Source organism: Lemur catta, chromosome 20, assembly GCF_020740605.2.
Source record: "Lemur catta isolate mLemCat1 chromosome 20, mLemCat1.pri, whole genome shotgun sequence".
NCBI lineage: Eukaryota > Metazoa > Chordata > Mammalia > Primates > Lemuridae > Lemur > Lemur catta.
In genome coordinates this window covers 30651881-30786648 of record NC_059147.1, presented here as the reverse complement: position 1 = coordinate 30786648, position 134768 = coordinate 30651881, and the positions used below count along the sequence as shown (strand labels likewise).

The 134768-nt window shown below is 42.2% G+C and overlaps 7 protein-coding genes and 2 long non-coding RNA genes across 11 annotated transcripts in view; 5 read left to right on the top strand and 4 right to left on the bottom strand.

Annotated features, from left to right (window-relative positions):
• Positions 1–11304, bottom strand: part of AMFR (autocrine motility factor receptor) — a 39106-nt gene extending 27802 nt beyond the window's left edge. Inside the window, exons 1-2 of the mRNA XM_045533695.1 lie at positions 10850–11304; positions 1432–1524 (exon numbers count right to left, since the gene is read on the bottom strand). Coding sequence (XP_045389651.1) covers positions 1432–1524; positions 10850–11104 — 348 coding nt within the window. The 5' untranslated portion in view covers positions 11105–11304. The remainder of the gene's footprint in view (positions 1–1431; positions 1525–10849) is intronic.
• A 7187-nt stretch (positions 11305–18491) lies between these two features.
• On the bottom strand, positions 18492–35941 carry NUDT21 (nudix hydrolase 21). Its single transcript, XM_045533694.1, has 7 exons — positions 35655–35941; positions 32019–32219; positions 31119–31182; positions 25785–25874; positions 21737–21812; positions 20944–21058; positions 18492–18827 (listed from the first exon to the last, which is right to left on the bottom strand). Exons 1-7 carry the CDS (start codon positions 35768–35770, stop codon positions 18806–18808), a joined length of 684 nt encoding a protein of 227 aa, XP_045389650.1. The 5' UTR covers positions 35771–35941; the 3' UTR covers positions 18492–18805.
• A 125-nt stretch (positions 35942–36066) lies between these two features.
• Positions 36067–57587, top strand: OGFOD1 (2-oxoglutarate and iron dependent oxygenase domain containing 1). Its single transcript, XM_045533691.1, has 13 exons — positions 36067–36313; positions 38095–38240; positions 42168–42214; positions 44861–44961; positions 48352–48468; positions 49383–49474; positions 49680–49808; positions 50097–50210; positions 51440–51519; positions 51800–52101; positions 55318–55440; positions 55995–56053; positions 56539–57587. The coding sequence occupies exons 1-13, from the start codon at positions 36160–36162 to the stop codon at positions 56698–56700; spliced, it is 1626 nt and encodes a 541-aa protein (XP_045389647.1). The 5' UTR covers positions 36067–36159; the 3' UTR covers positions 56701–57587.
• On the bottom strand, positions 51992–61840 carry LOC123625309. Its single transcript, XR_006730452.1, has 3 exons — positions 60270–61840; positions 52907–53003; positions 51992–52076 (listed from the first exon to the last, which is right to left on the bottom strand). It is a non-coding gene; the product is annotated as an uncharacterized LOC123625309 (long non-coding RNA).
• Positions 61841–63830: 1990 nt separating this feature from the next.
• BBS2 (Bardet-Biedl syndrome 2) lies at positions 63831–89970 on the bottom strand. The gene is made up of 17 exons (XM_045533690.1): positions 89589–89970; positions 84995–85222; positions 81318–81443; positions 81005–81067; positions 80072–80149; positions 77116–77220; positions 76945–77031; positions 73626–73761; positions 73121–73260; positions 72141–72285; positions 71886–72057; positions 71049–71178; positions 69430–69561; positions 68808–68945; positions 68007–68119; positions 65093–65241; positions 63831–64320 (listed from the first exon to the last, which is right to left on the bottom strand). Exons 1-17 carry the CDS (start codon positions 89703–89705, stop codon positions 64214–64216), a joined length of 2166 nt encoding a protein of 721 aa, XP_045389646.1. The 5' UTR covers positions 89706–89970; the 3' UTR covers positions 63831–64213.
• Positions 66084–85486, top strand: LOC123625310. Of its 3 annotated transcripts, none has more exons than XR_006730455.1 (3): positions 66084–66102; positions 70396–70468; positions 71723–72567. It is a non-coding gene; the product is annotated as an uncharacterized LOC123625310 (long non-coding RNA). The 3 variants fall into 3 exon arrangements; XR_006730453.1 differs by lacking the exon at positions 71723–72567 and adding an exon at positions 70604–70631; XR_006730454.1 differs by lacking the exons at positions 66084–66102; positions 71723–72567 and adding exons at positions 79188–79255; positions 85470–85486 and having other exon boundaries at positions 70453–70468.
• MT4 (metallothionein 4) lies at positions 89522–115761 on the top strand. Its single transcript, XM_045533692.1, has 6 exons — positions 89522–90024; positions 90629–90801; positions 99140–99254; positions 113599–113665; positions 114894–114959; positions 115500–115761. The coding sequence occupies exons 4-6, from the start codon at positions 113635–113637 to the stop codon at positions 115589–115591; spliced, it is 189 nt and encodes a 62-aa protein (XP_045389648.1). The 5' UTR covers positions 89522–90024; positions 90629–90801; positions 99140–99254; positions 113599–113634; the 3' UTR covers positions 115592–115761.
• A 10713-nt stretch (positions 115762–126474) lies between these two features.
• On the top strand, positions 126475–128085 carry MT3 (metallothionein 3). Its single transcript, XM_045533689.1, has 3 exons — positions 126475–126672; positions 126918–126983; positions 127841–128085. Exons 1-3 carry the CDS (start codon positions 126642–126644, stop codon positions 127948–127950), a joined length of 207 nt encoding a protein of 68 aa, XP_045389645.1. The 5' UTR covers positions 126475–126641; the 3' UTR covers positions 127951–128085.
• A 6301-nt stretch (positions 128086–134386) lies between these two features.
• The window catches only part of LOC123625303 (metallothionein-2), a 935-nt gene continuing 553 nt past the window's right edge, over positions 134387–134768 (top strand). Inside the window, exon 1 of the mRNA XM_045533687.1 lies at positions 134387–134498. Within this exon, the coding sequence (XP_045389643.1) occupies positions 134471–134498 (28 nt within the window). The 5' untranslated portion in view covers positions 134387–134470. The remainder of the gene's footprint in view (positions 134499–134768) is intronic.

Below are 134768 nucleotides of genomic sequence, written 5' to 3'. Positions count from 1 at the left end.
AGATGTGACCTACACTGGTAAAACTGAAAGTAGAACATATAGAAAGTATAATGAGTATAACAAATACACTCATTATAATTACCTCTAGATAAAGTAAAAATATCTGAAATACTCCAAGGTTATGTTTTCTATAAATTTTGACCTGATAGCTAGAAGTAAAAGGTATCAATATATAAGGCCCACCAGTGCCAGATCAAGCCACCAGGCCTGCCTGGCCTGACTGATTACTGTTTTACAAATCAAAAACTTGAAGAAGAAAACAAAATTTGAAGAAAAATTTGAAGCAGAAACAAGTATCAAAAGGAGCTTTTGTAACTATAAAAAAAACTTCTATGTTCTACTGAATCTATCTAGGAAACTTCTGGAGTTGGTATTTTGGAGAAAGTGCTAAATACTCACTAAGGAAAAATCTCTCGGAAAACAAAATAGTACTACTTTCTTAAAGCATTAAAGGGCTCAACCACAGAGTAACCACATTTCAGGTCTAACCTGGGACCTCACCTGATTTTATAAAAGGAGATTTGGGCTGAAAAGGGTAGGTAAGAAGAGACTAGAACACTACACTTTGAACATTCTGTGAAGCCACTGTTATACTTTTAATGTAGTTGGTTCCTGGATCTTATCACTGGGATAAGAGAGAGTAAAATATGCTTTTGCTCTTAAGTTGTTGTTTTGAAGGCCAGTTCTAAATTCTTACTTCATAACATACCATTCTACACTCTACCCACTAAAATCCTTGGGGAACTGCCAATCTGTACAGTGTGCTTGTGGCACAATTCTTTACTGAAAGCATCTCTGCCCACACATACATTGTGAGAGTTATGTACAAATGCCTGACAATCTAACCTAAAACAAGAACAAGTCACCTAATTTCATGTTTGTAGAACAATGAATCTTAATTTACTTTTCCACAGAGAAAAATCTCTCAGTAAATTCCTTTGGAAAAGAACCCATATTCTAAAGAGTATTATTTATGATCAAACTAAAAATCTATGCTTCTTTAAAAACTACACTCATAAAAGTCATGGGAAAAATAGCCACAAAGAACAATACTGGGACAACTTGGCTCCACTGAATACAGACTGTGGACTAGACAAAGTATCGTTGCTAAATTAAGCATTGCATGGTGGTTATATAAGAAAATGTCCTCACTCTTAGAAAATACATACTGAAGTATTTAGGTGTAAAGGAGTATGATGTCCACAACTTATTCTCAAATGGATCAGAAAAAAAATGTATTTATAAACAAAAAAATCAATATTAAAGCAAATGGAACAAAATATTATAACAACTGGTGAATCGAGATAAGGGATATACAGGAGTTTGTTGCAATATTCATGGAACTTTTTCATAAGTTTGAAATCATACCAAATACAAATTACAAAAATATATACCTGGTCACAAGAATCCATCCTTTCTATCTAGACTTACCTGTCTCTCGCTCACTCGAAGAGGGCCAAACACAATACACTGGATAAGCTTAGCCACCAACATCAAAACACAGCAAGCAGTGTTTACTAGAACCTGTACACAAATCAAAGAAAGAAAGTTTATTTTCTCCTGTTGAAAAATGAAAGCAGCTCTAAACATTTCATATTAGGAATTCAGCCATCATTTACAATGATTGAGCCTTTCCAAATGTGGGCACAATTTTATGGGCAGTGGGAATAAGGATGAGGAGTGGCAAAGAGAGGCATTAGTTAATTCCCAGTTCCTGGTCCCAATATCCACCCTCTAGCAGACCACCTTACCTTTCAGGCTTAACTGAACTGCATGTAAACTTTGTACTATATGTACAAAACTGTAGGAACCTTGTAAACTGCAAATACTTCCCCAGCACATCATTTCCTACATTAAGATTTTGATAGCCTTGAAGAACTGTTCTAGAAAATGAAGTTATCAGGAACAGTAAAATCCAGCACCCAAGTATCCTGCCCTGCCAAACAAATAGGAGGTCATGGGGTAAAGGGCTTGATGGTTACAAAAAGGTCACAAGACCATGAAGAACTGATAACCAAAAAATAGGTATATTTTAACAGGTATTGCAATGGGACAATATGCCAACCAAAAAGTAAATGCTCTCCATGCTTGGTGTAGGCTTCAAAGTAAAGGTTCTGAGGCATTATGGGGGCGGGAGGAGGGGGAGGGCCGGAACTGGGAAAACAAAAAGATGGAAAAGAAAACTGGTAGGAGGGGCTGAGAAATGAAAGATACCACGTAAAACCAAGGCCTTCTTCAACAGTCTGTGAGGAAATTTTTTTTTAAACAATTAAGGAATGGATATCCTTATACCTAAACAACAAATCTTAATGCTTACAAATGGAAGAGTGGGCTGTTCCTGAATAAGAGGTCAGTGCAGCATATCATGTAACTCAGCGGTCCCCAACCTTTCTGGCACCACGGACCAGTTTCATGGAAGACAATTTTTCCATGGACAGGGGTGGGGGAAGGATGGTTACATGATGATTCAAGCACATTACATTTATTGTACAGTCAAGTCTCTCTGAGAATGATAATCTGTATTTGCAGCCGCTCCTCGGCGCTAGTATCACCGCCTCAGCTCCACCTCAGATCATCAGGCATCAGATCCCCATAAAGATCGTGCAACCCAGATCCCTCGCATGCGCAGTTTACAGTAGGGTTCGTGCTCCTATGGGAATCTAGGGTCACTGCTGATCTGACAGGAGGCGGAGCTTATGCAAGGATGCCAGCGATGGGAGCAGCTGTAAATAGAGATGAAGCTTTGCTCCCTCACACACCACTCACCTCCTGCTGTGTGTGTGTGTGGGGGGGGTTTTGAGGTGTGGGGATCCCAGACATAACTGATGCTGAAATGATTTTTAAAACTCTAAATGAACCAAAAAAGCCAAAAGGGCCTTGATAAAGACAGTAGAAATGACTTTTGTTGAGATCAAATGGAAAGGAAACACCAGCTCAATGTAAAGACTCCTTCAACCTTTGATTCATTAAGTTTACAGGAAAGTGACCATATTCTTCTTTCCAAATCATTCTTCCCTCTACTTTTAGGAGCAAATGACAATTTAAAAGAAAGAAAGGTGAAAGAAGACAGTAATTGAAGCAGGCAAGCTCCCTAAGATCTCTTCAGGTTTCCCTTAGTATCTCATACCATCCACCCCTTCAGTAGAACACATAATGGAAGCCCCGATTCATTACAAATGACTAAATTAAGTCCTATTCTGCCTGCCTAACGGGGCAAGGAACTTATGTGATATATTTTTAAAATACTGAAACAAAAATGGTTCTGTTTAAAAAGTAAAATTTTGGTACTTAAATCCTTCAAATAACTAGGGGGAAAAAAAAAACCAGTTACCTAAAACATCCTAATTTGTGACTTCCTAATTTGTGATTCCTTGTGTGACAGACCTATTCAAACTGGTCCAGATAATTTGCAATGCTAATTTTTCAGGAGATGGAAGAGATAAAAAAAGGCTCACCTTTGTTGTGATCTAAACCAATCTCAGCCATTTTAATGAAGAGAACTAAGACAAAACCACAACCCCCCAAGCCACATCCCCCCAATATCCCCCAGCTTAATTATAATACAATTTTTTAAACAGAATTCTTCCTGTTTTTGCATGTAGGCATATGAATTTTAAAAATAAATGCAACAAATTTAGCACTTGCTCAAGGCATGTGGGAGATCAGAAAAGTGAGGGGAATCTGAACCTTAAAGTCAAAGAGCCTTTAGAATCCATAAGACACAGAACACGGTAAGTGATCCCACAAGAGACCAAGCAGGCTACTATCAGAGTAAAGAAGAAGAAATCAAATTTAGGGTCTTTTAATCATTTCTTTACCCAAGATAGCATTCTTGTGCATCTTGGGTTATAAAACAAAAAGTAAAGTATTAATTACTATTTCTCAGTTAAACTTTTTTTTATAAAGCCTTTAAGTTCAAAAAGAAGGCAAAAAACATTTGTATCTTTGATATACCAAAAAAAAGTGAAAGTTTCTCATAATCCCATCACCCATAGATAACCACTTTCTATTTTAATTCAAATAGAAGATTTGAAATTTGGCATGGCTAAGAAGGAAAAAAAGACTTGAGAAAGTATACTGATACTAGAAAGGCAATTTCTGTAAAAAGAAAGAAATAACCTTTTGTGAATTTTATATGAAAGCCAACACTACAAAGGATGGGAAGCAACTAAAAATTATTTTAAGATTATGAACAAAATATTTTTAAAACACCTTTATGATTATTAACTATTTAGTCTAAGTCTATTTATAGAAAAATGTCTTCATTCCACAAATACTGTGTCATTGCAATAAGCATACGATATCTTCTCAATCTTACTGGACAAAGGCTTGAAAAACTGCAAATACAGGTTGAGCCTCCCTAATCCAAAAATCTGAAACGCTCCAAAATCTGAAACTTTTCGAACACCAATATGACACCACAAGTGGGAAATCCCACACCTGATCTCATGTGACAGGTCACAGTCAAAACACAGGTGCACAACACAGAGTTTATCTAGTGTTCTCAAGAGAAAAATAAAATTACCTTCAGGCTATGTGTGTAAGGTGTAAATGAAACATAAATGAGTTTCATGCTTAGACTTGGGTCCCATCCCCAAGATTTTTCATTATGTATATGCAAACATTCCAAAATCTGAAAAAAATCTAAAATCTGAAACACTTCTGGTCCCAAGCATTTCGGATAAGGGATACTTAACCTGTCTGAAAGAAACGTAATTGTACCATTCCTCATCTAAAAGCAAATCCCAAAGCACTAACTTCATTTTATCTGCTCTACAGAGCTAACTAATTTTTCCTTGCAGGCAAAATCCAAACTTAAAGCATTGTTTATAACAGCAGAAAAACAGAAAACAAAAGTCCATCAGGGAGACTCAGCTGAATAAACTGTAAAACATCCATTCAGCGGAATATAAATGAAGCCAGTAAAACCAATTTGGTAGCTTTATATTTACTAGCATTATACAGAAACTTCTGTATAATTTATTCACTGAAAAAAAAGCACAATGCAGAAATGTGATTACTATGCTATGCTACACTCTGTAAGAAAGAAAGAATATGTACACATACAAGTTTGTATAATATGTAGATATGAAGTGTGTCAAGGACTTGATCAATTTGGGTATTTCTTAGTCTCCCACTTATCACCAGCACTAATTATAAGAAACTAGTAATGGCCATTTCTAGCAGAGGGAAGCACGTGACAGGAGATTTCTTTTTCATTGCATATCACTTCTGTACTGTTTATTTGTACCATGAGCATATGTTGTCTATGTTTTTAATTAATTTTTTTAAAGTTTAGAATCTACTAATCTGACCAGTTCTGAAAGTCCACATTATTTTTCTCACCATATGATGGCAAACTGATGAGTAACAAACCAAATGCTGGGTGGCCAAAGTCACAAGTTAAGCTTATTAAAACACGTAGTATTACCACATTAAAATACTCCAGAACAGTTTCTCACAGCTATACAGCTATCAAAACTTTAATTTTTTTTCTAAACCTAGCAAATGCCTTTTTTTAATTAATCTACACAAAACAAAAACAAGTTTTGCTTGTTCCTGAACAGTCTATAATAGGTCAGACAGCAGTGACCCAAGCAACCCCTACTTAATCAAGCTTAAAGTTAATTCCCTTTACTCTAAGGCCCTGCAAGAAAATTTCCCTCCCAGAATGGTTCTACTTTTCTACTTGAGAAAACAGAAAGTAAATTATGAAACAGTTTAGGCCTGCCTGGGAGGAAAAGGTAGGAAAGTGACTAACAAAATCGTATGGCTACATTTATCACTATGTAAGCATGGAGGTATTTTTGATCCCGTTAAAGCTGGCCACCAATGGGGTATTATTTATGAGTTCGTGATGACATGGTATTAAAACTACCAGGGACTGACTCAAAGACATGATCAATTTGGGTATTTCTTAGACTCCTACCTAACACCAAGACTACCTCCCCCCCCACCACCACCATTTGGTGGTTTCCTCCTTGTAAGGACAATGCACATGTTGTTACCTCTCTGCAGGCTCACAGAGACAAATATAAAATACTAAGATGCATACTCCTCCTTATCACATCAATAATTACTGTGTTCCTCTTTTCACAATATTAGGGAGATAAATCCCAGCATGTATGCAAAGCACGCCGAGGAAGTAACCAAATAGCAGTTCTTTTCCTCCTTACCCAGAAGGTGTTCCCTTTATTTTTAATTTATCTAGGCTCATATCCAATTATTTATGAGTTTAGTCTTTTTTTCCTTTTGCTGCACTAACATTTCTGGAGCAAACATTTTTTTTTCATATTCTTTGGAGTATTCAATTCATAAAGACTCAGAGCTAGTAAGTCACTTCCAGCTCTGAAGTTTTATAACTATGTGAAAATAGGTTCTTTAAAACAGGAGTTGGCAACTTTTTCTTTAAAAGGCTCTCAGTAAATATTTTAGGCTCTGTATTCTGCCTTATTAATTTTTTTACAACCCTTTAAAAATGTAAAAACCATTCTTAGCTGTTAAGACTGCACAAAAATAGGCTGAGCAATTTGCCAATGTGCTCTAAATAGTCAATTCACTTTTATCCATTTTTGTTTTTAGTGATTTTCCCCCCTCCAGACTTCTATTTAAATTATTTGTTTGGAGAATTATTTAATAAGAAAATCCTAAAAATAAATAAATAAATACTATATTATCTGCATGTAATTGAGAACCTTAACATGTGTTTTATATTTCTAATTCTCCATCTACACGTCTTGCTCTTACAATTTCAGAAGTGAATCTGTAAAAAAACAGAAAAGGGAAAGTAACGAAAATAATGAACAAGAATAAAGAAGGAGAAAGGCCAAAACACCTGAACAATCTGAAACAATACTGGAATGGACTAAGAGATGGTTCAATGGAAGTGACATCTGAACAATATAACATAAGCCTAGAAATGAATAACAAAAACTTATCTGGAATAAAACTTTACAATGGGAGTTCTAAAAGACATATAGGGAAACAAGTGATCAGGTCAAATCTGCGTATTTATTAGTATTAAACCCCTACAGCCTCCCCCAAACCTGTTCTCAATATCATGCCACCTGGAGAGGCCTCCTTGGGAGGAGGTGGTTTTAGGTAATCACCTGTCCTCTTCCCACTCTACATAAATCATTTTTCTCTCTCTCTTTTTAGGTGATATATAAATCTATCTTCCCCACTGCTTCCATAGACTGTCTTCTGAAAAAAATCATCTCATTTTGACAGCCGGAGGGCACTTCTCTGTGCCCCACCTCTACCTAAACCCCATCAATAGCTTCCCACAGTCCACAAAATAATGTCCACAGGCAAGGTCAGCCGGGTGTGGTGGCTCATGCCTGTAATCCTAGCACTCTGGGAAGCCGAGGTGGGAGGATCGCTTGAGCTCAGGAGTTCGAGACCAGCCTGAGCAACAGCGAGACCTTGTCTCTACTAAAAATAGAAAGAAATTAGCTGGACAACTAAAAATATACAGAAAAAATTAGCCAGGCATGGTGGCACATGCCTGTAGTCCCAGCTACTCGGGAGGCTGAGGAAGGAGGATAGCTTAAGCCCAGGACTTTGAGGTTGATGTGAGCTAGGCTGACACCACAGCACTCTAGCCCAGGCAACAGAGTAAGCCTCTATCTCCAAAAAAAAAAAAACAAGCAAGGTCAAGGTTACACAACCTTCACCCCGTACTCCATCATCTTCCTAGGTCAGTGTCTCAACTACTAGTGTGCCTAAAAGCACTGAGGGAATTCATTAAAATGAAGATTCCAAGGTTCCACCCTTTTCCCTGCAATGCATCTCCAGGTAGAGCCCAGGAAACTACATTTTACAACTACCCCAGATGGCAACAAACCCAGTTGCCAGAGGGCCACACTGAGAAATAAACCTTCAAAGGGCTTGCTTACTCCTTCCTTCCTATCACACCTGCTCCTGTACCCCTAGGTCTCTTCACTCTCTCAACCTCCCTCTTAAATCAGAAGATCCAACGGATTTTTAATTTAACAGCCCAGTTTATGGACCACTCGGAATATGCCCAGCACTGCCCTCCCCAGGCCACACTGAGCTTCACACGCTCATTTCTCTACCTAAAATACCCTTCCCATCTTCCAAGACTAAGTTCAACCACCACTTTCCATGAGTCCTCCCCTAGGCACAATTCCTTTCTCCTGCCTCCAAACTCCACTGTATTTTGTTTATATATTTATTATGACTTATTCAATTTTTCCATATTATTGAAGGTAGGGGGAAAGTGTTCCCAAGTACACCTTCCAGAGTGCCCAAAATAATGCCTTTGAAAGGTTTTAAATTGAGTTTGTTAATCAAAAACCCTCCTGAGATGCTATAAGAACTATATTATTCTAAATTGTGCTCTATAAAGATAACTTTTAGAGATTTCAACATGCTAGATAATAGCTAGCAGGATTTGCAAACTGGCAGAAGGATCAGTTTTTATTTTGTCTTGCTTGGCCTTGGCTGGCAGTGTTTTTAAAAAAAATGAATCTGAATTCAATGGCATTTGGGGAGGGTGCAAGGAGGATCCATTAGACAAAGGCCCCACCACTACATACAGTATTCACTCAACAATTTTATCTGCCAGGCCACTGAGGAAGGCCTTTGAGATTATGACTTCTACACAGCTGCTAAAGCAGAAAATATATAATGGGTGATAAGGAAAACTTACAGTGCACTCACAGAGGGTCTGAGAAACCAAGGAAGGCCAAAATGAACATGTGACAATCCCAGAGGAAAGACAGAAGAAAAACAGTACAAGAATCAACTCAGAAAGTATCATCAAGAGGAAGAAATGATAAACTTGCATGAGACACCACCTTTAATGAAAAAGCTGGGAAGAAATGGAAATTTTCTTAAAAATAATAATTTTCACAGAAAAATCAACAGGCTTTATGCAATGTTTTATGAAGAGGTATCAACTTGGGAATTTGAACATGAGTTTCATAAGAAGAAACTCCTAGGGGGAAAAGTCATTAAGCAATATCAGTTGTTCTATAAATACAATAATGGTTACTTCTCAGACTTATTTATATCTTAGAGTTGAAACAAATATACCAAAGACTGCGTTATAAAGTTAAAATTTGGCAAAAGCACCCTTCACATCACTTTGTTTACCTGCTAACTCAAATGCAAAAATAGATTTGAAATTAAACAAGAGATGTGGTTACTTTCTCTTCTGCCTTCTTTGATAGTGTAAGGTTCGGCTTTACATAGTAGAGAAACAGGAACTTCACAGCTCACTGTCTTCTACTGAACCCTTCATCAGATGGACCAGGGGACTTAATCCACAGCCTCCAGAGTTCACAAATCCCACTGCTTCCTGATGAAGCCCAGTGGGATTAATTATAACAAATGAGTTGCATATCATTCCACAAACTTTGAATATTAATCTCTCAGTCATTTACAGCCTACTTTCAGCCCCACATGAGAACTTGCAGGAGACAAGATCCAAGAAGCCACGGTAAATCCAAGAGACAGACTTTAAATGCTGGAGTAACTTTTCTCATCACTGTGGGGTGTATGTAAGAGGTATTCAAGGCCAAGGTGAATGCAAAATTCTTTAGCCAAAATACTGTTGATCTGTCCAGACTGAAATTATTTGTTCGAATAAATGAAACCAGCACTTATGCCTTGTAAATGCTGCTTATCTTGAAGGGGCAGACAACCCTGAAAACTTGTTTTAAAATGGATCACTAGGACGGGTGCTGTGGCTCACGCCTGTAATCCCAGCACTCTGGGAGGTCGAGGCAGGAGGATTCCTCAAGGTCAGGAGTTCGAGACCAGCCTGAGCAACAGCGAGACCCTGTCTCTACTAAAAAATAGAAAGAAATTATATGGACAACTAAAAAGATATACAGAAAAATTAGCTGGGCATGGTGTCTCATGCCTGTAGTCCCAGCTACTCGGGGAGGCTGAGGCAGGAGGATCGCCTGAGCCTAGGAGTTTGAGGTTGCTGTGAGCTAGGCTGACGCCACGGCACTCTAGCCCGGGCAACAGAGTGAGACTCTGTCTCAAAAATAAATAAATAAAATAAAGATAAAAATAAAATGGATCACTAAAAGGAGAAATATTGAGTTAAAATGATGGGCTGCCTCTTGACTCTGAATGTTTTGCTGCCTTCAGACATCAAAGGAAACCGTCTTGAATCATCATGTAAAAGCAGCAGGAAAGGAAGCACGGTTTGTTTGGTGTTTGTTTCATTAAATAGCGCCCAAAGAAGACAATCAAAATACTATTAATAAATGGCAAAAAAAAAAAAAGTTGAAGAACACGGCCTCTCTCCCAACGGGAACGTCCTCACACACCCAAATGTTGAAATTCCCCCCGGTTCTCCTCTCTCGGCCCTCTCCTTTTCATCGGAAACCCGCTAACAACATTCCCACGCTTGACTAAGTCGGAAGAGCATTTCAACTTCCCTCCACTTCGTCAAGCACGCGGGGTAACGCGCTCCCGGATCCCCAGCTCCCCTTGAACCTGCCCTCTGAGGTCTTCCAGTTCCCTCCCGAGGGTCCCTCAGAAGTCCCGCCTCGGCTCCCCGGCTTTGACTTCTACTCCGTCCGCCTCCCGCTCCCCAGCGCAACCCCCGACCCGAGCGCCGTCCTCCCGCCCCCCACTCGGCCCTGCCCCTCGGGGCCCCCGCGCAACCCCACCGGCGGGGACCCCAACACCTCACCCGGCTCCCGGCGCGGCGCTCTCTCAGGCGGGACCGCGCCCCCCAGCAGCTCACGCTCGGGGGTCCCGGGGGCAGGGGGCCCCTCGCCCCAGCCACGCCCCCCCCCGGATAATGGGCGACAAGGCGCCCCCCGCCCCCGCCCGCTCCGCGGCCCGCGGCGGCCTCGCTCACCCACACGAAGAGGCTGTCCGAGAGCAGGTACTGGGCCACGTCGCGGGCCCGGGGTCCCCCGGCGCTCGGCTGGGCGGGCGCGGGCGGCTCCGACTGCAGCGAGGCCGTTAGCGGCTCCGGCTCGCCTGGCGCGGCCTCGGGCAGGCTGAGGGCGCGGTAGGCGCTGACGATGGTGCCCAGCAGGGCCAGGCCGCTGAGGCCCGTGTAAGTGCGGAGGCTGGGCCAGGGGAAGCGCTCGAGGAAGAGCAGCGGCATGGCGGTAGCGGCGGCCTCCAGACCCCAGGCCTCCCCGCGCTGCGGCCAGGCCCCTGCGGCGGCCTCGCGAACGGCGCCCACGGGCTCTAGCGTCGCCGCCGCCGCCGCCGCCGCCGCTACCGCGCCGGGCCGGGCCGGGCCGCTCCTGGCTGCTCGCGCCGCTCCGCCCCGCGCCGCTCCCGCTGCTGCCCCTGCCGGCGCGGAAGAGCCTCGGCGGGCTCGGGGCAGGCCGCCGCCCTCAGCGGGACGCGGGCGGGACGGGCGCGGGGGCGCGGCCTTCGTCCCCCGCCCCCAGCGGTCGCGCCGTCGCCTCGCGGGCGTAGGCCCGGGCCTCAGGCCCTGGGGGCCAGCGGCCAGCATTATCTTCCGCTGACACCGCGCCTCGACCGGGCCAGCCGACGCGGAGGGCGCCCGATCCGGCCGGCGCGCAGGCGTGACCCAGGCCTACTGGCGCTGACGGGCCGGCGGGGCCTCGGGCGCCCGGCACACAGGCCTCCCGCCACTTGCCCCCTCAGTTCCTCCAACACACTCCCCTCCCCTCGCAAAGCAGGGGACCCCTGCGAACTTCTACGGGCCGTTCGAAAGGGGACATAGTGCTTAGGGAATAATAGAGGCCTTGACCCCAAAATAATATTAATCAACAGTCTTAAGTTTCTGTTTATTAGTAGCCTCCAGCAGAATCTAAAAAAAGAACCTGATTTAGCAGGAAATAAAAATGTGTTCCCTTGCACACTGCAAGTGTGAGGGTCAAATGGTGCAGCTACTTTGGAAAATAGTTCCTCAAAGTTAGAACAAGAATGACCACTTGACCTAGCAATTCCACTCCTAGTTATATGCCCAAGGGAAACGAAAACATACCTCCACACAAAGCTTGTATGAAAATGTTGATAGCATTATTGGTAACAACCAAAAAGTGGAAACAATCCTAATGTCCATCAAGTGATGAGTGGATAAATGTGGAGAATCCATGAAATGTAATCTTATTCAGCCATAAAATGAAGTACTGATACAATATGGACAGACCTTGAAAACATGATAAGACAAGCCAGACACACAAGTCCGTATGTGATTCCACTGATATGAAATGTCCAGAAGAGGTGAAAACATACAGACACAGAAAGTATAATAGATTAGTGGTTGTTTAGGGAAGGGAGGATGAGGGGACTGGAGGTGATAGCTGAAGGGTACTGGTTTCTTTTTGAAGTGATGCAAATGTAAAATTGAGGTCATGGTTGCACAACTGTGAATATATTTAAAAATCATTGAATTTTAAACCGTACACTTTAAACCGTGAATTGTATCTAAATAGGTGAATATCTCAATAAAGCTGTTAATAAAGGAAGAAAAAAACCTAAAAAAAAGTGTTATCTTGGGGTTTTTATTCCGTATAGTATCCCCAAGGCCTGTAATAGTGCCCAGCCCAGAGTAGGTGTTCTGTAAATGTTTGTTGAATCTTCCAAACTTTCTTTAAAGAATGACTAAATTATCTTTTAAGGTCTTTTTCATGCCTAATATTCTAAAAGTCTATTGATGAGAAAACCAAAAAAAATCTCTCAAGGTTACCATTCATCTTAGAATTATTTTTCCCAGGGACTAGGAAGCAAGACATAATATTTAGAAACATCTTGTCAAAAGGTCTTTGATGCAAGTAGAGTTTGGCTTTACTGAAGTTGGAGGAGAGTTTACATTTGTGCACCTGTGCTTTTTTATACGAGGCCTATATAAGTATTAGACTTCAATTCCCTTTGGTTCTCTGCCCATGGCCATTTGATTAAAACACTAAACTTTAAACTTCATTGGTAAAATAAAAGCAAGCTTTATTTTTTTTAAATGAGGATAGTAATTTTCCAGGGAGGTGTTCTATAATACTTTACAGGTCAAGATCTGAGCCACCATAATTCTTAAACCATACTAACTAGTGATCAATATTCAATCCAAGCCACAATATTGTTATAAAATACCACACACCAAACTTGTCCTGTCACGGTAAGAAAGGGGTTGCTGTTAATAGATCTGCCCTTATTAAAGTTTTAGAAGTTGAACTTTCTGAAAATTTGTCATGTGAACAGGTGAAATTGAAGTGACTATATATGGTTTTTATTTGCATTTTAAAAGAAGTTAAAGGTCTGTTTGGATCTTTTACGAGAATGATTAGTAATTTTTCTATCAACATTTTTTCCTTTCCCACTGCAAAAAGGTGCTTTGCACATCCTTGATTCAAGGCCTTTTTGGCAGTAACAAGCCTTCTGAAGTCTTACCAATACTCCTAGTGCTTAGTAATTGCGTCCTACTCCATGAGAGGGCCAGGCCAGGAGAGGAGGCAGGACACAGAAGAGATGCAAGCCTAGTGTGCCCAAGAAGGCTGGATCACAGACATAGGGACAACCTGTGTCAGCTGAGTCTGAATCCCTAAATGTGGCAGGGAGGCAACACCATCAAACTTTAGCAGGCTGGTCCTGCTCGGACAAGAAAGTGTCAGTGGAGTCCAAGATGAAAACAAGAGCTCTCTCCACTCACGCCTTCTTTTCAGAGTACCACCTATGCCTTCTAGATTTGGGACTTTAAACAGGCCCTGTCCTTCCAACAATGACTGATAGTCTGAATTTCCTACCATCTTTGTGGGATAGTGGCTCTGATTTGGTTTGATTTAAAGGAAATAATGTGTCATTTCAGACAAATCAGTTTGTATGGAATAAGATCCACAACTAGATACAATGCTATTTTCATTTTTTAAACTATCTTAAATCCTTTCATATTCATGACCTCATTTGCTTTTTCACCATCATGTGAGAAAGGCTGGGTGGTTTTGTTATTGCTTGAGAGTCTTAAAATCCTAGAAGCTAAATTTCATATCTAATCCAGTAGCCTTAAATATCTTCCCACAGAATTCTGGTGTTTTATTAACTGGACCCTGTGTTCCACTGCTAAATCTAGGAAAACTAAATCAATGAATATATTAATATATTTCAATTTTTAACTTTTCTTTCATTCATATCTTTAGTGCCTGCTACAAAATATACAAGTAGTAAAATGTTTAGAAAACCCTTGCAATAACTGTATCTATATCAGGTTTTATTCAAACTTTTGTTCAGACATAAAGGCCCAAAGGGTGCAGTTTTTTTAAACACACATATATTCCCATATTTTGGGTAAACGGTTTCTATTTAAGGTGCCGAAATTGAATTACACAGTATTACATAAGCAGCAAGCATGGTGTATGTCACAGAACATTACAACTTCCAGGCAAGTTTGAGAAAAAAAACACTAGAGGAATCAACATTCTTTGGAGATGAGGAAACTGAGTCCCCAGTGATATGAACAACACACAGTTAACACAACTGTGTAGCAACTCCTAACTCCCAGTCACGTTCCAATCCAGTGCCCCTTCACGCTACAAGAAACTGAATCTACTAAGAACACAGCTAACACACGAGGGGAGCACAAAAGGAGAGCAACATCCAGGGCCCAAGCCATCAGGCCCTTGCTATTATGCCAAGTTGTCTCTTACCCAACGGCCCCTGGCCACTGACACTGAAAAAGAACCATGCACGATTTCTCCTGGCACACTAAGGTAAGCAGCCACACACACAGGGCTATTAACAAAACCATCACATCAGAGTCATTCTGTTTTAAATATTTTTTATTGAAATGACAATAAAATAAAATTTAAAAAAGGACAGTGACCATTTTAATCAAACTTTTACTTTACAAATATAAAAATATAACCAAAACTCCAGTTTCTTTTATACATTTTCTATAAACTTAATACCAGAAAAGTTCTCAAAGCCAAACTATAAATGATGCTCGTACACTCTGAAGTGAATGCCATAACCGAAAGTTTAAGTTTTTAAATACATTGACCTTCCCTCAACAGAACAGCATGATCAATATATTTTCCCAGCTTATCTCTGTTCTTACAATACAATCCATCACTAAAATATAATACACCTAAACTGGCTTAATCTAAACTTATCTAGGTTTTAGTAAGTTTTTTCACAGAAACAAGCTTAATAAATATAATAAAGCTAATATTAAAATGTGTTTTATGGCTCAAGTCAAATTACAGTATTATGTTTCTCAACACATACTAAAACAAAGGCAAAATGCTTGAAATGAGTCCAGTTTAGCCCAAATTATAAATGATATAAAACAAGTGGGAAAAGTATGGGAAAATCAAATCTTATGCTACAGAAGCTGAACTGTATTATAGTTAACAACCACTAAGCCTTCTTTGGCAAAGAAACATACAAAATTGCAAACTCTGAAGCAGTTTTAGCAATTGGCACATACTGTTCCAAACACTATGAACTAATAAAAACATTAAGTTTGAGGAACTCAAATAGGGACAAGCTACTCCAAGCATTTCATCTCAAATTACTGAGCAGGTGCTTTAAAAATAAAGTCATTAAAAAGCTGAGAGCATACAAATCACCTCATTTAAGAAAGGGAATTATTAATATAAGCCAACTGCTTGCTGGCCTGCTGAATTTGAATGACCTCTACCTCTCACTTCTAACTAAACATGGAAGAAAAAAGTCCGGCTAATTTGGTTACATGTTGTCCAAATACAATGCTAACTTAATGAAACCCTTATATACCCAAAATAATAATTGACTAGTTAAAAGGTAAGACAATGATAAAAAGTAAAAAAAAAAAAATCTTCCAAATATGCTGTTAACCGTACAAATTCAAGTGCAGAATTATCATAATGCCATTTTAAGTATTACCTACTTTTTTAAAAATCACAAGCTTTTTATCATTTGGGGCAGGGGAAAAAACAAATTTTACTTTTCTCCAAAGGGTAAGTCAATCCTAAATGTAATTTAAAACAAATGAGTATAACTTTTTTAGCTTTTCCCTCCAATCTATTAAAACATTTTCCAGTGCTACTTAGTAGTTTTATATAGAATAAAACTTGGATTACTTGGGGAAAATAAGATGACAAATATTGTACTTATATAGTACAAAAGAGGGCCTTCATCTCTCAACAAGCCTGGAACATAACAGGCACTCAAAAATACAGGTCTATTAATCAAGACCTCATTTTAAAACTACTCAGTATTGTATAGATAACTGGAATGCACAATTTAAGACTGTTAGTTCTTGAAGCATGGTAAGAACTTACATATCACAAGAGCTTAGTGTTAAACAGCGCCCTTGCACCCCCTTCTAATGCTGCAGGAACATACCAGATTTGATTCCCCCTAGTTCTACTATTTCCATTATGAAACCTGAAAGAGAATATTAGGATCCACCTGTAACTGACCAGAGCAAAAACAGTTTTAAAAATTTATGTTTGTGTGTTACAAATTTTACATTCAACACCACCAGATCTCTTACATCCCATGGTTAGTAACCCAGCCAACCTGAATCAAAGGCTTTTCTCACCTAGGCCCAGTGTATGGATGACTGACTCAAGCACTGACTGTATATTGGGAAGTGACTGACAAAGAATTTCTAGGTTGAAGCTTAAGTTACAAAGAACATGAGTGGCCTTGAATCAGATGACTCCTCAACTCAAACACTCCTTACTGGGACAGCACTTTATAAAACACACCAAGAAACAGTCCATCTCTCTCCAGTCCTCCCCAAATTGCAAGAGCTAAGATCTGAAATGTGGTCACTGTTTTCCCTCAGGTGCCAGAAGCAATCATGGAGGGTGAGCTGGATCAACCCATCTCCATCTCTACTTTCCTCTAATCTGAAAGACTTGCTCCCCAATCCGAGGGATGAGCTGACTCAGCTCAGAGTTTACCAGTAAAACTATACTAAATCAGAAATATGATAATGTAAACCAGAGGGGCAGAACTGTTAACCCTTGAACTAGTAGCTTTTTCAAAGGAAATCACTGGTCATTTTTGGTCATGGAGACTGGTGCTCACCACTACTGCTAAGCATGGGCACGGTTACAGTCACTATTTCACAACCATGTGAAGGTATGACATGACCCCAACTACGTCAACTTGAATTTTGCAATATAATTGCTCAGCCACACTTGGCCTGATTTTCTCAAGTATGACATACCTTTGACATCACCCAATATTCAGGACAATAGCCCTGTGATCGGTATCATAAAAATGTCAGAACTAATCAAAAGTTCATTTCTGTCTACTAGAAACTTAACTATACCAATCTTTTTTCATTAAGTCACTACATCTTGCAAGACTGCTTTTACATTAAGCCTACAGCCAACAAGTCTGTAATAAGGTATACAGGCCAGGCGCAGTGGCTCACGCCTATAATCCTAGCACTCTGGGAGGCTGAGGCGGGTGGATCGTTTGAGCTCAGGAGTTCAAGACCAGCCTGAGCAAAAGCGAGACCCTGTCTCTACTAAAAATAGAAAGAAATTATATGGGCAGGTAAAAATATATATATAAAAATTAGCCAGGCATGGTGGCACATGCCTGTAGTCCCAGCTACTCGGGAGGCTGTGGCAGGATTGCTTGAGCCCAGGAGTTTGAGGTTGCTGTGAGTTAGGCTGACACCACTGCACTCTAGCCTGGGCAACAGTGTGACACTCTGTCTCAAAAATAAAAAATAAAAAAATAAGGTACATAATAAAATACTTTGACCATTGTAACAATGGCACAACCAGCAAACTCCTTTGCCTTAAAATTTTTTATTCTCCCAAATTTGATATGAATTTGGCAGTGTTCTAAGAAGTTTTTTCTTATTTTTCTCTTAGGCTGATAAAACCTGTTCCCTACCCTGTCTGTCCCTAGATTTCAGCTGATTCAGATTATTCCAAAATATTTTTGAAAGGCATTGTCATTTACTAAAACCAAATTTTCATCTCTATGCATATAACCTCAAGTCAGTTGAAATAACTTTGCAATCTCAAAGTTGAAAACCTAATACACCCACTTTTAGAAATTTCCTTCACAGATCACTAGTCTTACCATAGCTCTAAGAATAACTAAGACATAATTTCACAAGAGCACAAATAATTAATGCCCCCATTATGTGAAGAAAAAAACTCTAAATGAGCTCTAAATGAGTCTCTTTTTATACCAATTCTTATGGCTTTGCTAACCTAGCCAATTTTAATGGGTTCCCATATGTTTAAGATCTGTTACATGTGAACTGAGGCCTAGATTGTTATAAAACATAGCAGTTAGTTAATATACTGGGAGTTCTCCATAATATTAATACAACTCATTAGAGTGTAAAATTTGGTACAGGAGTTGCAACTTGGACTCAGTCAGACAAATGTAGTTCCCAAAAGTAATGGAAGATCGTTACCACAAAGAGGTAACACAGTCTTGAACTACACACCCAAGAATGGTATTGGAGCAAGGGTCTCATAAACCTGACTGACCTAAACATGCAAAGAATATTGTGTCTTAACATTCACCAGCCTAAGGGAGTAAAAAAAAAAAAACAATCCTCACCTGTAAGAATTTTAGAAGTTTAATGAGAAATTAAAAAAAATACAAATAGAAAGAAGTCCATTTTCTTTAATGTTGTACAAAAAAGTATAAGTAGAACCAAAAGTAAATAAACATTATCACATTTGCTTACACCACTATCTAGTTAGTTCTTCATGTTAACTTTACTATTCAAACAATAGAAAGTAGGCAGCAATTTAGAGATCAGAAAAGAGATAAAACAAAAAAACTTTTCTACCACATTTATTCTTCTACACTGTGTATAGCTGTGCTCATAGAGACGGCTTCTTTGACTTCTCCATTGTGTAGGAATTCAGTTGTATATAAAATTGAACCTGAATTTTAAAAAGAATAATACTTTTATTAGAAACAGTATTATTTACATAGTTTCCACTTTAGTTGATAAGGAAATTGATCTGGATGTTTCTACCCTCCCTTGACATGTTTGGCATTTTCTACACCAAGCACAATTTTCTCTCACTAGGTCACACCATTTACGCATTAAAAAAGTGTTGTCGAAAAGTTAAGAGTATAAATTTGATTAATTATCCATTAATAAGATCTTTGAAGGTAGGAAAAGTTTTTACACATCCTTGTATTCTGAGTACCCAGCACAGTTCCTGCACCTAACAGATAGATATTTAAATAAATGGGCCAGGCATGGTGCTCATGCCTATAATCCTAGCACTCTGGGAGGCTGAGGCAGGAGGATTGCTTTAGGCCAGGAGCTCAGGACCAGCCCAAGCAACAGTCTCTATAAAAAATAGAAAAAATAGCCCAGTGTAGTGGCGTGCATCTGTAGTCCCAGCTACTTGGGAGGCTGAAGCAGGAGGATCACTTGAGCCCGGGAGTTTGACGTTGCAGTGAGCTATGATGGCACCACTGCACTCCAGCCTGGGCGGCAGTCAGACCCTGTCTATGAATGAATCAATCAATGAATAATATGACTCTTTTTCCCACACACTATATTTCAACTTGTAACCTATCAGGAGGCCAAAGAAGAGCAGCAAATGATGAAGTTTGATTAGTGACAAAGTACCAACACCAATTTCATACTCACCAAGCTTTAAAAGGACAAAATCACTACTGAAATTAATGCAGTGGCGTGATCATAGCTCACTGTATCCTTGAACTCCTAGGCTTAAGCAATCCTCCCACCTCAGCCTCCTAAGTACTTAGGACTACAGACACACACCACTACACTTGGCTAATTTTTTTATTTTTTGTAGAGATAGGGTCTCACTATGTTGCCCTGGCTGGTCTTGAACCCCTAGCCTCAAGATATCCACCTGACTCAGCCTTCCAAAGTGCTGGGATTACAGGCATGAGCCATTGTACCTGGCTGGGAATTGTTTATATTTTTTTTTTCTTTTGAGACAGAGTCTCGCTTTGTTGCCTGGGCTAAAGTGAGTGCCGTGGCATCAGCCTAGCTCACAGCAACCTCAAACTCCTGGGCTCAAGTGATCCTCCTGCCTCAGCCTCCCCAGCAGCTGGGACTACAGGCGCAAGCCACCATGCCCAGCTAATTTTGTTTTGTATTTTTAGTACAGACGGGGTCTCAATCTTGCTCAGGCTGGTCTCAAACTCTTGACCTCAAGCAATCTTCCCGCCTCGGCCTCCCATAGTGCTAGGATTACAGACATGAGCTGGCCTGGAATTGTCTTTAAATTAGCATTTATTAAGTATTTACTAGTTGCCTGGCACTGTTCTAAGCATGACATAAGCATTACTTCACTTGGTCCTCACAATCCTATGAAGTAGGGACTTCTATTTCCATTTACTGATGAAGAAACAAGCAAATATGGTATAATAGTTTGTCCAAGGTCACCCTCTGCCAGCAAGTACTGAAGGTGGGATTCAAACCCAAAAACCACAGAATCTACATTCTTAACCACCATGTTATTCTGCAATTCCTTTCTATGGCAGGCTGTAAGGGCCTCAACCTGTACAAGTCAACTTCTTGAAAAATGTATTTCTCATCACTATCTGCCTAAAAATTCAAACTCCATGTAAAAATTGGGGACCTAATCCCATACGCCCCAATTTGGGCCTAAATACAGTAAGTTCCAAAATGGAAAGAGAATAAATTGCACCAAGAAATTCAATTCTCTACATTTTTATATAGATAATTCCCCTCATATTTATGCATTGTTGACTATTATTTTATTGTCTCTTCTTTGAATAAAGACTACAACCTTAACTGTAGAGAATATCAGATTTGGGAAAGAGCACCCACACAAATACCAGAATGTCATGCCCCAGCTTAGAGTCTGGGGACACTTGTAGTTAGTCATATTTAATCTATGGCTCGTACACAACTTAACAGTCTATCTACAGTCTTGGCTTCCTTAAAGACCAAAATGCATGAACTATACCTTCTCAAGTAGCTCAGAATATTTCAAAACTGACAATTTATATGAATGAACCAGAAATTGTTGCAACTTTCCATACCTGCTCAACAGCTGAGGGAGACTAGAAATGATGGGTCCATATCCTGGTGCATTGTCATACAATTCAAACAATGGTGCAGCTACCAACTTGTAATTTTTAGGAACTGCAAACAAAGCTAAAACAAATAAAACAGTGTTCATTTTCTATAATCTCTTATATACCCTCTGCTTCTGTTTCATTTTTAAATTCATCACCAATTTTACATTTCAGAAGAACCTTTAAGTAAAAGCATAATTCTCATTAATACATTTTGGTTGCATCTTTAAAGCTATATGAACTATACCTTAGAGAATAAATGATTCTCTAAAGAAATCTATACTATTAACAGCCAACCTTTTAACTGCTGGCCATGGGAGAAAGGGGAGAAGAGAATAGCCTTGGGTTTATAATTTATTTTGGATTCCACTGTAAGACTATTATAAGAAATGGAATAATTACTTGTTAAAGCATAACAGGGCTAAAACTGGTTATTTTATTTTATTTTATTTTTTTTTTTTAATCAATCTGTCTCAAAGTTTTCAGCAGCTTATTATGATGTGAAAAACAGTATCAGTAGCTGAACAATTATTACAAATACTATAATCTGATATTTTAGGCTCTAAATTTACTTTTCTCCTTGTAGCATGGCAAGCACATCTAAGAGAAACTAGGTTATTCTGTGTAAATATGGTATGTATTTTTAGTTACAATAAATCCCAAAATTCAAGGAACTTGGAGAAAACACAAACAGATATCCTTGAAATTATTCTCTAAAAGTTTTTAGATGACTGCCTTCAAAAGCAAAATAACTTACCTTTCTCTTGAAGCTGAACCAGAAACAACTTCTTATGTTCCTTAGGCTTTGTAATATGTGCAGGAATATATGGATACTAAAATAACAAATGGTAACGATTTGTAATTTTCAAGACCCACCATCTCGTATACCACCATGCCTTTAATTATCAACTTCTCCCTTTCAAACAGTAAGCTCAACTATCAACCCTTCTGGGACCAAGTTCCTCATATCCCAAGTACAATTTTAACATGTATTCCATGGCTTTATTTATTTCTTTACATATTTACCCCCCAGTACGGTATAAACGGCTATCTATGTATACTACTTTCTAGTCTTCCCTTTACCAGGACTTAGTATCTAACAGATGCAATAGTAAATAAATGTTTTAATACATATAAAATAATAAGTGGTAAACCAGTTGACCATTCAAGATAATTAAATATGTAGTCATAGGATTTATAGCTTGAGAAACTTACAACCAATGAAGCCTAATTTTAATTAATGTTTTCAATAAAAGTTGATTTAAAAAAAAATCACTAAGTTAAACACTCTAGAATTGAGATGTGGACATGTTTACTACATTAAAAGTTTAAATAGGGCCCATGAGGTATTTGACAAGTTACTCCTTGTTCCTCCCCCCTCATACCTACAACACCCCCCAACCCTACCCCCATCCCCATGGTGCATGCTTCAAGAAGACCACATGAGCAGGCTAAGTGGCGTTTTGCCAGCTGGGCAAAGCTGAATTGTTTGAAAAAACTAAGAAAATAACTTAGAGAATTTAAAAGGACGAAGAATATTAGAGAGGAGAGTTGCTATCACAGAATAAAAAGTTTTGACAAAGAGAACAAAATAAGTCTAAGATAGAAATTTTTTAAATTCTACTGTATGTTACAAAAACCTCTCTTGCATTTCTCCACAATATATTCAGAAATCTACTTTTGCTTTTGGAGTTGTATTTGAGGGCCAGGGAATTAAAAATTGCTGAAAACAGATATAAGGGGAAAGTGGGATAAAAGTAGAGGCTGCCAAAAGGAGATATTACCACCATCCCCAAGTTACACAGGAACTTATGCTAAGAGAGGCTAAGTAGCTCTCCCAAGATTACTCAGCTAAGGAGTGAAGCCAAAATTCAACTGTAGCTTTTCAACTCTTATCTAATTATGAAAGCCTATGTTATTTCCCACTATGTTACTCATTGGCACCTAACCAGTATTCAAGTTAGAATAATTATATTCCACAGCCATCCCTAGAGTACAATGAATTGAGGCAATTGTGCCAGGCGATAGAGGTCCCCTACACTATCATGAAAATCAGACATATTACCAGCATCAGAGACAAAAGTGAGAAGTGGCTTGAATAGCACAAGCTAAGAGACCTGTGGTTCACATTCAACAAAAGTTCCTAAACCATGACCAAAGTAAATGACATTACCCCAATTTTCTTCTACTCAAGGCTATATGTTCCTGTTTTTTTAAGCCATCTTCTCCAGTCCTAGTTGAGTTCTTTCCCATTGACACCTAACCAATATGCTAGAATGGGTTTACGAAATAAACATACAACCCTTAAATTATACCTGATACTACCAGAGCCAACCCTAGTTTCAGTGAACTAACGGAGCTGTCCTAGGACTGTGGTCGGGAAGATGAATGAAAGTATTCAGAAAAGTAGTCTCGAAAACTTTAGGGTTTTTACTGAGCATTTTCCAGTTGGATCAAGGAATGTTCAAGAAACCAGAAAAAGTTTAGAATAATTGCTCTATGTTATCTCTGAACCAAGAACTTCACTATTTCTATATGAAATTGTACTTTCTTAAAGCCAAGACACAGATGTGTTCATGGAAATTCTCAGGTAATGAACACTAGCGCGAGCTTCCATAGCCCCTCATCTTCGTCTACTCCTCTGCGATATAAGGGAGTCAGAAGAGGACAGAATGATCTTCTGCTTGGCAACACCTGACCTGGAACATCTTGTTATGCAAAGAAGCTATGGCTTTTGATTTGTCAAAAGAATTCAGGATCCAACTTTAAGAAGTTCTCCCATTAGCCAAAATAGGAAAATGTGAACACCAGCAACGTTATCAATTATTACAATGGGTTAAAAGACATCATATATATTTAAATCCACAAGGTCATACTGCCACCTTGAAGGTCATCGAAACAGCTGTTTTTTGCACATGGCCCACACCACAGCACCTCATCCCACCTCAGATTTCAGGGCGGCTGTGTTTGAAAAGTGTCAGAAAGTTCCCTGTTTGTTGCCATTGTTCCACTCTGCTTTTCAGACTCCAAGCCTTTCCAAAGCCTACAAAGTCTCTCAACAAGTGCTCAGACTCAACATGCAAGTGCAAGGGAGTTAATGCCACCCTCACCCAAGGGAGGATAGGAGTCCCTGGCCTTCTGATTTTCTGCTGGACAGTTCTGAGGTGCATTCCACACGGTTCCTGACAGTCCTTAGCAGCATTAATCCAGTTGCCCACAGGTGGTCTTCCTCTCCCTTCATTCTGCTGCTTCCTGGGATCACCTCCCAAACAAATTATCTGCACCCAAGTCTGTCTTATTCTCTCTTTTGAATAAAGTCAAGTCTTTAGTGGATGCTAAGGAATTAACTTATTCTCCTAAAAACTGCTAAGTAAAGGAAAAGCAGCAACTATTCTTTTACAAAATATATACCTCAGGGTAACCAAGTAGTTGACGACAGAAGTCTCTCATTATACAAGGATCATTACCCTAATGAATTCATAGATCCAGGAAATTGTTACCAGTGAGCTAACATTACAAAAAGAAACAGCCAAATACCATCAAATTCCTGATGGAACCACCAACAGTAGACTGCCTCCAAGATGACCCCAATGATCCCTATCTCCTGATGTTCACATCTTTGTACAGTCCCTTCTCACACTGTACTAGGGTGGGCTTGCATGTCCAACAGCATATAGCAGAAGTGCTGGTATGCAAATGCCAAGATTAGGTTAGAACAGGCTGTCCACCAGAACGTGAGGCCTCAAGGCCACATGTGGCCCTCCAGATCCCCAAGCGCAGCCCCTCGACCAAATCCATATTTTACAGAATTATTACAAGGATTTGTTCTGTAAAATTTCTATTCAGTCAAAAGGCCCAGAAGGCCACATGTGGCCCCAAGGCCACAGGTTCCCCACCTCTTGGGTCAACAGTCAGCAAAAGCTGAAGCTTTCAGTCCAAGAGCCCAGGAAGAATTGAAAAGTCTCCTAACAAACACATGTGTGGCCTTGGGATCAGATCCTTCACCCCTAGTTCAGCCTTATGATGTAGTCCCAGCTGACAACTTAACTATAACTTCATGAGACCTTGAGTCAGAATCATCTTGCTGAGCAGCTCCCAGATGCCTGACCCTGAGAAACTGAGATAATAAATGACTGTTGTTTTAGGCTGCTAAATTTTGAGGTCATTTGTTATGAAGCAACAGAAAAATAATATACCACCTATGACAAGCCTTGTTACCTGTCCCTCCCCACTCCCAAATTAACTGAGCTGGAATTCACTCTCTAGGTCTAACTATCAACTTCCAAGACACAAAGGAGAAAGAGCTACATGTTCAATGACAACAGGCAGATGCAATCAACAATGGAAATACTGAAGACTTTAGCCTGTTTTCATGAACAAATAAATTACAAGGGAAAAAAACAGGTAACCAACCTGTAGATGTAAAAGAGACTACCCTAATTCAAACAAATTATAATTGAAATGATATCTAGGATATGCTTCAGAATAATTCATTGTGAAGGCAAGGGAATGAGGCAGTGGAAGGAGAGGGCTGATGAAACAAGTTTGACCATGAGTTGCTACCTGTTAAAGGTGGATGACAACTGATGGGATTGATTTACTTTTACTATTCTCTCTACTTTTATATGTGTTTGAAATTTTGCTTTAAAATAGAAAGTGCTTGGCTTTTTAATTTTGTAATCTAAATTAATGAAGAAAGAAAAGGAAATTTCCAGTCAAATTCTACTTTAATCTTTTCAAAAGTGGCTGAAATTAAATCAACTTTCTGTTTCCCAAATGCCAAAAAAAGGTAACTGAATACTAACCTGAGGAGGTTCAAAATTTGGTCTCCACCAGTTACCAATGCAGTCATCAATGACCCAGTCTTGCAGAACTCCATCTTGACGACCTAGTATCTGTCAAAAAGAAATAACATAGACAGTAAACAACTAAATACACATACTCACGAATACTCTTCTTCAGTGAAGAGAATATTCTTGGCAGCGACATGTGGCTAATGTGCATTCCATATAGATGTCCTCACTGTGAGTTCTTGTTTATTATTATCTATGTTACCCTGCCCAAGACATACACTATTCTTTCAAAGCTGGGAATCTAGTATCAACAGAACTATACGGGACCAACTAATCCGTTGGTATGCCCTGGCTACACATGGAAAACCAAAGTTATCCAGTTACCTACATCAGCCAATGGCATGTGGTATTTTCCTAGAATTAACTATAGCTTCGGTAAATCACCTACCTAACCAAGTTACAGCAATGTGTTAAAAATTCACAATTTTCATTTTTATTAATCTGTATAGCATAACATTAAACTTAAATAGTTCTATAAGGTTCATAATGAGAAGGAGCAGTTCTTTGTCCTGCTTCACTCATTCCCACTGGCTATAACTTCCAACTTAGTTGTTTTTTCCCGACACTTACCTTTATTTTTAAACGCATCCTTTTTTTAATATAAACTATTTTATAATAGTGTTAGATTTACAAAAACTTTGCAAAGATGGTGCAGACACTTCCCCTATACTCCATTACCCAATTTCTCCTGTTGTTAATATCTGACATTAGCGAGACGCATTCGTTACAACTAATCAACCAATACTATTAAATAATACATGATTTACTGCAGTCCATACTTTATTCAGATATCCTTAGTTTTTACCTAATGTCCTTTTTCAGTCCCAAGATCCCATCTAAGATACCACATTACATTTAGTCATCACTTCTCTTAAGGGTCCTCTAGACTGTGGCAGTTTTTCATACTTTCCTTGTTTTTTATGACCTTGACAGTTTTGAGGAATACTGGTCAAGTATTTTGTTGAATGTCCCTCAATTAGACTGAGGTTATGGACTTTGGGGAGGAAAACCAGAGAGGGTAAAGTACCATTCTCATCACATCATATCAAGGGTACATGCTATCAATACGACTTAACACTAATGTTAACCTCGATCACCTAAGGTACTATTGTTGTTAGGCTTCTCCATGTAAAGTTAGTTTTTTAAAAAGATTCTTTTATGACCATTTCTTGATTACTTTTCACTTTTAAAATCCACAAAAAAACTATCATCCTCTACTGTGGTTGAGATTTAGATATTAAAACCACAACCCCCATTGATACTTTTTCTTCTGCTATCCTCCCATCATCAATATTTAAGTCAATATTCAGTATTTAAGTTAATATGAGTAGGTAAATTAGTCACAACAGAGCAATCAGTAAACTCTAATTACATTTCCTTGTCAACAATTCTTTTCTTTAGAGTTGATAACTGTTTCCTTTCCTTTGCTATCACTAAATTCACTCCCACAGTCTCCAAGAGAACTTAAATTTCTTCTCAATTCAAACATCAATTCTTCTATCAACCTCATTTTTCTCTAAGACACATTTTGCTACCATCATGCCGCAATCTGTACTAGATGCTCTCAGCACTGCTTCACAGCTGGAGTCCTAGGGCTTCCCTTGACCTCTCTCCTATGTTGTTAGAACCTAATATTCTGAATTCTGTATCTTCTTACTTTACGCCTTCATTTTGGTGGTTAACACCCACTAGTAGCTTTCTGAGAAAAGGTACAAACGATACCACACCACTTTTGGAAACTCTGCATGTCTGGAAATAACTTTATTTTACCCACACAACTAATATATAGTCTGATTAGACAGAAAATGCTAGGATGGAAATCATATTCCCCCAGATTTATTAAGACATGCTCCACGATTGTTTAGCTTCCAGTATTATTTCTGGGTAGCCATTTCTGACTCTGATGCTTTATATTTAACCTGCTTACCACCCCCTCACCTTTGGATTTTCTTCTTTATCCTTACTGATCTAAAATTTCACAATGATGATGACTTTGCACAGATCTTTAAACATTCATGATGGAGAATAGGCCGGCAGATCTTTTCAATCTCAAAACCTGCCCTTTGCGTTTGGGAAATTTTCTGTAATTATGCTTTGCTAATTCCTCTTTTTCCTCTATTTATCTATAGTTTATATTGGTCTTTCTAGAATTATCCACTAATTTTATCACCTCTCACCAACATTCTTAGTTTTATTTCAACAGAAAGTAGAATGAAAAGCTATCTTTCAATCCTCTACTGAATTTTTCATTTCTGCCAACTCTTTTTATTACTCATGAGGCTTTTGTTGGCTAAAAAGTCTTTTTTTAATGGTACTTTGTTTCACAGGTGCAAAATTTCCCCTTATTACACCAAGAATATTAAACATATTAATCATAGTTTGTCAATAGTTGAATTTCTGTTTCTGTTGAGTTTCTTTTGCTTTTTTTGATTTCTTTCTTGTTAAGAAGCTTTCCCTAAAAGCCTGGCGATACTTGGTTATCTGATCACAATTAAGGTAATTAAAGTAAGATGCTTAACTGTCACCTCTGTGTGCATGAGCTATAGGGCTATGCTATTTCTTTAGGAAGACTCCTGCTATGGTTGAACATAGTTTGTCCCCACCAAAACTCACGTTGAAATTTGATCCTGATGTGGCAGTGCTGGGAGGTGGGGCTTAGTGGAAGGTGTTTGGATCATGGGAGTAGATCTCTCATGAATCAATGAATACCTTCCCTAGAGAGCACAGTTGTTAAAAAGTGGGGCTTCCTCAGATTCTCTCTCTTGCTTCCTCTACAGCCACTCTTTACACAAGCCAACTCTCATTCTACCTTCTGTTACGAATGGAAGAAGGATGAGGCCAGATGCAGCTGCCCAATCTTGAACTTTCCAGCCACCAGAATCATGAGCCAAATAAACTTCTTTTCTTTATAAATTACCCAACCTCGGGTATTCTGTTATAGCAACATTAAATGGACTAAGACAATTCCCAAATAGCATCATCTGGAGTTTCTCTTGGACTGGTCACTTTCTCCAGAAAAAATCTCCAACCCTCTGCCTAGGTGTGTAAGCATAATTGTTAACATTCTGTCAGTCTAGTAGAAGTCCAGGAGTCTCAGCCAGGCATGGTGGCTCACACCTATAATCCCAGCATTTTGGGAGGCCAAGGCAGGAGGATTGTTTGAGCCCACGAGTTCAAGACTAGCCTGGGCAACATAGCAAGACCCCTTCTCTAAAAACTAAAAAAATAAAAAATAATAGAGGGACAGAGGGTGATGGCATGTGCCTATAGTCCCAGCTACTCAGGAGGCTGAGGTGGGAGGATCACCTGAGCCCAGGAGTTCTAGGCTGCAATGGGCTATGATCACACCACTGCATTCCAGCCTGGGCAACACAGTGAAATTCTGTCTCTTTAAAAAAAAAAAAAAAAAAAAAAACAGTAGTCCAGGAGTCTTACTATTCAGGAGGGAAACACTCACTTATTCTCCCCATCCCCTAACTTTTTCACTACTAGGTGTTTTCTGATTCAATCGGTACAGAGAATCAATAACCAGCCAGTCTTTATCTAACTAGAGTGGGGAAGACAATCTAGGTACACAGGTTGAGCATCCCAAATCTGAAAATCCAAAATCTGAAAAGTCTTGAGCACTGACATGCATGATGCTCAAAGGAAATGTTCATTGGGGCATTTGGAATTTTGGATTTGGGATGCTCAACCAGTAAGTATAATGCAAATATTCCAAAATCCAAAAAAATCCAAATACTTCTGGTCCCAAGCATTTTGGATAAGGAATACTGAACCTGTATAAATACACCCTATATACAGTTTGAACCAGTCCAGTTTTCAGCCCATGCACATCCCCACTTTCATAGGTACCTAGCACCTCCAATTCCTCAGCCTTTCTGGTGTTCTATAGTGCTAGATTCTGGACTGCTTTCCTGCTGTGCTAAGGTTTCTGCTAAGTCAGTTATAATTTTCCCATCTGCTTTCCAGCTTCTAATTTTTTTTTCTTGCTACTGTCTTATTTTGAACTCCCTCAATCCTATTGAATTTATATCTTTTTAAAGATATCCCTTTACTGCCTTTTTGGTAGGGGTTTGAAAAGGAGTGAAGATAAGCAAGCAGGTTCAATCTACCACATGTAAATGGAAGCCCAAGCACAGCATCATACTTAAAGAGGTACAATGCCTTTTTAAAAAATACCAGAAAGACAAACCAATAGGTCCACAGTGATAGAATTACAGGTGATTTTAGTTTTGTTTCTCCTCTGCTCTTCTGTTTTTGCCAATGTTTTTGCAGAGTATGTTTTAGTTTTATGATTAAGGAGGGTGGATTGCATGTTAAAAAAGAAAACTAATAATGAAAATAATTTAAGATGTAAAAAGCCTCTAGTATCTATGCATTTGGCCTAAGTCTTCAGAGGCAAATGTCAGAATGATTTTTTAAAAGTAGCACAATCTGGGCAAAGTCTCAAAGATACTTGCAAAAATGAAAATAAGCAGGCCGGGCACGGTGGCTCACGCCTGTAATCCTAGCACTCTGGGAGGCCAAGGCGGGCGGATTGTTTGAGCTCAGGAGTTCGAGACCAGCCTGAGCAAGAGCGAGACCCCATCTCTACTAAAAATAGAAAGAAATTATATGGACAGCTAAAAATATATATAGAAAAAATTAGCCGGGCATGGTGGCACATGCCTGTAGTCCCAGCTATTTGGGAGGCTGAGGCAGAAGGATAGCTTGAGTCCAGGAGTTTAAGGTTGCTGTGAGCTAGGATAATGCCACGGCACTCACTAGCCCAGGCAACAGAGTAAGACTCTGTCTCAAAAAAATAAAAAAATAAAAAAATAAATAAGCATATGATGGGAATTTTTCTCTCATTAAAATTTATAAAGGTCTATTCTAGAACAAAACTACCTGCATTCAAATCTCCAGCTCCACAACACACTAGCTATATAACAAGTTATTTAAACTTAATAATATCTACTTCCTAGAGCTGTTGTGATTTTAAAAAAGTTATTGCACATAAAGCACTTAGAATAGTGTCTGTCTAGCACAGTAAGTATTCAATAAATGGTTTTTATCTACCACTGTTACACATTTCAATTTAAAAAAATGTTAAGATAAACTAAGTTCAACTGCAAAAAATAAACATTGTACTAACATTCTAGGGCTAAAGTTGTATTTACTGAAAACTAAATATTCAAAAATAAACTTATCCTTTTTACAAAACATAAAAAGCCTAATAATCTATTATGTTGACGGTATTCAGATGGGCAATAAAACTGTCAAAGTGGTTAAACAGAAAAATACCTCTGTCATTAAGCGTTTTAGTCCTTCGACTTCATCTTCTCCTGGGTTAAGTTCACCACCAGGTCTGTACAAAGGTTAAGAATTTCAGCTTTCAACTTAATACAATTTGAGGACAACAGGAAGAACACAATAATCATTATTTCTATTAAGTAAGTGATTAACATACTAAAGTGTCATATAATGAGGCAATCAAAACAGATGTCAAAGGAAGAGGGAAGAATATTCTAGAAAGGTGAATTCACAGTGTCAATTCCCCAGACTAGCAGTATACAAACCCTAGTTGTAAACAAACAAAATATATAACATAGCATAAATATAACTGCTGGCCACCAGTCCACCTCAGTCTTCTCTCTGAAAGCTATCTGGTGATAATGGAGTCTAGAAATGCCCAGACAGCAACAGACCACATTCTTTAGGCCTGAAGAATAGGACATTTTTCAAGGATTTCAATCTAAGTATTTGAGACCTTTCTTTGCAGTATAAATCTGGTCAAATAGTTGTGGACCAAATATTTATTGAGAGATGTATGAGCTTAAATGATAAAACTAAACTTATCTATAAAAACATAAGTCATTTTAAGAATAGGAAATACCACTCATCTAAGAAAGAAATATCAATTGTTCTTAGTAATGCTAAAATGACATCTAGACATTGATCCTGGACTAATCTATTCCATGGGTTCAATCACTAACATTAACAACATACAGAAACATGCAGATTACTAGTTAGGAAAATAAATGAGGACTGCACTGGAGAAAACTTACTCATTATTTTTTTCTAAATACTCCATTAACAGCAGTGTTTGTTGAAATAAATAAACAAGAGGTAAACTTGTATTCCAAAGCTGCATAAACAGCAATCCTATTAAAAGTTGTCTTGCTGTTAATTTATAACACTTACAATTTGAAGAAAGTTGTTCCCAGCTGAAGCAGTAGGACATGGGGTAGCCGGTGCTCATGTACAATCAGAACCCCTTCTACAGTCCTCCTCATTCCAATTTTATCAAATTCCTCCCTCATGCGCTGAAATCTGGCTGCAACAGAGCTGTCCTTCTCATAGAGGGGCTCTTTTGTACCAAAAGTATAATTGGTAAGAGGGTACCTGTGATCCAAAGGCAAACATCTAACATGAGAACTGAAGACCATAATTTACCACGACAGATACCAACCACATAGCATAAAGAAACTATGGTTAAAAAAAAATACATAAGTGCATATACTGTGCTCAGAGACATAGATCTGTACACAGTTACGTAACTAATGAAACAGCAGAGATGAGAGTCCTATTCTCTGGACTCTTAAAACCAGAGCTTCCATCAGATCAAGCTGCTACTCCACACTAACTTTCAAGTGCAGATAACATTATCATTAAGGCCCTTAACTCTTAGAGAAGTGGTTACCTGGATATCAGTAACCCTCTGGTTTTAGATCATGGCTGCTATTCCAACATCACCAACCTGCCTAACAAAGTCCCCCTGGGTTTCTCTGACTACTAATCTAATCAGAAATTTTCCTGAATATGGGTACTAATGGCTAATCTTTTTTGCTCTAAACTAAGCCACCCTACTTTCCATAAACATTCCTCCGGTTATTTTCTACTGTTCCTAGTCAATTATCCCAAGATTTTTCTGGCACCACAACTCTTTCCTTTTCAGACCAAATTTTCTACATTTTCCCCCCTCTAAACATGCTAAGACACCTTTTTGGCCTTCAGCATTAATTCTATTCAGTATCCTTATCCTTCCCTTCTCATTCACATCTTCTATCCACCATATCTAATCTCAACATCCTCTTTTCCTTTATAAAATTCAAAATATGGCTCACATTGTTGAAGACAGTTTTCATCTTGCCTGATAAAAATCAAATATTTCTTTAAAGATCGTTAAAAATTCCATATTTGGGCCGGGTGCGGTGGCTCACGCCTGTAATCCTAGCACTCTGGGAGGCCAAAGCGGGTGGATCACTCAAGGTCAGGAGTTCGAGACCAGCCTGAGCAAGAGTGAGACCCCGTCTCTACTAAAAATACAAAGAAATTATCTGGCCAACTAAAATATATATATAGAAAAAATTAGGCAGGCATGGTGGGGCATGCCTGTAGTCCCAGCTACTCGGGAGGCTGAGGCAGTAGGATCGCTTAAGTCCAGGAGTTTGAGGTTGCTGTGAGCTAGGCTGCCAGAGCACTCACTCTAGCCAGGGGCAACAAAGCGACACTCTGTCTCAAAAAAAAAAAAAAAAAAAAAAATTCCATATTTGTACTTTGTAACACCTTAATTATAAACCTTACATTAAGAAGCCTTTGATTATAAGCCTGTAAGAATGCTTTGGCCACACTTGCCTATCGCCAAGGTATATATTCTAAAGCTCCAGATTAACAATCAATGACTACGTATCTTACCCACTCACAGCTATTCTTAAAAAGAATAAAGACGGCCAAAACTTTAAAAATTACTTTAAATTCTAGAAGCCAAATTCTAGACCTAAATGAAGCAGCTCTAAAATAACTATAATATACCATTTCCAACCAGGATGCTTTAAAGATTATAAAGAACTTCCCCAGTAGACCCGATGCTACACCTAATACCATCACTGTTAGCAGCAGAAGTTATGTCACACAGCACTACATGCCGGGCAATTTTTTATTACATATATTAACATTTAGTTCTGACAACCTGAGTTAGAAAGAATTAATGATAGCCATAACACATCTCTACTTCAAGAGCCAGCTCCTATATCAATCAGTAAGGAGATATCAAGATGAAATGTCAGGATTTTAAGCTGTGAAATCAGAGTGGCAACCCAGATCTATATATTCTTCTTCTCATGCTGTGAGCTTCATAAGGCAGGGTCTACATTTTATGCTGTCACCACTGTATACCTAGTATTATGCACAGTGCCTGGTAGAGAGTAGGCATTCACGCAATATTTCCTAAAAGAAAATAGACTGGGAGAGAGATTTGTTTTCAATTTAATAGATCATTACTCACCCAGTAAACCAAACTTCACAATACAGTGATTATTTCTAAATACTGTATTTATATAGAGTAGAAAATGTACTGTAAATCAAGCATAACTTTAATACAGCAAAGATTAAAACATTTTGCTGAAAGTATAACTATTTCACCAAGTTAATTCCACATAATGGCTAAGCAAATTAATCAAGTAATCGAGGCAAAACAAGAAGTAACTGTGGGTGCTAATTCTGATCACCACTGAAAGTAATCCAGAAGCTGTGCACTCACTTTTTAAAAGGAAAATATTTGCCTTTTCCATTTGGTGGGAATCTTATGAAGATTTTTTTAAAAAGTGGTATGAAATTAAAATGATACTATGTTAATGTTATAGCTACAGGGACTAATTTGCAAACACACAATTATCAACTAATTTCATATTTTATGAACCCAACACTTCTACTATCTAAATTTCCAAGCCAGCACCTGTTTTGCAAAACAAAACAATAATGATAATAAACATCTTTTCAATTTCAAATCACTTTTGGTTTTGAGTGGGAAAAAGTTCAGTTATTTGAATGTAAAACGGAGAAACACCTAAAGTGTCATATCCAAACACCAATAAAAGCAAATCTTTGCACTCTGTTAACACTGACTGGCATCAACTAGCCACTTTCCTCCATCAAGGTGAGCATCACACCGTCTCAAAAATTCTCAGAAACGATTAAAAAAAGAAAAAGCATACTGACAATTACGTGAGCAAGACACAGCCCAAACGCCAATTATCTGCTACATCAAGATTACTTTTGAGCATATCCTTGAAATGCAATGGTTGTAAGTGTTTAAACAGAAAAGTGTGGAAAAATAAAACAGCCCACAGTGGCTTCTCTGGGTCAACATTCTGGCTCTCTCCAGTCTGAAAGCCCAACCATAACAACATCCACACTCCCAAGCCGGGGCCTACTGGGTACCTGGGATACCGTCACTGCTGCAGAGAAGACAGGTGAATAGAGCAGGACAGATAGCCCTGGGCAGATGAATAAAACGCGATGTATTCATAACCTGAAATATTATATAACACTTAAAAGGTAAAAGCCAGACCTAGGCATTATAGATAGATTTCGAAAGCTGTTAGAGTTAATTAAAAACTGCAAAAATGACACTACGTTATAACATTCACATCAAATAAAAACACACAAAGCATATACCACGTAAGTGATGTGAAAGCGTTAACCATCGGACTGGAAGAATAAAAACCACATTTTTAAGTTGGTTACCTCTGGAGAGGTGGGGAAAGCATCGAGTTCAAAGCAAACTTCGGTTTTACCCATAATGACTGAATACAGGGGAATGAATGGGAACAAGTCCTCTTTCCAGAAAAGGAATCTAACACCGTCAAATAGGACTGTAATCCCTTGGGGCTGGAGAACGAGAAAAGAGCCTGTGGGAGCAAGAAAGGCGCGCATCCGAACCGGAGCGGGGCTGGTGAGGAAGGCGTAGAGCCGCCGGAAAAAATTAGAGTCTTTACGAGCGCCCACGAGGAGAGGGATGCTGGTGAAGGACGCGCGCGAAGGCCGGGCCGCACTTACAGGTTGATGGTACGCTCCAGGGTGAGGGGCTTGGTCTGCTGGATGTACTTGTTGCCAAACTGATTGACTCCCCGGGGCCACCCGGTCTGCGAGCGATTGGGCGGTACCACAGACATGCTGGCGAGCTCCGGCACCGGCGGCGGCGAACGGAAAATGGGAGACAGGGCAGACTTTCCCCGTGAGGGCAGCGGTTATCTACAAACCGCTCAGCAGCCGCCGCCCGCCATTAACAGGAGAGCGCAAGAGGAGGCATACGCACACCGGAAGTGAATCCGGCGCCTCTGGCGGCAGGAAGTAGAGAGGCGGTGGCCTGTCAGACCAAGCGCCACTGGACCAATCGCTGGTGGGATGACTGCAATATCTGAAGCTTCCATTGGTAAGCCAGGCACAGGTTCCGCCTCCTCTTACTTCCCATTGGGTAACACTGGGGCATTCTGGGGATTGTAGTCTCCTTAGGAAAGTAGCCTCCTCATCAGAGTGGCGTGGCTGTATACCTTATGAGGAGATGAGTGGGAAACGGCCAGCCGAGCCCGGCCCTGCCCGGGTGGGAAAAAAGGGAAAGAAGGAGGTGATGGCGGAGTTTTCGGCCGCTGTCACGGAGGAAACCTTGAAAAAGCAGGTGGCAGAGGCCTGGAGCCGCAGGACGCAGTTCAGTCACGGTAACCGGGCGCCGTGAGGGAGCAGCCGCCGCGTAGGGGTCTGGGGCCTCTGAAGAAGCCCTGGGAATGGAGCGGAGCCCTAGGCAGCGAGGCCGCGGGGGAGAAGGAGGCTCACTGAGGACTTTGGCCACCTGTGACCCCGTCTCGGCTGCTGCTCCCTTTCATTCCAAATTCGGTTTCAATTTAGAAACCTGAGGAGAGGAGGAAACTTGGGCCGGAGAGTTTCGGGAAGTAGAGGGCATACAGTTGATAGGTGAATTCTAGAATCAGAGATGAGTGAGCTAGAATCCTCTCCGCTGATTTAGCGTCGTTGGGCAATGGATTTAACTTCTTTAAACTTCAGTTCCTTCTTAAGTAAAATGGAGTAGTTAACAGTATTTACCTCGGAAAGACGCTGAATAGGATTAATAAGTTTGTAGGCATCAGTAAATGTTTCCCTGAGTAGGGACCAATAAACATTTGGAGGCCGGGCGCGGTGGCTCACGCATAATCCCAGCACTCTGGGAGGCCGAGGCGGGAGGATCGCTTGAGGACAGGAGTTCCAGACCAGCCTGAGCAAGAGCGAGACCCCGTCTTCAACAAAAGTAGAAAAAATTAGCCGGGTGCGGTGGCACACGCACGCCTGCAGTCCCAGCTACTCGAGAGGCTGAGGCAGGAGGGTCGCTTGAGCCCAGGAGATTGAGGCTGCAGTGAGCTGTCATCACGCCATTGCAGGGGCGACAGAGCGAGACTCTGTCTCAAACAAAAGAAAACAAAAATAAGCATTTGGACAAATACTTGAGTGGCTTATGTAATTTTTCCTCTAAAGGTAATGCTCCGTTGTCCCATGGCAGTCTAGCCCAGAGCATTTCTTGTGAGCTCCCAGATATATTAGGCTCCTGAGCTTACCCGTTTTTTTTACGTGCCTGTAGTTCAACTAAAGGACTTATGAAAATAAATGCCTTTTGACCAAGGGTAAGAACCTACATGGAACGATTCCAACCTCAACTTCAAATATCACCTTGTAAGATAATGCGTCATGCATTCCCTTCTAAAGTTTGGCCTGATTTTTGTTTTAGTGGTGAAGTGCTTTGAAGAGGTGAGTCCTGGGTGCGCTGGATACACATAGAAAGTGATAGCTTAATGTTTGAAGTGCAAGCTCTGTGCTCTCAAGAGGCTTCTCAGTTTCTTCATCTGTAGGATGGGTATAGTGATAATGTCGACCTTAGAGTTGTTGAGAAGAGTAATTATTACAAGGGTGGTACTCTAGCCTGTCAGAGGCAGTGAGTAAAATGTTGGGGTAGAAATCAAGGAATTAGAGGTGGTTATGCCTGAAATGATTTAAAAAAAAAAAAATACAGTATATAGTAAATCCCTCCAACAGTCACTTGGGAAAAGAAAAAGCAGGATTAAAGAGAAATTACAAGCCAGTGTTGCTACTGTCATTTAATTTTGTCCTGTTAGTTTGGGGGAAATGAATTAAGAATCTAAAATATGTTCAATTCAATAAATAATCATTGAAACTCAAAAAAAAAAAAAGTAGGAACCCTGGTTTAGTGACATCACTCGTACTCATCTTAAGGACTAGTATTTTAAGCACAGTATCTTTAAAAAGTAGCATTGGGTGGCTAAGGAAGAAAGGGGAGAGCTTATAAATCTTCCCCCAAATCTTAGACTTTAAGTGTTAGATTCCCCCAAATTCATGACCATCTCCTTTTGTATTCTTTCTGCTGTGTAACTTGGGGGTCAGAAATAAAATACAAAAGAGGAAAAAGCCATAGATAATGTTTTCCTTCCAACAGAAGCCATTGTCATGAACATGGACCCTTTTCTTCACTGCGAGATCCCAAATTTCATTCAAAGCCAAGACTTCTTGGAAGAGCTTCAGAAGGAACTTTTGAACTTGGACTTCCATGAAAAGTATAATGATTTATATAAATTCCAGCAGGTATTTATTCCCCTGTCACATTAGCTCTTCCACTTCAGAAATTCTTTGTCTATAAAATCACTCAATACCTTTAGAGGTTTTAGGTTGGATTTGCCTTGGAAGGTCGTCACCTTGACATTGTTAAAAGAATTCTTTCATTTAGCCTAAGCTCACAGAGTGTTAACTATGTGTTACCTTCTATAATTATTATATGGGAGACTTTGACAACGTCTGCCCTGTAAGACTTTGAAAAAATAGGGGTGGTAATGGATGGTGACAGAGATAGTCAAGAAATAAATTAACCCAGTGAGTAAGTACATTATAAACAAAGAAGTTAAGTACATTTGGGGGAGTGCTAAAATGAAGAGAGTTGTACATTGGAAGATAATTACGACTTAAAATTTTGAGTTCATGTCTTTGTTTTAGGTGGCTTGATGTGTGACAGTATGTTCTGCATTGCAGTATGTCCTGCAGAGAGTTAAAGCCATTCTTTTTTTGGAGAAAAGTTTACTATAATTTGGCAGAAAAGACTATCTTTTTAGGTTTTTCTACTCTTAGAAGATACAACCCAGTCTAGGTATAGAAATATATTAAAAGGACATTGGTTTCCCCAGTTTGGGGATATACCTTTTAGTACATAGAGTACATCACTCTTAGAAATCCGTTAGAAAAACCTCAAAGACATGAGTGCTTAAAATTGCAAAAAAATAAAATAAAGATGAAGAAGATGAATTATTTTGTTTTCTTTGCATTTTCCCATTTGATGTTATCTGGGATAAGAGTAAATAACAGATTTCTCTCTCTTTCAGTCTTTTACACTAGAGCTGATCATCTGGTCAGCTGGCTGTATCTCACCCTTTCCCAGTCTGTGTCTGTGGACTTTATACATACGATTAAATTAACCAGGTTAAATACATGAATGACGTGACTCTTAATAATTCAGGAAGTCTAATGAAAATTAAATTATCTATAGTAAGGTTACACAGGTTAATTAAAACCTTCCGGTGTCTGCCTTTGTAATTATTAAACAGTTGGCCTCTTATTGATTTAGGGCTATACGCATCTCTGATTACTAAAATTGAGACACCAAAGTGGTTTTTACTTAATGCAATTTGGGAGGCGAAAATACTTCATTGTGAGATGAGAGGCAAGATAATAAAAAGGGCCCTGGGTGATTAAATAAAAGAAGGAGCAGCCATTATTTTGGATCACAGCAGTTTGGTGAAACTTCTGTGAATACTTTTTACCATGATCACTTTTGGATGGGACCTCTTCACCCTAAGATAGCAGATATAAAACCTGTTCTCAGTCTCCTGCCCCTTCAGTCCTCATCCATATCCCTTTCTTTGTTTGTGGTATGTATTCACTTGATAATTGGGTCTCTAACATCTTCCAACCCCCCAAGTTTGTCATTAGTAGTTGCCCAATATTCTATATTTATTAATTCTTCATAACAACCCAAGAAAGTTCTGTTTTACAGATGAGGAAACTATCAGTTTTTCCTTCCCTCTGGATCATTCCCTTTAAAGTACAAAATAACTGTTCTTCTCATCATAAGAAAAAGTAAAATTCTTGACCTAACTTTCCCCTTCAGTTACCACCCCATTCTGTTGCTCCCCTTAATAGCAGAATTCCTTGTAAGAGTTGTCTGTATTGTCTTAAATTCCTCTCCTTCCAGTCTCTGGTAAGCCCACTTTAATCAGGCTTTCACCTCTACATCTCCACTGAAACTACACTTGTCAAGGTCACCTGTAACCTCCACGTTAGTAAATCTGATCACCAGTTTTTAGTCCTTCCTTGACCTATCAGCAGTATTTGTCCTACTATATCTCTCCTTCCTCCTGGAGACATTTTTTCACTTTACTTCCAGGTTACCATGCTCTCTTGGTTTTTCTTCTACCCCACTGGCTATTTCTTCTCTGTTTCCTTTGCTAGGTCTTCCTCTTCTACCTGACTTCTTAATGATAGAGTACTCCAGGGCCTAATCTTTGGACCACTTCCCTATGGTACACAAATATCCATGGAGTCTCATGGCTTTGCCACTCCTCTTGGATCTCTAGTAAGTGTCTCACATTTAAGTCGAAGACTAAACTCCTGGTCTTCTCCCCCGAAATGTGCTCCTCCTGCAGTTTTCCCCATCTCAGTTTATGGCAACATAATGTTTCCAGTGGCTCATGCCAAAAATGAGGTCATCCTTGATTCCTCTCCTACATCTTATATCTAGTCCATTGGGAGATTCTGTCTCTACCTTCATAATACTGGCAGGCACTGCATAACAACATTTCTGTCAACAATGGACTACATATACAGTGGTGGTCCCAAAAGATTATAATACCTCATTTTTACTGTACCTTTTCTGCGTTTAGATACACAAATGCTTACCATTGTGTTATAATTGCCTACAGTATTCAGTACAGTAACATGCTAGACAGGTTTGTAGCCTAGAAGCAATAGGCTACGCTGTCATATAGCCTAGATGTACTAAGCTATGCCATCTAGGTTTGTCTAAGTATGCTCCATGATGTTCCAACAATGAGAAATCTCTTAACGAATGTATCGGAATATGTCCTGTTGTTAAGTGACACATAATTGTATTTCCAGAAACACCCACTTCTTAGCATTTCCATTGCCAAAGCCAACACCTGGTCTGAGCTGTCTCTCTCTCACCATGATTATTCTATTAGTGTATCGTCCAGTTTCCCTTGCCTGCACAGTCACAGTCATCGTGTTCTTTTAAAATGTAAGTGGAGCCAAGAGAATTGAAAAACATGTGTTTACATAAGAACACAGGTGTTCTTGGCAGCATTATCATAGCCAAAAAGTGGAAACAACCCAAATGTCCATCAACTGATGAGTGGATAAACACCAAAATGTATAAAATGTAGTATACCCACACAGTGGAATATTATTCAGCCATGAAAAGGAATGAAGTACTGGTAACTGCTGTAACATGGATGAACCTTGAAAACATTATGCTAAGTGAAAGAAGCCAATCACAAAAGGCTACACATTGTATGACTCCAATTATATGTAATATCTAGAATAGGCAAATACATTTAGCCAAAAAGTAGATTATTGGTTGCCAGGAGCTAGGGTGAGGAGAGGATGGGAGTGCTTGCCTACTGGGTACAGGAGGAGGGGTTCTTTTTGGAATGTTAAAAAGTTCTGGAATTAAATAGTGCTGATGTTACCCAACATTGTGAATATATTAAAATCTACTGAATTGCACACTTTCAATTTCAAATGGTTAAAATGGTAAATTTTATGTTATGTGAATTTTATCTCAAAAAAATGTTACTCCTTTGCTCAGAAACTCCAAGGGCTCCTCATTTCTTGGAGTAAAAGCCAAAATATGTAGAATGGCTGTAAGGTGCCCATTACCCCTTTGGCCTAATCTACTGCTCTCCCCCTCAGTGTCTGCTCTAGCCACACAGTCCCCTGCAAATAGCTCGAAGAGGCCAGGCATAGGTTCACACTCAGGGCCTCGAATGTTTTGTGCCTGATATTCCCTTGCCATACTTCCCAGCCTCCTTCAAGTCTTTGCTTCATCTTACTGAAGTCTGCCATGGCCACCCTGTTTATAATTGCAAACCCCTCCCCTTCTTAGTACTCCCCATCCTTCTTTCCCTGCGGTTTTTTCCCTCACGTACTTACCACCTTCTTTATACTAACACTTTTTGCATTTGTTGTCTACCTCCCTCAACGAGCATATAAACTTCACTATAATAACTACTTAAGTATTTGTTCAGTGAATAAGGCAGAAAGGCTAAATAACTTGCCGAAGTCACAGAGCCACCAAATGGCCCTTTGTCAAACTTAGGCAGTCTGGCTTCATAGTCTAGGCCCTTAACTACAATGCTATACGGCCAGAATAACTCACTAAACTGCTGTCTTCTGTGTGTCAAATACATGAAGAAAATCCTGTTTTTGTCTTCTTTCATGATCAAGTCTGATGATTTGAAGAAGAGAAGAGAGCCTCATATCTCTGCTTTAAGGTAAGCAAGTAATCATATTTGTTGGATGCCTAATATGTGCCAGGCAGACTAGTTAAGTGCTTTAAATGTTATGCCATATAATCTTTGTTGACATTATTATCCTATTTTACAGACTGAGAAATTACGTTTCCCTAGCTTAAAATTAAGGGAACTAGGATACAAACCCAAGTCTGTCTGATTCCAAGACTTAAGTTCTCAATGATAAAATGTTCTGCATTGTTAGTAACCAAGGAAACACAAATTAACACTGAAGATACCATTTTCTACCTGTTGGATGGGCAGTTCCATCTGGCTGTTCCCATGTTGTGTCCTTTTATAATAAATCAGTAATCTAGTAAGCGAACTGTTTTCCTGAGTTCTGAGGCATTCTAGTTTTATCGAGCAAACGAGTCCGCTTAGCTGGTGCAATAAAGCCAGATACCGAAACTCAGAGTTATAGCTGGAGAAAGGGGCATCTTTATTGCAGGGCACCATGCAGGGAGTATGAGCAACTAATGCATAAGGCCCAAACTCCCCAATGGCTTACAAGCCAGGGTTTTTAAAGGCAGGCAAAATTGTAAATCAATAAGTGGAAGTAGTACATTGGCCTGGCCCAAAAAGTTGGATATCTTGAAATGGAGGGGTCATAGGTGGATTCAGACATTCCTGCATTAGTGGAAAGGAATGTTAGGATCCTGGGACAGGCCCCTCAGGCAGAAATTTAGAACAAAGAATGGAGATCAGAGTTCAGTTCCTTAGTTCTCCCTATCTGCATTTTCCATCCATGGGGGTTTCTGAAAAACAACTCAAGAATTTTAGTATGCATGGGACACCAAAACACCTTGTGACTCTGGCTTACTTGGAGGGCCATTGTTCTCATTTGTAATAGTAAGATACTAAATCATTAACAGCCCTATGGGCCAGACGTGGTGGCTCATGCCTGTAATCCTAGCACTCTGGGAGGCTGAGGCGGGAGGATTGCTTGAGGTCAGGAGTTTGAGGTTGCTGTGACCTAGGCTGATACCACAACATTCACTCTAGCCCAGGCAACAGAGACTCTGTCTCAAAAAAAAAAAAAAAACAGGCCTATGGCCAGGCAAGACAAGGGTTTTTTGTTTTGTTTTGTTTTTTCTTTTTTCTTTTTTCCCCTAAGACAAGGGTTAAACCATACCTGCAGGCCATCACTTTGCTTAACAGATCACTTGAGTCTGAGTATATGTGGGTGGCTTGTCTCTGGTTAACAAACTTCCTTATCTTAAAACATTCCATGTCTTTAGGCAAAGCTTCATTTATTTAACCAATTAGGAATCAAAGAATCTTTAAACCCACCTATAGCCTATAAATCCTTTCAAGATGTGCTGCATTTTCAGGCCAAACCAATAGGCACCTTCCACGTACTGATTTATTATTTTATGCGTAATTCCTGTCTCCATAATTGTATGAAACCAAACTCTAATCTGGCTACCTCAAGCACATTTTCTCAGAACCTCTTGAAACTATGTACTTCAGGCTGTCGGTCACACATACTCGGCTCAAAATAAATCCTCTTTAAATTATTTTGCAGGGTTTGGAGTTTTTTCTGTTAATGCTGGACTTAACAACTGGTGTGTCTGTTTGCAGGGGGCAGGGCTGTGGCAGTCTTACGGGACTAAGCCCTTAACTTATGCTAACCCGTGGTAGATAGTGTCAGAATTGAATTGTAGGATACCCAGCTAGTGTCAGAGAACTGGTCAGTGTGGGGAAAAAAACCCACACATTTGGTATTAGAAGTGAAGTAAAGTGTGTAAAGAAAAACAATTGAGCTTTCCATTTTAGTGCTGGAAAACATGTCTGAAAATCAGTAATTTGGAATAGAATATTGGTATGATAAGTTGTTATGACAAAGGCCAAACTGCTGCCATGATAGTGCGTACTTTAAATTTAGGAAGGGCCAGGCCCAGTGGCTCAAGCCTGTAATCCCAGCACTTTGGGAGGCCAAGGTGGAAGATTGCTTGAGTCCAGGAGTTTGAGACCAGCCTGAGCAAGAGTGAGACCCCATCTCTACCAAAAATAGAAAAAATTGGCTGGGCATGGTGGCACACACCTGTAGTCCCAGCTACTCGGGAGGCTGAGGCAGGAGGAATTGGTTGAGCCCAAATTTGAGGTTGCTGTGAGCTGCGATGACACCACTGCACTCTAGCAAACCTAAATCAAAATTGTATTTATTAAATCAAAAAAAAAAAAATACTTTTCCTTGTAGGTGAAAAACCAAACTTGTTTTCAAAAAAACATTTATGAGGCCAGACGTGGTGGCTCACGCGTATAATCCCAGGACTTTAAGAGGCTGAGGCAGAACTGCTTGAGCCCATGAGTTCTAGCCTGGGTGACAGCAAGACCTTGTTTCAAAAAGAAAAAAAAAATTTAGGAGGAAGAGAATACTGAAAATATAAAAGGAAACATTAGAACAAAAATATGCCATAGTAGATAGAGATTTACATTTATTTCTCTGAAAATACGAGTCTTAAAGTATTCAGGTGTAAACTGAGAAACATTTCTCAGGATCTCTTGAATGAGACTTGAGAATGGATCTGTTGAATAAAATGTGACCTCTAGGAAAGAACGGTTGTGGCCTAGATTCAAACACAGCCCACATTGGTATAACAAGTTATCTTTTATTTACTTTTCTAGGAAAATTCTGTTTGAAGATTTCCGGACCTGGCTTTCTGACATTTCTGAAATTGACCTGGAATCAACTATTGACATGTCCTGTGCTAAATATGAATTCACCGGTAAGGAAGACCAAGTCCTGATGTCAGGGCCTGATGCAATGGCTCACGCCTGTAATCCCAGCGCTTTGCGAGGCCAAGGTGGAGAATTGCTTGAGGCCAGAAGTTCAAGACCAGCCTGAGCAAGAGTGAGAGCCCATCTCACAAAAAAATAGAAAAAAATTAACTTGGTGTGGTAGCACACACCTATAGCCCCAGCCACTTGGGAGGCTGAGGCAGAAGAATTGCTTGAGGCCAGGAGTCTGAGAACAGCCTCAGCAGCATAGCAAAACCCTGTCTCTACAAAAATTAAAAAATTAGCCAGCTTGGTAGCGCATGCCTAGCTACTTGGGAGGCTGAAGTGGAAGGATTGTTTTAGCACAGGAGTTCAAGGCTGCAGTGAGCTATGATCATGCCACTGCACTCCAGCCTGGGCAACACAGCAAGATCTCGTCTCTTTAAAAAAAAAATCCTGATGTCTGTAAGATTTAAAGACTTTAACTCAACAGTGATGGAAAGATAGCATCACTGTACCAAAATACTAGACTAAATGTCCCTGCAAAGAATCAGTATCTTCCTAATAAGGACCCAGTTCATATACAAAAATTCCCACCCTATTGGAAGGTATAAGCAGTGGTTCTCTTTGGGCATACGATGAAAGCTATTGACCATATTATCAGGAAAATGCTCATTATACACATATACACCAACTTTGCATAAAGTATCAGGAAATCCAGAGACGATATTATTAATATAAACTCTGTTCTTAGACTTCCTAAGAAACAACCATCTTCTTCAATGCTATTTTGTCTTCTTTTGTATTTTGTAATAAATAAATACATTCTTGAGGAAAAAAATTCAAACAATATGCAAGTAAACGGTATAAACCATGAAAGTCTCCTTCACCTTCTCCCTGCCCCACCTTCTCTTCAGAAACACTCATTTTCATCAGTTTGGGGTATATCCTTCCAGTTCCCTTTCTGAGCATATAAATGTTGTTTTTTTATTTTTTTTTTTTAGCGAAAAGGTCTTGCTCTGTCACCCAGGCTAGAGCTCCTGGGCTCAAGCAGTCCTGCCTCAGCCTCTCAAAGTGCTGGTATTACAGCTGTGAGCCACTGAGGTTGGCCCCATAAATGTTTTTTGAAAACAAGTTTGGTTTTTCACCTATAAGGAAAAGTGGTTTTTTTGATTTAATAAATAAAATTTTGATTTAGGTTTGTTCTCATACACTGTCCTGGGGAAGTATAAATTGCTAACAACCTTTGGAGGATGATTTGGTGATATGTACAAAACCCAAATTGTATTCCTTCATTTCCCATTATTATTTTTCTTCTTAATTTGAAGTAATTTCCAACTTATAGAAAAATGGCAAGCATATGCAAATAATTTATTTCCTGTTTTACTTGAGAGTAGGTTGTTGTCATGATGTCCCATGACCCCTGAACACTTTAGTCATTCCTACAAGGACATTCTCCTATGTGATAGTAATAAACTATCAAAATCAGGAAATTAACATTGATATATTATTCCCATATAAGCCACAGGCTCCGTTCAAGTTTCATTATTGGTCCTTGATAGCAGAAGGATCCAGTCTAGGATTGCACATTGCATTTATCATATCTCTTCAGCCTCCCTCAGTCTAGAACATTTCTTCTGTCTTTACTGGACTTTCATAATCCTAGTGCTTCTGAAGATTTACAGACAAGTTATTTTGTAAAATTTTCACAGTTTGAGTTTGTCTGATGTTTCCTCACGATTAGATCCAGGCCATATGTTTTTGGCAGGAATATCACAGAATTAGTGCTGTGTTCTTTTCACTGCATCCTATCAGGTGGTACACGGTTTCTGTGTGTCACATTATTAGTGATAACTTAGATCACTTGATTAAAGTGGTAGCTGACGTTAGGATTTTCCACTGTTCTCTTTCCCTATGTTAGTATGTATTTTGTGGGGAAATTACATAAATATTCCATTTCCCACAAAACTTTGATTCACTTGTTATAGCATTCTCTGATGTTTCTTGCTACATTATTACTATTATATAATTTAGCAAGGTTGCCAAATGGTGATTTTATAATACAATCATTTCTCTACATTTATTATTTGTCACATACCACTATAAAGAAACCTTTCTCCCCACTTATTAATATTGGTATGGATTTATGGATTACCATTTATGTAATGGGCTGTTATCCGTTACTATCATTATATTGATGCTCTTACTATCCTTGATTCAATCAACAAGAGCCCCTTCCAACTGACTTCTATGTCCTTTTGCTACACCCCCATGATTCTTTTACTTCTTACTTTTAGCAAAATAAGGTTTTCCAGGCTTATCTTGTATTTTCCATGCTCAGGTCCTAGAATGTCCTGGAGTTGGCCATTCTTCAAAAAAACCCTGAAGTTCCTTTGACTGAAGAATGATACTTAAAAGTCAAGCTCTTTGACTCTTAATTGTCTTTGCTATTAGGGTGTCACTGCTTCCAGACCCTTCCAATGGAAAGAGGTAGTAAATATATGTATGCACATACATATACACACAGATGCACACATACACTGACATTTGTATTTCTCTGTCTATATAACTATAGATAGGGATATAGGAAACAGAATTCACACTGATTCCTCTAGTTTCAGTAAACACCACAGGGTTCATTCTAGATTCCTCCTTTCCATATTTGTAATTCCCTTTTTCAACAGTGAAAAGCCTGGTTCCCATTATCTTCAATGTTTTTATTTATTGAAACAATCCCTGCAAGTGTAAATAGTCTCAGTTCACCATAGCTTTCCCTCCCTGTCTAACCTTGCATGGACGACTACCTTGTTTAGCCCAACCAAATGCTTTTAAAAATTTAGCTCAAGAAATTAATGTACAAAAATATCCATATACAATAATGTTCATTAAACATTCTTTATAAAAGCCAAAAAATAGAAACAACTTAATTAACAAATATGAAATTGATTAAAGGGAGGAAGAAGGTAAATTCATAATCCATATAGTAGAATAACTACAACCATTAAAAGTGATATAAAATGTGTATATTGATATGGAAAGACACTTGCCATGTAATTTAAAAAGCAGGCCACAATCACTGTAGGATGTCATTTTTTAAAAAAAAAGTAAATACATTTATGTAAGAAAAATACTGGAAGAATATGTACAAAAATAGTGATTATATCTGGATTTATCTATACACGCACTCTTCAGTGTTTTTAGACTTTTCTATACTGACTGAGTTTTCTTTAGATACTTACAGAAGAGAAGAAATAAGTGTCATTTTGAAGCTGGAGGACATTTAAAGCTGAAACTAACATTACAGATGAATGTCACATGGACTGATATTAAATGCAGAGTCAGATGTCAGCTGCCCATTGTCTGCACAGGGATCTAATGTGTGCCTTAAACTATTGCAGATGCCCTACTCTGCCATGACGATGAGTTGGAAGGGCGCCGGATAGCCTTCATTTTGTACCTGGTTCCTTCCTGGGACAGGAGCTTTGGTGGCACCCTGGACCTGTACAGCATCGATGGTAAGACAGGGACATGCTCTTCACCACCAGTGGCCACTTTTGAATTAAAGCTGAGTTGCTTCAGTATCACCATTCTTATCTACAATGTCTGTGCTCCTCAAAGGAAATAGAAGCCATTCATTATATTATTATATCCTACCTCAGGAGGAATTAATGCCAGCCCTGACAACTGCCTTTTTAAGTTGTACTTAAAATTGTCATTACTCCAGAGATATAGAATCATTTTAAGATGAGAAATACTCAGGCCCTACTTCTGAATACTGATCATGGAAGGGTAGAGCGCCTATAAAGCTGCCTGTGGGCTGGGCACGGTGGCTTACGCCTGTAATCCTAGCACTCTGGGAGGCCAAGGCAGGAGGATTGCTTGAGCTCTGGAGTTCGAGACCAGCCTGAGCAAGAGCGACCCCGTCTCTACTAAAAATAGAAAAATTAGCCAGATGTGGTGGCGCATGCCTGTAGTCCCAGCTACTCAGGAGACTGAGGCAGGAGGATCACTTGAGCCCAGGAGTTTGAGGTTGGTGTGAGCTGGGCTGACGCCATGGCACTCTAGCCCGGGCAACAGAGTGACACTCTGTCTCAAAAAAAAAAAAAAAGCTGCCTGTGGTTATGAATCTGCCAAGACCAGTCCATTTGACAGAAAGTCAAGGTTTTTTTGAATGGTTGACTCCAGGAAACCTTGAGAACTTATTCCAGCCCTCCTCAATAATAGATGGATAGTATAGCAAGAACAGATGCCTTCTAGTCAAAACTAGCAAGTATGAGAGAGACAGATGGAAGGGCATGGTATTTCAGGATCTAGAGGGTACATCTCAATACCCTCAGAAATTTGGGAATTGTCAAGAGTGAAATGAGGCAGCCTGGAAGTGGTTAATGGTAATGAGCCACGTTTATGGATGTGTTCTCTCCTGGTGCAGAACACTTTCAGCCGAAGCAGATTGTCAAGTCTCTTATCCCTTCGTGGAACAAACTGGTTTTCTTTGAAGTGTCTCCAGTGTCCTTTCACCAGGTAAAGATCGTAAGCCGCAAATAGAGTACTAAGGATTGTGCTTTTTAGTTACCCATTATCTAAACATGACAGCTTCCTGTTAGACTCATCATCTCACGAGATTGTTTTAACATTTAGCGTAGAGGGCCCTGAAATTAATAGGCATTGGCTGGTGATGTCCCTCCTTATTCTTTGTGTTGATGTGTTGCTGGACTCATTTTTTCAGGTGTCTGAAGTCCTCTCTGAAGAAAAGTCACGTTTGTCTATAAGCGGCTGGTTTCATGGTCCTTCACTGACCAGGCCTCCCAACTACCTTGAACCCATCATACCTCGGAGCCCTCACATCCCACAAGATGTAAGGATAATTGCTGGTATCCTTATTAGGAGCTATAGCATATCATTTGTTTTTCTGATTTTAAAATTAACTGTTCCCTGATAAAGAAACTAGACTTTGAGCTTGCCCCTTCTACTTTTCTTACACTTTTGATAGTGTCTTTCTCAGGCAAAATTTTCCTATTAAATTCTATGTTTAATAGGAGAAGCTTATAAAGTGAGGATTTACATGTATTTTACTAGTGTGAAATGATGTAAGAACAAAACCAACAGGAATTATTAACTTTTACATCTGCTGCTTCTTTGTAAGCATGAAATTTTATATGATTGGATCAACCCTACTTATCTGGACATGGATTACCAAGTTCAAATTCAAGAAGAGTTTGAAGAAAGTTCTGAAATTCTTCTGAAGGAGTTTCTTAAGGTAGGCTAGCATATTCTGTTCTATATATCTTTTGTGGCATGCAGTTTTGCTTCCTGAACAGATGAATAGGCATCACTGGGGAGTTTTTATTTTTGTTTTGTTCCTGATTAGAATGTTCATGTCATTCCCTTCGTCAAATAAAATATAGAAAGGATGATGATAGCTCCCATTGGTATCAGTTGTTTGCTTTGTGGACTAAGAGTCCCTTGAGTATTTCCCAGTTCCCTAGAGTCTTAATGGTAAACACACACACACACACACACACACACACACACACACACACACACACACACAGAAGCTTCCACCTAGAGAGGGAGTTATTCATAACCTGAGAAAATCACAAACTCATTCTTAGTATTTATTTCATCAGCAGTTATACTGGGATGATACCTGCCTTGCCTTCATTGCAAAGTTGTTGTGAGGGCCAAATGAGATAACTTAGGCTAATATGGTGGTTCACCATGGGTCCCGTGGAATCATAGTCCCAAGAGCTGTTCCTCCATGAAAAAAGGTTGAGAGATATTACATACTATCTCTGTCTCTCTCAGAATTTTATTGCTGACATTAGCATATTAAGATTTTGAGAAGTGTTATAGTAAATTTATTTTTAACCCTATTAATTGAGCTTACTTAAACTATGCTATGGAATCCTTCCTTTTCACTTATTTATGGCTGATAAGACTGCTTGGGAAACTGCATTAAATAAATAAATGTAAAGCCTCTTGTGGAGAATATTTTAATAGATTAAACAGCTTCTTATATTGTACCTAACTTGTGGAATTTAGAATGCTTATTAAATAAGGGAACAAGCTGGGGCCTAGAGAATCGGAGTTGTTACACAGAGATTTTCATTGTAATGACAGTGACTTTGGATTGCAGTTTAATTTTTTTCCTCTCAACATCTCGTAAGTTAAAAAGTCTATGTTAATGATCCTTGTTTTATAAATGCTGGAAACTGGGAGGTTTAGCAATTTAACACAAGATATACAACTACGTAAGGGAATGGTCCAAAATGGCACTCGAGTCTCTTAGCTTAAGCAAGTGACAATCTATGCAGTCTTTGCCCTGCTTCACCACAGCAGGAATAGGGCATGTGTGAAAGGAGTGGAGTCAGCCGGACCTTTTAGGGATCAGCCAGGTTGATGTTCTGCAGAGCTGCTGTACTTGCCAAAGCAGTGTGGGGTCACAGCAAGATTTGCTGACTTCTTTTGTATTTGCTCATTTTCCAGCCTGAGAAATTTGCAAAGGTCTGTGAGGCCTTGGAGAAAGGAGATGTGGAATGGAGCAGCCGAGGTCCCCCTAACAAAAGGTAGAACCCATCATCTGAGATTATTTGCCTCTGCGTTCAGCACCCACCTCTTTCTCTGCAGGGCTCTCCTCCAATAATAGAACATTTGCCCTAATGATGTTTTGTTCCCAGGGACATCCAGTAGAAAGCCCTAACAAAATCTCACTACTGTAATAACTTAGGCTTTAGTAAGCTATACCAAGATTGAGGAAGAGAGGTACAAAGCTAACGATCCACTTTTATTCCATGAGTAATTTTACATCTGTGGCTTTGATGAACAACTGACAATGCTGTTTTTCAGGTTTTATGAGAAAGCTGAGGAGAGTAAGCTTCCCGATATACTGAAGGACTGCATGGAGTTATTTCGCTCTGAGGCACTGTTCTTGCTGCTCTCCAACTTCACAGGCCTGAAGCTTCACTTTTTGGCCCCTTCAGAAGAAGATGAGATTGATGACAAAAAAGAGGAAGCAGCAGCCTCTCCTGCTGCTAGCACTGAAGAAGGGACTAGCCATAGCTCCTCTGAGCCAGAGAATAATCAGGCTGCCGTCAGCAGCAGCAGCCAACAGACAGGCCCAGAGCTAGATGAAAATGAAACAAAGAAAGGTAAGCTGTTGTTAGGATTTGTCCTTATTTACCATTCACCATTCATCATTCAATCATTTATTCATTCAACAAATATTTCTTGAGCATCTACTATGCACTAAGCCCTATTTTAGGAGCTAGAGAACAAAACAGATAAGGTCTCTGATCTCTGGGAGCTTACATTCTAGTAGAAGACAGATTAGACGTGTACACAACATCCACCCCTTACATACCTCTGCGTGAGGATTGCCGTGTGCCTCTGTCCCTGATCAGAGGCACGCAGCAATCATGCCTCTTATCACTGAAAACATCAAATAATAGTAAGTGCCATGCAGCACATTGTAATAGGGTTGTATGACAAGGATGACTGAGTGGCCTCTTAGGGTGATCTAGAAAAGCATCTCCAAGGTGCTGCCATTTAAGCTCAGATCTGAACAACAAGAAGGATCTGTGGGAAGAGCATTCTAGTAGGAAGAACAGCTAGTACATTTTATTAGGCTAAGAATAGTACAAGAGGCAGAGAGGAAAATAACTGGCCTAAAATTACTCCAAAACACAAGAATATAAAGGAGAGGAAGGTTAGCAGCTTATTTCTGCTAAGGACCAATAATAGCCTAAGAAAACTTGTTTGAATTTGGACAAATAAGTAGAAGGAAATTATTACAAGTAGAGGAAGTTTAATCATTACAAACAAGGTGGAAAAGAAAAATACAGGAAATGTAAGAGGTAATAATCCTGTGAGAATTGTGGCACCATTAACTGAATAACTACAAAATTCAGCTTAGATGTTTCAGCACTTAATGAGTCAGATTAGAAAATCTTTTACCTGGTTCCTCTCCTCAGTTTTACTGCTCCCTGCTTCCACTCTAACTTCCTGAGAAGGACTCTGTGCAGTTAGGAGAGCCGAAATAGGGGGTGAGTACCTGTGGTAACAAAATCAGCAGTGTGAGATGCTAACCGAAAGCAGCGTAACTCATTCTGTGGCCTCCCAAAACTGACTAGCCTGTCACTTTGGTCAACACAAATATTTAGAAAAACCAGACCCAGGTGGCTTTTTCTGTGCTATTAAATACACAGGATAGCCTTTCTTTGAAAGATTAGTTTTCCTTGATAATTGACACCAGCATCTATGCCTAGACCCTAAAAGGAGTCTGGGTGAGGATCCATGGAGTCTCTAGAGCTTTGTAACAAAATTTGTCCGCTTCTATTCCTTTTTGGCTTCATTTTCATGGGAACCTGCAACCTGGGAGAAAAATCTATATGGGCAACCAAAAGATGCTGTATTCTATTATTGAGCATCTGCTATATACAAAGTCCTGGCCCAAAACAGAATGGGGAATACAAAAGTGAATGAGAAAATTACTATTTACAAAGTTTACCATCTAAAAGAGCTATAGGCCGGGCGCGGTGGCTCACGCCTGTAATCCTAGCTCTGGGAGGCCGAGGCGGGTGGATCGCTCGAGGTCAGGAGTTCGAGACCAGCCTGAGTGAGACCCCGTCTCTACTAAAAATAGAAAGAAATTATCTGGCCAACTAAAAATATATATAGCAAAAAAAATTAGCCGGGCATGGTGGCACATGCCTGTAGTCCCAGCTACTGGGGAGGCTGAGGCAGTAGGATCGCTTAAGCCCAGGAGTGTGAGGTTGCTGTGAGCTAGGCTGACGCCATGGCACTCACTCTAGCCCCGGCAACAAAGTGACACTCTGTCTCAAAAAAAAAAAAAATAAATAAAAGAGCTATAAAGGTTTTTTTTTTAATTGTTATTAATAAAAGCTATACAGTTGCTGGGCATGTAGCAGTGTTAAACGTTGGCATAAGTAGGGCACATCTAGTGAGATAACCAGAACCATTACAGACCTGGTAATTTTAAGGTTTTTTAAAAAAATAACATAAAAATAACTCTCAATTTCAGAATGTTTGGAAAACAAATAAATGAAAGGAAAATAATAATCATCTACAGGTGGCCACATTAACATTTAGAATATATCCTTCCAGTCTTTTTTGCTATGTAGGCATATACACGGACACACTTATGTAGGGGTGTGTTTATATACACATATATTTTTTAATGGGATGATACCATATATATTGTTGTGTAATCTTTTTGCCACTTAATATTTCACAAACTTCTATTTCATAAACCTCTTTTTCATCATTGTACGTCCTTTATAGCAATATAATAGGTCTGCACACCTCCCTCAGTTAGGAAACCCTTGCCTCTCCCAACAAAAGCAGTTTTACAAATACCTGCTTTCCATCATTCCATTTCTAGAACCTTTTATTTCAAGAATGTATTCCACTGCTAAAAGTTTTGGAAACCACTGTTCGAAGTGTAATTTTTAATGCATGCAAGCTACTGCATCAAATGACCTTCACCAGTCCTGTGTTGAGCATTTAGATTTTTTTCCAGTTCTTCACCATAACAAATGAGGATGCATCCATTATTTCTTCAGAATGGCTTCTTAGAAACACAGGGGATACATCAAAAACTGATCAAAATTTTGAGGCAATTGCCCTCCCAAAAACCTGCCAATCTCCCACCAGCATTGTACATGATGTTTTCCTTCTTCCTAGAAAACTAATGATCATGTTTTCTTTTGCAACTTTTCTTATACTACAGGTGAACATGGCATTTGCCTTTGGTTGGTTAATGGTACATGGTTGTACATTTTTCCCCTGATTGATTTTTTTTTTTTTTTTTCCATGAATTGCCTGTCATGGCCTCCGTGTATTTTTCTTTTGGGCTTTTTGTCATTTTCTTACCAATTGTAAAAAAAATATTATGTACAGCACCATTACCCCCTGTTCTACAGGTTGTAATAGCTGGCTTTTTAATTTTGTTCAGCATGTTTTAAATTTTATAGAATGTTTTAGTAATCAGATCTGTCTTTGCCTTTCATGCTTTCTGCTTTTGGTGGTGATAAGCTGAGAAATACCTTCTCTACTCCAAGATTAGATAAAGTAATACTCATGTTTTATTTTTTATTTTTTGCAACTAAATCTATTCCATCTGAGATAAGCTGAAATTCAACTTTTTACCCCCAAATAGTCAGACGTGATAATTTCTGACAATCATTTATAAGGCTGGATTGGTGGAACAGCAGATCAGCTGAAGGTTTATGGGAATGATTTCCCGTTATTGCTCTATCCTTCCTACTTATTCCCTTGCAATCTACCAGGTGTATCAAAGTTATTTTTTCAATTTTCTAGTACTTATGCTGTTGTTTTTTTCTTAGAAGTAAGTGTTCCCACATGCCAAGGAGAACTGAGGCATTGGAAGACTGGTCACTACACTTTAATCCATGACAACAGCAAGGCTGAATTTGCCCTGGACTTAATTCTGTACTGTGGCTGTGAAGGTAAGAGGGAGGAAGGAAAGCAGCGAATTGTTCCCTTAGGAGAGGCAGTCTCTCCCCAGTGACCTCTCCAGCTGTACCAATTCAGAAATAATTTGCCTGGGCTAGAATCTCAGATTATAAGATCTTAAAGTTGGAAGGGATCGTGGGGGTCATGAATTTCAGTCTCCCAATTCAAAGTAGGATTTATATCTGGACTAGGGAATGGGCACATGGACGGTGCCATAATTTTCCCCTAAGTATCCCCCCAGGCCTACAGCTTTTATGTATTAATAATTGCCCTTCTTGGTATAATTTAGCATTTAATTCTCTTAATTTTCTTATTCAGAGTTCATTGAAATGAGCCTGTTCGGCTGTCTCAGGATATTAGGCATTTAGGACAAAGGGAATCCTTGATAAGCTAGATGATAAGTTCAAGCTCAGCAGTCGTAGAGCTGGTTACTACTGAACTCCCGGATCCCTTCCTGTCAGGCAGCATGGGATCAGTGATTTAAGATGATGATGTAACTCTTGCAGTAACAGAGCTTTCTCAATGCTGTTTGTTTTCCCCTTCTAAGGCTGGGAGCCAGAGTTTGGTGGCTTTACTTCCTACATTGCTAAAGGTGAAGATGAAGAGGTAAATTGCTTCTGATAGCAAACTATCCTTTTTAGTTTAGTTTATGAGCTTTCATTCTTCAGAGACCAAATTTTTATGACATTCTACCAGTGTCTTTAGCTGATAAATCCATGTTGATCTGCCTGGCAGTGATTCTAATTTCTATCTGAAAATGGCAAGGAATAAAGATGCTAGATGGTAATCACTAAGCATTTATTCTACCTTCCTGAGAAATTCCAAATGAAGAGCCATGTGGTACATTCCCGCAAATCTTTCGGTAAGAAATAATTGCAATAGGTAAAACTTTTCTGGGTATTTGCTAGAATAGAGCTTGTTGGAATGTGTCTTACAACCAGAACAAAAGCTCTTCCCTTAGTAATGGATCTTTCAGAGGACCTCCTATCTCCAGTTTAGGTACTTGACATGAAAACCATCCAATGGTGAATCCTTAAAGAGTTGAGAATAAGCTCTGTGTTCTGATGTGTCATTGTATTTGTCTATTTCAGCTGCTGACAGTGAATCCAGAAAACAATTCTTTGGCATTGGTCTACAGAGATAGAGAGACTCTGAAATTCGTTAAGCATATTAACCACCGAAGCCTAGAACAAAAGAAAACCTTCCCAAACAGAACAGGTTTCTGGGACTTTTCATTCATTTATTATGAATGACAGGACTAGGCAAAGCTGAACAACAACAGGACGCTTCATCAGTACTGGGAAGTCTGGAACCGCCGGGGATGGAGTGAAGCAGAGGTACATGGTCGCTTGTCTGACAGTGTTCTTAAAGCTAGTTGCCCTTTAATAAGACTCAGTGATTAGTCTTCAACCTAGACCTTGAGCTTGGAGCTATGTACTTATTTCTTGATTTTAAAAACAGGTTTTTTTTTTTTAACATTGAGTTCTTTTTCCATATTGATTTCTTCAGTGACTTTTTTTAATTTCAATGATTTGTTTTTATTTCTTTTATTGTGGTAAAATATTTGTACCATAAAATTTATCAGCTTGACTATCTTTAAATATACAGTTCAATGGCATTAAGTACATTCATATTATTGTGCAATCATCACCACAATCCATCTCTAGAACTTTTCCATCTTCCCATTAAATAGTATCTCCCCACTCTCCCCTGCCCCTAGCAACAACCATTCTATTTTTGTGTCTGCTAACTACTTGTGCTCCTCATGTAAGTGGAATCATACAGTATTTATCCTTTTGTTAATGGCTTATTTCACTGAGCATAAAATCTTCGAGGTTCATTGTATTCCCAGTGATTTTTTTTTAACTCATAAATGATTGCAGATTTTGTTCTTCCCCATCATACTGGTTTAGAAAATTACAGAACCTTACATCCTGTTCATGCTGCACCTTATGGTTGTGACACAATGAATCATTATGCTGCTTCCCACTGCCTATGGCTTTGTTCCACTGTGATTCTCACAGGACAGTGTAGACTTAGATGATGTGTACTATCTATTCCCTTGGAAAAGGTCTGGCCTAAAACCACAGACCACATGGCCCCAAGAAACTTATGGTTAATAAAGAAGATAAGCCGCTTATTGCCATGTGTAGTCATTTCCAGGTACCCACTGCATTTCCATCCTGGAGTTGTGGCTTGTGAATAATTAAATGATTCTAGCTTCACATGTGGCTTTCATTTTCCTAAATACTGTAGGGTCAACTATAGCAGTGGTCCCCAACCTTTTTGGCACCAGGGATTGGTTTCATGGCAGACAATTTTTCCACAGACTGGGCTGGGGGGTACAGAGGGATGGTTTAGGGATGATTCAAACGCATTACATTTATTGTGCATTCAAACCTCTCTGCTAATGATAATTTGTATTTGCTCCCCAGCGCTAGCATCACCGCCTTAGCTCCACCTCAGATCATCAGGCATAGACCCCCATAAGGAGCCGCAACCCAGATCCCTCATGTGTGCAGTTTATAGGAGGGTTCGAGCTCCTGTGAAAATCTGATGCTGCCACTGATCTGACAGGAGGCGGAGCTTATGTGGTGATGAGAATGGTGGGGAGTAGTTGTAAATACAGCTGAAACTTCGGTCCCTAGCCCAGCCCAGGGCCCACAGCACAGGCTCGCCTCCTGCTGTGCGGCAGGGTTCCTAACAGGCCATGGCCCCAGGGGTTGGGGACTGCAGAACTATAAAACTAATTGCCTTTGTTTAAAGAGATCAAATGCTAAAAGCCAATCAAAATGCCAAGAGGCTGTCCATTTTGTTACATTTTTTTTCCTGAACTATTGCAGAGAGTAGTTACAACTACCTGTGTGTGAGGGTGTGCGTGGGTGGATGAAAGATGTTGTTCTCGTTCCATCCCAATACTGTCTCCCTGTTTCCTTTCTCTTTTATACATTTATTTATAGCTTTTGTAGTAGCTTTTAGCGTGGGTTTTACTAATTAATAGAAAAAAAAAAACACTGGGCCTTTACACTTCTTAACCACTCTCATCTCCTAAAACTTTTGAGTACTAATTCTTCTATGAAGTTTGCATTTAAATGAGAATGAGTTTCACTTTCTTTTTTTTTTTTTTTTTTGAGACAGAGTCTCTTTGTTGCCCAGGCTAGAGTGAGTGCCGTGGCATCAGCCTAGCTCACAGCAACCTCAGACTCCTGGGCTTAGGCGATCCTACTGCCTCAGCCTCCCGAGTAGCTGGGACTACAGGCATGAGCCACCATGCCCGGCTAATTTTTTTGTATATATATTTTTTAGTTGGCCAGATAATTTCTTTCTATTTTTAGTAGAGACGGGGTCTCACTCTTGCTCAGGCTGGTCTCGAACTCCGGACCTCGAGCAATCCACCCGCCTCGGCCTCCCAGAGCTAGGATTACAGGCATGAGCCACCGTGCCCGGCCGAGTTTCACTTTCTTTTAGGTTGATGATTTCTAAAATTTTTTTATTATACATCCCAATCAGTAAAAAAAATTTTAGCATGTATGCCCTTTATATGGATATTTATCTATAAATTTTACACATGTAGTAATGTTAGCTCTAAAATAATACTATGTTATAAAACAAACACTAAATTTTAAATGATGAGGTAAAAAGAAGTAACTAGTTCTAATACTCTCTTGCCACACCCACATGGTAATGAACTATTTTACATGCATGGAGACCACAATTTTTTAACCACAGTGTAGTGACACTCAACTGGGACTGCAAATAAACTTTGTCACTAGTGGTTAATTTCAAAACTTGCCTTTTCTAAGTTCCAGCAGACAGAAAGTCATCTCTATAATATCACTTTCACTCACTTGCTCTCTGATGTGTTTTCACGAGTGGAGTAAGGAGTGAGATTATAGTTAACAGCCTATCAGTGGCACAATCCCAGGAAGACCCAAGGGAAAGTGCTGATAGGTGAAACCATCATGTGTGCCAAGCTTGCAAAATATTCATAGCTTGAGACTCATGGCTGTAGGTACCATCCAAGGCCACCCAACTTTTCTAAGTCTAGAGAACTGAGTCTAAGTCTTAGAATACTATACAAGTATTAAAATGTGCTTATTAGTTTGTCCTTTATCTCAGTATGTCTATGGTCTGTCAACACAGAATCTTCTATACACTATAGAAAGGGATTTGAGTATGTGAGGGAAGAGAATCCCCAAGAGCCCAACTCTGGTGTTGTCAGTTACATCATCTACAACAGCACCTCTTAGACTATGAAGGATGGTGCAACATGCAGGTTGCTTTTCGGCACTGAAGCTACAGTGACTGAGAAGCTGGTTTTCATTAGTATTTCATTCTTCATCTTGATTACTTTTTAGGGCCTGGGACCAATGTCAACAACTGTTACAAGACAAAAGAAGAATTAAAACATGGCATCTTTTTATACCTCTTTCAGATAAAAGCTATGATGTTCACCTGCCTGAGAAATGACCTCTTTCTCTTAATTCTTAATAATGAGCCTTCAATTCTTATAACTCCCTTTACTAAAGGAAGATTTTTTTTCTCCCCAAAGAGAATAGCTTTATATGCAGATTATATAACCAATACATGCTCATTGTGAGGAATTAACATGTAAAATATAAAGTGAAGATCACCTGAAATCCCACCATCCTGTGACAACCACTGGTGGCTTTGTAATGTATCAACTTGGCTAGACTGAACTTCATTTCCCAGAATTCCCTTCCCTGTGTTCCAGTTGGGGTTAGCCACAAATTCTTGTGCAAGATTTGGGGGGCAAAAATGCAGCAGCCATACTTAGTAGCTCATACGCACTGTCACTTACCTACTGGCTCATCTTGTTGGCACGAATCAGCATCTGGGCCTGGGCCTGAAACTGCTTCAGCTTCCCCTGGATCTTCCTTCAGCTTCTCTGATAAAGGTCTCAGTTTCTGCAGGATGCCCACACCATCAAGGTCAGAGGCAACAAGAACTGACAGACTGCAGTATGTCCTCATGGGCTCCAACCTATGCCTGTGGGTTCCAGGGTTCCAGCTTGTTCTTCCCACTCTGCATCTTTTCTGGCTACCTGCCCTATGGGCTTCAGGCTCCACTGGATGGGGAGAGAGGAGCCTTACAGAAACTGCCTCACCACTTCTCCTTTGTATGTTAACCATAATGGAAACTAGGAACATTTGGGTAAAACTCTTGTGAGCACATTTGCATTTCTGTTAATAGGAAGAAAAACAAAATGTTTAGGAAGTACCCTATAAATAATATAACATCGGTCCCTAATTTTAAGGCTGTGGAAAATGAAGCCTTGAAGGGAAAAGGCTGGTAGGTTTTGAACCTGGCTTATCTACTGTTCAAAGACTTTCAAACTCCACTGAATGTGACTGTGTCTTCTCCAAAGAATACCAAAAAAATCAAAGCTTGGGCTACCTCTCCTAGACCAGTATTTCTTCAATGAAAAGTTTTGGGCTGCATTATCTCTTCAACACCATGGTGCAGTTACCACTACTAAAACTGAGTGAGGAGATACCAACCCTGTTACAAAGGTCATTGGTAGAGAAGAGCTAGTAAGGTGGAGCCAGAGGCAGGCTCTCCAGCCTTCATGGGACTGCACATCCCAGGGAATCCTCCTCTCTCTAATGCAAAATCAGTCCACATAAAACAATTTAAAAATGGCCTGAGAACTGTCCATGTGACATCATTTTTAGGAAAAGCAGATTCTGTACTGTACAGATAAAAAGATGACTCAGGAGCTACAGCATATAGTGTGGGCAGGGGCCAGATGGAAAAGAAGCAAAATGCAAAACACCAGGCTGTAATGGGCGTCATCTTGTACTTTAGTTTCAAAGTGAAATTGGAGATAATTTAGTTCTTTGATCATAGGACTCTGAATTGGCAGATTTCTAACAGCTAATTATAAATTTGAAACATTAATGACAATGTTGAAAACCATTCTTGTAAAACACTTCTAGGGTTGCATAATAGTTGTAAAGTTTCTAGTTCTCTGATTTCTGAGGCTGCTGGCAGGCATATTGAGGACAGACAATCCCACGGAGAGCCGCAGATGTTCTTCTATGCTCACGGCATCGGCTGAGCACTGTCATGAGGATGAAGCTGATTAAGATGCAGACCCTGTTCTCACTAAATGGAGTCTTAAGACTTAGATAAACAAAGAATGTAATAAGGGTTAAGGAAAAGACATGGGAGAGGACAGGCCTGAGGAGAGAGCATTCGAGCTGAGCCTTGATGTGCTGGACGGGAAATGATAAAAAGCATACTCTCTTTTGAAGCCATTCAGGACCTGAATTATGGGCGAGTTAGGTGATTTTTTTTTAAAGGGGATGCTTAAATGACTAAAAAGCTTTCTCCCAGATACCAAAATCCTCAAAACCAGCTTTTAAATGAAGGCTCAGTGTTCACTTAAAGCTTCAATATAATTCAGCAACAAAACAGAGCTTAGCTATAGCTTCTAGAAGCACTCAGATTCTATTACGATAGAAAAAATATGGCAACAAAATAGAGAAATAACTGACAAACTCATTTCTCATCGTCCAAACAGTTTTTCTCATCCCTAAGCTGAATGTGATGACTTCTAAGCCAGACAAAAACGGTGGCTGAATGTTTTACAAATGTTTTCATCTCACCCAGTCTTTACTTGCTTGGGAAGTTTGGGGGAGCAGAAGAGGCCATATGTCCCAGCTGACCCAGCTGTGGGACTCTGAACAGGACATTCTGCCTTTGATCTCAAAGGCCTCATCTGTGAAACAGAGATACTGATTATCGAGAGGGTCAAATCAATGTGAAAGTAACCTATTTGTAACCTATAAATCAGGATGGCTTAAAGATGTCTTGCTGCAAGTCAACCCCTTCCAGCCTTGCCACAAATATTTTTAGGTCTAAGAAGGAAGTTTTTTGGCTAAAGAACAATAGAATGACCTTTGATGAGGTTATTTTATTAGGTTCCCTAATAAATGAATAGCACCATACAATTTAAAACCAGCACCAACAAGAGATTTTATCTCAAAAGGTATAAGTGGGACTCAAGTGTTGCCACTAACTCTGTAATCCTGGCAAGTAATTAATCTCTGAACCTCAGTTTCCTCATCTTTGATGCAGATTTATGATGAGACTTTACTACTTTGGGATTATTGAAAATACAGTATACGTGGGTTATCTCTTCAGCTTATAGGTTGAAAATGGTAAACAAAGGTATTATAGGACACATTCTCATAAAAAGCAAGACTCCATAAAGCTTACATTCCAGACACAGGAGAGGGCAATCCTAAGTGGCCAAACAGCAGAGACCAGTAACATTAATTTATATTAACCTCAAGGGGAAGGTCCCACTCTCCCCCAAACTGCTTATGGATGCTATTAAGATGCAAAGACTAAAGTTTTACTCATTAAATCAGTCCTGAAATCTACCTTAGGGCAAGATTTTAACTCCTAGGGAAGGGACTGCTAGCTATTGGCATAAATATCAGCTTTCTCCTCATAGGCACACGCCCAGATTATACTTCCTGGCCTCCCCTGCAGATGCGGCCACGTTACTCAATGGAATGTAAGTAGAAATGACAGTGTCCTGTTTTCAGACCACAGCTCTTCCTTTTCTACTTGCTTGGATATAAAGTAATGCCTCACTTAAAGACCAGGATATGTTCTAAGAAATGCATCATTAGGCAATTTCATCGTGCAAATGTCAAAGATTATACTCACGCAAACCTAGATGGTAGAGCCTCCTACACACCTAGGCTCTATGGGACAGCCTATTGCTCCTGCAAACCTGTACAGCGCGTTACTGCACTAAATATTGTAGGCAACTATATAATATAATGCTAAGGATTTGTATATTTAAACATAGAAAGGCATAGTAAAAATACAATATAATAATCTTATGGTGACCTAAAACCATGACTGTAAATAACCACAAGACCCTAGGGACAGCACTTATCAAATAGGGTTCTAATTGAGAAAATGAAGCCTCACTGCCCTGTGGCCTCCACTATATGCGATGACTGTGAAAACAGTCACCCAAAACATTTTCCTTAGGCTTATTTCTTTAGTGAATTCAGGCAGAAAAAGGCTGCCCTAGGGATAACAGAGCTACATGATTAAAGGAAACTGGGTCCCTGAATAACTACAGAGAAATCCTTACATAAAAAATGAAAATGAGTCACTATGAATTTTGAGGTCCATTTGTTAACAGCAACTCACATTATCCTAACTAACAGATCACCCTAAATTGACTCTTCCTTAGTATAAATTTGTTGTTTATAACCCCCTTTTGGTGATTAGAAAACACACAAATCAAATAGCCACATTTTTTTTCTCTACAAAATACAAATGGTTTATGCAATTCTGATTTGGTGGTGATTTTATAGTCAACACAAAGTTCAACACCTTTAAATTTTAATGAAAAAGTAGACAATCTATTTTAAAATTACAAATTCAATTACAATTTCAAGAAAAAAATATGTATTTATATACTGACTTTACATATACAAACAAAAATTGGACTTCGAAGCCCTAACATTTCAAAATTATTCATCCTCCTCCATACAAAGCTATTATTATTCAGCAATAGTACTACTGATTTAAAAATACAAGGTAAATATATCCTTCAGATGTACTACTGCTTTGTCTTTAATTTGTACAACTTACCAAGGTTATTTTCATTCTTAGCACCCTGGGTTCAGCAGGATGTGATCCAAAGCAAACCAGCATAGATTTTTCAAGGAAAACCTTTTCCAGGAACTTCATTACCTATTCTTCCCTGTCCTATGAAGAAGCTGTCCCCACCCGCATGATTCTGAACAATGTGTTGATGTTGTTGCTTCGAATTGCATCCCGACAGGCAGCAATCACCTGGTTCTTTGGTTTTCCAACTGCATGAAAGGAAACCAAAAGATTAAAATTATAAATTAGAGGTCAGTTTTAAAACAGCAAAACTTGGGTAGAAAAGAGTTAACATAGGTAAATTTAACTAATTTATCTTACTACCTCCTAAAAAATATAACTTAGGGAATTTATCACAAAACAAACTTAGAGACCATCTCAAACCAAGACATCAAAAGTCAGCTTTACAGAAAAGGATCAAAGTTCATCTCTGCCTAGCAAAGATTATTTCTGAAGAGGTCAAGGCATCGACCCCAAACAGCAGAATTCAGGTATAAATCTCTGGCTATATTTCTGCTGCTTTTAGTTTAGCCTGTTGTTCTTTTTCTAAATGTTTTAAGTCGGACACTTAACTCGTTAATTTTTAGTCTCTTTCTTTCTAATGAGGCCTTGATAGCTATGTAAATATTAATATATATATTTACATATATACACACACATATAGACACACACACCCTCCACACATACACACAAATATTTATATATGTATATCTCCTTTTGGGTATATATATTAGGTTTTTCTTTAGAGGCTGCAGCAAGACCTAAGAAAAGGAGCTGAAGGTCTTCAGACCCTTTGAAGTCTGCAGACTAATGAAAGCCAAACAACTGGCTGACTGAAACTCAAGTGACTGATGCCAACTTTGGAGTGTTAAAGGGATGCTACTGTCGGCCCCAATATAAATTACTGAATGCTACAACCATCTTCAATGATCTCACCCAAAAAATTACAGATGAATGACAGTGCTATGAAAGAAGACTTACCGCGCAGATGACCTGCTCTTTGAATTGCTTGATTTACTGCTTTGAGGTTTCCCAATAGCTCTGTGTGATTGTTACAGCGAATTTTATATCCATTTAATAAGTCCTTATTAAGGTCATATAGTTCCATATAGCGATTCTTCATTGTTCTCCTGTGTCAATCAGTAGAAATTTAACATCATTTTATCTCAATATGGTAGGCTTAAGAAAAGCTTGCAAACTTCTTAGACTCATAAAGAAAATAACATTTCTAGCTGTATTTTCATTAAAATAAGGTAACTGCTGAAGTTTGCTTTGAAAACACTGAGAAGTTTCCATCACAATATTCTATGTCTTCCAAATAAATGAGGAAGACAAGTGGCCTTCCTTGGTTACTTGGTCCATGGTTTGTTTTGATTTAGGTCCTTTAGAATTATGAAGCCCATTGCACTGAGGGGTGGGGAAAAGTAAGCAAGGTGATAGACTATCTTCCAGGTTTCACATTAATATTCATTAGGTGAAACTGATCTATTCTTATTTTCAGACAACTAACAGACTCAGCTTCATATTTTATCAAGATTTTAAAAACAAAGTCATAAAATTAAAACCACAATGAGGTATTACTACACAACAATGAAAATGACTAAAAACAAAACCTGAAAATACCAAATGCTAGCAAAGATGTGGAGCAACTGGAACTCTCGTGCATTGCTGGTAGGAATACAAAATGGTGCAGCTACTTTGGAAAATGATTTGGCAGTTTCTTATAACATTAAACATGCACTTACTATATAACTTGGCAATCCCATTATAAGGTATTTACTGATGAGAAATTAAAACATGTCTGCAAAAACCCCATATGCAAATATTTATAGCAGCTTTATTTATACTTGCCAAAGTCTGGAAACAACCCAAATGTCCATCAACTGGTGAACGGATAAATATCACATATCCATACAATGGAATACTGCTCAACAATGAAAAGGAACAAACTATGGAAACCTGCAACATGGATTAATTTCAAAGGCATTACAGTAAGTGAATGAAGCAAGACTCAAAAGGCTGTATATGTATGATTCCATTTATATGATATTTTGGAAAAGGTAAAACTATAGGGAGAGAAACGAAATCAGTGGTTGCCAAGGACTGGAGGTTAGGAGGGAAATTGATACAAAGAGGCACAAGAGTGTTGGAAATATTCTATACTTTGACTGTGGTGGCAGCAACATGATTATAGAAGTTTCTTAAACTTTATTAAACTATAAACCTAAAGAGGGTAAATTTTTGTATGTATAAGTTATATATGACTTTTTAAAAAAATAAAAATAAGCCAGGAGCGGTGGCGCACATCCATAATCCTAGCACTGTGGAAGGCCTAGGCGGGAGGATCACTTGAGGTCAGGAGTCCCAGACAAGCCTGAACAACATAGGGAGACCCCATCTCTACAAAAACAGAAACATTAGCCAGGCACAATGGCATGCACCTGTAGTCCCAGCTACCCGGGAGGCTGAGGCAGGAGGATGGCTTGAGCCCAGGAGTTTGAGGTTGCTGTGAGCGGGGCCGACGCCACAGCACTCCAGCCTGGGCAACAGAGTGAGACTCTGTCTCAAAAAAAAAAAAAAAGAAAGAAAGAAAATTTTAACAAAGCTCACTATTGGTCAGAGGTTTTGGGGAAACAGTCACTCTCAAAAACTGGGGTTAGAAAGGTAAATTGGAATAATCTTTTGGGGGTATATTAACAATATCAGAAATTTTAATATGAATAAATTTGACTCATTCTATTTTCATGAATGTATCCTAAGACAAATGTGCAAATATATATAAATAAACACTACTTATTCTAGCAAAACAACCTGTCCTCAAACCTTCAAATATCTGGAATCTAATGACTAGCAATGTAGAATTTTGAAAATAAATATTCACCAAGTATTAATTATGAAAAAAATGTATTCTTTCTGAACACAGTCCCTCCTCCTCTAGTAGAAAATAGTCTCTTATATGATTGGGGAGACAAAAGCAACTTTTTAAAATGTTAATCTGCCTGATTAACCCCAAGTCTGAGAATGTCTCCAAAATGTCTAGTTGACGTATTACTCTTTATGTAGAAACACCTATTCACTGTCCACCTTTCTTCCCAAACAACCCTTGATGTTGCTGCATACATTATAGGCTGTGACACAGCAACCTACACATTCCTCCAGAGCACATATACTTTTCCCCAAGATATAAGCCTTAGGTCTGGGGGGTTGCAGTGTGGAGATCTTGTCTTACGGCCACCCAAGACCATGTCCCCCTAATCAATCATCCTGTACAGACAAGCTGGATTTGTCTGCCTCATTCTTTGGTTTTTTGGCTCCTTTGGCATTTGGTGGTTGCTTTGCATATATAACCCTTTCATGGAATAATGATAATCTCTTTCCTGCATTTCTTTATATTTTTATTTATTCTCAAACAATATGGTTTAGTCTTTTTTTTCTAACTATATAAATGGAAGCATTTTGTACATATTATTGTAAGTCTTACTTCTCTCAGGCTCCATTATATTTTTAAGATTTGTCCATGTTGTTATGTGTCATGGAGATTCATACATTCTCACTGCTGTGTGGTAGTCCATTGTACAAATATATTGCAATTTATCTATTATACTGTTGATGCTAGTTTGAATTGTTTCTACTCTGGGATTCTTATAAACAGTGCCTCCATGAATATTCTTGTACCAATATCCTGGTTTATATGTGCACAAGATTCTCTAGGCTATAAACCAGGAGTAAAATTGGTGAATCACAGGGTACATACATTTTCAACTTTACTGATAATGCAAAGTTATTTTCCAAAGTCATTGTATTAATTTACACTCCTAGAAACATCTGAGAATCACTATTCCATATTGCTCACGTTTTTAACTTTGCGACTGTCCTAGCCATGGTAGATACTCACATGTCCCTCATCAGACGAGCATCCTCAGCTCGAACCAGCAAACTTCGGATAAGATTAGAATTATCAGCCATGTCAGCACTGAGCTTCTGATGCACTGTATGATATTCGTCCACCTGGAGACCATGAACACTCAGGAATTAAAATGGCCTCACAAACTTCTTGAAGACTAGACAGATTGAGAAGACACTATTTATCATATACAGAGGCCCTTTCCTTTCCCTTATTCACTTACACCAACTTAGCCACTCCCCCCATTATTTCATCTCCTCCTCAACAAAATAGTCTACACTGCCTCCAGTATTCCATATGACACTCCATGTAGACCCTTCTCATACCTTAGCACCGGGAGCCCTAGCAACACACACATTAGCATTTTAGGGATTTGCAGTGGGAATGTTGTTATACTTTCGGGCCAATCACAACCCTCCTTATATTGACTTCTTGTTTTGAATTTGGGTTTTTGGAAAGACCTAAGACTAAAAGTAGATACAACAGATAAGATGAAGGGCTAGTAAAGGAAAATGTTAATATAACATTTTTTTAAAGTATCCTATCCCCCTAAACGAAACAAAGAAAGCTGGGTAGTCAGGAGCTAACCACTTACTTTTATAGAAGAAATCCTTTAACTGGTGAACTCTGCAATACCAGTTCAATTTTTATTTCAAAATTTATGAAATATCTTTAAAAGATCACTATCATAAGTACATCTGTGCTTATGTTATCATTAGTCTCCTAAGGGAAACATATCAAACATTGTTAGACTACCATATTCTCACAAATGTATCTGCTAGGTGCCCTCACCTTAATTAGCACCTTTCGTAATTCCTCAAAGTAGACAGGAAAATCTGCTTCTACCTGAAGTTCTTCAATACCAAAAGATGATGCCATTGACTGGATGATATCACCAGCCAAATCAATATCATCAGTATTGACAGTGATCTATATAAAGAGAAAACAGGACAAGTTTAGCATCCTCAGATATTAGACAAACTTAGCTGAAACAGTACCTTCCCCACATTCAACACAATTATTGAGCATATATTTATATGTAGTGATAAATAAGATAAAGTTTACTCCTCAAGAAAATTACAAACTACAGTTATTATTTCCAACAGCTGGCAAAAAGTTCAATCCTCTAGCCTTATAAATTAAATGACAAAATCATTCAAATAGTAAAAATGATTTTGTTCACCTCTGTATTCCCAATCCTTCCCAAATTAGATAAGGAAGGGGTGAAGGGAAGGAGAGAAGGACGCAGAAAACCTCTGTTATAGATTATGCCCCAGTGTTTAAGATGGTAACACTAACAGACTAAATTGACACATGTGGTTTTATGACTTTGATACTGGTGTCCCCCACCTCACTTTGTACTGAATGGTAAATACCACATGAGAAATCTATGCCCCATGACATTAAACATTACCTCTCCACTAAGTTTTATTTTTATATACAGATGGCCACCATTCCGTAAGGATGTGAAACACACTTGAAATGGAGCATTCTGGATGTTAATGTCTTCCGGTAACAGAAAGTTCTGACTGAGCCACATAGCAACCTTAAAAATGAATACAGTGAAATGAGCTTCCATTTTAAAGTACAGCCATTCTTGAGGGAAGAGTTCTCCTTCTTTCTAGTATTACTACTTGGTTTAAAAAAAAAAAAGGTTATATTTCACCCCCCACCGAGAAAACACTAATCACACTCCCCTTCCCCCAACACACACATTAAGTAACATGCATAATTATGCCCCACCCCACAGCAGGCATGATTTGAAAGAATTTTCTACTTAGACATAATCTTATATGCAATGTGTAAATTATTTAGGTATGATGCTAAGTATGTTACAGCATAGCTCTTCTGCGGTTGTATCCCAGACAACATAGTCTGCTTAAAACTATTCTATTCCTCAAAAAACATTAAATGAAGTGCATACATCACAGTCAGAGCTATATCCACAGAATAAGTAAAGAATAAGTTTTAATCTTAATAATAATAATACTTTACAGTGGTCTGTACCACAGGTCCCACATAAGAACTACCCATAAGGTCTTTTGGGAGGGTCCACCTTTAGAGTTTCTGGTTCCACAGGCCAGGCAGGGGTCTGAGAATCTACATGATTTAAAAGCCTCACCAAGAATTCTCAAGCCCAGCCAAAGTTAAAGTCCACTGGTATTAGTCCTTTAAACTTTACAAGGTACTGTCAGATAATCCTCAGGGCCCTCCAAGGAGGTGGGCAAGACTATCCTCAATTTTCATAAGAAAATTGAGCTCAGACTGGTGAGGGGAATTCCCCAAGATCATTAAGAATTTAATTATAATAGTCAAAGTGGCACTTAAACCTAAAAATATTCCTAGCTCTAAGACCCATTTTCTTTTCATCTTGATACAGGTTCTTCTTGAAATACTAGGCCAGGACAACCACACTAAGACCATAACAAGAGAAAGACAGAAATTAAAAACTGGTAAGAATTCACCTATAACTAAGGATTGCTCAGATTTTTTTCTAAAGTGAAAGAAGACATTTTAGCAATATTTTTAATACAGATTATGAACCAACTTGAAGTAACGTAATCCTTTTTTTTTTTTTTTTGAGACAGAGTCTTGCTCTGTTGCCCGGACTAGAGTGAGTGCCATGGCGTCAGCCTCGCTCACAGCAACCTCAAACTCCTGGGCTTAAGCGATCCTACTGCCTCAGCCTCCCGAGTAGCTGGGACTACAGGCATGCGCCACCACGCCGGCTAATTGTTTCTATATATATTTTTAGTTGGCCAGATAATTTGTTTCTATTTTTTAGTAGAGATGGGGTCTCGCTCTTGCTCAGGCTGGTCTCGAACTCCTGACCTCGAGCGATCCACCCACCTCGGCCTCCCAGAGTGGTAGGATTACAGGCGTGAGCCACCACGCCAGGCCGAAGTAACGTAATTCTTTCATATCATATTTGCTACCAACTTAATACATTCATGTATCTCCCCCTTTCTATAAAATAACATCTAAAGGATTCTACAATGCAAAAGCACTGAAAGATAAAAGCAAGCCTCTCACCCGCGGTGGCCGTTCTGCAATGGTAAAGTTCACATAACTGAGTGGCTCACTGGCAGAGTCTGGGCTCGTCAGCGCATACATGGAGAATCGGGGCAGCTGTCTTGTCAATTCAAATACGTGAAACTGGGTGCTATGGCCAACCGGTGGAACACAAGAGAATTGTTTTGTATAGAATGTTATTTCAAAGTATAAGGCCCAGAAAATAAAGTCACTACTGGGTCATTAATTGATATTTAAGGTTTTCACTGAAGAAAAAAAAACCCCAAAACACTTGTGGGTTAAAGTACTACGGTAACATATTAGGTTTGGAGTTTAGAGATAACATGAGTCTACATATACATGTGTATGCACTAAGGATTTAAAAAAACCTAAAATAAATGTGAAAAGGCTTTTATTGTCCACTCACAAAGCAGTTTTTCTTCACCAGTTGAAGTTTTATTTATATATACACAGGAACACACGTGCACACACACACACACACACACACATATACACATTTTCCTAATACAAAGATGCATCCTAACCCTTGGAGTCTTAGTAGCCAAAACTATAAGTTGACAAATTATCAATTAAACGTATTTTTTAAACTTTTGTGATGAGATAATCTAACTAAAAATAGAAAATAATCATCTTAAACTTATAAACCCTTTTTTTCTTTTTCTCTATTTTTAAAGATTTCAAATTAGGGAAATAGAAGGTCAACTAAAATCTTGACTGGGTGGACAGAACCATTAAATAGCTTCTCAGGCCCCATAAAATCCATGACATAGAAAATCGAAACATCGTGGCCCTTGTCTAAGTGCTGTCTCAGAAGAACTGTGATTTGCAAAGGGTCACCTGCTTCTGTAACCCACGAAGATTTTCAAGTGCAGATCCACAGGGACATCTTTGGGAGGTGTAATTGGGATGCGGATGGAACTGGAGAGGGTGTGAATGCTGGGATGTACGACATGGCTTTCACCTGCAAAAATTCCCTCTGCAAAGATCAACACTGCCCGGATGACGGTGTCTGCAGGAAGAGGGAAAACAGTTCAAGAACTACTCCAAGATGGCAAAAGTGCCTACAAACACCAGCTGTCAATAATTTCTTACCATTAGAAGTGGAAATGCACAGTTCTGCATGAGCAGCTTGAGTCTCGCTCCCCAGATTGACTGAGAGGACGGTGTGGAGCTTGGTGTTGGCTGGGATGATGCCCCGTTGCCCATCAGTTTCATTCAGTGGACCACTCAATTCAGCCTGCAAAACACCCGCCTGCTTCCAACTGGGTCACCAAAACAGCGAACCAACAATTTTAAATAATATGGCTATTCAGCTTCAAAAGGCAGGGTGTCCATCATCTTATTTTATTAATCTGATTCTTTAGAATTCAGAGAACTCACCTCATCAGTGCCCCCTTGCTCTGTCTGGCCTGTGGGAAAATAACTTTGCCCCTCTCTATGGTTATGGTCCACTGTACCCCGTCATGCCTTGCACTTTTTTTTTGTATTGTTCTTTTAAAGTAACAAAAAAAATTCACTTGGTACAGCAAATTCATATATAGTGATGCATGACAGGGCAAATTAAAGTCCTACTCCCCAGCTCATCCTCCAGCCAGTCTGGTATACACACACATACACACAACTAGTTTCTGTGATTGCCCATTGTTGTATTAATTGTTTTTGAGAAAGATAAAAGATACTCTATACATATTGTTCTTGCTTTTTGCCACTTAATAATACCATAGGTGTCCTTCCCTAGCAGTCCAAGGATATATACGTCGTTCTTCTGAGCTGTTTAATATTCCCCAGCACATACTCCCTGCTAGTGATGAACATTTACGTTGCTTCCAGCTGTTCACAGCTATAAATAGTGCTGTAATAAATGTCTTTGAACACTCATGCAAATGTTTCCATAGTATAATTACCTAGAAGTGAAATTTCAAGATCAAAGGATATATGCTCACACTGGCAAAAAGGCTGAAGCAAAAAGGCCCATACTCTGGCCAACACTGACACTCTCATTCTTCTTCCACGTTTGCTAATGCTCCGGATCAGTCGTAACTTTTCAGACTCCACTTCCCATTAGGACCTACCTTGGCGTTTTCCTCATAGTTACGGAGCTCTAGCAACAGATTCTGTTTTTTCTGACTCAGCTCTCGGATCAGGTCCTGCTCTACACTGGTGTCCATGAGGTTCCCCCTCATCTCAGCTGGGCCTGGCAGGTAGCCCCGGACTGAAAAGAAGGAAAAAACCCTCACAAAACTGAGGAACAGCCCAAGTATAGCCAGGTCTACTGTTCAGTCATCAGCTACCTATTCTTAAAGACAAAAACCTAAGTTCTCATCTCCCCAACTTAGATGGATAGATTAGAACTAGAAGTTCTCAATACAAATACTTTATAGTGGAATTTCCTGGTATTTGGACCCCATCAAATTGAAAATTTGACTTTTCTTTCTTTTTCAAAACAGGATCTCACTCTGTCTCTCAAAATAGAGTGTAGTGGTGTCATCATAGCTCGCTACAACCACAAACTCCTGGCCTCAAGTGATCCTCCCACCTTGATCTGACTTTTCAAGGATTTTTCTCAAACCAATTTACTTTCCCCATCCACTGAGCAGCAGATTAGCTGTGTGTGGCCATCCATCCGGTAATCTCCCTCTACGACACCAGCAATTGCAGAAGAGAAGTTGTCTTTAAAGATGACCTCCCCAGTTCGGTCACTTCGAGCATCAATCTAAAAATAAAACAAGAACTTAAAAAGTCACTTATGCTACAGTTTTTTCAAAAACCACAAAATTTAAAAATAAAAATCAGTTTTAAAGGTCATTTAGTCTAACAGTTTTCAAGAGTATTCCATGAAACCTGGTGACTTCTCAGGAGATACCTATGACTGCTAGGGCCAAAGGGGACCGTAAGAGGCCCCAACCAGCTGTGCTTTCTTCTTTTTAAATACAGGCTGTTTTACATATTGGCCTTCACACAATATTTCATTTGAAGAAACGGGTCTGCTGAGAGGCAGTATATGTAGATACAGAGCACAGTGCAAAAGAGCATGGGCTTAATGGCTAAACTGCTCAGGTTCAGAATCCAGCTCTGCCATGTACTATCTATGGGATCTTGGGCAAGTTTTGTTTTTTGGTTTTTGTTGTGTTTTTTTTTTTTTTCTTGAGACAGAGTCTCATTCTGTCACCCAGGCTAGAGGGCAGTGGTGTCATAATAGCTCACAGCAACCTCAAACTCCTGGGCTCAAGCCATCCTCCTGCCTCAGCCTCCTGAATAGCTGGCACTACAGTATGTACTTTTGTAAAGACGGGGGTCTCACTATGTTGCTCAGGCTGGTCTTAAACTCCTGGCCTAAAGTGATCCTCCCACAGGCACAAGCCACTGGGCAAGTTTCTTAACCATTTTGTGCTTGGTCTTCTCATCTGGGGATCAATAACCAGAGCACAGGGAAAATAACAGCACTACACCTCGAAGAGTTGTAATGAAGCCTAAGGAAGTTAACATATGTAATGCACTTAAAACAGGGCCTGGTACATAAAAGTACGTAATTAATATTAACTCTATATAAAAATTTGATCTTTATTATATATAAACATATATATCTGAAGTTTGAAAAATGCAGAATTAGCCCAATCTTCCACCATACAACCTTTGCAACAGCCCTGTTCAGAGCTCCTCTTCCACATAAAAACTATTCAGATATCTTAGAGAGTTCTCCTGTCCTCTTTGAGTCTCCTATTCTCAAGAGATAAGACAAATAAATAACTGACTTATGAGAAACAAATGTATCTCAAAAATAATAATGGATGACAATCCTACTTAAAATGATGATTTTGTTCTAGTCTTGGACACAGGTATTCTTAACAAAAGGCTAGCTATGCAAAATCTGGTACAGCAATCATTTCAAGGACCAATGCTATTCACTATTTTTGCCTTTTCATAAATATCCTTCTGGGTGAAATTTTGCAAACCAAAAACTAAAGTAATTTAGGTGACAGCCTACCCTTTGTCTATAGTATATCACAGTCAAGATGCTATTTTTTTTTTTTTTTTGAGACAGAATCTCACTCTGTTGTCCAGGCTAGAGTGCCATGGTGTCAGCCTAGCTCATAGCAACCTCAAATCCTGGGCTCAAGCAATCCTCCTGCCTCAGCCTCCCAAGTAGCTAGGACTACAGGCATGCGCCACCATGCCCGTCTAGTTTTTTCTATATATATTTTTAGTTGTCCATATAATTTCTTTCTATTTTTAGTAGAGACGGGGTCTCACTCCTGCTTAGGTTGGTCTTGAACTCCTGAGCTCAAACGATCCACCTGCCTCGGCCTCCCAGAGTGCTAGGATTACAGGCGTGAGCCACTGCGCCTGACCGCAAGATGCTATTAATAACATCATGGAAGCCTGAAAGTTATGAATGGTAAAGCCAGTGAGGTAACAAATGACCTGTATTTTTACCAAAGTTGGATCTGTATATTTTCCTTTTCCATGCTATTTCTGTTAAGTGTAATCAGTTTTTCCACTTACATAATGAACTGTGTAATTTTCTTATCTTTTTTATGTTCTGAAACAGATTATATAATAGAATTTCCTTAAAATTCTGAAAGCATTTAACTATAAAAACATCTAGGTCGAGTCCTATTTTGAGGTAACTTGATAATTTCTCAAGACTAGTGTTTTCTAACTCTTGAATCCATAATAATAAATTATATTCCCCCAGAATATGTTCCATTTCTGTGGACTGAATGTTTATGTCCCCACAAAATTCATGTGTTGAAATCCTAACATCCAAGGTGGTGGTCTTAGGAAGTGGAGCCTAGAGAGGTGATTGGGTCATGAGGGCAGAGCCCTCATCATTGTGGTTAGTGCCCTTACAAAACAGGCCCAGAGAGACCCCTCACCCCTTCCACCATGTGAGGTTACAGTGAGAAGACGACTATCTATGAGGAAGGTGGCCCTTACCAGACACGAAATCTGCCACTACCTTAATCTTGGACTTCCCAGCCTCCAGAACTGGGAGAAATAAATTTCTTTAGTTTACCAGCCACTCACCACTTTATAGTATTTTGTCATAGCAGCTTAAACTAACTAAGACATCCATTTCATAGACTTTCAAATTTCTTAGTAAGCAACTACACAGTCTTCTCTTATAATTTTTAATACCCACATCAAAGACAAAACTAAGTGGATAAGCAGGAACCAACATAACAGCTTTTTAGAATCTGTTCTTCACATAACACAAAGGGAAGGCTACAAGGTGCTGGCCAAAAGTAAAGAAAAATCGAAGAGGAAAAGACAGGAACTAGTTGATCCCCTTCAGGCAATCCAACACTGACAAATAAGAAAGCAAGGCCAAATGGTATCCATGGAGATCTGGCAGCTACTTAGTTTCTAACAAGACAATCCTGACTTGCCAAAAGACTGTAGAAAATTCTCATTTGAAGTTAAAAAAGGAAAGAAAGCAAAATGATTTTATTTTGAAGTTATAGCTCAGAAAACAATACATTAACATGATTCTTCCCACTACTTTTAAGTTTTCAGTCAGTTTTGAAGATTTCTTAGAGAAGAGTTATTCAAACAGTTCATTATTAGGTTATTAAAATTCCTTTTTTTTTTTTTTTTACTGGCCTATACCTAAAATCAACCTGATTAATGGATTAATGCTTAAAAAAAGAGATTTAGAGAGAATTTCCCTGGATATTTCCCCTCAAACAGGGCTTACAAGACCAAAAGGACACTTACTCTGCAGTTCTTCACAACTATAGCAGGAATAAATAATGTAGAAAGATTAAAAAGTTGAATCTGAAAACACAGTCAAGGAACTCAAGTTTACATTCCTATGTTACTGTTCTAAGTCATATAGTCAGTACACCTCAATTATTACTTTGAATTATACCTGAACTTGGCTATTTAAACTTACCTTCCCATTGGACCAACCAGTTATCAGCTCATGCACTCCATCAGAATTAAGGTCAAATGCATGAATGCTCATGGCATGATTTTTGGACTGAAAAAGAATTCCAACAGTTAGTGCAGAAGTCACTCAATAAGTATAAAAGTCCCTGAATATTAGAGGCTGAATCATACTAACTTTAATTCTCCAGTATCGGGCTGTTTTGTCATAAACTCCAACTGTGCCATTGGAAAGGGCATAACCAAATCGACTGCCAAACATGGGACAGAGAGAGGTGATTATCTGCAAAAACAATACATAAAATACAACATCTTTTCATTAAGGCTCAATTTAATGTGAAGTACGGCTTTATAAAATTGCACACCTTGCCAACAACTATGTTAAAATTAGATTTAAATGCACTTCCTCCAATCCATTAGTGGGGAATATATTCCTCTTTTCTCTATGATACATGTTATCTAATTTCAGAGTTGGATAATCAGTTTTAAATAAACTCACAAAGTTTGGTGTTTTAGATCATGCTTATGTGGTAAGTTTCAAATTATTAAAAAAATAAAAATAAAACAGGGATTAAGGAGGAAATAAGCTAAGTACACAAGATTTAGAATATGTGCGATAGATGTTATACACACTAACCCAAGAGGTTTTAATGATTATTCCAGCTTCCTTAACTCATAATGTCTTACAGTCTAAATTTTAAAAGGACTTGTAACAATCCACAATTGAATCTTTTATGTGTATATTTTTCTATGACATAATTTATTGTTTTCTAGAAGTAAAAGAAAGAAAACATAATTCTTTGAAAAGTAAAAACTCAAGCACATGGATTTGTATAGTACATAACAAAATATAGAACACATGTATTATACAGAAATATTATAGGACTATTCAAAGATATGATATCCTTAAAAGGATAAAATTTTAGATATTGAACAAAATTACCCTTTAAAGTTAAAAATCAAAGCTTAGTGATATCTATGATCCTGTAGATCTACTTTCTAATTCTCCCCCCAATACAAGAGCTATTAAGAAATAATTTATATCAAGCAGAGAATAGTTACATAATTTCCTTTACACCTACAGCTTTTCTACAAAACCACCTACTTCACTTAACTCTGAATATAAAGTGCTGTGTAGGATTCCAAAATTATTTAGCTCAAGCCATTCTTTTGGCAATACTTAGTACTGTTCAATTACCAAATGAATCATGATTTTGCTGATCTGGGAAAAGATATTTGACCTAGTAGCAAAACCAAACCAAGAGTACAGGAAAATGGCCCTGCAAATGAATAATTTTTTACAGCCCATATTTTCATAAATTTAGCCACAGATTCCCCAGGTCCTTTGGTGCTTTCTTAGTTCATTTGTTTCTTTCTTTTGTGCACTAGAGGATCAACAGGTCCCCTCAAATCCCTAGCTCTATTTCACATCCTCGTCCCCTTTTCTAGGATTTAGGAAAAAAGCGTTTCAAAGAATGCACTCTCCTTATATCTAATATTAACAATAAACAGAAATTGAACAAAACCTGAATGATTGCCATCAAATGAGGACAGATTTACTAAAAATTGGAACAAAAGGAATATGGTAATGCAGGACACAGCACGTATAAGGCAGTGATTCTCAAATTGGGATTTTGTTGGGGGTGGTAGTGGGGAGGTTGCAAACCCCTTTAAGAATCTAATGAAAGCTAACAACCCTCTCTCCAGAAAGCACACGTAAGCACATAAAACAGAACCCCCTGTATACACACACATCTTCAGACTACTGCTTTTGGCACTCATTTCTCCCCTTCATTTCTTCTCTGTCCACAACTATCATTTACATAACTGTAAATATATAAAAAGTATAGTGAGACTAAGTAAAAACTCATGACTCTTGCTATAGGATAAAAGTAAATTAGTTAAAATCATTGATAATACTTTGTATACCAATATGCAGGTTTTGATTTTTTATCTCCTTTTCTAGTTAGAGGAAAGTCTGACTTTCCTACACAGCTTTTGCAAGTACCAAAAAGCAAGGAATTTAAGGGCAAGTGGCCAAGGTCAGTTGTCAGGCCAGTGCCCTCAAGCTTTTCTGATACACGCTCCCGAACACCAACTAATGAAATTTTGCAGAATCCCACCATTCTGACCTCTAAGACTCCCTTCTACTGGTTTCTTTCTGTCCATTTATAACATTCACAAGCTATTGCTCTTTTATCCTCTTCTTATTCCTTAATTGAGAATATCTTAATTCTTTTTGTGTTTCAGTCTTGCCAATCTTGGAAAAGTAGCAGCAAACAAATATCCTGAGAATGTCAAAACCACAAAATATACAGGTAATCTTTGGACACCTCTTTTAAAAAATGAAGTTTAAGGGATACAGCTCTTTTAGAATTTATGAATCCAGTGAAAATTGGAAAACCCCCCACACAAAGAAAAAATATGAAGTTTAAACTCTATAAGAAACATCTCAGGTTCAATTAATAATTATAATCACAAAGAAATTAGCCAATTTCTCTAATAGTCTAATTTTTAAGTTTCCTACAGAAATGTGCCTAAAAGATACTTAATTTGCATTAAGAGAAAAAAGTATAAAAATCTCATTTATGCACTTCATTTAGTCCGATTCAATACATATGATGAGTAGGAGGTAGAGGCGCAAAGGTTCAAATCCTAACCATGCCACTTAGTAGCTGTGACCTTGCACAAGTAACTTAACAAAAAAAAAACTTAACATCAGTTTCCTCATCTATGAAAATAATATCTTCCTAATAGAACTGTTGTAAGGATTCAATGAGTTATTTCATATAAAGCACTTAGAACAGTACTGGCCTATAGTAGATGCATAATAAATGGTTGCCATTGTTATTATGATTTTTATGTGTATTAACTCATTAAAAGAAATGCCTTTATGTATTCAATTATACTCAATAATTGTTCTCTATTTAGTTAGTCTTTTCAACATATATCTTAATACAAGATTCTTAAATGCTTCTGCCTCTGTAACACATGGCTCGGTTTAACCCCCAGTTTTTATCCTGAAACCATCTGGGTTGTGAGAGGATGTTGCGGCAGTTTCATCTAATGTTACATTTGACTGTGCGGATCTATCTTGCCCAAGGTTACTATAATTCTGAGGTGGCACTTCTTACCTCTGTTTCTGTCATTTCTGCCACAATCTCATCTTCTTTAAAAACTCGGATGTCAAAATCTTCAGATCCAACAAGAAGCTGAATGGGGAAAAAAATCATACACATTTAGTTTAATAAGTGAAAATAGTAAAATTTTCCATAAATAAAACAAAAAATGGCACAATACCTCGCATGCTCCTACTGCCACCCAAGAGTTCCAATGCCCCAATAATCCAATGCTCAGGAAGTTTCCCTCTACGGGAGGATCAACAGATTCAGTCCGTGAAGAAAAAGTAGCTATTACAGCTTTTATCCTGCCATGTGGCTGTACATCTTGCCAGACCATGTTTCTTCACTGAGCACCTAAAAATGCTCCCTGGTTCAGCAATTTCCTCTGCCTGCAGATGGAAGCCCTATTTCAAATACCAGAGCCCAGTATCCATGAACAAGCGAGGAGTAGGTTAGTGCCCAACACAGGACTTCACACTTACTGCACAAGCAGCTGATTTCTAGAATAACCATTTGAAAAATTTCAAAGGCTAACCACCAATCTCTAAGACTTTTAGATTCCTGAAAAAGTAGGCCAAAATTGAGCACTACTTACAAATATGGTTTCAAAGTATCAGAAGCAATTTTTAAAGCTGTGAATATGACTGAGGTCCCATCAACAGTTCTGCCCTCTCTTGTGTCTTTTTTTTTTAAATCATCCTGTACAAAATGTCAACTCCTGTGTCTCTGAAACACCATGGCCTTGATCTTTACATTAGACAACCACAAGTGATTTATTGTTCAAAAGAGAAGAAAAAGACAAATGTGGTCAGTTAGCTCATCATTTAGCAACAGAGCTCCAAAATCAGCCATGAGAAGCTAATACTTCTCTCAAAACTAATATCACTGTCATGGGAAAATTTGTTGAGCTGAACACACAAGAGAGGTATCTCCTCTCCCACATACCTCTTTCTTCCCATCACCATCAAAGTCACACAAGGCCAAGGAATGAACATTGTCTCCAGTAACCTAAAAATAAAACCCCAAATCATTAATATTCCATCTTTTTTTCACTTACTCCAGATATATTAGCTACAAGAAGAAGATTATACAAATGGATGTTATTCAAATTATTCATGTGCTTTTTTAATATACAGAATTATAAATATTGTTCTATTTTGTTTTTTATTTTTTAGTACAGTGGTTTAAAAAAACACAAAACAAACATTAAAAATAAAAATGCTTAAGACTACCAAAAAGAATGTTTTATTCTTCATACCGTCCAAAAGACATCATTTCCTTCATGATCAAAACCCTGCAGAGCACAATTTCCACCAATAATTGCAAGAGGAGAGGAAATGTCTCCCAGTGTCCCCAGCACAATTGCATTTGCCCCATCTGCTACCTAAAAAGAAAAAAAGGACAACTTGTCTCAGATACAATGATGTGCAGGCACACTGAAGGTAATGTGTATCCATATTTTTATTTGGACAAATTCCTCTGTCATCATTAGTGAGAAGCTACATGGTCTCTTGAGAGGGCAGCCAGGGCTGTCTCCAGAGACCCATCACTGTGGCTTCTGCAACGATGAACACAGATCTAAGGTAAACTCAGAACTCTGGCTCTCACTAAACTGCTACAATAACCTGCTAGGATAATCCTGGGCTTTCTGAGACTGAAGGTTCTAGAGGCCAAATTCTACAGAAAATCAGGACTTATATATTTAAACACCCAAACTTTGTCATTTATTTTAACTATTTTGGATGGAAATCTTTTTAATACCTATTAGCCAATTGTCTTCCTACTACTGTTTTTAATTTTAAAAAGTACAAAGAATAAAATAAACAACCATAGTCCCACCATCCAGAATAAATATCTCAGACATATTGAATAAATTACATAAGCATAATTTAATTTATTTTGAAGATTCAAGAACATCTTTTCAAACACGGTTTATTGTACAGGAAAATAATCCTTACTTATATAATCTTTAAGTAGGAAAACTATAGAGATTGCCTATACAGGAAAACAAAAGACTTCCTAAGAAATTAAAAATGTTAAATGGCCAGTCAACAAAAAAATAAAGTTAAATGGTAAACAATGAACTGGGGGAAAAAAACCTGCAATATATAAGATAAAGTTAATATTTTTTGTTAATAAAAGATTTATAAAAGGCAAACAAATAAGAAAAGGGTAAACACTGCAAGCAAAAAAAATGAAATGAAAATTCATTAGAGAAGAAATGCACACAGCCAACAAACATGAAAAATGTTCATTCTCACAATATATTATATCATTTCTCACTGTTCAGATTAGCAATAAAAAAAACAATAATATCCACTGTTGGTTAGGGTGTAATGAAACAGGCAGTCTCATATTCTGAAGGGAAGATGGAAAATAGTAGTCTTTCTAGAGAGCAATTTAGCCGTATCTATCAAAAATCTCATTTAAAAAGTTTTTTACTCAGCAATTATAAAGTTGAGTCCTTGTGATGTTATAATAATTTTACGTATCAACTTGGCTGGGCCACAGTATCCAGATATTTGGCCAAACGCTATTCTAGAATTGCTGGGGGGATATTTTTTAGATGAGATTAGCATTTAAATCAGTAGACTCTGAGTAAAGCAGATACTGTCCATAATGTGGGTGGGCATCATCCAATCAGTTGAAGGTCTTAACAGCAAAAAGACTGCCCTCCCCCAGGCAAGGAGGAATTCTCTTGCTGACAACCTTCAGACTTGAGCTTCAACATCAACTCTTTTCTAAGTCTGCAGCCTGTGGACCTACCATGCCGATTTTAGACTTGCCAGCCTCCACAATCATGTAAGCCAATTCATTGAAACAAATCCTTTCCCCTCTTATAGCCTATTGGTTCTGCTTCTCTGGAGAACCCTGACTAATATAGTCCTAAACTCAGTTTCAGTCCTAAGCCAACAACATAGGAAGAGTTTCTTTGTTACCCTGAAACAGTCAAAAATTTCTTAGAAGGACAGAAAAAGCACCACCATTAAAGAAAAAAACTGACCAGCTAAACTTCACCAAAATTGAAAACTTTTGCTCATCAAAAGATACCTACCTACTGAAATAAGCCACAGACTGGGAGAAAATATTTATCATACATAAATCTGAAAAACAACTTATATTGAGTATATCTAAGCAATGTCTACAAATCAATAACAAAGAGACAAACTACCAATAAAAATAGGCAAAAGACTTAGGCACTTCACAAAAAAAGACATATAAATGGGCAATAAGCACAAGGTGCTCTACATCACTGATCATCAGGGAAATGCAAAATGAAACAACAGTTAGGTACCACTTCATGCCTTCTAAATGGCTAAAAAGACCGACAATACCAAATGTTGACAAAGGAGGCAGAGCAACTGGAACTCGAATATACTGGTGGTGGGAGTGTAAAATGATACAATCACTTTGGAAGAAAAACAGCTTTGCAGATTCTTAGAATGTTCTCATAAACCATATAGCTCAGCAATTCCACTCCTGGGTATTTACCCAAGATAAATTAATTAAAACATATATCCACGAAAAGTCTTCTACAAAAATGTTTATAGCAATTTTATTCATAACTGCCAAAAAATGAAACCAACCCAAATGTCCATCCCACTTGTGTATCACCAAGAGAATAGATAAATTCTATAGATAAATTCTATAGAGAATAGATAACTGGAATGGGACACAATATTTTCTGAAGTGATGAAAATGTTCTATATTTTTATTGAGGATGTTGGTTATAGGGATCAAAACTCACTGAATTGTACACTTAACGTTTGTACATTTTACTGTACATATATTTTACCTCAATAAAAAAAATACCAAAAAAAAAAAAAAAAAAGCATTTGCACTTCTAAGAACTTATCCTTGGGGAATAATCAGAAAAGTGGGCAAAGATATGCTTATTACAGTATCAACTGTATAGATAAACAATGGAAAAACAAACGTTCAAAAATATGGAACTGGTTAAACAAATTATGATATAGTCATACAATGAAAATACTATAGAACCAGTAAGAATGATATATAGATACATATAACTTCATATAAAAATGTTCATAATATATTATTGAATGAAAAGGTCACATGGAATAGCCAAAGACTGGAATGTCCATTAACTAATAAATGGACAAATAAAATGTGGTATATATATGCAATGGAGTATTATTCCACCATAAAAAGGAATCAATTACTGACACATGCTACATGAATCAACTTTGAAAAATTATGTTAAGAAAATGACAGTCACAAAAACCCACATATTATATGATTCCATATTTATGAAATGTCTAAATATGTAAACCTATAGATATAGAAATTAGATTACTGGTTGTCTAAGGTTAAGAGGTTAAAGCTGTTGGGGGGGAAAAAAGTAAAAGGCTACATGTATAGTATGATCTCATTTTGTAAAACAAAATTTACTCAAATATACTTGGTAAAACACCTGGATAAATAAATTTAAGAGTTAAATGTGATTTCTAGATGAAGAAATTATGGGTATTTTTTTTCTTTTTACCTCCCTATCTTTTCTATAATAAATATGTATTAAAGTTGCAGTAGCCTGTGAATGGCAGGCCATAATAAGGGTTTCTCCTACAAGCTATTGCACCAAACTGTAATGCAAGGCCACCAGAAGAGCTAGTTGCTGGCTTCCCAGCTCTTGGCTCAATTCTCAATAGGAAATCTTAACGGATGATGGTTTCACAGATATACCGCACAGAGACAAGCCAGAGTATCACCAAGTGGTTACCAACCATGACCAAACAAGTAAGTTCCAAGTATATAAAATAGATGTAAATGGAAAATTCTCCATGCTGTTTAACTACACTATAACAGCTACATAGTAAACAAGCCAAAATAAATGCCTGATCTCTTTCAAGCATAAAAAGCCAATGGACATTAACAAGTGATGGGGATTTTATGGTTATAAACGGTTATACTTGCCTCTCTGTAGAATAAATCTGAATTATTGTAGACATCATAAGCCAAAAGATTAGTCTGTGTCCCCACTAACAGAGTATCATAGCCAAGCTCAGGGTTCAATACTCCTGCAGTCAGGCAGCTGACTGCCTGGTTAATGTTGAGAAGAGACACATCGGATTCCAGGGGGCTCTGGCAGACCCTGGATGTACTGAAATGCTGGCTCCGTGTATGAGGATTATGGATAAAAACCTAAAACAAAAACAGTTCGTTATATTCCCTTAAAATGCCAAAATGTAAAATTAATATCATATATTTAAAAAAAGAACCAGGTTATTAATAGATATCAACATTAACACTTTAATCTCCTACAAAACTTGAAACATTTATACAGTTCCGTGCATGGCTAACTTTCAGTCATTATGAACTATGGAAATCCAGTGGTTCTTAACTTTGCAAATATCAAGATAATGAATAAGATCTAGTTGTTGCTTTCCAGGGCAGCTGACATGCCACCCAGCAGCAAGATGTCAAAGCACTCTTACAAACCAGCCTTTCCCTGATCAGCCAAGAGTAAGTGTCACCAGTGGGTAACTGGGTTTGGGATGAGGGAATCTTAAATACTAGAAAGGCTTGTAGCCCTCCACAGGGCCACAGTACAAAAGATGATATACAGTATATCTATGGTATTAAAATTTGGGGAAATGTTCATTGTCTAAAAAAAGCTCCATGAGGGGGCAATATGAAAAAAAGGGGGGAATGGAAAACACTGGACTAGAGATCCCTTAAGCCTTTCTAGTTTTAAAATTTGTTAATTTTAAATGAGTATTCTATCTATTTGGTATAAATCAAAACAGGATTAATTTTAAACTATTAGCTACCCAAGGCAGCCTATTCAACAAAAAAATAATTGACTAGAAACATACAGAAAAGGTATACTGCTACTGAATGTTGCCTTCATTTTCTCGTTTGTATGATACTTTACAACATGCTTTTATAAACATTAATTGCATTTGATCCTTATACCAACCCCCTGATTTACAGCTAAGAAGGAAGAGGAGGGGCAATAACTTATGGGCTCCATATTCACTGTTATTGGAATACAAAGTTTGTGATTTTCGCCAAGAGCAACAAGAGTCTCAGGAGTCAGACTTCTCCCCAGTTCCCCTCCTGCTGTTCTCTGCACACAGAGTCCCCAGGGAGATTGTACCTGGCCCTTCAGGCAAGGAAAAAAGCCAACCTAAGGCACATGACAAATGGACCACTCTTAGCTTATTTTTTAGCCTCTCCAAAGGACTGGCTGAAGTTTACACATTTGTTCTAGCTGAGGGGGTGCTGCTGACAATATAAATTCAACTGACTCCCTCAGCACCATGGTGAGAGAAAAAATGTCCCCAGAGGAAAACACTAATGTTCATCCTGCAAGAAATCCCTTTTTTATTTATTTTTTATTCTTATTTTTTATTTTTTTTGAGACAGAGTCTCACTCTGTTGCCCAGGCTAGAGTGCTGTGGCATCACCCTACCTCACAGCAACCTCAAACTCCTGGCTGGGCTCAAGCAATCCTGCCTCAGCCTCCAGAGTAGCTGGGACTACAGGCATGCGCCACCATGCCCGGCTAATTTTTTCTATATATATTTTTAGTTGTCCATATAATTTCTTTCTATTTTTAGTAGACTCAGGGTCTCACTCTTGCTCAGGCTGGAGAAATCCCTTTTTTAAAATCACATTGCTCGGGCCCAGAGTCAGCTAGCTGCATGTTCACAATAGGGTCCCAGATGTAATAATAACAAAGTCCTGTTTCTAGAGACTCAGGCCACAGCAGTCAAAGAGGGTTCTAGTCCTACCTGCAATGTTTGTTTTCAAAGGAGACTATATTCACACATTACTTGAGTCATAAAATATTATCACTTTTGTTTAAAGTCTCAAGATAAAAGATCAGGTCAGAACTTCTCAGACTTGTTTAGTTCTGAACATGCAGTATCCAAATACACAGGACTTTCTCTTTTTTTTTTTTTGGCCATCTTCAAAAACAGCTGTAGGTCACACTCTAATGTAAGAGCTTCCATAGAAGCCTCCATCTGATCTCCCAACTCCCATTCCTACACACACCTCCTCCTGCATCCTGTGGTGGTACATCCTTCACATACCAGCCAGAATTATCCTTTATCTAAAACTTTAAGCGAATCCATCACCCACTTTATCAAAAGCCTCAGTGGCTTCCCAACATACTCATTATAAAAACTAAGGTCTGGCCAGGTACGGTGGTGGCTCACACCTATAATCCCAGCACTCTGAGAGGCCGAGGTGGGAGGATCCCTTGTGCCCAGGGGTTCAAGACCAGCCTGGGCAATAGCAAGAACACATCTCTACAAGAAATAAAAAAATTAGCTGGGCATGGTAGTGAGCACCTGTAATCCCAGCTACTCAGGAGGCTAAGGCAAGAGGATCACTTGAGCCCAGGAGTTGGAGGCTGCAGTGAGCTATGATGATGCCACTGCACTCCAGCCCAGGCAACAGTGAGACCCTGTCTCAAATAAAACTCAAGGTCTTTACCATGGCCTACAGGGCCCTATATGATCTGGCTGGTGGCTACCTCATGGGCTTCCCTTATTGTATTCCAAGCATATATTCATCTCAAGGCCTTTGCACATGCTGATCCCTCTGCCTGCAAGGCACTTATCCCACATATCTGCAAAGCTTATTTCCTCATTTCCTTCAAACCTCTGAGCAAATGTTATCAGGGGCCAGTCTGATTACCCTGTCTGAAATAGCAAGCTCCCATCATCCCAGAGCCCCTTTTCTGGTTTTTTCCTATGAAGTAATTTATATATTCTGTTAGCTGCCTGAGCCCTCTCTCAAATATAAGCTCCAAGGGGACAAAACTTGTCTGTCACATTCACCATTGCACCTGCAGAATTAAGAACACTGCTCAGCACGTACTAAGGCCTCAAATTAGGGCCAGAGCTAATATTACTGGGATATTTTCAGCCCATTTATGTAACAGCTGTGCACCTACAGCAGAACCAATATGAATTTTTCTTGCCATTTGTCAGTGCCTTCTAACAAAAAAGTAACATTATGACATGTCAGACCCCGTGCTAAGAGCTTAACTCCATTATACTCCTTAATGAGAATGAATCATTACTTTTTATTTATGCATCCCAAGGCATATCATATGACATGCAACATACTCGGAAATTGTCTTGAAAATAAAAAATCATTACACAAATGCTAGCTTATGAAATTCCCACTAGGTCAGAGAACATGCACTCTGATCACACTTCCATCACTTTCTAGTTGAATGGCTTCAGGTGCTGCAATGAACCTCTCTGAAATGCTATTTCTAATCAATAAAGTAGAGTCATAAAAAAAACAGCCAACAATTAGTGACCACTTCCTATATGCCAAGTGCTTTACATGTATTAACTTATTTAATCCTGACCCTATGTCATAGGTACTGTTATTAAGTACCTTGCCCAAGGTCATGAAATTAGTAGGCACTGGAGCCAGAATCCACCACACCTGTGTATGGTGCTGTCCTTGGCCTTCTAGCAAATACGCTGAAATAATTAATGTATAAGGCTTTGTACTTGTTAGAAGATACTACCCTTGGTATCACTGTATTCCATGCATTTTGGATGTGCCTCCATCAATATACGGGACTTTTATTTGCCTTGTCCGTTGTCCTTTTGGACTATAAGCTTTCTGAAAATAGACACTCCAAGTTTATTTCTGAATCCCCAAAATCTAGTATAAATGTTCAGTATAAATCTGGTGAATGTTGACTGTCTTTTCTCTCTCTGTGACTCATACCTTGCACAGTACCTGGCACACAGTACCCACCTAATAAATACTTGGTGAATAAATTAAAGGGAAAGACCCAAATGTACATGGACAAGGATCAAAAGTGCAATCTGTGTGATTTAATCTTGGAGTCTTTTTTTCTGTAAAGCAGTGTGAGAGAGTGGAAGGAGTTCCACATGATAGTTACAGAGACCTCGGAATCTATCACTGCTAACCCTGACCAAGCCCCTTCCCTTCTGGAGGATTCTCTGTCCTAAGCTCCCTAGCAATAGATCCAGGACTCCAACATTGTCCGTGTCTGAGTGCCTGACAACTGCTCAAAAAGACTGTTCCTGGCTGGGCGTGGTGGCTCATGCCAGTAATCCTGGCCCTTCAGGAAGCTGAGGCGGGAGAATCGCTGAGGCCAGCAGCTCAAGACCACCAGCCTGGGCAACATAGCGAAACCCCATCTCTACAAAAAATGAAAAAAATTAGCTGGAATGGTGGTAATCGGAAGGCAGAGCTAGGAGGAATGTTTAAGCCGGGGAGTTCAAGGTTGCGGTGGGCTGTGATTACACCACTGCACTTCAGTATGGATGACAGAGGGAGACTCTGTCTCCAAACAAACAAACAATAAGCAAAGCTGTTCCTGTAAGACCCCATTACTCTTGACGGGGTGAAGAACTAGAACTACAAGGTGACTACCAGACCGTTGCCGGGCAACACGGGCTGGGGGCGGGGTCAGAGAGTGGGAGCAGGATCACAGGGGCGCGGGCTGCGGAGGTGGTGGGGTCCCCCGGGACCTGGGCTCCGATCGGGTGGGAGCGGTTACCTTGCCCGCTTGGGTGGCGGCAGCCAAGCACGGGTGAGTCCCGTCGTAGCGCCCTATGGCCACCATGCGGGGGCTGATTTTGTGGCGCAGTTTCAGGGTGAACACGGGCATCAGCATGATGGCGGCGGCTTAGGGGAGAAGGGCTGGCGACCCGAGGCGGGCGCAGAGGAGCGGGCCTCAGCCGCCGCGGTGACGAGCTGAGGAGCGCGGGGAGAAGACCCACCCGACCCCAGCCGCCCCGGGCCGGGCGCGAAACAGCCGGGGCCGAATTGTCTCGGTACCGCCGGCGCCTTCTGCGGCTGCGCAAACCCGTCTGGCTCCTTTTGCGGCTGCGCAGTCGCGCCTCAGCGCTTTCTGCGGCTGCGCGGTCGGGCCTCAGCGCGGCGGAGCTTGCAGTCCGTTACCTACCGGTGATGGAGTCTTGTGTTTTGCTGCTGTAAGTTACGCACGTTAATTTCAACTACATTAACGTGTCTGCAGGGGCATGTCTGAATCAGTGCACCTCCGGGGTTTCCCCTACTAACACCATAACCAGTCTGCCCCCCTGCAGGCTCCACGCACTGCTGCCCCACTGCAAAGGGTCATTAATTCAAGAAATAGTTGAGTGCCTGCTCTGTCTCTCGCTTGAGCCGTTATGTCGAGGCAAACCGTGGCAGTTACTTACCTGCACTAAGTATACCAATCCTCTCAAAAGGAAAAGAAAAAACATGCTTCGACTCTCACGTTTAAATAGTCTGGGGCCCCTTGTGAGACTCCCTATATATTTTTAAATGCAAACATGTAAAATTGAAAAGTGACCATTCATTGAATACTAGTCATTTGATAGTAAGCACTATAGAGAAAATGAAGGGAAGGAAGAGAGGATAGAGGGTTGGAGGGAATACAGTGTTAAATAGGTGGAACGGACCTCACTGAGAAAGTGACATTCAGGCAAGGACTCTAAGGGAGTGAGAGAGCCAACCTTGAAAGAGAGTGTTCCAGCAAAGGAAATCCAGGTGCAGAGGCCCTGAGGGCTCTCTCTGGCTGCTTTCTGGAAATAGACATTTAGTGAGGAGTGACGAGATGAGCAAGAACCACCAGAGGAGACTGAGAAGGAGCCGGCAGTGAAGAAGTAGAACCAGGAGAGTAGCGTATCCTGGAAGCTAAGTGAAGAGAAGGTGGCCAGGAGGAGGAAAATAACAACTGGATCAAAATGCTGCTCAGGTCTTGAAAGGTGAGTTCTGGAATATTCTTGATACTTGCATTTTGTAATTACAGTTGTACAAAGGAGCATCTTTTTTCAAACCTGTTGGTGCGTCTGTGCCTAGTTGCAACCTCTTTTGGAGATAAAGTCAAAAGACTTTATCTTGATGGGTGTTGATGGAATGTAAGACCTGAGCCAGTGGCCCTCCACGCCGCCTGTGATAGACAATGCCCCTGAGTGCACCCAGCCCCTCTTTGCTTCACCCTCACTCCCTCTATCACCTGTCTAGATTCCACATCCTGTAGCAGCTCCCTGATCATCCCTGTCATAGAAATTGCCCCGGGTCTATCTTTCTGCCCTTGTGTAAAAGAGCTTACTTTGTTTTGTGAAGTCCTCTCTCTTTAGTGCCCATACTCTACCTTCACAAAGTCCTCAGCTCACTAAAGCTACTCTGCTGTGCTAATAGCTGATCAAAGCTTGGTAGGCCGCCTCTCCCAAGAACAACTGGAAAGGAATAAACCTCTAATGAGATCGTTCTAGGCCTTTCATTTTTTTCTGACAAACATTTATTGAGGATCTCTATAATATATTCTAGGCAGGGAGTGGCGGGGCAGCGGAGGGGGACCAGGCTTAGGCCAGCCTGCTGCCTGCCACTCCCTCTCCTTGTTCTCACCTTGAGTTTGCAAAGTACTCCCACTAGAGGGTGTGCAGGTGTAAAAAACAGAGATTCAGGCACATCAAGACTCTGTTAAAGGCTGGAGGAAGGCGGGGAGAGAGGGCCACAGGGCTCACCCGTGAGGAGTGGACTTGGGCAGGGAAGCCACCTGAAGGACTTTTGCTTTTTTTTTTTTTTTTTTTGCACTGTCGTGTTTGCTGTTTTTACAGTGAGCCTGTTTTACTTTTATAATTAAAAAAAACTTTAATGTGAGGGTGAGGGGTTGTCTATAGATTTCAGGGATCCAGATCCACAGCCTATCACCACTCCTGTTTTCCCAGAACCTGCCTATAAAGGACCCCAGGCTCAGGTTTCCCCAGACTCTTTAATGGGACTGGCCATTAGGACCCCTCCCCAGTTTATGAAGGGACGGGGGGGGGGGGGGGGTGCCCTGGAGCAGAGTGGGCTGCATGGGGCAGGGCTCTGTGAGATATTAGTAAGAAAACTGGTGAAATCTGATTAGAGTTTATAGTTTGGTTAGTACTGTTGTAGCAATGCTAATTTCTTACAAACATGCCATGGTTATGCAAAATGGTAATTGATCACAACCAGTTACAGATTCCTTTGTTCCTTCTCCATACCCACTGCATCACTTTACTAGACTTTAAAAATAAATAAATATAACAAAAAAAAAAATAAAAATAACAACAACAAAAAAAAAATGGCAACTCTAGGAAGGTGGATGAAGGGTCTGCAGGAACTCTTGCCCGGGGTTGGAGATTGGGGTGGTTGGTAGTAGTAGGATCAGCTGCAAAAGGGCAAAAGGGAACTTTCTGGGGTGATAAGAATGTTATACATTTTGATTGTGCTGGTGGCTACATAGATGTATGCATTTGTCAAAACACACCAAACTGTACATTTAAGATAATTGTATTTTATTGTATGTAATTATGCCTGAAAGAAAATTGATTTAAAAAAATTTTTAATCAAAAAATAAGATCACATCACTCCCATGTATAAAATCCTCCAATGCCTTCCCCTTACACATTGAATAAAATTCAAACTCCTAACCTGGCCCACAGAGCTCTGGTGTCTGGGAATCATCCCAACACATCAAATTTCGTCTCACCTCCTGGCCTTGGCACTTACTGTTCCCAACACCTGGAATCCACCTGGAATTCTCTGCCCCAGATCTTTTCAAGCCTGGGTTTGAAGTGTTACTGCATAACAGAACTGATACGTGGTGGTGCTTCCTCCACAAGAAACCTTCCAAAGTGACATTATCCAAGCACCTTCAACATATCCTGGCACTATTGGGTGCCCTCTAAATATTTGGTGAAGAAATGCTTGTTTATTCAAGTAACTCTATATTCGCATCTTGAATAACTCGTTTGGCAGGACCTACTATGCCACCTGTCACTTCTCTCCACCTGGAATGCTCGGCCCCCAGATCTTATCAAGGCCGGCTCCTACAGAGTTGATCAGATCTCAGCTCACCAGCTCCCCTCCTCAGAAAGGCCTGCTTTGCTCCCCCAGTCTCGCTCTCAGATCACCCTGCTTTATCAATCCCAACCTGTAGGACTGGCTTCCATAACTTCAAAATAAATTATATAGTTGAAAAATACAAAATAGATTATATGGTTTTGCACTGATAAGCATCCAGAAGTGATGCTTCTTTTTTTTTCTTGTTTTGCACCATTTGCCACCTCTATAATGTGTAAATGACATGACACCCACAAGACATACTAAAGATTCTAGGTGACGTGGGTGAGCCAGAGACTCCTGAACCAAAGAAGGAAAGCCATGAGAGAGTGATTACCGTGTGCACATAGATGAGGACCAGGGCTTAATTTTTGTAATAAATAACAATAACGCATCACATCTTCAGTTATTCAAAGATTTATTCAGTGAGTTACATTTAAAGACTCTTTCAGAAAATGAAGAAAAGATTTGGCCTACTGGGATTCAAATATTAGGTGCCTTGCCAAACAATTCACTCAAAGAAAACACATTTTGATTAATTTCTGTTGATGTTGTTATTCTTCTTCTTAACATTCTCTGGCTTTGGGCATCAGCTTCTGATTTTGAAATGCCTGTATAACCTACATAAGTTGTGATTTTTTTTAAAAATCTACAAATTTGCTCTCCTTAATCTTCTTATTGCTATGATGTATAAAAAATTCCTCCAGCTTTTATCTCCACCTGCCAAGCCCACAGTAGTAAATGGTGTTGATGGAAAGGTGTGACCAGAGTCTGCTTTAATGACAAGTCTGCTTTGCCAGGGCAACTAAAAGCTAAAGAGTCTTCAAATGATTTTGAAATTAGAGGAGGCCACAGCTGGCCGTGGTAAGCGCAGCACTCAAGGAGCAGGGGAACCGGCTTCGGGCCCATCCCGCCCCCAGATTCAGATCAAAGCTCATGGCTAGAGTGTGTTCCAGTTTCCAAGGAATGTGTTCTTTATAGCCCCCTGGAGCCAGCCGTGGGTGTGGCCAGCATCAGACGCTGGCTAAGGCTTGACTCAGCATTAGTAACTACCCATTTGGGCCGCAAGCCCATCTCTGGGGCACCTGCTCTGGAAGTTGGAGTTTTTCTACATTGGTATGAACTCCTGCAGCTGAAAGCAGTATACAGCTTTGCGGATCTGAATAGCGTGTCTTTAGGGGATACAGAAGGCTAAAGGAAATTCCAAGTTCTATTTCTACACTCCTGGCATTTCCAAGGAGAAGGAGGCCAGAAAGATCACCAGCCCAGGCTTCTGCCCAAGGCAAGAATTGCCATCCAGGCCCTGTTTGAATACTTCCAGTGACTCACATGGAGCCCATCACATTTAAACACAGTTCTCAGAAATCTCTTACTTATATTGAGCCACATATCAGTCTCTCTGGAGAAATAGATTGACTTCATCACTCTTTGCATGTCAGCTTTTTGGGAATCTGAAGATGTATCCTCTTCCCTCCAAGTCTCGTCTATGCTAAACAGCCCACGTGGCCCCTTCAAGGGATCCTGGGGAGATGAAATTACCAGTTTCTTTCCCAACCCGGGCATATTTCACCATTATTTGTTCCTTAAGGGGCCTCCTTCAAGAGGATCAGAACTCTAAAGTAGACGTGGACATATTGTGAGCCCCCTATACAAGGACACACAAGTCCTTTTCCTCGACCTACCTCAAGCTCCCCAGGTGTAAGCCAGAGGTGATGGCATCTGTACAGCACAGAGAACAGGCTGCCGTGGAACTCTCTGGGAGGAGACACCAAGAAACAAAGATCAGTGTTCCTTTTTGAAAGATAGACAAAAGTGAAGTGGCCAAGGTGCTGAGGCTTGGTGGGTCCCTGCAGGACACAGACGACATGCTCACCTGCGATTGTGAATGGAGGGCAGGACTTGGGGAACCGACCCAGGATAAGGAGGCAGCAGTGAAAGCTGTGCCCACCTGTTGTGGCCTGAATCAGTGCCTCAGAATGTGAGCTTGTTTGGAGACAGGGTCTTTGCGAAGATAATCAAGTCAAAAGAGATCGTTAGGGTGTCATAATCTAATCCATAATCCAATACGACCGGTGTCCTTACATAAGGGGCAAATTTGGACACAGACATGCACGCAGGGAGAATACCATATGGAGACGAAGGCAGAGATCAGGGCAATGCCTCTGCAAGCCAAGGAACACCAAAGGTGGCCAGCAAACCCCCAGCAGCTGGAGGAGGGGCAGGGAACAGATTCTCTCTCACTGCCCTCAGGAGGAACCAACCCTGCTGACACATAGATCTTAGATTAGTAGCCTCCAGAACTGGGAGAAAATAAATTTCGTTGTTTAAGCCACTCAGCTTCAAGTACTTTTCTAGGGCAGCCATGGCTAACTAGTAGGCATAAGGGAAGGAAATTGTGTCTTGGGAGCGCAGAGAGAGGGGTGCCAGGCCAGAGCTGTACTCACAGAGGCCGCAAGGCGAGGAGGGAGCCGGGTAATGGAGAGCCGGGCCTCTCCCTCCTCCCACGCTCCAGTCTCCCACGTTGCCTAAGCAACACTGCTGAGCCAGTGGGCAAGGGAGGGGGTGATGCAAAGAGAGAATATGCACCCGCCTGAAGGGGGCGTTGTCCACACTTCTTTGATGACCTATCAGTGTGGGGTCCCAGACAGCGGTGTGAAGATGCAGCCAATTAATGCAGATTCAAGGCTGATATTCAGCTCTCTTGACTCCCAGTGCTGCATTCCTTCTTAAGATGAGGCTGCTTTTGTTTTATCATTTTCGCCTTCCTCCTTTCACTCATCTACCTTAACTTCTAAAGCACGGTGTCTTTTAAGAATATTTTATTTAATTTATTATTTGAATAGGTAATGCCTTGATATGCCAATTTAAAAGCCCATACATGAGGATGTACAGAAACTGGAACTCTTGTGCATTGCTGGTGGGACTGTAAAATGGTGCTGTGGAAAACAGGACAATTCCTCAAAAAAATTAAACATAGAGTTACCATATGATCCAGCAGTGCCACTCCTAGGTATATACCCAAAAGGAATGAAAATCAGTACTCAGACATTTGTATCAATGTTCATAACAGTGTCGTTCATCATAGCCCAAAAGTGGCAGCAACCCAAGTGGCCATCAACAGATGAATGGAGAAATCAAGTGTGTGATATACAGTCCATACAATGGACTATTATTCAGCCATAAAAAGGAAGTTCTGATACATGCCACATCGATCAACCCTGAAGACATTATGCTGAGTGAAATAAGCCAGTCACAAAAGGACAAATACTGTATCGTTCCACTTATGTGAGACACCTGGCGTAGTCAAATTCATAGAAACAGAAAGTAGAATAGAGATTACAAAGCCTGGGGGAGGAGGGAATGGGGAGTTATTGTTTAATGGGTATAGAGTTTCTGTTTGGGATGATGAAAAAGTTCTGGGGATAGTGGTGATGGTGACACAACTTTGTGGCTTAATGCCACTGTATTGAATGCTTTAAAATAGTTAAAATGGTAAAATTTACATTATGTATATTTTACCATAATTAAGAAGTATATTTTCTTAAAAAAAAAAAAAGCATATACAATGAAAGGAACTCCCTCTCCCATCCCTGTCCTCATCACTAAAATCCCCTCCCCGGAGACTCCCCACTGAGACCCATTCCTTGGATCTCCTGCCACAGATGGTCTGTGATTGCATGGGTAAGTCCTACAGGTAAGTCCTATATATAATCCTTTCCCCTAGCTTTTGTGTACTCTATAAATGGTAGCATACTAGACACATGGTTTTATATTTTTCTTTTGTCACTTACTGTGCTTTGGAGAGCATCCTCATTTTTTATAGCCACATGATGGTGTTCCTGGACAAAGCCTTATACACAGGAAGTGTTCAACTCACATTTGAAGATGACAACCCTTGCATTTTAATAAGGTACAATGTCTTAACTCCAAAGGATGAGTTAGGAACGGCAGACTTTCCAAAACCTGCCAAATGTGCGTATGCATGAGGAGAGGATGGGGTAGGGATACAGTCTTTTCATTCAGCTTTACAAAATTTGAGGGGGGGCCACACCTGGAAAAAGGCCCCTTGCGAGGTGCAAGTATAATAGCCGACAGCTATATAGTTCTCGACCTGTGGAAGCTGCTGTTCTAAGCACTTTATGCATATTAACTTATTTAATCTTCACAACAACTTGATGATGTAGGTGCTATTATTATTAATTGCCCCGATTTTATAAGTTGGGACTCCCAGGCATGAAGAGGTTAAGTAACTTGCCTAAGCACACTTGGCTAATGAATGACAGAACTGGGCTTGAACCCATATAGCGGGGTCTCTGTTCACTAACCGCCTCTCGGCCATGCCAACATTTACTGAATTTCACGCCAAGCCCTGGGCTTCCTACCCAGAGGGATACAATGATGCCTTAGCCCTCTTTGTACTATTGGTGCAACGTTTCTTTAAGCCTGAAATTAATTCAAAAACAATAGGTAGGTATGAGCCAAAATTTTACTAGTGCTTATTTCTGGGTAGTGAAATGATTGTTGCATTCTATTTTATTTTTGCTTTTCTTTTCTTTCCTTCCTTTTTTTTCCCTTTATTTTCTTTTGAAAAAGTAATACAAGCATATAATAAAGATAATCCAAGTGCTAAAAAAGAACCTCCAGTGTAAGTCTCACTCCCAGCTGAGCAGACTTGCGGCTCCCCAGGTCTCTCAGAGGTAACAATGAAGACTGTGTCTCTTGAAAGATATATTTTGCTCACAAACATGTATAGTTAGGTTGCCTCGTACCACTTTCCTCCCTACATCCTGACCCACACCAGTCTGCATCCTGCTTTTCCTGTTAAAGTTATATCTTCATGAGCCTTCTACACTGGGACAGGCAGAGCTACCTTGTATTCTTAAGGACTGTCTAGAATTCCATCGCATGAACTCCTTGAATCCATTTCCATTGCCATGGACATTTAGGGCTTTTCCAGTCTGTTACAGACAAGACTGCAATGACTGACAGCCACTTCTTTGTGTGCTGTAGATAAATAAATGTGCAGAATAATTTCCTCCAGTGGAGTTGCTTTGTGAATATACATGTGCCTTTTGCATTTTGAGGGCTATTGTGGTCACCCTTCAGTTTGCCTGTCACCACCCATCCCCTAGCCTCCCGACAAGGTGCATTTCACATTTTGGGATCTGTGCCAATCACATAGATTTTTTAAATGCTATCTGTTTGTAGTTTTCTGTTTGCATTTCCATTATTGTAAGTGTAGATGAACCTTATCAGTTGCTCTACGAGTCAGTTGTATTTTTTTTCCCTCTGTCATCTCTTCTTGCACTTATGTGAACAGTCTAAGTTTTCTACCATGGCCCAGCCCTCTCACGGGAAGCTTACAGCGTTAACCCCAGGCTAAGTCCTCTTTCAGCTTCTTTGGGTGCTGAAAAGAGGAGAATCTGTACCTTCTGGTTCACGTGGACCAACATGTGTCCCATCACACCCAATGACGCACATCTCCTTTCAGGCTTCCTAGCTATAAACCCAAGGGCAACAGCTTGCCACAGGTGCTGGGTATGTGACTCAGCCCAGGTCCAGGATAGCCTCCCTGTCTCGTGGAAGGCCTGTCCTGGGACTTCGCATCCTGCCTGCCTGCCCATCCCTGAGAAGCAGTACTTCCTAGTTACTCTGAGTTTGTTTTCTCTCCATGTCTTTAAAAGCTGCAGTGGGAACAAAACACTTCATTCAACAGGAGGCCTTGAAAGGCCGTTTTGTGCTGCATCCGTTCCAGGAAACAGCTGAATGTTCTCTCAGAGAAAAAAGACTTGGACAAAAGCTGGCATCTTAAGAACCCTGGAGGTCAGGTCCTCATTAATGAGCCACTGGTATTCTTGCCTCATTAGTATGCAAACACACACAGAGCAGAGCTTCAGCTCCTCCCCAACCTGTCTCTGCCCCCATGTTGACCCAGCTCAGTACAGATGTTGATTTTAGAGGTGGGATTTCTTTTTTCCTTTGAACATTTGCACAGAGAGCTCCACAGATATTTTTCCACCTGGAGATGAGGCCGAGATAGATGATTTTCAGGGCATCCATCATTATCTTGACCATCTCCGAATTGTGCACAGAGCCCAGGCATTGGAAACAGACAGACCTGGATTCAGATCCTCACTCTGCCCCTTTCTGGCTGAGTGACCTTGGCAGCTGAGCTCTTTGAGCCAGCGTTCTCATCCCAAATACAGACTTACAATAGTACTTACTTTGCAGGTGAGATGCTGGTGTCTTGGGATGCAGAAAAGGTGCAGAAAGATTTGGTGATCAGAGAAGAGCAGAATTAGAAGCTATTGGTTGACCAGACTTTCCTCTAAGGAGATAAAACCAAGTAAGTAACCACTGAGTGCTGAAGAAATGCAATCAAATCCTAACATTTCCTTTTGGGTTGAAATTCAGAAACTTATTATTCTATTACCCTCAAGGTTGAAAAAAAAAAAAAATCCTTGCCCTGGCTCCTGAGGCTCTGTGCGATTTAGCTTCTGTACACCTCCTAACTGCCAATCCACCATTTGGCCTTGGACTCCAGGGCTCCACCAGTGTGGACAGTTAAGTAAGTCAAGTCTGGGACTACTTAAACTCCCTCACCCCCACCCCACCAGTCTCTGATCCTGGAAGCTCCCTGCATCTGGAATATTCTCCCACTCTTTCCTCCCCCAGCCCTGGAGCTAGCTCCTGCTTAACTTCAGGTTGCAGTTAAAGCATCACTTACTCTCACTTACTTGGTAATTCCTGACCCCCTGGACGGGTTGGTTATTTGCTCCCGTGGCTCCTAGGGTCCCCTGCAAGTTCTGTCTTGTAACACACACTGGAATGTAATTCTGATTCCCTGTCTATTTTCCTTGCTGGGCTGCAAGCTCTACGAGGATGTATTTCTAGAACTGGCACCACAGCTGGCACGGAGAAGGGACTGAGTATCTGGGTGAGGAAGGAAAGGAGAACAGAAGGGAAGGAAGGAAAGGATAGGCTGAGGGGGGCGACGAGGGTATACTGGGGTGCTCCTGGGACTCCCACAGCAGAGGGCAGCCACTTGTTCATAGTCCCTCTGGGTAAGGCTCCCTGGACATGGGATGAGCTGGGGCATGTCAGGCAGTGTCACTCTAAGGAACAAGCCCTTTGAAATCCCCTTCTGAGCTTTTCCGAGTATTTAGCTCTTCTGCTTTGGGAAACTTCAAAGTCGTTTTCAAACCCTAATTACCCCTCCCTCCCGCTGTAGTCCCAGGCAGCTGCCAAACTTGGCCTCAACACTCCCAGTTGCAAATTAGAAAACTGAGCCCCACAGTTCAAAGCTTGCCTGGAGCCCAAGGAGAAAATCAGCCTGAAAGGCCCCTTGTGCCTCAGGAAATCACCACATGGAACAAGAGCTGAGAATACTCTGGGCCTCAGTTTCCTGACATGATGAGAGACAGTCCCCTGCGGCAATTCCTTGATTCTCTGCTGTGGATTTGTCCAGCTCAGAGACTGCAAAGAGGCAGCACCCAGGCCATCAAATATGTGTTATGAGGATCTCGGTGGGTTTTATTTATTAGAGATTTTGTATAAAAATCTATATTTGGGAGTTCTATTGAAAAATCATAAGGTCTGGCAACACTGGACTCGCAGATTTCATCTCCACGTGTGTAAGATTGGCTGGAATTGAGCGGTAGCTGCCTCATTTACACAGGTCCTGTTTTCCCCAATTTGCCACAGTCCCCACTGCTCCCTTTTGTCTCTGACCTGGCTAACTTCACATATTCATGAAACCTGCTGAACCCTGTAGGCATTTGACTCACAGCTCTTGCAGTACTTCTTTCCCCTTAGTCACTACCTCTAGCCACATTGGCTTTCTCTCAGTTTCTCAAATAAGCCAACCTCTTTCTGGCCACAGGACATTTGCATATGCTGTTCCCTCTGCCTGGAACAATTTTCCCTCCACAAGTCTCAGCTAAAGGTTTACCTCTTTTGTCTGAGTTGGGCTTCCCTTTATGTATCTGTAGATATTCACCCATGTCACATACCACAATTTGTAATTATTCATGTTGAAATGTTAGAATCAGGAAGGCAAGGACTTGCTTGGTTTTACTGATTGCTACATCTGTAGCCCAGAGCCTGGCACATCTTACAAACTTGGTAAACGTTTGTGGCGTGAATGCATGAGTGGGCATTTGGCAGGCCCATGGGCAGCCATTCGATGAGAAGTGGCCAGTCACACCTGTCTTCTATGTGTTGGTAAGAGGATGCCACTTTCCCAGCCTCCATGTGGGATTCACTTGCTTGGGCCCATATTTGCAGGCACACGTGTTTCCCTTTTTCTGGAAGCTCTGGGATGAAAGGCAGGTGAAAACACTTGGGGGCATTTGCTTTCAAACCTGGGGACATTTCACAGGCAACTGCGGATGACTACAGTGACCAAAAGGATGGTGAGATGACAGAGCTATGGAATGAGGTCTCTTCCACATGGAGAAGAGGAGGCTTGGCTTGAATTAAATCTATAAAGTCTCAAAGTGGATGCAGAAGGAAGGAATAGTTGAGTCACCCAACCTCAGCTATTCAAAGGAGAGGTCTTCCTTCAAGTTTAAAACAGTTCAAGACAGAGAAGCACCCTCTCCAACCTACTTTACTCAGAAGGATCTTATGATGTGTTCTAAGCCAAGAGGTAGATTGGGCCAAGAATAAAAACAGAAGGAGGCTTCAGATTCCTACATAACAGATCTGAAGCTGGTGACAGGAAATATGTTTGAGGCCCACTTATAACAGTCAGTGTTTGGACAACTGGTTCAATGAATAAGTGATGGCATGAATATCACAGAAGGTAGCATTCCTCTCTCTCAAATACCCACAGACCCTGGTCCAAGCAAGAGTGCTGAGCTAAATGGATTCAAATGCTCCTTTATTTGATGCTTCTGCTATTTCCAAGCTGTACTTCACTCATGTTGAAAAGGCTCATCTCACAGGCATGGGAAAGAAAGTCAGCCACAGGGAAGGGGACAGGGGGAGGATGAGGAAGCTGACATGGACGTAAACCTTCAAGTTTGCTGTTTCATACTGGGTGAATGGAGGGGGCCTGTAAAAGGAGCAGAGTGATGAGCAGCAGTGGCCAGGATCTGGTCCTGAAGTCTCAAATCCCAAGAAGAATAGCTCGTCATCATTGCTACCCCCAGCTTCTCCTGGCCTCCTGCAGCAGCTCTCTCTCCCACCGCCCAGTAAAACAAGAGAGATTAGCCAGAGGACAAATGTGGAACATGTGGGTGAAAGCTGGGGGTGCTGGAGAGGGCTGCTGTGGGAAGGGTTTGAGTGAAGACTACTGCTCCCCAAAAGGGGATGAGCTATCTCCCAGGGCAATGAGCTCCCCATCACTGGAGGAGTACAAATGAGATCCTGGGGATCATTTGCAGCGCTCTGGTAGATGAGATTCTACCATCATGCACAGCGGAGGTTCTGAACTTGGTGGCCGTGGATAGACTTCAGAGGAAGGGCACTGAGACCCCCTGAAGGACGAGCCTTGGATGAGCATTGGATGCAAGTTTTTTCCTAGATGAGCATCTTTTTTTTCTCTAGGGAAAGTGTTGATAACTTTCTTCAGCTTCTCAAAATGGCTTATGACCCAAAAGAAATTAAAAACCACTGAGAGGGACTCATCAGGTCACTATTTCTCAAACTCAGCTGTCCATCAGAATCACCCGATGAGTTTTAAAAATATGAGACACCCCTAGATCCCATTCCAAGCCCTAAATCAGAATCCCTAAACATTTGTATGTTTTAAGAGCTCTCTCTGGGTGATTCTGATGCCCTCAACCAGGGACCAGTCTAAAGTCTCTAGAAAATGGTAACCAAAGGCCTAGATGAGTCTTAAGAGACTGAAGCTATAGGTTTTCAAGGCAACGTTCACAGAACAGGGTCCCCTGGACTACTCTGGCCTGTGCATATGTTTGTTCATGAGAAAAGTATTAAAAAAATAACAGCTTTGATCAATGTTTAAAAATTGGAATATCACACACACACACACACACACACGCACACACACATGCACACATATACACACGCACATGCAAATGCAGATTTTCAATTTCTCTATAAAATCAGAAGAGCTGGCAAAATTTGACCCTTATTCCCAAATCCCAATATTAAATGGAAGCTCAGACAGTTTGCTGCAGTTCCCACCATTCCCTATTACCCACAGTCAGGCTACTTCACTCTTATGTATTAACTGCCTAGCCCCTGAACATACTTAAGTTCAAGACCCCTGTTCAAAGTTTCCCCAGAAATTCACCAGCTTGGGAGATTGTTGACCCTAAAGGGATTCGCAAATTAAGACAGGGGCCATCTGCTCCTGGCTGATCTGCTCCTGGCTGAGCTAGGAACTGCGGGGTGGGGGGGGCCAGGTCCACAGTTTCCCCAGCCCCCTGCCTCCCACCCTGCTGACATCTAGGAGTTGTCCTGTAATTCCAGCACTGGAGCCAAGGACTTCAAAGCCAAACAAGATCTAAATTTACTTGGCACTAATCCTCTTTGGCCCAGACCTGTTTTCTTCTGCTAAGCAGAGCCTTCTCGCCTCTGCTCTCTTCCTATTAAAATTAACAAGCGTTGCAGGCAGGCATCAAAGACAGACTTGTGCCTTTAATAGTCTAGGCAGGCTCGGGCTGTGATCACAGCCCCTCCCCCCTCTTCTTCTCCAACTGAACTGGGGAAAGTGGTTTGGCTGGGAGTACCAGAATCAGAACATTGGCCACCCTCATCTGTTTGATATCTGCACCAAGGAAAATTCCAGAGCCAACAGAATATCCCCACACCAATTTTCTTCAAAGTGCCCTGCAAAAAACGGCCAATTATTCTTAAGAAGCACCCTTAGAGGGGTATGTTATTATCCCCATTTTATGGGCAGGAAAACTGGGGTCAAGTGGCTTGCTCAAGGCCACAGAAAGAGAGAATCAAAGCAGTGACAGCGTAAATCTGCATCCACCGGAGGCTCACTCAGTGCTGTATCTGGCCAGGAATTCTAGCACACCCAGGCCTTCATGCCCGGCTAGGGCCAGCCTTCCTTGTTCTCACGCTGGGCTTCCCAGATCCCTTCTGGGTAAAGACATTAGGTCAGGAGCCCCTCGGGCTCTGAGAGGGGTTACTGAACCCTTTACAATGCGGGAAATGAATGCGGTGGATAATTATTCTCCTGCTACCCAACCCACTGTTGTCTTTGTTTTTTTCTCCCTAACATTAATTGGCGATGATCTGATTATCTTCAGAGAACTACATATTCATACTGAAGAGATCAATAAATACCCAGTGCACTAGAGTCTGGGCTATTCACAAAATCCCTGTTTGGTGGGTAAGGGCTCTGCCGTTTGAGCCTTGGTCTCTGCTGTTCAAGCAGAAGCCCACAGACCCCTGGGGTTTCAGAACTGGAGGAAACCTTGAAAATCTGGCAAGCCACTGTGTGGTGAGCACACTGCTAGGTCTGTAGGGCCCGAGCCGCGGAATCTAATCCCACGTCTTTGGAGAAAAATCATGGCCAAAAAGTGACTGGGAACAGTAAATAGTTTGTAAGGTTTCTCTCAAAAGTGGCTTTGATCCCAGTGCCTTAGATACAAACTGATTTGGGGGGGGACACTGGCTGAGGGGGTTGCCTCTCTGGGAATCTTATGGACAGGCATCCTCCAAACAGTTGTCGCCTTACTAGCACCAGACGCAGAGCTGGGAGGGGCCTGAGCAGTCATCCAGCAGTGAACACTTCCTTGTTATCTCAGGGAAACTGAGGCCAAGGGCAGGGATGTGAACTCGTGAGTGAGTGATCCCAATGAGAGAGTTCAGAGGGTCCAGATGCCCTGAGTCCCAGGCTGGTGCTCTTGCATGAGGAAAGAGAAAAGAATAAACAAGAGAAAAATGAGAGGTAAGAGAGTAAAGGAGGAATGAGACAAAAGGAGGAGAGAAGAGGAAGAAGGAGGAAAGGAAGGGCTGGAGAGTGAGAGGAGAGAGACTCTAAGATGCACATGAGGCACCTTAGTCTGTTTCACCGTCCCGGCACGTGGTGCTGTGATGCTCGCCAGCGGCTTCTTCTCTGGTATCTCAGCGCTTCAATCGCACAATAAACCTTCTTCGTACCCCTGGGTGAGGCGTGTGGCACCGTGTGGGGTCTGCAGCGGTTGCTTAATCCTAGCAGGAGCTTCTGTGAATGGCCATAGTACAGTTGCCTAAGAGGTGCGAAGACGCCTGGAGGTTTTCCTCCTCCTCGCCCACTCAGCTGATTCACCCTGTGGGTAGAATGACAGGCAGGGCACTCCCCTGTCTTGGGGCCTCAAGCTCCCAATCTTTGAACCGGGATTGAGAGAAGGTTTGGACCACATTACTGCTCTCAGAGCTCTGGCATTCTAGAATCATGTTAATTCCAAGAGTTATTCGGCTTCCCTCCTTCTTCAAGTATTCGTGAGAGGCATTACAGAGCAAGCCAGACCTCCTTGCCATGGATTCATTACAACTGGAAGGAAGGGGTTCTAAATGAATGGGGGTGAAGTGTAGGAGGCTAACTCAGACTTGGCCCAAGTCAGCAAGACCATTGCCCCACAGGTTTAGTGACTGCTTTCAGAGGGTGCTGGTTCAGGACGCCGCCTGCACTCCCCAGCGCACCTGGAGCGACCTTCCTGGGGATATGTCAGCATATTCATTTTCTTCATCTCCCAAGGGCATTTTCGAGCTTCCTAAACTGGGAAGTTAAAACCACGAATGGGGGGGAGGGGCAGGAAGACAGGCAGTGTGTCTGAGAAAATGATACGAACTGTTCCCAAAGTGAGATTGGTTAGGGCTATATCCCACCAAGCTATAGCAGAGAGGAGATCAAAACAGCTAAAAACCACATGACAATATGCTCAGCCTAGTAAGTAGGGCAATGCAAATCCACAACCAAGGAAATGCCCTTTCATATCCGTCATATCTGCTCCATCCAGAGGCTAGCCCAAAGCTTAGAACACAGTTTCATTGGCAAAAATTAAAAATTCTGACAATGCCAAGTGTTGACAAGGACATGGAAAAGTGAGTACTTGAGTGTGTTGCTCATGGGAGTGTCAACCCTCACAGCGAGCAATTCGGGAAGGTCTAGTAAAGCAGAATATGCCTGTTTCCTCCAAACCAGCAAGTCCACGCCCGGCACATCCTCTAGAGAAACTCTGGAACATTTCACATAACGAAACGTGTGCTTTTCATTCATTGCAGCAGTGTTCATCACAATGAAAAAGTGGAAACATCTAAATGCCTATTAACAGGGAAAAAAATAAACTGTGATGCAGTCATACAACAGAATAACATAAAGCAGTTAAAAATCATAGATACATTTCCAAAGGCTGAGCAAAAACAAAAAAATTGTATGGTGGCTCACGCCTGTAATCCTAGCACTCTGGGAGGCCAAGGTGGGTGGATCGCTCGAGGTCAGGAGTTCGAGACCAGCCTGAGCAGGAGCGAGACCCCATCCCTACTAAAAATAGAAATAAATTATCTGGACGACTAAAAATATGTATAGAAAAAATTAGCCAGGCATGGTGGCGCATGACTGTAGTCCCAGCTACTTGGGAGGCTGAGGCAGGAGGATGGCTTGAGCCCGGGAGTTTGAGGTTGCTGTGACCTAAGCTGACGCCACGGCACTCTAGCACAGGCAGAGCGAGACTCTGTCTCAAAAAAAAAAAAAAAAAAAAACCTATAAAAAGCTACACAGAGAATGATGCCATTTTATATAAGGTTTATAAACCTGTAAAACAAGGCTATGTAATTTTTATATGTAGTAAAAGTAGATAGCCATGTATGGTCAGGAGACAGGATAGGTCATTAAAAAAAAGAAAAGAAAACTATGTATGGACATGATAAACTCGTAATTCGTGAAATTGGTTTGATGGTAGGGAAATGAGCTCAGGGAAGATTACACACAGGTTTCCACTCTCTTTCATTGTTTTATTCCTTTAAAAGTTGAAATAAATAGAACTTAATGTTAGTATTTGATCATGTTGGAAGGTTCCATATTTAATTGTCTCTTCTGATTTGTCCTAAAATTAGTTGAGAATTAAAAAACTCATTTAAAAAAAGAAGGGAATACATGGAAAAGCACTGGGCCACGAGCTCTGTTCACTTGGGGCAGCAGGAGCAGGTCTGCCACAATCCCCTATGTTGTCTTGGTTACGTCCACCGACCTCGCTAGGCAGGGCTTGTATCTAACAATTTTCCAAGTGGTTCTAGCTCAGTACTATCTACCGACCTCCCATCAAAGCATGATGTGTGTGAGCAGGGAGGGGTGGGATGCACAGGATAAAACTGACTTTTTAAAGATGAGTTGCCTGTTTAAATAGAGAGAATGGGAGACGGGACCCAGCATCCCACTCACAGCAGTCCCTACAATATCCCCCACGAACCCGCAGGGCTCTGAGCATGCACAATGTGAAAACCCCTAGTCCAGCCCTCACAGTCCTTGAGGACCCCAGAGGTGACCTAGACTGGAGAAATGAAGGGCCCAGACTAGAGTGAGGCAAGTGAGGAGGGGCTCACCCTCAGACTCGTTCAAGTGCTGCCCTCACAGAGACCCTGCTTGCTTTCTCCTTTTTGGGGGGGGGAGCAGGGGACAGAGTCTCACTCTGTTGGCCAGACTAGAGTGCAGTGGCATCATCATAGCTCACTGCAACCTCAGAGTCCTGGGCTCAAGGGATCTTCCTGCCTCAGCCTCCCAAGTAGCTGGGACTACAGGCGTGTGCCACGCCCTTGCTCAGGCTAGTCTTGAACTCCTGGCCTCAAGTGATCCTCCTGCCTTGGCCTCCCAGAGTGCTAGGATTAAAGGCATGGGCCACCGAGCCTGGCCTGCTTTCTCTTTCTCTAATAGCTGTGGACATGCTTATCACCCCTCCTGGAAAGCAAGCTCCTAAGAACCAAAGCTCTGTGTCTGGTTCACTTACTCCTTCCGCAGGACAAGCCCAAAGCCTGGTATTTGTGCTGAATGACTGATTAAAGAAGGACAGAAGGAAAGAAAGGAAAGAAAGAACAAAGAAAAGAGAAGAAGGAGGAAGGAAGGAGGAAAGGTCGGACAGGGAGCCTCCTTCCCCCTTTCGAAAGCCCTCATCTGGGCGGCCAGCCAAACTGGCCCAGCCAGTCTGCTGCTGGGGGCAATGAGTGTGGGTAATTGTGGGCTTTGGCCTTACTCATCCTTCCTGGGGGCCGTGTGCAAAGCAGAGGGTTTCACTTGCCCGGTGGATACTGAATTATAGCTGTGGAGCTGAGTCCCATGTAATTAACCCGCAGCCGCAAGCCCCAGAGAGCCTGTGAAGCCTGCCGAGTGCACAGGTGGTGGTTTGGGCTCTGAGCAAGGTGGCTCCTAATTAGCCGTGGCCTGATTTTTACCATCCACAGAGCTGGGACCCACCTCCCTGGTGGCTGGTTCCATACTGGCTGTTCTTAACTAGGGTTCCAAGAGTGGAATTGGGGGACAGAAAAGCAGAATTTTGCATGTGTTTGTGTGTGTATATATTGTGGTTAGAGGGAGAGGTTTTGCTAGAACTACCCTGAGTGAGCATAGCCTCAGCCTCCCTCACTCGCGTAGCTTTCTCAGTTGCTCTGTCTCTGTTTCTATCTCTGGATGGAAACGGCTGATGAAGCTGGGAGGCAGGAACGTGCAGATTATACCTCAGTTAGACCCCAGTGAGCTTCTTCACACTTACCAGATGGAAAGACATTTTAAAGTGTGAATACAAGAAGCATTGGAGGAGGTGGGGAGAAATGGGGGCTCTCAGAAATTACTAGAAGGAGCATAAATTGGTATACCATCTTTGGAGACCAATTGCCCCTACAACCTACCCATCCTTCTAGGGATGAATGAAACCTGCACACTCATCTATGAGACATGAACGTTCGGGGAGGTCCTTACGGCATCTTCATAATAGAGAGAGTGTGGAAGCAACCTGAATGCCGGTAGGAAATGGCTAATAGAATGCAGCGTAGTCATACGATGCGATATTATAGACTAGCCATGCATCAGCATGGATAGACCTCAACAACATAACAGCGGAAGGGGAAACAGGTTCAGAATACTAGCATTGTGGTACCACTTACAGACTTTTTAAAAACACGCAAAGCAATACCGTATACAGATTGTACATGCCCACATGTGTAGAAAAATATTAGCACAAGAATGGGGAGGATGCACATGAACTCTATAACCGGCTTCCTTTAGGGAAAGATGGGGGTCTAAGAAGGAATATAAGGGGACTTTGATATATTAATTCAACAAATGGAGCCGCTGCGAGGTATCAGGTACTTTTCTAGACACTGAGTGTATAGCAGTGAACAAAACAGACCCAAATCCCTGCTCATGTCCAACAATAAACAAGATAAATGAGCAAAATATACAGGATGTTTTGCGGTGGCAAGTACCAAAGAAGAAAATGAAAGCAAAAAGCCACACAAAAGTGCTAAGGGAGGGGGTAGAAATCTTAGGGAAGGTGGCCAGAGAGCACCTTGCCTGAAGGAGGTAAAGAGTAAGTAGAATTTACCCCTCTCCTCCTCCCCCACCCACCTGCCCCACACCGATGAATGTTGCCTCGTTTGCACAGATCAGCGGAGGGCATGGGGACATTCAAACCGTGTGGGTGCGGTGCGCACAGTCTCGGATGGACACGCGTGTAGCTCTGACTCAGGTAAAGGCAATGTACGTAACCTAAACAATTGTTCCCCCGTAATATTTTGAAATTAAAAAAAAGAGTAAGCAGAGCCGATATCTAGGGGAGGATCTTTCAGACACCTGCCAAGGCCCTGGGGCTGAAGCATGCCTGGCAAGTTCAAGGAGCGTCCAGGAAGGGAGGCTGGGGAAGCACAGTGGAGACAAGGCAGAGAGGGAACAGGGGCTGACCAGAGGTGACCAAGAGCTTTGTTGTTTCCTCAGTGAGATGGAAATCTTCTAAAGCTTTCTGAGTGGAACAGTGATGTGATGTCACTTTTATTGTAATGGGATCACTCTTGAGTGTTGGGTGGCAAATGTGGGGGAGGGGCATGCAAAGAGGACAGCAAAGAGTCAGATGCAGGGACACCAGTTGGGACACAGGTGCTGAATCTCGGCGAGGGATAATGACAGCTCAAACCAAGTGGCATCACAGAGGCAGACGAGACTGTGGGAAGATCTGGCAGGAGGCCAGGCGGGGGGCAGGAGCTGGGGTGCAGACAGGACGGGTTGAGATGTCGTCTGACATCCACGTGGAGGTGTTGAGTAGCAGCCAGGACACGAGACTGGACTTCAGAGGAGAGGCTGGGGCTAGAAATCTAAGTTGGAAGCCACCAGCACATAGATGCTGTTTAAAGCCAGGAACTTGTTGAAATTTTTATTTCTTGTAATTAAGAGAACTGAAGCAAACAGGACGATGTTGACATGTCTTCATTCTGGGCGGTAGATATGGCCGTGTTTGGAATACTATTCTTTGTACTTTTGAGTATGTTTGAATTTTTTTCTAATAAAAAATTAATAAACACTTTATAAAGCCACAAAGGCTTTTAACTGCTAAACAATTCTGTCCTGAGTTCTTCAGATCTAAAGCGTGAATGCCAGCAGCAAGTTGAGAAGCCAAGTTCAAATCCCCCCCAACCGCCCCCGCCACTGACCTAAGCTCAGTGACCCCAAATTCTCAGAGTTCGTTCAGTGCTGATCGTCTTGGAATCCAGCTGATGCCCCACAGGGCCCTGTCTGCTCTGATTTTTCCCACCACATCTCATGCCTAGTCATACGCATAAGGCCAGAAATACCCCCATACGAGGGTCTGTAGGTGAAAGGTCAACTTTGCCTTCAAACAGTTTGAAACTGCAGCAAGGAGAGGCAGTGCCCCATGGTCTCCAGGCCCTGGGACCCCAGTGAACTAGGCTGAGCTTAAAAACTGGGAGCACAGAGACTTAACCTCCACAATGCTCACTGCTGATGAATGCATCCTGCTCTGGGCTGCGGGACCAGCTGGGGCTCTATGAACCTGAAACTTACAAATGGGTGGGTGGTGGAACCAAGCTGCCAAGTTGTGTTAGGCACAGATAATGATAATATTAGTAATAGTAATCATGATAATATGGTGCCAGATTTTTTTTTTTTTTTTTTTTTTTTTTGAGACAGAGTCTTGTTCTGTTGCCTGGGCTAGAGTGCCATGGTGTTAGCCTAGCTCACAGCAACCTCAAACTCCTGGGCTCAAGCGGACCTCCTGCCTCAGCCTCCCAGAGTGCTAGGATTACAGGCATGAGCCACCGCGCCTGGCTTATGTGCCAGATTTTGAACTAACTGCTTACCATACATTCTGTCATTTAACCTTCCCAACAACAGTGCTGTAGGGTTGTCATTTGTATGAGCTAGACTTTGCAGATGAGGAAACTGAGGCTCAGAGAGGTCAAGGTCTCAAACTTTTGCCTACTCTTGGTGAGCAGCAAGGTGCTTGGAATCTCTTTGACAAGAGCCGGAGCAGACAGCCTGGATGTGACTCTGTTAGTGGAGCCCATTATTCACCATTAGCCTATAAATATTTATTGGGTACCTACTGCGGAGCAGCACCCAGTGTGCCTGGCCAGGGGGATGTGGAGATGAATAAGCCACGGCCCTGTTCTCAAGCGGCTTGTGGTCTAGAGAAGCCAGTTTATAAAGCAGCGTAATAAAACCAGTGGCTCTAGGCTGCTCCTGAGAAGACACACACATTAGGAGGTGGGTGGCGATCCAACAGCAAGACATAGACCAGGGTGTGGGGTCAGGGCAGACCTTTCTTCTCCATCATCGCAGGCTTAACCCCCCCATCCCTAGGCCAGGAGTTTCAGAAACTTCTTTCTGGCAGAAACTGCTAGACACAGGAGCAGCTTTTACCTTTATGGGAAGGAGAGACAACAAAAACCCTGTCATTTTATGTTTCCTAAGAGGTGGAATATTAGATGATCCTTTGGGACCATCTGTTTCGCTGTTTTGAGAAAACCACTTGAATTTACTTATGCCTAAAGTCCAGGCCATCCCTGGAGAAGGAGATATTTAGGACTCAGTGGCTCAGAGGAGCTGGAGTTGCTGTGTGAGGAGAGGAGATGCTCCAGGCAGAACTGCTTCTCAGCAGAGGGATTCTGAAGTCAGGACCCCTCAGGGGGTCAGCAGTGGGATTTAGGAGATGCACGGAATCCCTGAACTTGTGGCGGAAAGATGTATTTGTGCTTTCCCCCCACCCCTGGGGAGGGGTCCAGAGCTTGCATTGGATTTTCAAAGGGCTCCTTGAATTCCCCAAGAAGGTTAAGGATCGCTTCTCCAAAGTATTTATTTGCTAAGTGTGGGTTTAAGCTGAGCTTTCCAGCCGTTGCAAGTTCTCGGGGTCGTGTGTGGGTTCTTGTTCCTATAACTCGTTAGAAGTTCTCAGCTCAACATCCATGGTTCCAGAGATCAGCCCCAGGGCCAAGGAGGTCCTTAGGGATGAATGACAGAGACCCCACTAAGCCAAACTAGGAACTGGAGGAAGTACCCCCACTGGCTAGGGCCAGGCCCATGTTTTGCCTTTCTGAAGAGGGACAGCGTTTTCAGCAGGGGTCCTCAGTAGCGCTACACGCAGGAGATGCAGACGTTTGTGCTCTCACCTTTTACTCAGTCTTTCACCTCTTTACTTACACACTCCTCTCTTGTGTCTTCATTCGTTCGACTGCTGTACTCTTCTGACTCATTCATTTGTTCATTCATTCAACGCCCACTAAACATCGTGCAAAACACTGAGGAGGCCGAGAGATGCCTCAGACATGGGTCTTTCCCCTGAGAGCCCGCAGACTGGGGCGAGGGAGGTGAGCGCCATGAACACAAATCATTACACGGCAGGGTAGAAAAGAATAAATGTTGTGAGAAATATACAAACACATCCCGAGGGGACAGAGAGGGAGTGATTTCTGCCAGCTGAGAGAGGGAGAGATCAGAGGCAGCTTCCTGGAGGAAGTGTGAGCAGCGGGGGCTCCAGAATTTCTATACGGGGAGTGGGTGAGGACGGCAGCTTGTCGGGGAAGCTTGAAGCTGCCTGTCTGCAGGGCATTTTACATAAGTCGGCTGCCTATACCAAAGAATGGGGTTGTGACGGAGATGGGGGCGGTAGTTAAACCTCCCCAAGTCCTCCCTTGGTCCACCACTCACATGTGGTCTAGAAGGAAAGGTCTCAAGCTCCAGCTGGGCACAGTCCCCTGATTTTCTAGCTTCTCACCCAGGGGAAGGGACATGGCCAGTGGGGTTCTTGGTGGGTGCCTTCTAAAGCCTGGAGCCTCCTGCCATGGCAATGGCTTTTACAGTCAACCAGGGAGAGAGAAGGAGGCCCTGAGCCGGAACAGGAGCAGCCCCTGGGAAGGAGGGAACAGAAATGGCAGGTAATAGAATGCGTAGGACTTGGAGACCAATGGAGGAGGCCACTAGTCTGAGCACTGTATGTGCATTTGAGCCTGAGTCTGGTTCCCTGACACCTTGGCATGTGGGCAGGTGGGGCTGGTACAGCCACCTGCACCCCTTTTGAAGAGCTACCTGAATGCCTGTACTGCGCAGCCTCCCCTCTGCCCTCCCTCTGCCTGCTCTCCCCAACCCCCAGCCTGGAGTGTCTGGCTGAGCCACGTGCAGGGCGTCTGGCCCCAGGGAGAGGTGGGGTGAGCCGCAGTCTACACCTACCTACATGGCTATAAATAGGGAGCCTCCAGTGGCTGCTCACTCAGCCTTCCTTCCCCAGCTGTGACAGCACCCGAGCCTCTCAGGCACCTGGACCATGGACCCTGGAGAATGCACCTGCATGTCTGGTAAGCATGGAGGCCCACCCTGGGGTCCTGGAACCTTGTACCAGCTTCCTACAGGGCACCTGCAGGACTCTGATTAACACTTCTCTTCCCTCCAATTAGGAGCCACCCATGGGGTTCGTCCCAGACTGGCAGCCTGTGGGGAAGCCCTTACTCTCTGCCAGCTCCCAGCCTGCTCTAGAATTGACATCCTGGCTGAGATGGGAACCTGAAAACCTTGGCCCTTCTAGATGCTGGCCCCTAGGAGCAGCCACCAGGGTGGGGAGAAGAACTCTGGCCCAGAACCTAGCAGCCTAGTTTGGGTCCATTGCTTTTACTTATCAACACTTATTCCCGGTCCTCAGTTTCCTCATCTGTAAACTAGGGTTACTCATTCCCAACCGCTCATGCTCCGGGGTTGCTGTGAAAGTGCTAAAATCACTAAGCACTTGCAGACATCAGGGGAGTTGTTTCTAACTTACGTGGACTCTCGAGTCTCTGATACCACTTAATTCCATGGAAGCACATTGGCCAGAAGAGAGAAGTCAGGGTTCAAAGCCATTCTGGGCTTTTTAGCCTTGGCAAATGGTATCAAGAAGTCTCACAAGACTCCCTTGTCCTTAACAGGACATGTTTGTACCAAAAGCTTGCAAAAGAGACAGAAGCTTCCAGCATTCTCAAATTCAAAATGATAAGATTTTTTTTTTTAAGTATGGATGGTTTTTATGAAACGAGAACAAAGTGTGGCTCTCACTTTGGGCTTGCATAGGTCCCTCGGCCTCTCTTCTGCTCCCTCATGGTTTCTATCTTGCCTCCTGCACGTGAGGAGGGCCCGAAAGGCTCTGACAGTTCCCAGAGGAACCCTGGGCTTGGTAAAGGTGGCCTAGTCCACTGGTTCTCAAACCTCATACTACATCAGAATCATCTTGGTTGGTTTTTTAAAGAAACTGATTCCCTTTCCTCACCCAGACTTATGAATCAGAATATCTCAAGGGTTGGGCCCAGGAATCTGCATTTTAACAAGTATCCCAGGGGGGAGCTGAGGCAGCTATCCCAGTTCCCATCCGTGGCCTGTGACTGGGAACCACTGGACAGTCCTTGACACTGGGGTGCTGTTCGGCAGCATCGTCTCCCTCTGGTCCAGCCACTCCCCAGGGGGCAGAAACCTGCCTCTGTGACAGTCGGCATGTGCCTTGTGTTCTCTGCTCCACCTCCATCCTCACAGTTGCGGTGGCTCTGTCTTATCTTCTAGGAGGAATCTGCATCTGTGGCGACAACTGCAAGTGCACAACCTGCAACTGTAAAACATGTCGGAAAAGTAAGTATGGTGGCGGGGCTGACACTGGCCAGGAGCCGGAAAGCCCTGATTCCCCATCCTCAATCCTCCAGCCACAGCGGGACAGAGGGGGCTCTGGTGCTTTGTACTCACTTGGAGAGAGATCTGAAATGAGAGCCGAGCAGAGATCTCCCCAGGGCTGCAGCCCACCCGGGGATGAGGGCGTCCACAGTGTTTAGGGCAGGAAGGGGACTGAGGGGAGGTTCTGTCCAGCCTAGTGGTGACAGGGATAGAGCACTGGCCTGGAGCCTTGAGCCCTGGGTGCTGGTCTTGCCTCTCCCACTGCCCAGGGACCTTGGCAAAGCCCCTGCCCTCTCTATGCCTCTGATGGACTCTAGGTGACCCCTGAGATCCCTTCCTGTTCTAACATCGCACAACCTCCTGTCCCAGGAGTTTTGCTAATATAGATTGAAGCCTCTTCCACACACTCTTCTTCTCCTACTTCCTCTAAGTGGCGGAGGGGCAGTGGTAAGTCGGGAGTGTTGACCCAGAGCTGATCTGTGCATCTCCTGGCACTTCCAGGCTGCTGCTCCTGCTGCCCCCCAGGCTGTGCCAAGTGTGCCCGGGGCTGCATCTGCAAAGGGGGTGCAGACAAGTGCAGCTGCTGCCCCTGAAACCCATCCATCGCACTGGGAGAGAGGCCTGGGAAGCGTCTGTACAGTGCCTGAATGGAGAAGGTGGAATGATTGTACAATAGGTTGTGCTTTTATATATTTGTCCAAATGTGGTGCTGGTGACATTCATGTAAAGTGCTTAGAGCAATAAAGTTTTCCCTTGTGGCTGTTTGGTGGCTCAGAGTATTGTTTTTCCCTAACCAGGGGGATCAAGAAGGGCTGGCTCTTTCGCAGATCCTGTAGCCACCCACCTGCACCCCTTCTGCAGATGGCTGCTTACTGCAGGGTCCTGCACTCTGCCTGGGGACTTTCTCCTGCTGCATGGGCTTAACCCATGCACGGGCAGGCCAGGAGTACAGGGGAATTAATGCCCCTGGGAACAGCCCTTAACCAATGACAAATGGGAGTTGGTAGATAAATGCCCCAGTATCTTCACTCCTCAAGTGGGACAACTCTGAGGTATGTTGCACGTTGTCTCCCAGATGTCTCCAGCAGCAAATGGCAGTAGCCTGCTCACTAATATAACCCCTGGTGGCTTCCTTCCTTGCTTGCCTTACTCCCCCATTCCCCCACCAGTGATTCCTAGACTCTCTTCGTGGGAAACCCGATCTTGGCCAGGCTCCTCTGGCACAGTTGGTCCAGAATGCCTCGTTGTGTAAACGTAGCTGTGCAGTGAGCTTGAGCACTAAATCAGTCATGAGCAGAGTCTGTGTTTATCTAAAGAAAATCTCCACGGCCAAGACATTGAGGGCATTAGCTGACCTAGTTTGGTTATTTGGCCCAGACTTGAGGACTGGGTGGCCAGGCAGACATGGATCAGGAAGGAGAAGCTGGTGGAGGCGCAGAAACAACATCCCGAGCCAGCTTCCTAACAAACACCTTCCTAGATGCACAGCTGAGAAGGCCGAAGCCCCCGGAGACTGCACTGGGGAGGGGAGATCACTGCCTCTCACCCGCAGGCACCACCCTGACAGAGCCGAAGGCAGACGCAAGCTCTGAGATTTGTTCCTTCATGCCACAAGGGCCTGAACCCAGACCCGCCAGAGACTGGAGCAGCCTCCTCCTCCCCCAGCCTGTGTCAGGCAACCACCAGATAAAGGAGTGGGTGAGAACAGAGCCTTCGCCAGGGACACAGAGCAGCTCCGGGGCATGCCGTTGAGCTGGGCTCAGCTGGCAAGGCAAGGAGCAGGATTTCCTGAGTGCTTCCTGGCACTGAGCACTGTCATTATCCCTGTTTGGAAATCAGCTGGGGTCTCCCTGGGAAGGTTTCCACCCTCCATCCATGAGTTGTGCCTTGATTCCTTGTGTCCTATGATTCACTGCTTCTTGGATCCCCTGTCATCCTCTGTCTCGGACTCCTTTTCATTTTGCTGGAGTATATCTTCAAGCAGTTTTTTACCAAAAAGTTGAATTAGGAGAAACGTTAGAGTCTCTGAATGTCATAAAATATCTTTACTTTTTTCTCATGCCTGATTCATATTAATAGTTTCATTGGATATCAAAGTTTAAGTTCAATATCATTTTCTCTCAGCACTTTTTAAGGCATTTCTCCATTGCTAAAATTCAGTGTTGCTGTTACAAACACTAATATGACCTGCCTTTTATTTCTCACTGGAAGTTTGGGGGTGTTTAACTTATCCTTAGCACTCTAAAATATCTAGTATAAGTTCAAATCTGGATTTTTTTTTTCATTCCCTCTGCTCTATGTTTGGTGGGCCTTTTCATTCTCAAGATTTTGGTTTTTTTTTCCTTAAGTCTTGGAAAAGTGTCTATTATTTCTTTAATCATTTTTACACCTCTAATATGTTTTCTCCTCCAGAACTGCTATTAATGGTTACTGGTTTTCCCCGATCAATCCTCTATGTCTCCTAATATTTTCTTATATTATGCATTTTTTTTTCTCTCTCTCTTCATTCTGAAAAATTTCTCAAGCTTTTTGCAATCTTTTTATTGATTTTTTTGAAAGAAATTATCGAACATATTTAAATATATAAGAACTCTTCCTTGGATGTCCCTTCATCATAATCTCCTGTTTTTATATTATGAATGGATTCACTTCCTGAATCTCTCTGAGGAGTTAAAGGGTTTTAATTTTTATGTTTAAGTTTTCTCTTTCTGTTTCCTTGAGCTGAAAGCAGACTCCATCGGCAGGAGTGGGGCTTGTTGACTGGCAGGCTTGGTTTTAGCACGCCCAGGTGGGGAGACGGCAGGCAGGCTTGGCCAGCCCTGGGGGTCAAAACAAGAAGGACTGTCCTCTGGGGGGTTGAGCCTTTTCTGGAAGCCCTGGCCCCTCCTAGGCTGGCTACTCAATTTCTTCAAAGAAAATCTTACAGTCTCAGCCTGGGAGAAAATGATGGCTGCCCACGTAGAGGTGCAGGAGGTCACCCTGACTACCATGTGGCAGCTGCCATCCTAGTTTTTGTCCCTCCTTCCTCTTCTGCTCTCCCAGCCTGACCTCCCCCCACCAAAACAAAACAAAGCATGACAAAGCCCCCCATAAACCTCTCTACTTCTCAATCTCAGCTTCGGCCTTCTCTGGCCCCATATACCAATAAATGTGATTTGACCCATTCTGATACTCCAGAAATATGGTAAAATCTCTGATTCCTTGAGCTACTGTCCAAGCCATCTTCTCCCACACAGCTTTTTATTGGATTTTCTTTTTCCCTCTCAGTCGTTGTTTAGTTCCTGTCAACAGATGTTCAGGAGGAAGGAGAAGCACATCCGTGTGCTGGGCTACCATCTTGAGCCAAAAGTCGGAGCCAGGATTTTGTTGGTATTACGCTGAGTCTTTGCAACCAGCCTGCAGGAGGGAGAGCATTACCTCTGTCCTCCAGTGGACGCTGAGACTCCCGCTCCGGCAGGACCAGCTGACAGAGAAGCTTGAAGACCCTGAGGGAGGGTGAGCTGGAGGAGAGGAAGGGCCACGGGGAAAAGCAAGCAGGGTGGTGACATGTGGCCCTGAGGGGTAACACGTGAGTGGGGAGAAGAAACACCAAGGAGACAGATTTTAGGTCAAGAAAAAGAGTTTTCTCCCGCAGAGCTGCCTAGAGCAGGAAAGTGCTGTGGCAGCCGGCTGACACATCATAGACTGTGTTCCTGTCCTGCCTGAGGGACAGTGGAGACCTCCGAGAGGCTGTGACTGTCTCTGCACCTGCTCAGGCCATACCTGAACTGGGGACACCAGAGGAAAGTGTGTTGGGGAGGAGGTGGAACCGAGGTCACAGGGCAGGGAGGCAGGGTCCTCACACTGCTGCAGGGAGCACTCCAGGCCCAGAGGCAGGTGCAGAAGGGGTCATCCGAGCCCTGGGGAATTGCACAAAGTTGAGGGCCCTGTTCCCACCTCAGTCTGGCTGTGTGGGGGGCCCAAGAGAGCCCAGAAAGAGCCTAGGACCTTCAGACACGGCTGCCAGGAGGATAAATCAGGACAAGCTCCCCAAGGGCTGAGTAGGCCACAGGTGTAAAGGACCTTAACCATGTGCAGCCACCCAGACTCACAGGGCATAGGCTTTTGAAATAATCCAGCAATATACGAGTGATCAAAGACCCATAAATATGTTCTTCCCACCTGACCCCGTAGTTTCACTTCTGGAAATCTAGTCTAAAGACTTTAGCATGAATCCAGGGGAAAAGCAAAAGAAAGACAGCCTCACTCACAGACAGATTTGTTGCAGTCCTACTTGCAGTGGTGAAAAGCTGGAACCAACCTGAAGTCTAAGTCTAGGAAAATGTTCAAGTAAGCTCCAGGCACCCAAAAGGCTATGACACGGCCATTAAGGATACGAAAACACAGGAAATGATTATGGTAAAATGCTAAACAGATGATAGGCTACAAATTAGTTTTGTGGTAATTTTTTTAAAAAAAAAAGAAGCGTAGAAGACAAAATACAGAAATGAAATATACTAAAATGTCAACAGTGGTTGTGTTTAGATCATAGATAAAAGATAATTTTTTTCTTTTCCTTCTGTTTTTCAGAATTTCCCCAAATTTACTGAAGTAGCATATTTTAAAATAAATAAATACATTTTAAAAAGGAAAAAAAAAAAGTATGTATCCTTTTGAGCCAGAAATTTTACTTTAAGAAATGTTGTACTCTAAGGGAAAAAAAAATCATGAATATACACATACAAATGCTACCAAGATGTTTATCGTGGCATGGATTACAATAGTGAAGATTTGAAAACAACAAAAATGTCTCAAAGTAGGGAACTGCAGAGTTAAGTAAACTGCAGAGTGAATCTATTAAAATTGTAGAAGTGAAATTAATGTCATGAACAGATTTCATAATCTGATGAGCATGTGAAAAAGTCATTTACAAATCTGCATGTACTTCTGTTTTCACATTTGAAAGGATTATATGTGTTTTGTTGAAATTTTCCAGAATTTTCTAAAATAAAGGAGAAGAGATAGAGAGAGGAGCTAGACTCAGGTGTTTTTTAAATCTGAGGCACAGATGGCCTGAATTGTCAAATGTATTTTTAAAAACGAGGAAAGGATAGAATACTTGAAATTGAAACTGACTTGGAAAATTTGGGCCATTTGACGGCAATAGACTCTCTCAGCCTCACCATCCACTTTCCCTTGCAAGTTGCTTCCCCAAGTGTTCTCACTTGCTTTTTCATATTTGTGCCCCCGGACTCCTTTGCCAGGGAGGCGGAGGTAGCCATTGGATAGAGTCCAGACAGGCAAGCTGGTGATGGGGCAGGGATTGCAGGTCTTCTGATTCCCCCTGACTTCCTTCCCTATGTGTTTGAGCTGCTAAAAATCATCAAGGGGGTGTTACAGGACAGAACGAAACAGGATTTCTCAGCTTTGGCACTACTGACATTTTAGGCCAGATAATCCTTTGGCGGTTTTTGGAGGGGCTGTTGTCCTGTGCATTTTAGAATGTTTAGCAGTATCCCTGGATTCTACCCATAAGATGCCAGCAGCATCACACCACTACCACCGCTGCTGCTATCAAGTTGTAACAAACAAAACTGTTTCCAGACATTGCCAAATGTCCCCTAGGGGCAAAATCACCCACAGTTGAGAACCACTGAAACATGGCACTTTGTGAGGGGGAACTTTGACGCTTGGTCATTTCTGGGAGAAGGACCTGGGAAGCGAATAATTAGGAAGGGAGAGAGGAAAGACTGGTTTATGTAAAAAGGCACGCATGCTACCACTCCATGCAGACTTCTAGCAGCACTTATCTTACTACGTGTTGATTTTTTATTAAACAGCTTGCTGCTTACCCAGACTGTGGGTTCTTGCAGAAGATAGACGTTGTCTTACTCATCCTTATATCTGCTGTTACTAGCATGATGCCTACATTAAGGCAGTGCTCAGTAAATATTTGTGGTATGAAATAAAATTCATTACACATCACTCATTTAGGCAAAGCAGGACGGTGGGGGCTACAGGGTAACCTCATGAATACATACTTAATTCAACCTGAGGCTTCCCAGCCTTCAAAGGATCTCACAAAAGGGATTAGCCCAATGTCAGATTCACTCAGTGCTCACATTGATCCATCCACTCAACATGCAAAGGACACTTCAGGTATGCAGGAAATTTTGCTAAGCACAGAAGAGGGGAGAGGAAGGAGTGATCCCTTTCAGCTGAGTCTGTTGAAGAGATGTGACAATACCTTGCCCCTCTCCTACAGGAGAGAAAATATCTAAATAAGACCCTACAGAAGTTCCAAGGAGAGGAGGTTACATCTGGCTGCAGGCAGGAATGAAGACTTCCTGAAGGAGGTGGCATTTGAGCAGGGCCTAGAAGGATAAGTAGGATTTACAACAAATGGAAATTTTTTAAGAGACAGGGTCTCCCTCGGTCACCCAGGCTGGAGTGCAGTGGCACAATCATAGCTCACTGAAGCCTCAAACTGCTGAACTTCAGTGATCCTGCAGTCTGAGCCTCTGTGTAGTTAGGACTGCAGGTGCACGGCAGTCACCACACTTGGCTAATTTTTTAAACTATTTTGTAGTTTAAATAGAACTATTGTAGAAACAGCGTCTGGGTATGTTGCTCAGGGTGGTCTTGAACTCATGGTCTCAAGTAATCTTCCTGCCTTGGCCTCCCAAAGCACTAGGATTACAGGCATGAGCCACTGTGCCCAGTCATGGTGGAAATCGGACAAGCAGGACATTCCAAGAAGAGGTAACAGTGAGCAGAAGCATAGAGGCAGGAAAGCCTGGGGTATGTTTCTGGATTAGCATGAATCACTTTTGGTTGGCACGTGCAGGTGGGGGCCAGACCATGAAGAGTGTGTAAAGGCTGTCTAGGGGGAACTGGAGTCTGTTATTTGCTAATCCCAGATCCTCCAAGAGTCCTAAACAAGGGAGAGATGCTAGAATTACTGTTTATTGAGCACCTGTTATGTGTTAAGCAATCTGCACAAAGAATCTTATTTAATGCTCACCATAACCCAAGGGTAAGGAGGAGCAGCATTCCCATATCAGATCTATCTCAGTTGAGAAAAACCGGGGTGATTCAAACTCAGGTTTGTCTGACACCAAAGCCAGTTGCTCTTAAGAATGCCAGTCTTTGTTCACGAAAGTTTGCAAGAAGATTCTGGCAGCAGTGTGACAGGGTGGTCTGGGGCAGTGAGGGAAGCTTTCTCTGGTGCCCCTAATAAAGTGGGTCCTCATTCCACCATAACTCCCTCCTTCTGAACCACAGAGCTCTGGCCCTCCCACGCACAAGACCCAAACTTCCGTGAAGGATGGTTCTTGGACCCCAGCAACCAATGCTCCAATCAGCTCAGCTTGAGCCCCTGACTTGCTCGGGGTTTAATGATTACTCCCTAAGCCCCTCACTGATAGGAGATGGCAAACCACCTCTGTCCCTACTTATTAGGAGGTTCAGCCCCTGAGGGAGCACACTATATTACAGCCTTCAGAGCCAGGAGCAAACACCAGGAACCAGGATGCTGGCACCATTGCTAGCGTCAACCTGCCACCTTATGAAACCTGAAAGAAGGAAGCAGCCCTTCTCGCCCGTGCTCCCTGCTCCCACCCCATCCCGCCAACGACCATAAGAAGCCACACGAAGGTGCCTGGCTAGGGAGGACGCAGGAAGAGAGGAAACAGAACCGGCAGCTGAGTCAGCCTGGTGGAGTGCAGCGTTTCTCTGACCGCTGTCAATTTTAGCTATAATCGCATATCAGCTGGTCTATTCTTATCCTAAAACTTATTTTAAAATAAAATCTTGTATCAATACTGCAGAGGAGACATTGAATCATTTGCTATAAATGGCAGGTAACCATGGAGACAAACACAGGAAATAAAGCAAAGTTGTTAAATCTCTAGCTGGGTGTGGCGGCTTGCCATGCCCTGTTCTTTGTGGACTCCTCTGCCCTCTGTCTGTTATTAATAAAAAGGGGAGCGGGGCCAGCACAGGAGAGGCAGCAAAGGAGGTGATCAGGAAGATGACAAAGAACTGGAAGGAGGGTAATTTTTTACGTGATTTGAGGTTATTTTACAAAATCATCTCAGTCGGGGAAGCTGGACCTGTGGGTTCAGACTTGGAGTGAAGAGACATGCTTCAAGTTCCAGCTTCATGACAGCCTTGCTGTGTGACTTTGGACAAGACCCATGCAGTCTCTGGGTCTCCAGATCAGGCAGATGGTACCTGTGGCATGAGTTTTCAGAAGGAGCCGCAGAATCACTGCTCAAACCCTGGGGCACGTGGGGCAAGGATAGGACAGGGAGGGGAGGGGCTGTTTGCCAATGCAAGGGTAGGACCCCAGTGCATCAATAATCTGGTAAGAATTGGAAAGCTAATGTCACAAAAGAGGAGAATTTAGGCCCCAGAACCTAATTGTTGAGGCTCACAATGATTACCCCAGTTTTAGAGACTTGGTCCCCTGCATATAAGAGTGGGGCCCCCTGACGTCATGGGCTGGAATCCAGTCCAGACCAGGGCTTGCTTGGAGTGGAGAGTCTGCCTTCACGGAGAGGTCTGAAGTCAGGGCTTCGATGCCCTCTGCTGTGAGTACCATGGGCCAGGCTGTGGGGTGACTCGCAGCTGGTGCAGGTCACAGAGGGCCTGAATGGGGCATTTCCAGTGGCCACAGCCCTGCCTGGTGGGCAGAGAGAAAAGGAGGCAGGATGACTTTCTTTGCTGCAGACCTGAAGATTCTGCAGTTCCATAAAGTTTGCTTGGGGTATCAAAGCATTGTCAGCTACCTAGGGGCCTGGCACATGGCATGCCTAGTAGCTGAAATTCACAGTGGCTTGAATTAAAGACATCAGGGCGGGCTGAATAGCATTGTACCTAGACTTAAGTCCAGAGTCTGCCTCCAGGACAACTCACCTCAATCTCTCTGAGCCTTGGTTACGAAACAGGGTTAACAATGGAAGGAGTCAATGACATGATATGTGAAGTGCTCAGCTCCACACGGTGCTCCATGTGGTACCTGGTGCATGGTGAGCTCCCAGCACCTGGAAGTCACTGTCCATAGCAGCCACTAGCGGTCATCTGGGCGACCCATGTGAAAACTGGGCGTGTACTGGGGAGAGGCTTCCTTGAGTTCACAAAGCTACTCACTCCACAAGCTGGAACTAGAAGCTGCAGAGCCCCTAGACCAGGGCCCCTTCTGCAGCTTCAGCTGCCCTGTGGGCAAAACTGCTCATTCAGCATTCATTTTACTAATAAATCCAGATCTCGCCAAGAAATGACTTTATTTGCAGATAAGCAGATTTGCAAACTCTTTCTGTGTACTATTGTTTACCCAGGCTCCTAAAATCCTGCCAATTGTTCAGTCCCGGTGTAGTAAATTGGGAAACTCTTTGAGAGCAATGTAACAGTCTTAATTCTACACTGGACCAATTTCAATCAGGGTGTGGGACTTGCTGGGTTCCTTGTTTTTTTTCTGAGATCATCCGGGGATTTTCCATGCCTTAGTTGGTGTGACCCCGAGTGTGCTCCACCCTTCAGCCTACCTGGTCTTGCCTGTTGACCCCAATCTAACATGAACTCCCTTCTCCCAGGATGCTCTAGGATTGGGTGCAGAGCCCCAAGTAAGGACTGAGATCTGTGACTCGGGGGCCTGAGCTGCCATCTGCAGCCCTGTGTTTCAGGAAGCACAGAGCTGAGGCCAGTGAAGCTCGGTGGTGTCAGGCAGGAGCTTTAGGGAAGCCAGGCTCCCTGCAGAGCCCTTCCCTGACCTCCTCATTTGTAAATGGTGAGAGCCAACGTGGGTGGTTGAGACCCCGCTCTGAGTGCTTTCCGAGTGCCATCGCATTGAAAGCCCCGACAAAGCTATGAAGGAGGAGCTACTTTTATTCCCAGTTTACCCTGAAGCAACTCAAGGCACAGAAATGTTAAGCGACTTGCTAGTAATTTGCCACATTACTACTAAATGGCAGAGTCCCACCGTGACCCCCACCAGCATGGCTTCAGAGTCATTCATTCATTCACTCACTCTTCACTCACTCATTCAGTAAATGTGTCCTGAATGTCTCCTGCACATCAGGCAAAATGAAAACAAAGAAACAAACAAAAAACTGATGCTACGCCTGGTGAGTTCTGAAATCTGAAATTCCCACTGTTGTGACTTGTAGCAAGGACATGGACCGTCCAGTGGCTGGGCAGCGTCAGAATCTACCCTGGGATGCAGCCTCTCACTCTCAATCCTGTTAGGCTCCCTCTTTGGCCTGGGTGGACAGCGGCCAGCTCTCTCCCTGCCCGGGGCCTTGCTTTAAAAATTCTCATATAGGGTGAATTTCTTTACTGTGTTACTCCAGTGTGACTGGTTCTTTGACACCGACTCTGGTCCTGCCTTCATCTGGGGGCCACCTTAACGCTCAGTTCCACCTACCCCAAAACACAGCCCCTTCTGTGACCGCGCTGGCAGGCAAGGCAGATTTGCAAAAAGTCTCCGAGGGACACGGGAGACAGTTACACCACACACCGCACAGTAACATTTTTAAAACGCCTTTTACAGAGTTGCTGTCTCCACACTTCACCGTCCCAGGGCTCCGGATGGCCCTGCCTGCTGAAGGGCACAGGTCTCTCCGACTCTCCACTTTCCCGGTTTCATCCTCGCTCCCACCACCCTGCTCAGCCACCAACGATCCTCCTTGGCAGCGGCCTGGGGAAGGCAGGAGAGGTGGTACTGAACAGAGAGTGTGTGTCCCTGTCCCAGCAGCAACCTTGGGATGTGATGTCAGAACTTCAGCAACAATTTGTGCCAAGGCGAGAGCCACTGCCCCAGAGCTGGGTCTGGGTCTGGACTTCGGCTAGGAGATAATAGTTCCCCAGTCACTGTCAAAGCAACTTAGATTTCTTTTCCTTTCATTTTGTATCCAAATCCCTCATAAAAGCATTTATCATTCTGATTTTATCTAGGCTCCCTTTTATCCATAGAAAAAAATCTCACCACTCTGCCCTGATTGTAATGTCCCCTTCCTGGATGTATGATAGACAGGACAGGCAGCGAGCCGGTGAGGGTGGACACGCTCCCTCCAGGTCCCGAGCCAAGGATCTGAGGTGCTGGGCAGGACAGAGGCAGAAAGGAAGATGCCCCTTGCTAGTGGCACGTGGCAGTAGCGACAGTCAGCGCCGGGTGCAAATGAGGGGGTTCTTTCCACCCCTGGCTCAGCAACCCATTTGGACGTATCTGCCACCACCACCCCCTCCCAAAGTCTGGAATAAAGGGGATGAGCGGCAGGGACCTCCGGGAACTACGCAAAGCGCCTTTCTCTCCCTCCACTGTCGAGCCGGTACGTGCGCGCTGCCTCCCGGTGGCGGATGCAGCGGCCAACGCGTCCCCACGCCGGGAGTGGGCTGCGCACGCGGCTGCGGGGTGGGGCGCGGGCGGGAGGGCCCCGCAGTGCACATGGCGGGGGCGGGGGACAGCTGCCGCAGTGCGCCGAGGCCACCGTGCACGGATTGAAAGAGCGGGCACCGTGCGCAGGGGCGGGCGCCCGGCGGGCTTGGCATGCGCGCCCCCGCCTGCGGCTATAAAAGCCTCGCCACCTGCTGCCAATAGCCAAGCAGCGCGTCCGGTTGCCTGAAGAAGCCAGTTCACCGCCTCCAGCGCCTGCTCGCCTCGACATGGACCCCGAGACCTGCCCCTGCCCTTCTGGTGAGCCCCCGCCCCCATCCTGCAGCGCGACGCGCCCCTTTGCTTGCAAAGAATCCCACGGCCTGCGCCTTCGCTCAAGGACACTTGGGGGAAGGGCTCCTGACTTCCCGTTTTCAGCCTCAGGAAGGGTGGGCATGCCCATGTCGCGAAGAGCATGGAGGCTTGGCAGCCCGTCTCCTCCTTTTAGGCGTGGGGACCCCGAGTTTAACCACATTTAACCCTTGCTATGGCGTCTCCCTCTCTAGGTGGGTCCTGCACCTGTACTGACTCTTGCAAGTGCGAGGGATGCAAGTGCGCCTCCTGCAAGAAGAGTGAGTGTGCCCCGCCCTGCCGCCCTCCGCTCTCCCTGCCGGTGTCTTACCACGCAGGGTATAGACAGACCTCTAAGCCCTTACTGCGAACCACCCGGACAGACCTTAAAATATAGATGCCTGTGCCCCCCACCCCACCCCAGTACGCACCGGGCAAGATGTTTTTGTAAATCCCAGAAGATTCCAATGGGCAGCTGGGATTGAGAACCGCTGCACTGATCCAGCCTTTCCCACCCCACCGCTCAAAGTGCTCAAAACCTGGGGAAGCCATTAGTGAGGCTGGGGGTCAGCTCTGGGGTTCCAATCCTTTGGCCTCTCTCAGGCCTTGTGGATGCCTTTAATTTGACTTTCCCAAAATGTCCCCAGCTCACAGCAGTCAGCAGTGTAGTATGCATGTGGGGGGCGGGGAGGCTCCCTCCTTCCCTGTGAATAAGACTAGGCACAGATCCCCCCGTGGATTTCCCCGACCCCCTACACCTGCACCATCTCTGCTCCTCCAAGTTTATCTTTCACGGCCCCCATCAAGGCCATTTACCCTGTAATGCTTTCTCCTTAAGGCCTACCACTCCCCTAACCTAAGCCCCCGGCCCCCGGGGGGGACTCCCTGGCATCCACCGGAAGGGCTGTGGGCTAGTTACTGGGTGCCCCTCTCCGGTGGTAGCACAGCATGCAGGTGCTGCACTGTAGATGCTGAGTCAAACCAGGTGTGAGACTAGGAAGGGGACAGCACCCAGCCTCAGCTGAACCCTGATGACTCACTGCCCAGCCACTCAGCACTACTCCCTGTCTCCCTTTCCCTCGGACGGGGGACAGATGTCGGGGTGCATCAGACTGGGCATCTCCCGTCTCATCTGCAGGCTGCTGCTCCTGCTGCCCCGCTGAGTGCGAGAAGTGTGCCAAGGACTGTGTGTGCAAAGGTGGCGAGGGGGCCGAGGCTGAGGCGGAGAAGTGCAGCTGCTGCCAGTGAGGACGTCTCCCTCTGTGTGGAGCCTGTGGAGGTAGTGCTGGTGGCCCAGTGCCACCTCTGTCCATGGTGAGGCATGGCTGTCATCCCCTTTCCCTGCTGGCCACTGGCAAGTGACAATAAATCCCATGAATAGCACAAGCCAAGGATTGGTCTCTTCTTAAAGCGGGGAAGGATGTGGAGCGATGGGGAGGCCACTCCAAGGGAACCACCCAATTAAAAGGGAAATTCTGAGACTTGGCCACTGGGCTGCTGGGGGCTGGGATGGAGCCCTGGGGACAGAGTACATTCTCTCCTCTTGCCCCCGTTCAGATGGCACTCAATCCTCCTGCTAAGTCAGACTCAACTCTGGAGAGAGGGGAAGACCAGACCCATCTAGGTTTGTGCCTCCAACCTCCCGACCTCACTTGCCTCATCTGTACAATGGGACTAGGGGGAGTTAAAGCCAGCCCCAAGTTGCTCCTGCAAAGCCGCCTGTTTTCAGAGTCATTGGAGAAGAGTCGAGGAGGCCCAGGGGCTTGTCTTGGCAAACTGCCGGCTGCGTTCCCAAGGTCGCCACCCTGAATAGCCTGTCTCCCCACAGCAGATTCTTTGGCTCCTTTTCAAACCTTCTCATGTGGCAGTTTGTCTCCAGCCCCTTTTTTCTTTCCGGGGAAGTAGGGTAATAGGAGCTTTTATTCATGGTGGTTGTGATCCAATCCTTGATGAAAGAGAACACTCAGACCCACCTGGGTCAGCTGAGAAGGGAGACAAAAGTTTCCCAGTAAGAGAATACAATGCTGTGAACTCCTCACTTTTCCTCCAAGTTTGTTTTTCAGGACAGTCCATTCAAAAGCTCACCGGGTTTTTTTTTTTTAAGCTTAACAGGCTGAATTTAGAAATGCAGAGGGCAAGAAAAGCCAAACCAGTTTTGAAAAGGAGTAAGAAAAGAGGCTAGCTCTAACCAGCTAGCACTGCTTGTTCTAAAGCTCTAGGCAATGGTGGGGCTCAGGAATACATCGGTTGGAAAGAGAGGAGAGTCCAAACAGGCCTCTGTGTAGCTGGAAGTAAGAGGTCAAATCCGTGAGGAGCTATATGCTCGTCAGTGAACAATTAGCTACCCCTTTGCATATCTTATAAAAAATAAATTTCAATTGACTTAAACACTTAGGAGCTGTAAAATAATTTAGAGGAGGGAAAATAGGAGAATGTTTATTACTCTGGAGTGGAAATGACTCTTTAAATAAGAAACATAGGCCAGGCACAGTGACTCCCACCTATAATCCACACCGTGGGAGGCCTAGGCAGGGGGATCACTTGAGCTAAGGAGTTCGAGGTTACAGTGAGCTATCATGACACCACTGCACTCCAGCCTGGGTGACAGAGTGAGACTTTGTCTCTTAAAAAAAAGTAATAATACACAAATAAGAAACACAAAAGAATGATCAATTTGGGATTACCTTGTGCTAAGTCCTTTTAAGTACATTATCTTGCTTGAGCCTGCCAACTCTCAGTAGGATTATTATACAAATTTTACAGATGGTGCAACAGGGCTTGGGGTAGTTTGTATGGGTCACCCAGCTCGTATGTGGTATAGCCAGGATTTGAACACAGGCTGTCTAACTAAAATCTATAGGCCCTTAAATGCAAGCATGCATCGTTTCCTTGCTTCTGACTTGCCTTGTGTTACAAAAAGCATCAAAATCGAAGCTAAATCACCTCGCACCCGTTAGTATGGCTAGGATCAGAAAAACAGAGAATAAAATGTTTCGGCGAGAATGTGGAGAAATCGGAACTCTTGTGCATTGCTGGTGGGAGAGGAAAATGGTGTAGCACCATGGAAAGCAGTATGGCAGCCCCTTAAAAGTTAAAAATAGAATAACCTGTGATCCAGCAATTCTACTTCTGGGTATATCCAAAAGAACTGAAAGCAGGATCTTGCGGAGATATTTGTGTACACGTGTTCATAGACGCATTTTTCATCCAAAAGACGGAAGCAAGCCGAGTGTCCACTGACAGATGAATGGATAAACAAAATACAGCATATACCCACAATGGCATATTCTTCAACCTTTTTAAGGAAGAAACTCACAGATCATGGTACGCAGGCTCTCCTCACCCTTTTTAAGGTTGAATAATACTCCATATACAACATAGGTGAATTCTCTGACATATGCTACAGCAATGAACCTTGAGAACATCAAGCTAAATGAAATGAGCCAGTCACAAAAAAACAAATTTTGTATGATTCCACTTATATGAAGTACCTAAAGTAGTTATATTCTATCTCCACAGAGACAGGAAGTATTAATAGAATGCACGTTGTCAGGGGCTGGAGGGAGGAGAGAATGGGGAGTTGTTTAATGAGCATAGAGTTTTAATTTTGCAAGATGAAAAGAGTTCTGGGGATTGGGCGCACAACAATCTGAATGTCCTTAACATTACTGAACTGTACACCTAAAAATGGTTAAGATGGTAAATTTTATGTTGTACGTTTCACCACAATTTTAAAAATAAAATAAACACAGCTAAATGACAATAGAAAACAGTCGCTGTATTGTGTGCTATGAACTGAATTGTGCCCCCCCCACCACCAAAATTCATGTTGAAGCCCCAACCCCCAGAGTGACCATATATGGAGACCTCTTTACTTGCAAAGAATCCCACACCCTATGCCTTCGCCTTCGTTCAAGGACACTTGGGGGAAGGGCTCCTGACTTCCCATTTTCAACCTCACGAAGGGTGGGCATGCCCATGTCGCGAACAGCATGGAGACTTGGCAGCCCGTCTCCTCCTTTTAGGCATTGTGGTTTAAATGTGATAAACTCATAATGCTCTTAGCACAAGTCCTGGTGCATAGTAGGTGTTCAGTGTTATTCCTCATGACTACTGTGGCAGATTAGAGATGCCTGCAAATTCGTTGACTTGAGGTGAGGTCTTGGTCCCCTCCCCTTGAATCTGGGCAGGCTCTGTGACTGCTTGACCAATAGAATGTGGGAAAAGTAACCCGTGCTAGTCTCAGGGCCCAGGGCGTAAGAGACTTGCAGCTCCCTTGACAAGAGACTTGTCTCATGGGAGTCTCACCTTTGGAACCCTGAGCTGCCATATAAGGAGCCTAATTGCCCAGAGGCCACCATGCTGAAGAAGCCACATGTGGAGCTCTGGGCAATAGTTCCAGCTGAGTCCAGCCTCCTAGCTGTCCCTGCCAAAGTGCCAGATGTGTGACTGAAGCCATATTATATCCTCCAGACCAGCCTAGCCACCAGTTGAATACCACGACATGAGTTCAGTTAGTGACACCTGAAACAAAAGAATCACCCAGTGAGCCCTGCCAAATCCTGACCCACAAACCCAGGAGAGATAACATGGTGGTGATTTTAAGCTGCTAAATTTGGGGTAATTTGCTGCATAGCTATAGATAATTGGAGCAACCACTGTCAAATATTTGAAGGTAACTGTTCCCTTCCAGACTGAACCTACCCACTCCTCTCAGCTGTTGCCGCCATGAGAGGGTTTCGAGTCTTAGGACCATTGTGATCTGTTGTTTTCTGGACAGCTGAAACCCAACAATGAACACAGCCCTCAAGGGGGTCTGCCCAGCTGTACCAATTAGGACTCTATCCAGAATAATTTAAGCAAAAAAGGAAATCATTGGCTCAGCATGGCTTCAGGCATGGTTGGATCCAGGTGCTCCAATGATATTGTTGGGCTCCAGTCCCTTTGTGATGATTTTATTTTCAGGCTCTTCTCACAGAGACAAAAAGCTTTAGAAACTCAGCTTCATATCTTCTCAGGTTCAAGTGCAGATAGAGTATCTCCCATTCTCCCAGCATTCTCAGCAAAAGTTTCACTGTTTCTCTTTGGTTCATGGCTGTGTGACCCAATCAGAGCCAATCACTGTGGCCAGGGAGGTGGAGTGGCCTCGGAGCCCCCAGACAGAGCTCACTCCATTGAAACCATATGGACTAAGAGTAGAGAGTGGTGATTCTTCAAAGGAAAACCAAGGATACCATCACAGGGGAAGAATGAATGAATGGCTGGGCACTGGAACTGTATACATTCACCCCAGCAGTTAAAAGAATGAAAAGTCACCTCCCTCATTCTGGATCGCATACCTCTATTAATGCAGCCCAGGTCCACAGCCTCGCCTCACACTGATGACTTATACCAGATATTCAGGCGGATGTCCAGTGCTGCTTGGCCTCATCTTCCTCATCCCCTACAACGTCAGGGGTGCAAACATGCAGGTGGGTCCTCCCTGTTCACCTCTGTCCCAAGCACAGTGAGGCTTCTAGGCGCACAGAGACGAGCAAGACCAGGCCTACCTCTCCTCCACCTTCGCTGAGTCATCCTCCCTCCCTCTCTCTGCTCACAGAGTCAAAGTGACTCAAAGGAGGCAGCTTAGGCCCAGAAGCAAATTTTACCACCACCATGGATGGCACAAACCCAGGCTAGAACCAGCACTTTGGAGGGCAAAGCAAGCCCTATTGTCTCTTCACAGAGTTGGATTGTTTGCCCCGAAAGGGTTTATCAGAAACCATCTGATTTGTCAGAAACCAGGAATTTGGTATGCAATGTGTGTGCATATGTAAATAACAACAACAACAAAATCTGCCCACCGACCAAAGAACTCTCAGTCCACAGGGCTGCCAGACATAGTGAGATTTCTAAGACCAAAGCTCTAAAAGCAGAGGATGTTTGGATATAACCTTTGAATTCTAGTACAATTGGATCATGTGACAGATGAGTAAACTGAGGCTCAGAGGGGCCCTGGCATACAACCACCCCAAGGTCACACAGCAAGTGAGTGGCAGGGTGACCTTCAGAATTTAGTCTTCTGACAGCTTGTCTCTCCCGCCCTGCTAGCGTCTTTGCTTGAGTGAGCACAGAGGTTGCAGGGTGGGGAAAAGTTGTTTACTTTCATTTTGTAATCGGCCGAAATGCAAGGTTGGGGCTGGGAAGGATGGAACAGTCCAGGGGATTACCCCTATTAATTCATTTGACAAATATCTATTAAGTGCCTACTGCATACTTGGCTCTGTGCTGGGGGCTGGAAACACAATTTGGGGGGCAGGGGAGCAACGGCTGCTCTCGGAGTTTTCAGTGTGGAGTGGGGGCGAGGAGGGGCAGAGACACCAACCCAAGCATCACACAAGTTCATACACATTACAGGCACGGCAAGTGCCAGGAAGACAGGATGTTTACCAGCACATTCCACAGGCATCCACAGACATGGGGGTGTGGACGGGCTTCCCAGAGGAAGTGACATTTCAGCTGAGCTAGTATGACATTTTCACAGGGGCTTACAGTAAGTGCTGCGAGGACAGCCTGTCCCCCAACCACCCACCACCTCACTGAACTCCCGCTGCAGCCACCCGCATTCCCTGAGCCTTCCAGGAAGCTTCCAGTAGCTGTCTCCTGACTCCCCGGATGACATACTTTGGGCACTCGGAGGCCGATGATCTAACACCGTTACCCAGGCGAGACACGGGCACGTGGAGCAGGATGGCCTCCCCAGAGAAGAATTTGGACGCCACCTCGGCTCTTCCCCTCAGCATCCACGTGGGGAAGAAAGTTCTAATGGGGTTTACCCTTCCAAATGTCCCAGGGCGATGCCAACTTTCCAGCCTGTTGCTCCCTCCCCAGGCTGGAACCCAACTCCTTCCCGGCCCCCTGCCTGGCAACCTCACCCTCAGGCCCAAGGCAACAGCCCACCTCCTCCCAGGCTGAACGCCAGGTCTGTGGCTTCTAGATCTTTATCACCCGGCGCTGTTGACATGTTGACATCTACCTTAGATGGCCTTCGGCATCTGCTGGTGCCTGATAGTCACCACGCTCTCCCACTCACTAGCTCTGTGACCTTGGGCAAGTTACTTAACTTCTCTGGGCTTCCACTTCCTTCTCTAAAATGAGAACAATGGACAATCCTTAAGGATTGTTACAGGTTAAATGACATCTGGCACATAACAGTCCCTGTTGCACACTAAAGCATTCAGTATACGACGGATATGTCATCTGTAACCACCCCATGGGTTGCATATGATGCCGCACAATTACTATATTAAGCCTTGACTGCTACAGAGTGTCTTCTAACCTGTCTGCACTTCCCACCGCTTTGTGTGCGCGCAGGACTCCCCAAGACCCGCTTTCGCCCGCTCTCTACCCGGGGACAGAGCGGGCGGGAGGCGGGGGGCAGGGCAGGGTGCGCGGCGCTCGGCGCACGGCCCGCACGGCACCCGGCACCCGGCGTCCCGCCGCTGCACCCAGCCCCTTCCGCGCCAAGGCGGCCCGGGGTGCTCGCAGCGCGGCTTCTGGGAACTGACGCCTGGCGGCCCGTGCGCACAGCCCGAGGGCCGCGCGGAGCGGCGAGTGACTCAGCGGGGGCGTGTGCAGGCTGCGCCCGGCAGGGGCGGGACGTTTGCACTCGCCCCGGCCCCTTCTGGCGATAAAGGCGGCCCCCCGCGCGCTCGGCTCCACCCTGCCTCCCCGAACTCCAGCCGTCCCGCGTGCAGCTGTGTCCCGACTCCAGCCACTCCAGCTCGCCATGGATCCCAACTGCTCCTGCGCCGCGGGTAAGGGGCCTGCCCGGGGCTGGGAAGGCCTGGGGTAGATTGCAGAGCGGGAGATGCAATTCCTGGCCCCTCTTTCTTGCTCTTAGCACTCAGTTTCAGGGCACTGATTGCCCCTTCCCAAAGCATATTCGTATGTCTTTCTCTGCATTCTAAGCGATTCGGAGCCCCTGCTTTACCGATAAGGAGATCGGAGTATTAACTCAAGTTCCCAGGAGTTGGTTGTGGAACAGAGGCACTTGGACGCAGGGCTCCTAGCAGACAGTCCCGCGT

Excerpts from the sequence above, each read along its gene's own strand:
- BBS2 (XM_045533690.1), bottom strand. The coding sequence starts at position 89,705 with ATGCTGATGCCCGTGTTCACCCTGAAACTGCGCCACAAAATCAGCCCC. Across the intron at positions 81,068-81,317 it reads GAAATGATGTCTTTTGGACG|GTTACTGGAGACAATGTTCA; the intron begins GTATGAAGAATA and ends TTTTATTTTTAG. Across the intron at positions 65,242-68,006 it reads GCTCGTCTGATGAGGGACAT|GAGAACAATGAAGAATCGCT; the intron begins GTGAGTATCTAC and ends TGATTGACACAG.
- MT3 (XM_045533689.1), top strand. The coding sequence starts at position 126,642 with ATGGACCCCGAGACCTGCCCCTGCCCTTCTG. Across the intron at positions 126,673-126,917 it reads GACCTGCCCCTGCCCTTCTG|GTGGGTCCTGCACCTGTACT; the intron begins GTGAGCCCCCGC and ends CTCCCTCTCTAG. Across the intron at positions 126,984-127,840 it reads GTGCGCCTCCTGCAAGAAGA|GCTGCTGCTCCTGCTGCCCC; the intron begins GTGAGTGTGCCC and ends TCTCATCTGCAG.
- MT4 (XM_045533692.1), top strand. The coding sequence starts at position 113,635 with ATGGACCCTGGAGAATGCACCTGCATGTCTG. Across the intron at positions 113,666-114,893 it reads AGAATGCACCTGCATGTCTG|GAGGAATCTGCATCTGTGGC; the intron begins GTAAGCATGGAG and ends CTTATCTTCTAG. Across the intron at positions 114,960-115,499 it reads CTGTAAAACATGTCGGAAAA|GCTGCTGCTCCTGCTGCCCC; the intron begins GTAAGTATGGTG and ends TGGCACTTCCAG.
- OGFOD1 (XM_045533691.1), top strand. The coding sequence starts at position 36,160 with ATGAGTGGGAAACGGCCAGCCGAGCCCGGCCCTGCCCGGGTGGGAAAA. Across the intron at positions 49,809-50,096 it reads GCCCTCACATCCCACAAGAT|CATGAAATTTTATATGATTG; the intron begins GTAAGGATAATT and ends CTTCTTTGTAAG. Across the intron at positions 52,102-55,317 it reads TGAAAATGAAACAAAGAAAG|AAGTAAGTGTTCCCACATGC; the intron begins GTAAGCTGTTGT and ends TTTTTTTCTTAG.
- NUDT21 (XM_045533694.1), bottom strand. The coding sequence starts at position 35,770 with ATGTCTGTGGTACCGCCCAATCGCTCGCAGACCGGGTGGCCCCGGGGA. Across the intron at positions 31,183-32,018 it reads GGAACAACTTTCTTCAAATT|ACCTGGTGGTGAACTTAACC; the intron begins GTAAGTGTTATA and ends ACCTTTGTACAG. Across the intron at positions 21,813-25,784 it reads CAAATTTTGAACCTCCTCAG|TATCCATATATTCCTGCACA; the intron begins GTTAGTATTCAG and ends TTGTTATTTTAG.